Source organism: Chiroxiphia lanceolata, chromosome 8, assembly GCF_009829145.1.
Source record: "Chiroxiphia lanceolata isolate bChiLan1 chromosome 8, bChiLan1.pri, whole genome shotgun sequence".
NCBI classification, from domain to species: Eukaryota; Metazoa; Chordata; class Aves; order Passeriformes; family Pipridae; genus Chiroxiphia; species Chiroxiphia lanceolata.
This window is the reverse complement of record NC_045644.1, coordinates 32,500,235-32,644,413: the sequence shown is the minus strand read 5'-3', so window position 1 is coordinate 32,644,413 and position 144,179 is coordinate 32,500,235. Positions and strand designations below refer to the sequence as shown.

At 39.0% G+C, this 144,179-nt stretch overlaps 2 long non-coding RNA genes across 4 annotated transcripts; one reads left to right on the top strand and one right to left on the bottom strand.

The window, feature by feature from the left end:
• Positions 1-32,522: 32,522 nt before the first annotated feature.
• Positions 32,523-136,180, bottom strand: LOC116790564. Of its 3 annotated transcripts, none has more exons than XR_004358402.1 (7): positions 136,061-136,180; positions 134,712-134,907; positions 132,841-132,910; positions 127,321-127,391; positions 111,005-111,194; positions 82,633-82,770; positions 32,523-32,590 (listed from the first exon to the last, which is right to left on the bottom strand). It is a non-coding gene; the product is annotated as an uncharacterized LOC116790564 (long non-coding RNA). The 3 variants fall into 3 exon arrangements; XR_004358401.1 differs by having other exon boundaries at positions 134,712-134,927; positions 136,061-136,174; XR_004358403.1 differs by lacking the exon at positions 134,712-134,907 and having other exon boundaries at positions 136,061-136,174.
• LOC116790565 lies at positions 46,907-48,652 on the top strand. The gene is made up of 2 exons (XR_004358404.1): positions 46,907-47,083; positions 48,621-48,652. It is a non-coding gene; the product is annotated as an uncharacterized LOC116790565 (long non-coding RNA).
• Positions 136,181-144,179: the final 7,999 nt, after the last annotated feature.

Sequence of the window (144,179 nt, the reverse complement as noted above, 5' to 3'; positions counted from 1 at the left end):
ATATTGTTTGTAGCATGTGAGTAACATTTTAGTAATTATTAACAATTAATATCAAAACCAAAACAACACCTGCCCAATGAATTTTGATTGAAACGTAACAATACAGAAGAGGGAAAGGCAAGTGTTCTTTTGGGATTTTTTTTCAAGCCCTGATAATGTCAAATACTACCTGTAACTCAAAAGCAGTACCAGTCAAACTTGGCATAAATATTTTTTACTCCTGTTTTTAGAAAACCTTGAATAAGCAAATGTCTCCATGACAGAAAGTTAATTAGAAGAATAATTAACAGTTCTTATGAGTGCTCTATTTATAAAAAAAAAAAAAAAAGAAAAGGTAAACCAAACTTCTTCCAGCAGTGCTGGCTACGATGCAAAGGTTATCTCAGCATTCAATTGTTTACAATTCCTTACAAAAGCTTTTTCAGTTTTGAACATCGATGAGGGCTGCCATCTGGCTGAGAGCAAGTGGCTATCATATGTATAATGCACTGCATAATTACGGCAACAATGATAAACTGGTCCCTGACCACATAGAGCAAAATTTGGTGAGGCCATGAAGCGCCCAAATGAGCATTTATTTCCATTATAAGTTTACCTTAGTTGTACTGTGTATCAAGGGCCAGTCACTGCTGGCTTAAAGGATTCTCAGACCCTTAAGCTCATTCCTACCAATTCCTAAGCACCAACCAAGGACTTATCAGCCTAAAACAAATATATATTAAATATGATATAATGTTTCTTTAACTTCTCCAACACATGTAACATGCACAGCTCTCACAGCTGTTTTTCAGGACCATCAGGAGCAGCGCTGCAAAGCAAGAGGAGCAGGAATTGCTTAGAGCAGGTAGGACAGCTGGCCTGAAGCAGCTGCAAAGTATTATAGAGACAGGACATGCGAGAGTATAGAAGAGGCCAAACTCTGTCTTTCAACTTGTGCTTTTCTGCTGCTTTCTCTTGATGAGCTATTTTTCTCTTCTGGCTATTGACTGTGTAAATTACATTATACAATCAACACTATGTTCTAATGTAATCCTTGAACTTGGCTTTGAGAATAGGGGGAAAAATTAATAACTGCTAAGAAGTAACAGAGCAATTCCACAGTCGCGTAATTTATTGGCAGAACTGGGATTTGAATTTGGCTCTCCCACAATGTTAATAAATGCCACCACAAAACCAGCCTCTGAATTAGTTTGAAATAGGCTTATCCAAATTTTTCCTGTTGGAGCTCTTCCACTGTTTAAACAAAATAATAATTAGAGCAGAATTTTAACAATGCTTTGCAGGTGGGAGAGCACCAAAACCACATCTTCTGAGTCCATCTCTATCCTCAACAGCTGAGGAACCTTTCTTCTCTATCAGAAATTCTGATTCATTAAGCCTTAAGCATTGTGTAAGAATACAGCTGTTGAAGACAGTTAAACCAGAACTCCTGACCAGATCTGACTCACAATCTTTATTTCTCCAGGGACCTGAAATATCCAGTATAACTTTTTTGTGATGCCTAATATAATTTCCAAGAGTCTGATTAAATGAGGCAGAAACTAGACACATGACTGATTTAGAGTTTAGAGACTACATTTCAGCAAGATCTCACAGAATCTTGCTAACAAGCTAATTAATTTCCACTAAATAAAATATTATAAAATACAAGGTTCTGAGGAGGAACTGTAAGAGAGCTTATTTTTAACGGTCAAATGCACAGATTATTTAGTAGAGGAATCAACTTACTAAAACAAAGAACTCCAGGAACCCATTATCACGAAGCAAAAATGGCTTAAAACTTGTCCTGTACTGAAGAATTATGACAAATTTTCAGTATAAATTGCTATATGAAAGTGGAGAACAGACAGGCTGAAAACCACTGTTCCTAGGGTCAATGCAAGTGGGCTTTGTTTTCCCTTCACACACATTCCAACTTCCATTAATCTCTCTGGATGTTTGGAGGTGCTTAGCAGATCTAAACCATCCAATTTTACAATCTTATAGTAGCACTTTATTAATGTTTAATATCATATTGTTGGTCATTAATAAATATGATATATAAATTTATGAAATCTAAGCATCTCTGTTTGTTTAGAGCCGCTTATTAGAGCTAATATAATACACTGGACAATACATATCCACAGTAAAAAAACAATTCCTGCTTGATGAAAAAGCAATTGTGATAAAATGCTAAGTCTGTATCTTTGCTAAAGACCAAATAAGGAAAATAAAAAGACAGAAAACAGAACACACCCATAAAGACCTCTAGAGGAGTGAACACAAGGCTGAAATAGCCTCATAGCAGTGATTCAGTCTCTCTGCTTTTAGGGTATTTGTCAAGGAACACCCTGATATTATTGAATTATTAAGATTTAGTACACTTTTTAAGAAATGCCTGAGCTCTGCGACCATAAATGTGCTCTGTCTCCTTTGTACAACTCTGTCTGCAAGTACTTATGATAGGGGTCAATGTCACACCTGCCCCCCCACGCAATCCCTTTCTCTGTTCATCTTCCTCATCCTCCTCCATCCTTTATTTGTTTCTTTCAAGTTGTCTCTGGAATTTTTCTCTGATGGGAAAAAAATAATTACCACAACTACCAGAGTTTTTAAGAGCAATTCTGCTTATTTAATCTTAACAGACATGTGGGGCTTCATAAGGTCTATCAGCTGTGGTCAGGTTCTTCAAAGCTAAAAAAGCCTTTAGAAATTAAAACATCATTTGAATACATGTCCTACTTGGTAATTAAAGATTTTCTTAACTTAGAGCAGTACTTAGGAGTAATCACAGCTATCTCAGGATGCCTACAAAACAACCCCACTTGGAGTTCTTGAGTCTTGCATGTCTGGATGGCTTTTTGGCAAGCTGCATATGAAGACTCATGAGATGAGTCCATGTGTCCAGGAACACATCTAATTCTTTTTCTGAACTTCCCCTTCAGACTTAGTGTAATTAAGTCTAAATCCTCAAAAGACAATCTAGTTCAGTGCTCAGACCACCTTCTTTAGTTTACCCAAAACAGTAAACATTAACCAATCCAAAAACCTCTATAAATTTCAACATTTCTTTCTGGATGCATTCCCCAAATTATATTTCTAACCCAGTCAATTAAAAGGCAATATTGTCTGATAAAAGTTACCAGTGCTACAGATTTTTCAGAAAAAAAACAAACACTGCCAAAGCCAAAATGGGACACTGAATTTTAAGAACACATTTGGTTCATCAAACTGTCCACCTTATACAAACTCAGAACAAAGCTGAGTTAATGCATACATTAATTATGTTATTTGTTTTTGAGAACACAGTCTGAAAATTTGGATTGCTCTTCCTAGAAATTCCACCTTTTTCCACCTTGATGTTTACATGTGCAGAAAAAAATGAGCAAAAATTCATAGATTTTAGGAAGCTAAATGATATGCCCAATTAATTTTCATTAAATGGCTTGGTTTAGTCTTCAGTTTAAAAAAAAAAAAACCAAAACCAAAACAACCCTACAACCTCTCCAGAAAATTCTCCTTAGCCTAAGATTCGAACCCGACCTATGGCTTAACACCAGACAGACAAGAAACATATTAGGAAGACCAGCACAAGTAACATAGACATTTAGGTAAATATTTTCTCTCAGAATGGTTATACTGGAAGCATATTCTGATATTTCTCTTTTTTGTGAAAAGTGGTTTACCATGGCAATTGTAGTGACTTTCTTTATTCCATATTCACATGGCTGGCTGTTACACCTGTTGATTTGGGATTTTGTGTGTGTGTTGGTGTTTTTCCCCCCCACGGTTATCACCAATTATTTTTCTCCATGTATTTTATATAAATTCTCAAGATAGTTCTTCCTGTAAATCATTCCTGAGAAGATTTTCTTCATTCTTACATAATATCTTGGACGATAAATGTCATTATTATCTTTTGTCTGACAGTTGGCGTTTTGTCATTCAGCTTTAAATGAAGCCTCTGGGCTAAGCCAGTTCCCCTGCTTCCATACTTCTGACATTGTTAGAGTAAGTTAGGAACTGTAGGTACAAAATAATTCACTGAGATGTTTTTCTTGCTTGTCCAAGTAAAATGATGCCAGCTGAAAAGCAGCACAGCAACAGGGCTTGACATACTTAGCCCATTTGTCCTTAACAGTATCAAGCTGTTTCATCTGAGCCACAATAAAACTTCCAGTGAAGATAAAATCCATTAGTTTGTGTTGTATTACAAAGACCTTGCTTCTTTCTCTGCTTGCTGATCTAAACTGCAACCACTGAAATTGGCTTTTTTTGGCATGGCCATCCCTCAGCAGTGAGGGAAGTAGAATTCTGAGGTGCACTGTATTTAGAAAAACACCAAGAAGTAAGTCCCACGGTACATCTCCTCTCTTTTTATGTTTATTGTTCCTCCCTTTCTGTGTCATTTGGCTGTAGTGTAATTGTGCAGCCTATAAAGTGAGCAAACTGCTGTTGCTATCAGTGTAAGCTCACCTTTGTGTATTTAGGTCATCTTACCACCTGATGCTATATTGCAGCTTTTTGTGGATCCTCCACGGTTTAACATGTCCCATCTGCTTATTTTGCTTTTATGTGATGTAATTTTTAGGCTAGTTGTCTTAATGTCTCCTTTTTCTGCAGTAATTTTTTTTGATAGCTCTCGATCTAATGTCTGAAAAATTATGAATGAATTCTAGACAATCCTTGTTTTCAGTTTTTACCAGCTATAAATCTGTTGCTTTACTACCTTGCCGTATTTTCCCTAGAAGTAACCTTAACTGTAACTGATTACACCCAGCACAGCACCACCTGTCAGAACAGTTTAAGTGAGAGGGAAATTAATACCCCCTATAGCACCATAGAGAGCACAACACTGGTTTTGCCCTCTAATCTTAAAAGTCTTATGGCTGTAATTAACAGGCTCATTTTATGACTTACATTGATGTTTCACAATGGAAATGATTGGTTGTATTGTTGACCTTAGTCCCTTCAGGGTCCAAAAACCCCCAATGTCCCTGAACAGAAAACAGATCACTGTCAGGTCTGTTTTCAAGGAGCAAATTTGTGCTTATTGGTTCTGTTTGTCTGGGGATTTTTTTAATTGTTTTTCAGTCACAGCACACATAGGCAACGAGGAGGATGACTCTTACTTCTTCATGGCCAAGAGATCCAGTATTTCCTGAGTCAATGGCTAAATTCCTCGCTAACACAGGACACCTGGTAGGTGCTGCCCCCTAAAGCCCTTACAGGCTGAACAAAATTGATTAATGTGATCCACTGGTGGGGACCTGAAGGACAGTGCAATGTCCTGAACTTAGAGGAGACTATTTACATAAAATGTGATGGCAATTTGTCTTGCTGAGCTCAGGCAAATTCCTCTGTTTAGGCTAGTGATCAAATGACAATATGACCACATCTTTTGGCACTCTGGTGCCAAAGTAATGTCCCCTGTAATCCTGACATCAAAAGTAGCATAGTGCAGGGATTTTTAAATAAATAAATAAATAAATAAACATATAAGTAAAATGAAGAAGTAGTGACAAAGAGCAGCTAATATTTGTATTTACGAAGGCTACCTTTTGACATTGAAACTACACTCTCCCACAGGCCTTTGGAACTATTTAACTGCATCCACATAAGAAGTCCACTTAATCTAAGTTTCTCTAACCAAAGAAGTTGCTGCATAATTATTGTGTTCAACATTGTAGTGGTTTGGATTTTGTTTTCTCCCAGAGGATAAGAAAAGTGGTAGACCCCAAGGGGTGGAAACCCCTGGAAGTTTTGAAATTCTACCCAATGGGCGCTCCTGCAAAAATGTAAACATATCACAACCAGACCGGAAGAGAAGAGTTGTAGTTTCTTGGTTGCTGGAAGAGGTAGCCATGGTGTAGAGCCACGAGGAAGAGGCTCTGAGCCCATCGGGGCCTCTGTGCCCCTCCCCCAGCCCCGGTTGGGGGCTACAGATGTAGCTATGAACTGGGGAATGGTTCTTCAATGTGAGCAGAGACAGCAACAGCAGTCGCAGCGTCCGGAGACTCTGGCTAAGAGCCAGGACAGAGAACTGAACCGGAGAAGCAGCAGAAGCCAGCAGCTGAGTTCTACAGAGTTCTTGGGGGTAAGAACTGATACCAGACCCCCCAAAACTCCTTTGAGACCTCCGAGAAGGAGGAATAGATGGACTCTTATTTGAGAGGAGCCTTGAAGTACATGCAGCAGCGGAGAGAGAGAGGAGCTGAGAAGCTCAGTTGTCCTGAGAGCTGAGCCAGGATGGTGTGGGAGGTTGGCCTTGGGGGCCCTCCCTTGCTGCAAGCTACAAAGAAGCTCGCAGCCTGAGACAGGGCACAGAGGCCCTGCAAGGAGCTTGAATCTCCTGGAGATACCAGACCGTCACGAAGACCCCCAGTGTCTTCGTGATATGACGTGGTGATACGACCTTTGTCTGGGGTTACGAAGCCCACGGAAGACCCCTTTGCCTGCGTCAAGGGACCGAGGGAGCTTGGATACCTCCCTCGTGAGTGCTGGCAGAGATCCAGCTATCAGCTGCATGCATGAGATGAGGAGAACCTGCTGCCTTAGAAGATGCTGCTGCTTAGTGACTGGAGGGGATCTGTCCTTCTTTCCCTCCTGGACTTTTATTTGGAGGGGAGAAGAGATCTGATCCATTGTAAATACTATATGTCATGGTAGAGATAGTTGTAATTGTGTGTATAATGTATTATGATATTTATTTGTACAGTCATTGTAATATATTCCCTTTCCCCCATTCTGAGTCTGGTTGTGTTTTGTCTGGAAAAACCCATCTCACTTGGGTTGAGATGTGGGAGGGGGAATGGAGCTAGGGAATTGGATTTTTGGGGCTATCTCAAATCATGACAAACATGAATGTCCATATGTGTGTGCACTTATGTTTTGGTTGCATGCATGTGCATTTATAAACACACATGAAGCCTGAAACCCACACCAATTTTATAAATCTTCCAATTAAGTGAAATGTTTTGAAAACACTCTCATAGATTACATATTGTTACATCATCTTCCAAAACACCAATAAAGTACCCCACAGCAACTTAGATCCACATGGAGAGTTTCTTTTCTTGGCATCTAAATTCAGACACCTGATAGTTTTAATATTCAACCTTTAGTGGCAAGTACCAAGTGTTCTCAGGGTTGGGTTGTTGAATCTCTAAACTATTGTTTCAACAAATTCCCAAACCTCATCTCTCACTTGAAAAATCTCTATATAAAAGCAACAACTGTCAGCTAAAAACTCTAAAGCACATTAAAGTTTTAAGGAAGCATAAACTAAAAGCATGCAGTAATGAAACAAGATATGTAAAGATTATGTTCTGTTTGTATCTTCATTTTCATAATTTAGGTCAATTAAAAAAATCCTTTTGTTTTCACTTTTATATTAGTTTACTTCACTATTTCTTTTCCCTGCCTCTGCATTGTCACAGAAGTCAGCAAATCTTAAATCAACTGACCACAAAAAAATTGAGTCCTGCAAATAAGCAGTTTCTGGTAGGAGTTTTAACCACTTGATCATAGAAATCAATGTTTAAGGAACATTCTTCTGAGTTTTTATTTCAAACAAAAAATACAAAGAAAAAAGACCACTTATAACAAAATAACAATGTGGATTATACACGGCCATGGCAAGAAAGGAAAGCTGAAAGTCAAATTTACCGTCCTGGAAAAACAATGTGTTAAAAATACTACGTGTCAAAAACTGGGAAAAAAACCCCCCCAAAATTCTGAAATATTCTGAGAATCAATAAACTGATCTTAAACAATGTTTCTAAGCAAAGTGCTTTCTTGAAATTCTACCAAGCTCCTCCAAGCTTGCCAGGGTGGCCCGTCCTTAACAAGAGGAAGGAAAGGACACCATGTAATCAATGACTCCTCTCCAGAGGCTGACACTTCTGCCAGGCATTCCACCCCTGGATGCTGACAGAAGATACGGTCAGACTGTGGCTCCTGGAGCTATTGTGGGCCTTACTGAAGGCTCTGCTGCATTCCATTGGTTTGCACGGATCAAACCTGGGCAGATGTGTTGGTGGCACTCAGAGCAGATGCCAGCTCTTGAAATAAAGGAGAGGCTTCTTCCCAGGCTTAGATCAAAACCAGGGTGACATCCAACCTGTTTTTTCATGTATTTATTACAGCTGTGATATAATTTTATGTGAGTAATGTTAATCTGCCTCACCTGAGAAAGAATAGATAATAATCCAAAACAGCTGATTTAATTTTAATTTTTTTATAAGTCAGTTCTCTCAGACCTTAGATTTTCTGTACAGGAATCTAAGATAAAATTTAATTCCACCTGTGTAGAAAGCACCTGGGCTTGACATGAAATTGTCCTACTACTGTTTCACTCACAACTATTTAAGTATGTCTTTAGACATGGTTCAAGTATTGCTCAGCACAGTCCTGCTTACAGTCAGCCTCTCTTGTGTACTAAACTTGTGTAGCTTAAACTTTTAAAGCACCTTACCAGAATTTTTGAAACAGAGAAGGCTTGAGTACATGACACCTCATGGAGTCAAGTAATCATACTTTTCCATTCTAAAAAAAATAATAATTTCCTATAGTTGTTCCTGTTATAATATTAATTGGAACTGTGTTTATACATTTGAATATTCTTTGTACCAGAGAGAGAACCAGGCAATACTATGTAGAAGCACACTTCAGACTTAAAGAGTGCAATTTTAAAGAGATCCTTTCAGACAGACCCCCCATAACATCCATTTCCACAAAGGTTGATTTATATTCATATGGAAATGAGTGGATCTTTGTGAGTGACTTCATTTAGGAAAGAACAGCTCATATGTTATCTGACTGACTGGTAGACTCATATCCTGTTCTACTACTTCTCTTCCTCTTTTTTCCCCAATTACTACGAAATAAACACAGAGTGGGAGTTGGATGGCCATGTCATGTTGTGCTTTGAAATCAATAAGCATTGCACTTTAAACTGCTTTCACACTGCTTAGGCTTATGCTCTAGGACTGGTTTCATAAAGAAATTGTGGATTTCATCAGCGCAGAAATTGTAATGCTTCCAAACCCCTTAATAGTCTCAAACTCCCATTTCACTTCAACAACAAGCATAATTCAATCTTTTCTCTGCCTACTAGAAGATACCATAGGCATATTCAAAACCAAAAAAAGAGCTATAGCAAAAAATCATATTCACCAACATGTTGCCTACTTGAAATGCTGAATCAGTCTAATCATCCACCTCTCTCCAATTACTTTTCCAAGAACCAGGAAATGACTGCAGATGAGATTTTCTAGTTCGTGAGGTGATTTAATATATTATCAAGCAGTAGAACTGAGACCTTGAAAAGCCCCCCATCTGAACCCTGGCAGGCCACCCTAAAGGATCACTATGGAAAAAGGGTAGCAGAAAGCTAGAAGGGCCTCAGGGAACATAAATCAGTAGAGACGGGGAAGTGGAAATGCAAGGATGAGTATGAAAAAAGGCAACAGAAGAGAACTGAACTCAGAGTCTTCAAGTCACACGTAGACATTCTTTGCTGTTTAATATCCTAAGTTTGCTCCAGACCCACAGCATAAAACACAGTGCCTGGCATGTGGACACAGTAGTTGACTATTATTCCTTGAAAATGAATGCTTATATTTGACAGAGAATAAGCTCCATATATAGATGAAAGCTGCCAAGAACACTGAGTTTAGTATCACCAGGTTTTAGAGTTAAAAGCTGCAAAAAGATGTATTTTTCAAGATATGTATGAAACAAAGTTCTATAGAATCTTTAGCATGCAAGGTCTCAAAGATGCCATCTGAGAGAAAGTAAAGATTTTAGTGCTTACATATTTTTTTTCCAGCACTACTCTACATATAATCATTTCTGGAAAAAACAGTCCTCAAGCATACGACAAAAGTGATGAAATCCCTCAACAGAAAAGCTGAACATATCAACATACGGAAAACACAATTAGTAAACAATCTGCAAGATGAAGATTTTCCTCATTAAGCATTTGCTAAATAACTCAGGAGAACAAAACTGTAAAATTCAAAGTCTGTTGTAAAACAGTTTGCAAACAAAATAAAAACCTAAACCAGTGCAGCAAATGGTTTGCAACGAACTGTTTGTCTGCAGGATACATTTTGGGAAACCAACTTCCTGCTTTTCCCTTTTTGAAAGCTATTTCAGAGCAGTATTTGAAAGTAATAATTTTGTTCTCTCTGCCTATCAGAACTTGCTTCAAACACCTTGTTTTCTGTGTTTCTGAAGTGCACATGTGCCCTTCCTCGGTGACATAACATCTATGCTTCTGATCTTCTGTAGTTCCCACAGAGGAAAGAAAATAAACATACGCTTCACTAATGCCACTGAAATCAACCTAACAATTTAAAACTCAGAATCTGTGCAATGTTGACACAATCCTGTATATCCATGTTGTCAAGAACTGCAATCTAAAGTCTTCTTAATACATAAACACAACCTACAAATCCACTAACTTTTATCTATAAAGACATTATATGAAAACAAGCAAGCAGCCAAATTTTTTCTACAGAGGTTAACTTGGGGACTCTATTTGCTCTTTCAGACATTTCATATTTGGAAGAAGAGGGTGGGTAATGTTAGGTTCTTTATTTTGTCAGAACTTAAAACAGCTTTCTGAAAACTATTCCCTTGAGATTTGCACAAAGAGATCCTTGCATGGTAATTTCTCTCTTTTGCTGGACATATTCTATTTGCTACTCTTTCCATGAGAACGAATAAGTATATTCCTTCTGGAGTCACAGGCTTTTTAAATTCTGAGAGAAACCATCTTATTTCCAGGTGGGAAATGCACAGAGGTTTGTGAAGGCTTTCTGTCTGCACAGCAATGGAGTGATTTACTGCACTGCAGTGCAGCTTCCTGAACTCACATCCCTGTAAAAGTCTGCTCTCACACCTAAGAAGATTCTTAAGATCTCCTCCTAAACCTTCCTCTACCTCATATCTTTGTTCTATAGGCTACAGAAACTTCATTACTGTGTCTGAAGAATTATGGAAAACGCAGAGAAAGAGAATTATTCTTATGCTCTCCTCCGGACCCTTTTCCTATGGTTTACGTTGTTCATGATTTTTTTCCCCTCAAACTGTGAATCTGATTCCATTGAAATTGGCTCAGAAGGATTTTTTTTTATTTTATATATCTTATGTCTGACAAATCCTACCACTGTATATATAATGAAGTACTGCATTTACTTTCTCTTCCACAACAGCATGGTATTTTTCACTCCTCTTCAGCTTGGGAGCCTCAAATACCAGACCCTTAAAAAAACCCCCAACCAAAACAAACAGACCACACAAAACTCAAAACAAAACAAAAACCAAAGAAACCCCAAAAGTAAACCCAAAACCAAAAAAAATTATTTCCTACTTAATCCTACCTGAACCTATGTGTTTGATAAATGTGCTTAATCCTACCTTATGTGCTTGATAAATTCTAACTCAGTGTATACTTCTGTCTGAACCATAGGCTTTGATTTTTAGATCATTTCTTCCATTTTTCATGCCTTTTTTTTTTTAGTTACAGACCTGCCTTCCAGCCTGCTCTGTTCTTCCCAGCTGCATGCTGCTGTCAGGTATAACAGGCGTAGCTCCTGCTCAATCAGTAGAACCACTAACAAAGATACAGACCTCTGGACAGTCTCCCTGGGAAACGTGGCTAATTCCAATTCAGTAGCAGATCATTGAAAACTACACTCTGTGAATGGAGTATCTGGCCAGGTTTGCATAAATTCTGCAACAGCTTTTCAAGACAGTTGTGAGAATGAAAAAATCAGATTTACATCGAGGACTTACTAAATTCAAAATAATATAAAGGGAGGGAGGCAAGAGCAGGTGCAAAATGAATAAAACAAAGATATTCCACATATATTGTTGTCCAGCTGACTGATGTGTGAAGCTTTTAAACTTGAATGTCAGTTGGACACTCTTGAGACAGAAGGGGTCATTTCTGAGGGTATATTTATTTATGAGAAAAGACTACTTCTGTAGCTTCAGATCTTATGTTGTCATTTGTCTTATTCTTGCTAAGAAACAAGAGTAGACAGTAAAAAAAACCCTATTTGATTTTTCCTTTGTTCATTCTTTATTGTTGCTAGTTACAAAGATGTTCACATCTAGACCATATGATTTCTACTGCACAAACAGCACAAGCACTTCCTGAGAAAACTTTCACAGCTTACATGGGACTACACAGTTAGAGAAAAGTATTGAAAGAATATATATTTAACTGGTCTGCCTTTGTCTAAAGAGCACTTGCAGCTGTGGAAAACTGCATTTGGCACACATAGCCTCCTATAGATCAGCAACCAAACGAGATCAGAGCAGGATTATATCTTCTGAGTGGCCTGTGTTACCTTTCAAAGGTATCCATTTCAATATCCATTTAGCTTTGAATGGAACTGAAAAGCAAAAAATTTGATTTAGATTCCCAAATGTGTCAAAATGAAGCTTCCATGCTGCAAATACTCAAGGTGTACACAAGTTCATCTCTTTTAACAGGATTATAAATATACCTAAAGCAAAGCTTATGAAACATTATCTGAAGGCTTAACTAAATAACTCAGGTGGCTGGTTCATGGTATTTTTTCAGCCACCACAAACCTGGGCTGCTGCAGATGAGGCAGTCCCATCACAGTTTCCCACTCGAGGATTGGTTGGTTTGGCTCTGTGGTGTGTGATGATTTAAACCCAAATCAGGCCCCTGAACTGTCTGACTGCACAACCACAGAAGGGTCACCACAAGAGGCACAGCAAAAAGGCATAAAAAGGCTGGGACAGTCCTGTTTGGCACAACCAAAGTGATTGTGGCACTGTAGCCACACTAAAGTGTAAGAACTTATTTGACTGTGGTTCAGCAATTTTTTTCAAAAATGTCAGAGAAGAAACCGTAAAATATTACTCAAAACAAGTGCCATGTCACAGAAAAAAAATGGTTTTCCTTCTTTCTTTGCCTTCCAAGTTATTAATGAATTGTCTTATCTGTTTGCATTTTCAAGTGATTAATGTTACATAACCTAATCTAAAAATGTTGTTGGAGAGCTCACGAGTGAAAAGATGAGTAGATGTACACTTTCAAGAGATAAGTGAAGGAGATGAAAAGTACTGTATACTAAAAAAAATACAAGGCATGAATCAAGAAAAAATTCACTGAAATAAAACACAACCTGAACTGTGTAGTAAAATATTTTTCAGGGAATTGCAGAATGCCCAATTCTGCTTTTGCCTGGTAACAGTATCTATGGAAGGCTTTAAATCCTATCGGTATTGATAAATATTCCTCATGATATCAATCTAAGATGGAGAAGTGGTTTGCCATTATTAAGAAAATAAAGAAGGCAGCACATGTGTAAAAAATTGAAATCCCAGGTGACTTGATTCTTTATTCTTACTGTAACTCTCTTCTACCTTTCCCTCCAGGGAGTCCAAGTGAGATCTACAAGATGAGTCCAGGATCACAGAATTTTTAAACTGAACTGAAGATAAAATATTTTAACAGCTGCTCAAGGCCAGTCATTGAACCAATAATCCAATAATTCTCTCAAGGACCTCATGTGTCACCAAGCTCTCTCCAGCACAATAATTAGCAGTGCATATATTAAAATTACCAAGTACCTGAAGTATTCCTTCTCTTCCATTCCGTCCCCATTGTGACTATCTTAAATGCAACTGAAATACAGTCATACCTTCATAGAAATAAAAATATTCTTTCTTCTCCAACATATAACTTGTTTTCCTAATGAAATAGGTTGAGGATATATCAACTTTATTCCTCCTTTTTAGGTCATTCCCTTTTTTTTCAATGGACACTATCTTGAGATAGCGTTCTCAGCACTTAACTGTCCTCCTGATCTGTGCAACACTGCAGGTGCTCAAATTTAACTTAATCCTACATGCTTTTATTTAGGATTGGATTATCCACCATAATCCAGCCTTGGAGCAGACTGGTGTAGTTGTGAACACTTACAAAGCAATAATAAAAGATAATTATTCTCTGCCAGACTCATTACTTCCCATTTCAAACACCAAGGCCATAAAAATTGCTTGCCCAGTCTCTGGACAGCTCTGCAGCACATTTCACCTTTGGTTTTCTCTATGCGCAAATCTAAGCAATTTACTCTTTTTTCATTCTTGTATGTTCTTAACATAAGATCACCTCAGCACTGATCTTTGATAAACTCCACATAGTTTCAGAAACCAGACTGGGGGGTAAACCTTCAGCACCTGTGTAAGAGGGGAAGAGAAAGGATAAAAATAAAACAAAACACAGCAAACTTAAGAATAGAAATGCATGGACCTCTTAAAACTAGACAGGAAAGAGAGAGTTACAGGACCAGTTAATAAACTGAGTTCAGGTTGCAACTTGATCTGAACCCAGACAGTTATTAACTCCCAGATCCTCAAAAAGCACTGTGCTCCACACGAGGTGAAAATAATAACCCAAACCAACCAAACTACAGAGTGGGGAGGGAAACAGGGAGAAAGGAAAAGCATCCCTGACCTGCCCTAAAGTGTGGAGCAGGAACTCCACTTGCCTCCAAATACACAAAGTCACACCTTTTCTTGCTAAGGGTCTGTTTTCTGGATTCTGTCCGATTTATCAGCTTCTGCAACCAAATCAGTGCAAGAAGCTTCTTAATATAAATTACAGCAGAGAAGGGGTACTCAGATTGCACAGGACCACTACTCCTTCCACATAATACAGAATAAAAGTGTTTTCAATCAGTTTTGTGACCCTGATTTCATTTGTTCAGGGTTTGCTGATGATCAAACTTTTCTTTTACTGCCTCCTTGCCATTCCCTCTTCCATAATCCTGCACCACCTCTTCTTATTTCATCATTTTTGCTGTCCTCACATTCTCCCTTGAGGTGTAACTTCCTCAAGCTACTTGCCAGCTACTCTAGCTGCTGCCTTGCTCTTTATTCTTTTTTTTGTTTACTTCCATACCTTTCATATCACTGTCTTCTCCTTTTAGAATATTAACCTCTTTTTCCAAAGTTACTGCCCATAGTCTGTTTTGACTGAATAGTACAGGCAACATAGATAACATTTTCACAGAGGTGCATGTTTAAATGCTTTTCTGAATTCTTTTACTGATTGTGATACTAAATCCCAAAATCAGGGTTCTAACAGTTAAGGGCTGACATCTCACTTGCCTCAAGCAGGCAGAGGAAAATAAAGCTGCTGTTCCCTGTCACAAGTGAAAGCAGTTAACCATTTCCTAGGTGGGTACAGGGCACTACATATGTGTGCACGTTCATCCACAACCAATGCTGACCCAAGACTTGTACAACTACCAAGTAAAAATATGACCATCACCTATGATTTGGATCTAGTACAGCCATTAAGTGACAAACTGATGACAGTGAGCTGTTTTAGAGTGAGGAACCAAATTAAGTCATTACAAAAAGAGCTTACCAAAGCATAATTCAGTGCTCTCCTCTCTTCTTTTCCTCCAGACTTTACATGGATATATAGACTATCAGAAGAACAAAAGGCAATGAGAAAAAATTTGAAAGTATATTTCATAGCAAAACTCTTCATAATTACATCAACCTCCGGAAAAAGACAACTCTGAACCCTCAAAAAGATGAAATGCTCCTTCAGGAGCATATAACATGTTTTCCTTTAAAGGAAATTAGGATTTCCTAGGAGAACTTCTCATTTCAGTTGAAAGAGATTGTTTGAGATATATGTATACAGATCAGTGCATCCACTTTCTGAAGTCACAATTTCTCATACTTTACAAAACATCCAAGCTCCAGATCACTCAAAATCTAAGATTCAAAACTTTACCTCCAGCCTATCGGTAACACTGGCCATGATACACTACTAGATGTGGAAGTTCTACAAGATGGAATTCTCAGCAAGAACATCCCTTACTCAAATTATACACATGAACAAGTCAAGTCAAAAAGCTGAAAACATGAACACGATATACTCCACCAACATCCTTCACTGCTTTGTCTAATCTGAGGCTCCCCATGCTGGCTTCTTAAACATGTTCCAGCACCAGCATATTCTGTCTCATCAGTGTAATGTTGCAGTAAGTTGTTTACCCTCCATTTTGTTTCCAGCTGATCCACATAGAAAAGCTGTCTGCTAGTTCTACCAGCCAAAGGTATTCAAATACCTAAATATATATCCAGGTGCCTTACTAGGATTTCTAATGCACTTGGTTTCAACTTCAGATGAATAATTACCCTTAAATATTGTGATATGTTACTCGAAGGGATAGCATCTTCTGCCTTTGCAAATTCATGTCACCAGCTCAGTTTCTGCTAACGGGAGCCTGCCCTTTGGTTGTTAAAAGACAGAAATGTTATATTTTGACAGGTGTAGATAAATAAAATAGCATTTTGTATAATAAATACTCTTCTATCTAGTGGATATGCTTCTGGATATTGCTTAAGCACATGCAGTATGTGACAGCATGCATTATACTTTCTGTTAGTTCCTCGGTGTTTTCTCTCCTAACATGAAGAAAGATGTCAAGTTCTAAGGGAGAAACATTAGGAATTGTCATTCTGTGGTAACATTCAGTAAGAGCCCCTAACACAGAATTACCAAAAGGCAGACCTCTGTCTTAAGATCTCTCTCACCCTGCTACAACAGAGACATCTCTAATGGTTTTCAGAACAAACTGCACAAACTCTGTACACACCCATGCTTCAAATCTCAGACATTTGTTTGAAATCTGTGAGAGTTCTGTTTTTTTCCAATAAAGTTGTGCATCCAGCAGTATTTCTATTTCATTATATATTTAGAGCATTTACTAGTGATACTGTGCATGTAGACCTCTCTTGAAAATGGTGACTTCTAAATTAAGAGATAATAAAGCAATAATTAATGAGGTTTAAAAAAAACCAAAACAAAACAAAACAAAAAACAAACCAGAAATAATTTGAAAAAATAATACTACTTTTGCCACTCTACACAAATAGAAATGGATAAAGTAATATAATGGCCTTATGAAGCCATCTTGCTGGAAGTATTGGGCCCATGTGTTGGAAATCTATATTACACCAGAGCAGTGAAATGCTAGAGCAGCAACCTGGGAATTTGGCATTCATGAATCATTAATCTGAACTTCCGAAATGTCCTCTATTAGAAATGCCTGTCCCTTGGAGCCATTTATGGATTCAGAGAAAATGAGTTATGATTATGAGTAGCACAGTGAAGAAAGACTGGAAGAACACAGTAAATTGAAACAAATGAATGAGTCAACACTGGGGGGGGGGGGAAAGACTAATATTGGAATTAACAACTCAAAGAAGAAAGAAGCACTAAATGGGAAAAAAACTTGCAAGCATGTCAAGAACAGAAGAAACTAAAGTTAGTGTCAATTCATAGAGTTATCCCACCAATGATTAACACCGAGTCTATGGAAACGCTGCTTCAGAATGAGGAATCCTTCTGGACACTGAACTAACTGTAGGGTAAAATCAAAAGCAATCAAAAAAGACTCAGCCATGCTACACTTAAATCTAACTCATTGACTAATGTGAATGTAGCTTTGAAATATAAAATGCATCCTAATAAAAAGAAAAGATATACTCAAGCTAATGGAGCACATGGCTCACTCCTCAAGAACTCTTTAATTTCAATTACCTCTTAGATGTTGTTATTAAAGAGAGGTATTTTCCATTTCAGCTAAATTTTCTTACCAATCTCTTTCTAACAGCAGAAGTCTTTTACAGTAAATAAAAACACTACAGAACTGCAGAAAAATTTATTTGATAAGTTATTTTCTCAGACAAATGTTAGACCATTGTCTGTTTTAATCTCTTCTTTATGCAGGATTTTTGTAACATGCTGCTTTTGAATAGATGCCTTGTTAGATCATGAACATTTTGTCAGATTAAAGGAATTCTCTCCCTTCTGCTAAAACTTACACTGCTAAATTTAGATTATACAGAGGCAAGAGGTTCATTAAAATGGCAATTTTAAAGTGACTAACCACTGTCAGGTTGCTTTATTCACACCATTTTCTAACCAAATTCAACTTTGAGAAAAATGAGAATATTCACACTAATTTACACCAAATAGAAGCTCTGTGACAATCCCTGCCTAGACTGGATTTAAAACTCTTTATGCCTATTGGTGTACCTAGCACAGGTTCTGCTAAGTATAGATACACCATTGCCTTCCAAGTTAATGTTTCTCGGTTATGTCTAGACTGTGATTTAGGGCACCCCTCCTGAAACAGGAGTTTGAAAAGCTCAAGTGTAACATACATTTAATGTCTTACATTATCAAAATAAGTATTTTTAGGACTTTGAAGCAAACCTTTATTTTCTACCATTGCGTTTGATCTAGTTTTTGTTCCTCTTTGTCAACATCCATTTCCTGCTTCCACTCTAAGAATATTCCTCTTCCTGTAATTTTGTCCCTTCTCTGTGCTTATCAGCCTCCCTTGCTCTCCGTGTATATATTTCTTTACTGTACATTATGTGATTCTGCAAGGATCAGAATATTTGTAAGGTTTGTCATTCCTAATCCATTTTCCCATCCCTTCACTTTTCTGGGCCTGAATCTACTCTAGCATACTTGCTCTTTGTTGATTATAGAACAGTGTAATTCTACATTAACCTTCCTTACAAACTAAGTACTTTTAGGATTCACTTCCCTCAAGATACATTTTAATAACCTTCATATGTAAAACTGTTAAAAATGTTTCTAAACCCACTTTCTATTCATGTGGCTTTTACACAGCAATCACAAACTCACAAACTACCAAATATTCATTTCATTTTCTACAGCCAGATGGAGTTGTTTCCTAGGTACTTATTTAATGAATTTCACTATTAATTAGAATAGTTTGCCAGTGGTGATTGACAAACATTTTGGATATTTAAAGAGTAACTATCATGAAGAACAACCTCAGACTAAAAGGATAGAGTGAGGGAACAGTCTGTGAGATTTTATTTGTTTAATTAGCAATGGTTTCACAACCTTTACGGAACAAGAATGTTTCCAGTACCTAGTAATTTACTCCTCCTCGCCCCTCCCAGTAACTATCTCACCCTCATAAGCAAAGATCACTCCAAGTAAAATCACAACTAAAGCAACTTATTTGAATTTTAAGACTGGTGGATTTAAAACTGTCATTAAGTGGTCAAATACCTAATTACTGTTTGCTTAGGTGCATGATATAAAGGACAAATGGTTTTATTATAATTGTTTGATCTAATGACTGAAGCCACTGGACAAATGGCAAGCCTCTGACTGTGACAGAAAACTGCAGGATTTTGCGCCACAAATAAATGTAATACCTACAAACATTCTGAACTGAGAATTTTCGGCACAGGGCAGGGCTCAAGGCACAGGGCATATAACAAGCAGGTCTGGTCCTTGCTGAAGAAAGTTGCAGAAACACTAAAAATTTCAGAGGACAGCGAATTACACAATAGAAAAATTTTTATTCTATGGTAATTTATAGAGGAAAAGTTATTTTTATTTTAACCAACCACTCAGAATAGTACATGTGGAGGTTTCTTCTCACGAGCAGTTCAGGGAGACTGAGTTATTCACAATATGGAGACTCAGTATTCCATAACAAGTTATCACCCACACTTTAGAACCACATTTTTATGCTCAATTAGCAATCTGCAATTCTTAAACAAAGAGAAGCAATTCGATCTTGTAATACATTCCCAGATTTTCACATCCATTCTGATGGATGCTTCTTGTAAACACTTTGCTCTCAATTTCTACAGTGCACCCACTTTGACCTGGTTGCCTATGTGTTGTTTCATATGACAATAAAGCATCTGTCTATTAGCTATCTCCTATCACAATGGGAAAAGAAACAAAGGACTTTGGGAAAGCAGGAGGAAAAGAAAAAAAAGCACAGTTCTACACTCTCTTCCTCTTCTCAACATTAACATGAAACTGCACTTTGAAAATGAGCTGCCACTTCCTGACATGAAACTTGTGAATTCATTAAGTGTAGCATAATTGTTCATTCCCTCAATGTAGTTGGTTGCCTGAAGCCTATTTCTTTGCAAAAAAATGCAAGAACAAGAATCACATTAATTCCAAGAAATCAGCAGAGAATTAGACACAGTTTTATTTTTGTGCATGAATTTCAAAGAGTCAACTCCAACAAGATGAAAGAAACAGATCTTTAAGAGAAAGGGATTAAAGGAGTAACTTATAAATAATCAATAATATAATTAAGTGCCCATGCAAATGACTTAGAAAAAAAAAGAAATTCTATAGCCGAAGTCTTTTTATGCTCAAACCTTTTCTTTGGTTTCACTTAGGTCACATCAAGCTCAGGCTCCACTCCAAGTTGCAGACTGCAAGTTCATAGTGAGCAAAGCAGTCCTTGAGGGACAAGCCTTCCATATACCACAGCTAGGGTAACTGGCACATCAGCTGTGCTAGACACCTCTTAATTCACCATCAAAGAGAAGCAAAATCAAGCTTAAACCAGCTTTAGCCCTGTGCCCTCAAGGAATAGATATTTGATTTCCAGAGCACTGTTTCTTACCAAGTAATTTCATTCTTCCCAGCACATAAACCTTCAACTGAGCATTTAACTTTTTTCTTCCAGTAAACCTCAGTGTACTGAAACTCAAACCATATGGAGTACAATGTAAGTAATTTTTAATCACTACTGTAACAATAACATTTAGTAGCTGTTTTAATACACATTTTAAATAGAAATAATTTTAATCACCATCGTAATAATCGACGACTGAAACAACTCCAGTCAGCAGTTCCATCATCACACACTCTTCTGAGCTAAGCCTTAGTGTCTGTGGCAGCAGCTCAAAGTTATTAATCTGGACTACCAAAATAACTACTGGCCTCTGTACCTCAAATATTTAGCAGCACTTGCTGTGCACTGTCCCTTTACAGCTGCAAGTGAGGAGTTAAGGAACGTACAGCATTAATGACTCCAAATCACTGTCTAGCTTGGTTACTTCAACAAATGCTGTTTCATTTATCATTGTCACCACAATCATCTTTCATTTTATAAAAGTACCTTGATTAAGTTTTATAAATTAGAACATTAAATGAAACAATAACTTTTTGAAAATACAATGGCCTCTCAGAAATAAGGAAATGTTTAAAAAGGGGCATACAAAACAGATTTGAAGGAGGCTGTTCTTGGTAAATGAAAAGATATGAACAACAAATACTAGTGTAGTTATTTGAGCCTATTCCTATCTCTTGGTTAAATTTAAAGAGGCAGCTATGAAGATCTTTTATATTCGTTTAAAAGCAACCTGATTCTAATAAGAATTGTTAGAGGCAGGTAATAACAGAGAAGGTATCTGTTCCAGTCCCAATTTGCAATTATGTTTTTGCAAACAAGTGAAAAAACCAGCTATCCCCTTCCTTTTTCATGCATTTGAAAGCTATAATTATTTAGACCTTCTAAAGTTGCTTCTAGAGCCACTTCAATTTCTCCAAATCAGATTATCTTTATTTTCAGAAACTTGACCGTAATTTAATTATCATTAACAGTGTTTTCAAATTAACATAATTCCTTTTCAATCCTAAGTAATCAGCCACAGCTATTCCCTCCTAAATAATCTGTAATGGCTTCTGAAGTGTTCTTCACCTTTTTTTCCTATCAGTATTAAAGGGGATTTTGACATCTCCTTTCCTCAGTGCTGCAATATCTCAAAACTCTTGTATTAAAATGGTAACAGTTCCATGCTGATTTACAAGTAAACGTCTTAAAACTGGGATTTTGCCTTGCCAAATCCCAAAATAAGGTCCGTGACACCAAGCAAGCATCAGATACTAAACGTTGTAAATTTTCAGGACAACTTCACAACATAAAATGGAAGTTAAGAAAAATAATGTCTTTCATACTTTCCACATAAAATTTATTTTCTCCAAGTAGTCATTGCCAAATAAATAACTTTTTAATGGCCTATGACTTTTTTTGCTCTATCTCCATATACCCCAAGATTCACATTCTACATTGACTGTGGGTTGCCCAAGACCTTTCTGGGCAGTACCCCACCCTCAGGACAACTTTCTCTTCTTCTTAAATTATGGACTTAATATTACTTACTCTTCTCCAGACTATGTTGGAAATATATTCTGGGGAATATCACTGGTTCTTTACGGTCAACAATTACTACTGGGAAAACAGTAAATAATTTCCTTGAAAATATCTCAACTCCCCTTGGACATTATATTGATCCGTTTTCTTAATCTTATTTACATGTTTATATTTCTATGAACTGCTGGTTCCTCTATCAGACACTGCCATGGTAGGTACTCTGGTTGCCTTTTGATGTCTTGTTTAACAATGATGGCCTCTGACTTGTACTAATTACAACTCTTGTTCTGATTCCATGGAGGTTTTAGAAAGCATGTCAACATATTTTCAGACCTCCCTGTCTCATAGTTCACAAATATTGACTTGACATGGATGATTGCTGCTTAATGGAAGCATCTTCCAGTAAAGAACTCATAAAATCTCATGAAAGTCAAATTAATATTTCTAAACTACTACATAATTTGAAAATGATGGTCCTGTTTTGCTCTGCTCACTGAAAGTATTTTTTCCTTAGATAACTTTTACCTCTACACCCAAAGTAACCTCTTTAATTTTTTCTATATTTCTTCACATATTTCACAGGAATCCTAAAGACATTTACTCAAACCACTCTATCCATAAGCAATATAAAGCAACTGGAGCTCTATGTATCAGGCTAAACAGCTACCATTTTATTTTTACATCGGTTTAATTTGCCATATACTTTGAATATTTTAACTCAATTTCTGTCTCAACCATAAGCTTGGATGCTGCTGCATGTACTCAGTCTGAGGAGAGAGCGCTATTTAAAATTATTCCAATCAGAAGATTGAGTACAGCCCTGGACTTGGCTCTGTGGTGCCATTTCACCAACTGGGTTAAAAAGTGTGCCTTCAAGCAGTGCTTATCATTTAGTCACTATCTTGATTATGCTATTGCCTGAGGACTGCACCAATGTCTCCTTGAAAATATGCTTTGTGTCACATCATTTCATTTTGTTTCTCAGTACTTGGGCTGTACTAAACCAACCATGGGCCATGTGCTATCCAACACTCTCCACCCAGGACCAGGAGCTCTGCTGTTTCCAGGCTTTCATGTTACTGCTTTGATAATGTGGTTTTTTTTAAAGTATAGCTCCCTACACCTGTCAGCCTCTGCAGCTGAAGGATCACAAGAAGAAGGTTATCTTCTCAACTAGTGTGTAAAATTATACAGCATTTTTCTGCAATTTGTTACAGAAACATAACCCACAAGCCTTGCTGTGTGTGTTCAGGGTGCTTTCTGGACTGCATAAATCTTGAGTACTCACAACCTGAGTCGTGCTTCCCCCAGAGCTCAATTTCTAACTACATCATGGCACTCAACAAGCAGCTAAGACAACATAGGTCTGAGGTTCCCCTTGAAATGCACCATTCATGGTACCTTTAACGAGATTATCACGGTGCAATCTATGTGAAAGCTTCCAAATAAATATTTCCTGTAGAAAGCTCTGACAGTAGACAATGAAAAATCCCCACTCACTTTCTCTGTGTGTTTGGTTTAGTTACTTGTTTCTGTTGTTGTTGGTTTTTTGTTTGGTTTTTTTTTTTTTTGGTGGTTGGTTTGTTTTTTATTTTGGAGTTTTATACCTTGAATTAGTTTAAACACACTCTGTGAGTTACTCACTGAATTTTCTAAACTGGCTCCCAGACTGTTCTTTACAGAGTGTTTGCACATACTCAAATCACTGCAGGTCTTTATCTCCCATTTGTTCATCTTAGCACATTTATTCACATTTGTAACAGTTGTGCAACAAGGCACTGCCAAAGATCTCTATTTCATGTCATTATTTTACAAATTTCCTAAGGAGTGATGGTAACATTCCAGAACACAATTCAAGTCTATTTTCATTAAGAGACATAGCTTTCTGTTCAAAAATCCAATAAAGATTACTGCATAGTTGAGAACTCCAGAATAACAGTGCAAAAGGCAAAATAATGCATTTCTAACTCAAACAGAGGAAATAATGTGAAAAGTAAAAGTAAATATGCTATGATCCATCAGAATTAGCTGTAGTGATTACTAGGAAATTAAACAAATACTAAGTAATTAAAAGCTGCAATTTTCTCCTTCACAACACACAGTATTTTACCTATTAAAAATAAATGGCAATATTGTAAATTTAAAAGTCTAATCTACTTATACTGACAAAGACAAGAAACTAGTCCTTATAAAAGAAAATTTCCATAAAACTCTCTAGGAAGGCTGACTATTTTAAAAACCAGAAAAGAAAGAAAACTAGAGATTCCTACTTAGAAGATTAATGCACACAGGAAGATACTCTTAATTAGGCATCCAAACTTTTCTTGCTGCATTTTTGATTTTATACAGCACTGTGGGAGATGGAACTCAGAGAGAGGGAGAAAGACTGCATGAGAGTGTGTGAGTTATAGTTTTCTATTATTACAGTTGTAAAAGGAACTCAGGATGTACCAGAACTAAGAGCTCACTAGCACTCCCTTGAAGATTTCTCCCTCTAGCACAGTGCTAGGAGGCAGGGATGTGGAGGTGAATAATCCTTCAGAAGAGTTCACTGTTGGGCTGGTTGTGTTCCTCTTCACTTCAATAGCATTAGCATTCAGCTAAATAGCTTCAGCATAGCTGAGGTCAAGCACTCTCAAAAATCCAGCTTTAAGGGGTGCTTTTGGCACATCTTCCAGGGAGCAGCTTTGACATATATCTTGGGAGAAAAACACTCCAGTTTACACTTCATGATGGCCCTCCACTGGTACCGAGCAGAATCTAGAAAATTGTTTTCAACATAGTAGCAGGATACTTACACTTTGATAATTCCTCTTCAAAGATTTTCTTTTACAAAGCGTGTCATGTAAACACGTAGAGCCAGTACCCATTTCTCAAGCTGAATAAGTGAGAGCTGAGGTAAATCCCCCGGCAGAATGTCATTACGAGTTATTATGTTGGAAGTGCTTTATTTTTTGAGAGCTGTGCTTGACTGAAACAAAGCTGAAAGCAATCAGGAATTCATATACTACAGTACAGTCTGAATGCCTCCTTGGGTCACGTGGGAACTTAAAGCAACCTCAAGTTGCTCTGACCTACATTTTGATTCAAGGGGCTCCAGGCAGTTATCAGGAAGCAAAAAATTTGGAGGGAATACAGCACGTCCAAAGTAGTCCTTCCTTCGACATTCCACCATTGTGCAGGCATTCACACTTTGCACATAGTCAAGACTACTTATGTATGTAACAAATAATTCCCAGTTGAAGTTCTACCTGTACCAAGCAGTCTTGAGCCTGTGATGGTATTGCTTCCTGGAAGGATTTACCCTGTGACTACTCACTACTCACCTTTATTTTTTTTTAAAAGGATGTTTCAAATTAGAGCAAAATAGCTGTTTCTGTGTTCACACATCTATTCTGTCATAATCCTCTCTTTTTTATTTTACTGAAATTAATAAAATTATGGTAAAAGAACAAAACTCTGCCAGACAGATCCAACCATGCTTTTGTCCATTTGGAATCCACCTCGACTAAGGATGCAGAGTTAGAGCATCAGGGTACAAGGGGAAAGGACTGGTAAGTATGAGTAAGCTCCTCCACTCTCAGAAGTGCAAGTAAATTTATCCAAAGACTCTGATATTTGGCTAAAAGAGATTTTTTGTGCATAATAATTGGATGAGGTCCATGGGATTTAATATAAAGTTCCTCTGAAATAGGAAATTTCATAACCCCACTGTTGCTGTTCCTGTCAAATACTCTTAACTGACTTTGCCCATTATTGCTCTGATGTCCCTGCCCCTGACTGCTGTCTGACTGCTATTCTATTTTTAAGAACAGACTGCTCCCCTGAGTGGCTAATTCTTTTTTTGCTCAGTTTTATCATTTGGCTATTGTCCACCTCCTGCTCATCAGCTATCTTAATGGTTTTGATTTGCCTGCATTTGTGGTACATACACCTATAAACACCCATCAGGTAGCAACTGCACTGCAGCATGTTGGCATGTGTTTTTTTCTCCATTTGCTGTCATTTCCTTTGAGATTAATAGCACTGATTACCACAGGCCAATGTATCAAATCATAAGCTGTTTTTCAGGCTTAAGAAAAGTGGTTAAGAAAAAACAGGTACGGTGAGGTGCTGTACAACTAAACCTGCATGACCATATTTACTCCTGGATTTGCTTGCTTAATCTAAAATTAGGTGTCTATGATACTTGAGCTGTAAAATGCAGTATATGCTCCCACATTCTAGTAATAAAATATACAGCATGCCTATAAAGAAAATTCTATTAAATAATAAGCATGCACTGGAATAAAGTAAAAAAAAAAACCCACAGCTCAATTTGCACTTACTACTTTTTAATATCTGAAAATTTCAGCACAGCAAGCAAACCCAATTTCTCTCTCTTATTAGAAAGATTTGCATATGTATTGTTTTCTGGAAGTCCACACTTTTACAATTATATTTCCAGCATAAAGTGGATAACTAATATAAAGTTCATACAGCACAGATGTATCCTGTGCTGTGGGCTTCAAAGAACTGCCTTTTCTTGATCAGTGCAACCTAGTAGGAAAGGTTGTTGTCAAATGCACACAATTATATCACAGCTAGATGCTGATTGATTGATATGAATCACATATAATGCCTCCTTAATTTTTACCACATCCATAAAATATTGCAGACTCCTGTGCTCATCTTAGGAGCACTATTCAAAATAATTTATACCTCATCCTGTTGCATGGAAGGTTTATTTCATTCCTTCATTAACAAAGGTGGAAACAGCATCCAGATTTCACCACTCATAAAACAGTGTTTTTCTTGACTTCCAGGTCAGTACCTGCATTTGCTTCAGAATTCAAGTTCACTCAAAAAATCATTTTCTACAATTCCATGAATTCCAGGTTTATCTGGAGAAGTTAAACGCCAGCAAAGGAGTGGTCACTAGCACCTTAGCAGAGTGCTTAGTAGAGTACATTATTTGCTTTGAAATCACTTTTGGCAGTGCTGCAGAGGTTTCTACACCTGCAATCGACAGAGTGAAAACAGCCCTTGCAGCTGTCCCAAAGCTTCCTGACACTGTGTATGTAGTTTGGAAGTAACTAGGGGATGTACCTTCACTTGTACATACACACATGCACACATTTTTCCCCAACAGAGCACCCTTTTGCCCTGCTAATCCTAATGGCTTTCACAGGCTTTAGCTACTTCATCAGCTACTTCACAGCTGGTGAGGAATATCTACAGATCATTGGGATGCTGAAGGACAGAGCACAATAATTGATGACACCTAAAAGACTCCATGTCCTTCCTCAGACCTAAGCCAGCTCTCCATGGCTGAGCAACAGCTTTTCTCTGGTTGTCAGGTGAAAGCCAGAGCGACTCAGAGCTCCCAGCTGCTCCTGAGATTGCCAGAACCACCTGTTTGGCCTTCTGCAAACCCTTAAGGATTGCCATTGCTGGCTCACATCCTCAGAGAAAACTGGTACAAGCAACAGTGCAATCTACCCTAATTTCCCTCTGTTCCCTTGAAAGGATATGAGTCTGCTCTGCAAAGTTTCAACTCCTTCGGTTCATAAGGTATCGATAGACATATAAATTGGATCATTAGAGCTGTTTGTAAAAAGACATGGACAGGAAGAAAGAAAGGGAATTTTCTCCAAGTGCAAAAAAATGTACAGCCTGTCCTGAAACAGCACTTTTAAGGACCCTCCTGGCCTTTCTGAGCTTACAGGGTAATTTTACATAATTCATGACTTTGAGTAATATCACATGATTTTACCAATAAGCAATAAAAGTAAACTCTTATTAAAAAGAATTAAAGTCTCAGTATTCGATTGCTTTATCAGAGAGGTCTCAAATTTTCCATTGGTAAGTCAATTATTGGAGTGTGTCAGGATTCTACCCCACCAGAAAGACAAAAACTTTCAACATACTAAGCACTCCTGTTATTTCTGTGAAATAAGTCTTGAGCCAGCTCAGTGGTCTACGCCCCTTTGGTCACAAAGGAAATACTCCAGTATTATTTCTATGGTATAAATTATGACAAATAAGGAACTCGTTGAATTGAACTGTAGCCATTGCACATGGTTTTGCTATTCAGACCAGGCACACACCTTCAAACCTGCCAGAAAGAGGATACAGGAAATAGAGTTGGTTATGCTGCTGAACCATCTCACATGCACTATAGTCCTTTCCAGCTGACCACTTAATTTCCACCTTGTTGTTGTGAACAGAAAAAGAAAAAAATCCTTGTCACAGTACTCAAACAACATATTAGCATACATAGGATTTTATTTCAGCATTCAAATAACCTTTTCTATGCTCAACATAAATGAGGCTCTCTACTTGCTAGTAACTGGAAAGAATACAGACTCTGTTTCTTATAAAGAAAAACATAGACCCAAACCAACAACCTAACAGCAAGAAGAATGCAAGAATGAACGTTCTTAGAGAAAGTGTTGGAAAAAGTATTCATTTTCTGTACAATCTTTTGGAACAAACCTGAAAGGCAACAATGAGGACAAGCCTGTTGGCAAATTATTTTGGGCTACACTGAGAGAATAAAAATGTGTGCAAGTTTTTGTTCAGATGCTCATACCCAGAAAACTGTGTTTCAATGGCAGTGGCTCTGATTAACTGCCCTGACCTTCTGCGTCATGGGCCATAATCTCACATGGGAGAAAGGTCAGAAGCTTACAATCCATTCACTACTGAACTAGTACTTTTTTACAGATAACCAGCGTGTGTTAGAGCATCACTGCAAAGCACTGAAGCCAGGTACCCCATGGTACTCAGGGAAGTTATATAAATGCCACAAACACACATACAAAAGTCTTCTTTTCTTCAAGGCACTTAAAACCCTCAAGACTTCATGCACTGATCAAATTTTAATCCCACACAGTCACTGTAGCACAGCTAAAACCACACACACTTCTGCTGGAGATATCACAGGTGAGAGCTCTTCTGTGGTACAGCTGCAGAAGGACAGAAATTCCCAGCTACCAGAAGCTAAGCCAGCCAAGGCACTCATCAGCACAGCTGCATCTAAACTAGGAGTCTGCTGATGGCATGCAGTTTGTTCTGAATTCCTCGGGGATGTTACTATGGAAACTTTTGTAGTGGGAGGATCTTAGGTCTGGTGCGTACCTCAAAAAGAGAAAGCAGGAACAAAGGAAAAAAATTGAGAAGAATGATAGGAAGCCCTATCAGCACACTCTGTTCCCTTTACTGTCCCACTGGAGAACCCCAATAGAGATGAGGCTCTTCTTATAGGCAGTAACCAGGCACATCACACTTCACGTTCTTAGCTATTTAACAACTGACCATTGGATATTTTTTTACATTAAAAAAATATACTAGAATTTTACCCAGCTGCAGACAAACTTCTGCTAATCAAAACATTTACAAATGGTTCTAAAATGTAAGATATGCATCTTGATACAACTCTAAATTCACCCAGTTAAAAATTAAACAATAAAAAAAATCTATGCTTGACACAAAAGCCCACTGCCCTACTCCAAATACACAAAGCCTGCTGGCTTGCTACCAAAGAGAACATAGAAGCAACACTGACATAGATTTGATTATCTCACAAAGACAGTCAGAAAATTAAATGGAGAAATTTATGTAAAGCTTAATATGTAGACTGACTGCTTCTGCTTTCATGTACCCAACAAAACCTGTGTAGGTGGTAGCACAGTCTCCAAGTTTTCACAGAAATATTTTAGCGTAATGGTAGCTAGGAAAATTGACTCAGTTATGAAGCTTTCTGTGCCTGAAACATAGGAATATTACAGGAATCATCACTTCTCTCAGAGAAATGAAATCATATTGGGAGGAACCAACAGAACATGCTTAGAAATTGTAGTCAATATAATTTTTTTCCAGTATTAAGGCTGGCAAAGAGCAGTCTCCTCAGCCTCTCTTCCTCTCCAGTGTATTTCTGTTTCAATATACGTATCAATATTAATTTCCCCTGCAGAGTTACTGTCATATCTAATGAACAAACACATGCTATGTGACATGTCTTTTTAAGCCCTTGATTTTTACATTACCTCAAATTAATTCAGATCGTTAATGATATATTTTAAAGTGGTCCCAATTAAAAAGATGTGCTGTAAGACCACAAAAAGTTAATATAATGCATAAAATCACATCCGTGTATGTTCCTGTTCCCTGTCACAAAAGAGCTGCCCAATTTTCCTTTCAAATTTTCATTTAGAAAACCCTTCAAAAACTATAACGATGCCTCACAAGGTATTATTACAGTGCTAGAAGGAAAGCAAATACAGCTCAGCTGTTTTGCTCTAAACAGACTATTTAATTTATAAGTTGGTTCTGCAAACACCCATTCTCGAAATGTCATCTTCTTCAAGATGTTCTAGACCAGTCAAGCACATTGACAGTACTTCATAACAACAGTTTTATACATGAACCCCCTAAATTATAATCCACAATATTATTAAACTCAAAAGATGAATCGCAAATTAATTTCAGATATTTCTTTTCTTCTCATAATTTCAGCTCCATATTGAATCTCAGCTGAATACTTCCTCATTTCTGGAAGCCATCACATCACTCAACGTATTTTAAGGAAGCTGTTAACGCACCAGAGAGTCCAATGTCTTTCAAAACAACAAACATATAGACTAATCCTGGATTCATTACTCATGTCTGTGTTTGCCAATAATGTGGCCTAGCAAGAGAAGACTTAAAACATTAAGGTAGTGCTGCACAGAACTTAATGTCCATATTACATCCACTCGAGAGGATTTGTACTTCAGGTTAGCCCTTCTCTCATCCTGTGGTCTGAATGTGAGGCTGAAGCACATTAGGTGTGTGTGTGGAATACATCCTTAAGTTCAGTCTAACTCAAAAGGAACTCTGTGTCTCTACAAACACTTCAGGATGTGAGCCAAAGCACAGCAAGTGCTGATGATCTGCTTCAAAAGCATGCTTGTGAATCAAAGTAAAGCACAGAAGGAGACGTGCCCATTGAAGTCAATGGGACCTTTATCACTCCTTTCAGTGAGATAAAACTTACTTGATCCTTCCCTCCCTTTGGTGTTTTTTTCCCCTCTGATCTTTCCATTTAGGTTTAATAAGAGGTGAAAGGTAAAAAAGAATTGATAAATAGAGTGGAAGAATAGCGTGTTGAATAAAGGGAAATTTTGCTGGTGTGTTTATTTAGATTGCTTTGATTTATTGTGGCTTTTCTCATTCTCACAATCATGCTCTTAGAACCAAAGCAATGGGATAAAGCTGGTGATGTTTCCATGGCTGTACTCAGTTGTTCACTTTAGGGTCATAGTGCTGTGCCCAAGCTGATTACTCCTGAAGGCAATGGGGTTCTCCAGAGGCTGAACAGTCTGCTCGCATTCAGCTGGTTGTACTTCTGGGCATTAAAGAAAATGTCTATGATGGCAAAGGTAACACATAAATTTGTCAGCTCTTTAGGATCCTTTGGTCCCAAGTACTTTCCTCAGAAACATCTCCCCTCCCTCTTGCTGATATAGAGGGGAAATAAATGCGAGTGTAGATGAGGTACCAGCACCTACAGTGCCCTAAATGAACATGAAAATCTAGTTACTGTAGAAGGGGCTATTTAAAAACATCACACCCAGAAATACAAAAAGGTTTTCATTTTGTATTATGCCTCTTCATAACCTCCTGTAGAAGAACCTCCTTCATAAATTATATATTTTTCTTTCCCTTTCAAACTGGTAAAGCCATTCATCTTATGATTTATCATTTCCACAGAAGTGATTGGGTGATTATGCATACTTATTGTCTACTCCAGAGATAATGCGTGAAATCCAAACATATATTATGAAGATGGTGTGTATGACATCAAATTAAGACTTAACAAGCCCTTAATATTGTCATAAAACAAATAAAAAAGTGCTGATCAGACTATAAATAAACACAAACCCAATCTTTTAGCATAGATCTTTTCCAAAAGTTAGATACCACCCCCTCATATTTTTTAATAAAGTCCTAGAACTGTCACCACTTCTTCCAAAGAGAAGGGTGAGTCCAGCACATCTATCCTTTCAGAAAGTATACTTACTACAAACTGTACTCTAAGCCACCAGCAGGTTTGTGAGAAAAAAAACAAATTAAGACAGTTGCTTTCTTTTTGTCCTGGTCTTTAATAAAAGTGTCATGACTTTATGATGTTGTAGTCTGCACAGCTTTGCTGACAATTTTGCTCCCTGAGATAATGCACCTGCAGCCTTGGAAATGAGCCAGACCTTGGTTTGAATAAATAACAGACTTTTTTTTCCAAGAAAGAGGAACGTCTAACAGTGAAAGCACCGTGCTAACAAAGCTTTCCACAAGAATAAATGTTACAGGGAAAAAGACTATAAAAAGTGCACCTCAAATGCTTCCTATTTGCTGGCCTGAAGTCAGCAAAATCAAGTTCAGTAACCTTCCCATCCAACTGTCCAAATAGAAATGTTTGTTGAAATCTGTACTTAGATCACTGAGAAAGGATAAGGCATCAAGCAGAACAGAATGTTTGGTATGAGAACATCCAGACCTGGGGTAGGTGCCACTTAATCACCCATCTTCCCTTCCAAAAAGGAGTGGGCCTGAAAGCAGAGGGGAAAAAAGTGGTGTTTAAAACCATAATCCAAAGAGCAGAGGAGTCCTGTGCACTGCACGGGGCCTCTCTGTGATCTGACACGGGAATCCTTGGACCCTCAGTGCGGCCACTCTGAGAGAAGAAATGAACCTGTAATTCCAGACTCTCCTCTCTGTTCTTGTTCAACAACCAAGGAGCATTTCTTCCTTCCTTAACCATTTGCCCATGCTGCTCCTACTCACTGTTGCATGGCTCCTTTGCCTCTGGAGAAGTACTCTTTTGGAAGCTTCTCTCACCTACCCCACCCAACTGCTCCACCTGCTGTCCACACTGTCTCTCAAAACTGCTGGTTCTTTCTAACGACCTGCCTTGGTCACAGCTGAAGATTGTGGGAGACCAAGAGAAGCCTGATTATGAAATGTGGAAAAAAGAAATAGATGTCTGCGAGCAGATCTGCGGGACTCCTGAAAACAACACCTGTAGCACATTTAAGTGACTGCTTGGACTGTTGTGACTCTGTACCCAAGTTTACGTTTAAAGTTTATTGTATTTTTACCCTTCGTTTTACCCCATTTCACAATTTTCATAAAAATCCCTGTTGTTCTGTATTCCCTGTTATTCCTCTTTCCCCTAATTGGTTGTTTAGTGCTGCATTGCAGCATTGCCTTATATGGTAATTCCTTATATGGTTATCCCTTTCCATTAATGGTTATGTCCAAATCCTGTCTTCCATATATGTCTCCCATTTGCATGCTCCACCCAGAACCCACCTTCTTTTCCAGTACCTTCCAACCCTACTCTTTATAAACCAGTGCACCTTTCAATAAATGACCATTTCACCCTCTAACTCTGGAGCGGTTGAACCCTTATTTCCCACTGAGCCATGCCAGAAGATCATTAGGTTCCTGATGAGTGGAAAGCAAGCTCTTGGTAACATTCATCCTGCCAGAATTACTGGTGGATCCTCTGCAAATGCATGGAAGGTGTGCGAACTAACTAGGCAAAATCTGCTAAGATATTCTGCAGTTTCTTATTAGTGTAAAATCAGATTAGATTTTGGCCTCAGCCTTATGGCAGGCTGGAATTAGGCTACATTTTCTCTTTTCAATCCTTGTACATATCACTCTTACACAAACCACCTTTTTTTGTGCACCTGGGGGTCCAAAACCTTGCTGGCAACAAGAGATGCACAGGTCATTTATGGGATGAACCTGGAACGGCCTTCTCACAGTGATAAACAATGTCCCCACTAGGAAAACATGTCTTCTCTAGTTCTCATTTAATAAACAGATGCACCTGTGCCAAGGCTTTCCTGGGCAAAACTTAAAACAGCTGAATATTCCATGGTAGATAATTATGCTCTACATTAGGTATTTCAGCAAATTTGTACCATTTAACCACAGCATTGCCATGGGAACCTTTAAAAAAAAATTAGGAATTTTAAAATGTCTTTAAAGTTTAAGGCAGACTTTCAGGACAGCTTAGAAGTTGTTCCATTTCTATTTCCTTAAAATTCCTAATATGAGCTCACATTCTTCTAATGTTTGACGCAGGGAAGTTTCACTGAGGCTGCTGAGTTCTAAGGATGCAAATCATGTATTGCAATATTTTTTTCCCATTCATTATGATGTAAACATCTTCTTAAAATTATTCTAATATACGCATGTGCTTTATTACAGATGGTTCTTTTTGAAAAAGCTATTGAGACAGCATAGCCAGTTTTAGATTTTCTAAAAGTGTCAGAACTCTGTAGTACTCATCCAGCTGAGACTGATCGCTGAGGATAGGTTAACTATGTTTACAAGAATATTTGAACATCTCTAATCCAGTTTACACACCCGCTCTCAGCCAGCATGTGTTTCTGCCAGCTGCTTCTGCCAGCTTCATCCCACCTGTGGCAGGTGGGATTTTTCGTGTTTTCAAGAAGTAGGGGGGAGAATCAGCAGCACTCCTAAGACTATCAAGGACTCTCACATCTTAAGACTTTTTAAGACACTCATGATCTCAAGAGCCTCTTGGCAGGAGAGTTGAACAGTCACAAGGTCTTTGGTTCCTTTGCCATTTCGAGATGCTCACAGGTCGTAGCAGTTGCAGAGCATTCCCGGGGTACCAGCACTGCCTGGCAGCAGCTCAGGGCTCCCTGCACGAGGTAGGATGGGTGGCACCTTACACAACAATGCACAACACTGATGCTTTCATCCCAGTGTTGCACTCCCAGGGCAAGCAGATGATGTAGAAGACGTCTTGAGTCACATCTGCCTTTTGTTTCCATGATGGGGTAATTCCACACAAGAGGACCTTCCTTCTGCTTGGCTGAACAGCTTGTGGTGCACAGTTCAAAGCAGGCCAGAGTGCACACAACCACCCGGCACTGCCTGGGAACTTCTGACACAGGAAAATTTCCAGCTGAAAACATAATGCTCCTAAACTGTGTTGTATTCATTACAGAATTTACTTAAATCTTCCTCTCCTTCAGAAAACTGAGCAAACCATGATTGACATTTTGCACCTAGCAATATATACAGATATTCAACAGAATCTGCATCCAAACAATTTTAAATAATGAATACAAATTATGTGATCTAGAAAACATCCAAATACTCCATGAAGCCACTGTTAGAAAACTTCTGGACAAAACTAATCTTTTGGAGCACTAAGAATTCTAGTGAGACAAAAATAATAATTAAATTATTATTTTGGGTGTTGTCACCCTAACAATAGTAAATTAAGTGGTTTAAGAAACATCTAAAAAAAGCTGAGGATAGTAGAGCCACACTCTATAAAACCAAAAGAGAAAGGATGGTTATTAAAACTTTCTTCCTCCTTCCTGAATTGTTTTATGCGGAATTCTTTGAACCATGCTACCAAAGATGTAATTTTTTTTTATGGGAATGTTTGTGCTGCTATGATTTACTTCCACTATTAGAATGATATCAATGAATTAGTAACAGCAGCCTAAGGAATCATTACACCTTGAACCAACGGGAGGAAGCCACTAGAAAAGAATTATTTAATGACATGATATATTTTGAAGATTACAATTTCTCCAAGATAGTTTGAGTCTTATGTTTACTGGGAAACCCAGCTTTGCAGAACATTGAATTTCTCATCAAGCACTTTCCAGTAGTGGATCACAATCTACAGGAAGAGATGTCAGAGGTGCTTAAACTTGTTCTAATATATGAATAACTTATTTCCTCTGCCTTTAAAATCAAAGGACTCAAACCAGCTTTCTCCTGGACAACTACAGATAACTTCATATTGATTTCATCCTAACTTCTCTAACTGTGAACTCTCCAAGAAGCTGGAATATGTAAACCCACCACCATTAAAAGGGCAGCTGTTTTGTTTAGTCAATGAACTTATACCTATTACTTAATTTTATTTTTTTCCCCAGGTGTGATACAAAATTATCCCTCATCATATCAAACCAACTGCCTTCTGGGGGGGAGAGTTTTCTTGGGTTTTTTGTTTGTTTGTTTGTTTTCTGGTTTGTTCATTTTTTAAATTCAGCAACCTTCTATTTGAGACAGGAGAAAAATGAAAGCTTAAATGCTTTAGGACAAAGAAATGCAAAATGAAGCAGAAATAATGAAATGTTCTCTAATGAATAAATGTACTTGTTTCCTTTGTTCCAAAACCCCAGAGTTTTTGTGGAAAGTAAACAATCATAAGAATGATACTTTCATTAATCTATTAGGATGAAGTAACCTACTACAGAGAAATCAAAATTTCAGAGTATATTCAGAAACCAATCTCTTGATGCATTATTCCTACTGTACTTGTCAAATAGCTTGTTGTTAAAGACAGTATAAATCATCTTTATTGAAGTTCTGGGTTCTTCAGCTACAGCTATGATGTTATGCTTTTCTGAAGATAAAATAATACATAATAAAAAACAACAGAGAGCCTATTGCTCTGCTTACTGAATAATAAGCACACAGTAACTTTAAGTAAAGGACTGAAATCTAACTGGCAGATTTTTTTCCCCCTCAGTTCCTACTTTCTGTTTCAGAAGGTTGAAGGCATTTTGAGAACGACTTCATGTATTCAGACCGTGCTGAGCCCCTAACACAGGAAAAGGGGTGAGAGGATGATTTTTCTAATATCACAATGAAAGTAGGTAAGGAAATTCAATAGAGAACAGAGACAGACTAATCAGTGCTACTTCTTCAGTATTCCAACAGCAGCCCCACTAAGTGACCCTTGAACAGCACCACTAAAGCAGTAAAACTGTTAGTACTGGAGCATTTTACCGCCCAGTCATGAAGTGTTTTCCTGTTTGAGAACATAAAAACACACTTAACGTCAAGGACACATAATCTGAACTATGCAAAGAGTATTTATTGTTTTAGTTTTCCCAAAGATCATTGTTTATTCCTTAGGAGAAATGCAGTTTTGACAAGCTTTTGCATTTTGAAGAAGACTTTTCCTTACATTTACCCTTTGTTTCTGGCACAGGGCCACAGCGGAAGAGCATTACCTAAACCTGGCTGGTGAGAGAGAACAGGACAGGAAGAATTTTCAGACTCTCAGTAATTACCTGCACCTTGTGTGAAAACTCCCAGACAGCCACCCCGAGTCTACCAGACGTACAAATAGGACCTGATTATGCAACCCTTATATTCCCTAATTCAAGAATATCTCAAAACACACACAAATGCATTTCTTCGTAACAATCCAAAAAGGAGTAAATTTCCCCAAAACAGACTTTCTCCTCCTATTTACAATTCAAAATACCCTAATGCAATGACTGTATAACAGTAACTGCTCGCATAAGCAATTCAATCCTATTTGTTTTATAACAACACCTTATCCACCCTTACACACAGAAGTTTTCCAGTGTTGTATTCACCTAATATCCAGTCAGCTTTTAAGGTGGGGGAAAACAAAAGAAATATCTGAACTCCTTAAACAGGACTCGAAAATGAAAGGGTATGATTTCAATTAAACCCCAAAGTCCAATTTCTGTTCAGGAATACCGTGTGACAGTCCAGGTAAGGCACAGTTTTTCTGAATTTGCAATTACAATATACGGTATCTTCTCTTCTTAAGTCTAAACTATAAGAAATGTGACCAAGGGTTCTAGGATTTGGCAAACCATTTACCTCAGCAGTACTGTGTAATATTGAAGGGTGAGAAATATTTGGGTTTTCCACCTTCTTTGGAGCTGCAAAGCCTGGATGGCAACAAGCCAGCACAGAAACCACAGTCCTTGTTCAGTTTTCTTAATACGTGATGGGAATGACAGAACTTTCAGCTGCTGGCTTGTGCCTCTCTTTGGATCTGACAGAGCGCTGCCCACACACTGGCTGCCAAGACGTAACTAAAATGTACCCTAAAAGTAATGTTCTTTTAAGATCATTGTATGAGTTAAATACATTAGCCTTCCAGATTCAAAATATGTGGAGCTTGCAAGACCTAGAATACTATTTAAAAAGAATTCACACATATGTATCCCTGTAGTTATTTATGCCCTTTAAGCAGTGGTATAAAACTCACCAGCTATTCCAACTCTACCTGTGGCAGCTGTAGGTTTTTTCCTAACCTATCCCTTTGTTATTTGAAATTTTAACCTTTTCCTTTTTAAATTTTAGCCTAAAAAGTCACAAAGAATATAGAATTTAAGTAGCTTATGATCTCTTCGGTGCCTCTGAGCCTTTCTGTATTTCCCACACCTTCAGGCTCCTGCCAGAGCTATTGGATACTACATGTTGCTACAGATAATGTTCAGAACACAGGGCTAGTTGAACTATACAGCTCACAAGGGCTATCTCTGCACCCTAGGAGAACCAAACAGAAAAATTTCAGCATCTATCTTATTGTGTAGGATATCTAATTATACTGAGATGGCAAACTAAGATAATCTTTGATCAAATATTGGGTCATATAATCACAAAAAAATGTGAATTTTTAGTTGTTGATAATTTGTGAGTACAAATATCTGTACAACAGAGAAAGAAAAATACTGAAAAAGATTGCTAAAATGTAATACTTCCAGCTGGAAAAAAGAAAATTCCTAAGTCCCTGAATTAACAGGATAGTCACAGAATATAGGACCTAAACCAGCCTGCCAACCTAGATACACAATGAGATTCTGGCCTCACTGAATTTTTATGGAAAAGTATCTGCTGACTTGCATCAGGACATGGTTTCTCCTGTGAAGTATTGGCAGCACTTCCATCCTATTTGCATTTAGGAATCCTAATGTACCACTCCCTTGCATGATGGGGCTCTAGCTGGGTGAATACCTCCAGAATCACACCTGTAAATGTCTATGATGATGATGGATACCTTGTTCCACATTCCATACCCTTGTTCCACATTACGTGCTAGCTCAGTAGCCACTGATTGCATCGTCCCAGTGCCTGAATTCCTCTCCCAGCAGCATATCCATCTCACTCATGCAATGGTCAGCATGGAACACAGGGAACTGCAGCACAACTGGAGTCACAACGAACACAGAAATGCTACGTACAGACTCTTCCTGACACTGTCACATCCAATTTCCTTCCAATATTTCGTGGCCATCAAGCACATAATAAAACTAAAAGATCCCCAGAAGGATTTAGAAAGGATTTAAGGGCTATAAAGGTTTTTCTGATCAAAAAGTGGAAATCATTAAGTTCCTCTTCCCCCTCCCCTGCAATCCAAAGGAGCAGCCTTGTGCCTTCAGGATGCCCAATTTCAAATGTTGCTGACCTACTTTAAAGGCTTTGCACATGCATTAAAACTCCCTGGACAGTTCTGCTTTCACCCCTGCACAGAAGTTTCAATATCTTGAGAACTGAGCAGTCCCCACCGATTTTATGGATGATTAGTAGAGGTCCAAGGGTTTATGCATTAGCAGATCCTGTAGAAAGGAACTGATCATTCTTTTTCTTCTCTAAGAAGTTGAGAGGGATCTTGCACTACCTCAGGTTTTTCCCCCAGCCAAACACAGCTTAAACAAACAGATGCTTTCCTTGGCTTCAGCAAAGTATGAGGAGACCCTTTCTTATTCCAAACCAGTTTTCCTCTGAATGGTTCAGGCTTCCACCTGCAGATACCATGACATACTGTCTCATGGAGAAAGAAAACGATAATCTCAGTTTTCAGCCTAGCTAAAGGATTTACAGCTTACAAAGCTATATAAGGGAGTTCAATGATCACTAATTCTTCATCATTTTCGTTGTTCTATTCTTTAAAAAGTGTGGGGAAAGGCATTTTGTTTACACATCTTTGTGCTGAAAGATTCACAGCCACATCTGTCTTTGCGGGCTGAACTACTGAACTTAACAGGGAGGGCTGAAACCACCGCTGAGTCCCAGCTACTCCCTTCAGGATCCACACATCACAGCAAGATCCATCATACATCCCTTCAGGATCCATCAGCAGGAATTTCCCTGCTAACCACAGGCACAAAAACATGGAAAAATTCCTTAAGAGCAGAAAGTAATGCAAACACAAATGACGGTTAGTTTGGAAGAGAGTAAATGATTTTATGTATGTTCAACTCTGAACACACATTTACAGTGCTCTTTAGGACAAACTCAACCACATTAAAAAAATAATATAATGTTATACCTGTAAGAAAAATCAACCCAAAAGACAGTTAAATCTTATTTCAATTGTAATTTCTTGCTTATTTTTTTATATTACAGAACCATAGTGAACTGTCTTCAAACTTTATATCAAATAAACTGTTAGATATTATTAAAAAATTATAAACCAGCCAACTGCTGAGGATCACTTTGGAATGCTTTAACACATGCCAAGTACTGTTCTCTTTCTCTCATTAGAGAAACAAGCTCTGCTGTTCACAAAGTTCAGGTGGTTTACAGAGAAGAGGATATAATTGGAAGAGGATATAATTTCCAGAGGATATAATTTCCAGATAGAAGAGAGTGGCGGTCTGAAAAATAAAAGCTAAACACGATCCCAGTATGGGGAAACTGGAATAGTTTATTGAACACGAGAACACTATTTTAAAGGTATCTGAGGCTGGACATGTTAATGAAGGGGACGAGTTATGTTAATTATGGAATTACACAAGTTTTTACTGCAATTTCTAAATAGTTAATTTTTCTTCTCGTAGGATTACATGGGGGATAGAGGGATTACAGGGGTTTAGACATGGTTTGATACAATCATCTCAAAAGTCTTTTCTGATTTCTGCTGGAGCCAGGCTTGATCCATAAGGTAGAACTTTAACAGGTCTTGTGAGAAGGGTCCAGCTCCTTCAGATCACGAGGCTTTTGTCAGCCCCTGTTTTCCTTTGCTGAAAGCTGGGTTTGGGCTCCCACATCTGCCCCTTCTTTTTTTATTTTTCTAAAAAACAAAAAACTCAGAAAAAACTTTGATCAAACATTTGCCAATGCAAGACAAAATACAAGGGAATACAAATATTACCTTAAATGTTTTCTTTTAACTTATCATGCTAACTAAACATGAAATCTAAGCTTTGATTACTATTTTTTCTGCAACTTATCAATGCTTTGAAGTATCGGTTCCGACTGAGGTAATAACAAATTCTATAGTTGCATTTTAGAAGCAAAGGTGTTCTTAAATGGATCTAACAAGAAACATTGCAGTCTTACTTTTAATACCACAAGTGAAATTAATTTTAGCAAGGAGGCTTCTTTTTTCAAGGCAATGTACAGCCTTTTACATACCTGAGATGGAAAGTAAGATTATGCAAAGGCATTGTGTGTCAGAATAGTTTGGGCCACAAGGTTTGGCACTATAAAGGCATGTGAAGGAATCATAGCTGTTTTAAGGCATTCTGCGTATTGCTACATAAATTATTTTTTTAAACTTAGCACTAACATTAAAAACATTTAACCAATCAAAAAGACTATCAGACATTTTTGGATATAGAAAAGTAAACAAGGAACAAAATGCAAGAAGGAAAAATTCCCAACAATGCTAAACTAAATAACCTTGGATTAATATAGAACTTGTTTAAACAACTTAACTTATTCCCATTATTTCTTATTAGAAATTACTCTTATAAAATCTTATTTAAGCTATCCTCTAAAGATCCTATTGACTTATAGGCAATTGATTTTGAACCAAACTTAATAACTTGATGACTTCAGGGTTTGTGTGCTCCTGATTTTTACTGAAAGTGTTTTTTAGTGTTTGTTTTTGAAAACTTTTATTTAACCTAAAACATCTCTGCAAATGAAATTCTATTCAACTCAGGGTGATATGTTTTCTGTTTTTTATCTAAGAGTGTTTGTGCATATGTGAGGTAATGCACATTTGTGTATAAATCAGAACATACTATGTATTCACATGCATGCATACATTCACACATTCATACTCGATGGCCATCGAACACACATCATACAAACATACCTTTGGGTTTCATTTTACAGTGTTTTTTGGTTAGGCATTGGCATTTTTTGTTTCTCACCCTTAGATTACTAATATAACTATGTTTTCTATTTGATGATAGTATAACCTGTAAAAACATAAGCATATTTTACTTCATGTTCAATTTAAATTTCAAATACATATAAACATTCCTATAGTTCAAGGATAAAATATATACTTCTTCTATTTTTAAGGCAAATATATGTCTTTCTGTGTTAATTTGGCTTTTGGACTTAGGGAAAACTGTTATTGCAAAAACTGAAAAATTTTCAAAAATACAGCTATGCATACATTTAAAAACTGTTTTGGCTATTACTTATGGAAGGGTATCTTCATTCAGCAAGGGTTCTTTGCTTCCTTCGCTTCCCCCCCCCTTTTTTCTTTCTTTTTTTTTTTTTTTGTTTGTTTGCGGGGTGTGGGGGGACAATCCATTGGTAGCGTTTTGTTCGCCTTATACTGTGAAACTGAAACAGGTTAATAAACAAAAAGGGTTTGCAAAAAAGATCAGTTCATAGTTCAGGCTGCAAAGAAAAAGGAAAAAATATCAAGGAAGGGGGTTTTTGCTGCTCTGATTACTGCTGAAGTCGGCAGCTTTGTGTCTGCCCCACTCCGTTTGTCTCCGGGGTCACTGTTCCTGGGTTTCTCTCGTGCTGTTGCTCCCGGGTTTCCGCTCGCTCCCTCCTTCGCTGACGGTCCCGCTCGGGCTCTTTCCTCCCTCGGACCTTTCCCGGAGCCTCTCAGGGACTCTGTGGGATTCTCTCCGCCGCCCACGCTCCATAGCCCCGGTTTTTGCGTACCTCGTGCGCTGCTTGTGTTTGTCTTTCCCGGTGCCTCTGTCGTTTCCGGGTTCCGTGTTCCTCCTGCCTTCTGAGTGGTTCCCGCTCGGGTCCCGCTGCTGCTTCCTCCGCCGCGGGTCTGTCGATCTCGTTGTTTGCTGGGGCGCCGGAGGCGGTGGCCCTTCTTCAGGGACCTGCTCTGGAGTGTTGACCTCGCGCCTCTGGTCGCTGCTTGGCTGCTGCTGCTGAGAGCGGTAGCGGGCGGTGACACAGGAACTTGCCGAGGCAGCGCGGCAGTTTGCTGGCGCTGGCTCGCACCCCGACCCTGCATGGGGTGGCTGCAGCGGCGGTGGCCATGGTTCTGTCTCACACGGCTCTCTCTGGGCAGCGTGTGTCGGGCTGCAATGTGCTTGTGCGCTCAGCTCGGCGGCTGGGGCCCGTCCCGGGCAGCAGCTGCTGAGGTTTTTTCGGGCGGCTGCCGAGTCCCTCAAGCGCGTACCAAGAAGGTTGGTAACGTTCAGTTCTGACATGTGACGCTGGGCCCACAGCAACAGGTTCTGCAAGGGCTGTTCGTCAATTTTCGCGCTATGCTGCTTAAGCTCGCGTTTTAAGATTAAATAAATGTGGTTTTGTTCAGAAGATATTTGAGTCCCCATTGTACCCTACTTATCGTTACAAAGTCTTTAAAATAATTACCCAATCCGGAGTTCGTAGTCAGCTCGCTCAGCAGTTCCCGCCTGCTGAGGACAAGTTTCCGTGCATGTCTTCCGCTTTCTCTCAGTTCTGACTACGCACACACCACCGAAACACAAGGAGTGCTGCTTCCCTTGGTCCAGCCAGCCGATGGCTGAGGAATCTTCTAAATGTTAGAAGGTTCTCAGCCCCACGGTTGTGGTGACATTAGTGGCGGTCTGAAAAATAAAAGCTAAACACGATCCCAGTATGGGGAAACTGGAATAGTTTATTGAACACGAGAACACTATTTTAAAGGTATCTGAGGCTGGACATGTTAATGAAGGGGACGAGTTATGTTAATTATGGAATTACACAAGTTTTTACTGCAATTTCTAAATAGTTAATTTTTCTTCTAGTAGGATTACATGGGGGATAGAGGGATTACAGGGGTTTAGACATGGTTTGATACAATCATCTCAAAAGTCTTTTCTGATTTCTGCTGGAGCCAGGCTTGATCCATAAGGTAGAACTTTAACAGGTCTTGTGAGAAAGGTCCAGCTCCTTCAGATCACGAGGTTTTTGTCAGCCCCTGTTTTCCTTTGCTGAAAGCTGGGTTTGGGCTCCCACAGAAGAGGATATAATGGAAGAGGATATAATTTCCAGATATCCTCTACAGAATGAAAAAATGATTTTGTAATACTAAGTAAACAATGGAGCTATACATTAATAATGTGCTTAAGTGCCAAAAACTGACAATGTAAAAACAGTACAGTAGAACTGAGCAATGACAGCTTTGTGAATTCTTGGGGTACTTCCTAAAGGATGTGAGAATGAATATTTTAAAAGTGCTCAGGGCATCATCACCTCTGACTATGAGACAAATCACAACACACATCTAAACAGAGTGTATTACAATTTATAACTTGTGCAGACTTTTTGTGATTTAAATTTTCAACAGGCTGAAAAGAAAACCTTGAAAACAAGCAGTTCTGCAAAATCCCTAAATACAGGGATCCTATTTTGCTGCTGTGCAAAGTAGTCTGCTTATCCTTCACCAGGAGCACCACCCAGCAGAGTCCAGGGATGAGGAAGGCAGGATTTTTAACCTAGTTCTGACTGCGTGCTCATGTGCTCTTCTGGGTAACCATGGGAGGAGGCAGACCCAGAACTTTGTGCAAAAGTATTTACACAATCATTACTTGCATAAATACAACTTATATCCCTTGATGTCTGTGGATTTTCCTATTAGACATTTCTTACTCATCCTTTATATTGCTTTATAGCTCTGAATCTCTCCTAGACATCTAAACCAGATTTTTACACCTTTGATATGAAATGAGCACCAATGTCAGGAAAGAGCTCCAGAGACAGGGTTTAATCCTTAGCTGGAATAAAGTAACACATCTCTAGCCATTAACAAAACTATATATATTTACTTCTGTTCAGACACTGCTGTAGAACCCTTTCCCAATCCTTCCCTGTTCTGAAAATGCTCAGTGCCTTCCTTGCCACCAAACCGGCAGTTCACACCTTTTCCTTGGCAGTCAGAAACCATACCCTCATTAGTATTTTTGAAATCAACTCCTCCTGTTTAATCCAGGCTATCTGGCAGCAAAAATAGCAGTTGGATTGAACAACTGGGCAAGCTGACAGCACAGGGCGAAAGATTCAGATCTCCAAGAAGCAGTGAGGTGACAGGGATCAGGAATATCCTGGAGGGGGGAAGACGAGAATATAAAAAAGTTCTGGCATGAACTCTACAGGAACCTTTAGCCCATATTCTTTCCTTTTCTGTTTAGGACTTTGTATAAATGAATTTAAATGTTCACTGTGACCATGAAATCAGTGTGCTAACCATCAGGCTGAAAAATCTATTGCTGTGTCCCAGTCCTGATGTAAGTATCTCTCCACCCTCAGTAGTCTACTATATTTCAATTAGTTTCTTCCTATTACTGTATCTCCTCAAATCACTTTCTGTAATTTCTCCTGTCAGTTTAGTGTTGATGTTTTAAAAATATCTGTAGACGTTGCACTGATGTGCCATACAAAAAATCTCCAAAACACAGTATATGAATATGTTTGCTAAGCTTCATCATTTCTGGCCACGTGCTGAAATGCTGCTGCTCGAGCACAGATTCCTCTGAAGCCCAACAGGAGCATTTCTCATGTAAGAAATTCTTAACCAGGCCATTTGTGAATTAAAATGGCCAGTAGTAAACCTTTTAAGTTCCCACTTATTATAATTGCTTGTTCCTACTAGCCCAATTGAAATTGATATGGTAATAACTAATTTAATTTGTATTGAAGTATTTGTATTTAATTTAATTTGTACTGAACTGCCTTTCATTCTTTGGTAATGAAAATATGGGGGATGGGAAAGGGGGAAGGGGAATAGGGCAGGCACAAGGGAAAGAGTTCTTTGGATCTTTCCATTGAAATATTCCACATCTCTTCTGATCACCAGCTCTGTGATCATGTACTAAAAGCCACTGCATGTTGCAGGTTCCTTTGGCCTCCCTCAATAGTCACATCACTACTGCAGATGTGCAACAGGCACAGATTTTGCCTAATGCACAAATAAGATGGTGTCCTAAAGTTAATGCGAATTTACAGGCCAAAACTGCCACAGATCCACACTCTTAGGTGCGTGACATTGCCTCCAGAGGTCCTTCAAGGAAGTGCTGCCAAACAGGGGCAGAACAGGAAAGGGTGATTCCTTTTCAGGCAACAAAGGCCCCTGAAGTTCTCATGAGCACAGTGGTCCTGACACACATTTTCATGAGCAAACAACACTTCCATTAATGTCCTAAAGGCCTTTGTTGAACTTAAGCATAAAATGATGTGGACGTGGCTGTAACATCTTAAGATCTGTGTTCAAAGAGCCGAAATGCTGATGATAATCTCAGCAGAACATCAAAATAGCAAGCCCTGAGGTTGATGCAGCCAGGGGAAATGTAACTAGCAGTTTCCAAAAACCATACAGTTTGCATAGTAGTTTCTTCTCCACGTTTCTTGGCATGGAAAATGTTCCAGTTCTGAGAGGGGAAAAATTAACTACCAGGTCATTTCCAATGGTAGCAGCTTGTTTTCAAGAAACCCATACCAGAACCCCTGTATTAATTGGTTTGAGGCATGAGCATCAATAACGGGGAATATTTCTGTTTCAAATAATTTGCAGTAGATAGTTCACTTTTATTAAGTTGACACCAGCAACACTTTGTCTTTAAGACTGAAATAATATTCTTAGAGTTATTTAAAGCGCACATTTTGGGAACCACAAACAGTTGCTAAGGAGACAGACAGTAAGGTAAGAAAATGGGTTGCTATCATGGGGCTAATAAGTCACATTCACATTTAATTCAGAGCCCTTTCCTTTCTATCCTCAAGGGGAAAATCTGTTCCTATATAGAGTTATGAACATGTGTTTTTAATAAACTTAGGTACCTCAGAGCTTTTGGGATGGATCTTTATGTTTTCAGGCATTATGAGGTGTTATCTGAGAGAAGGTGGTGAGGAGAAGGTGTGACTGAGGGCAGGCTGTGGATCTGAACTGCACTGTGGCCCTGTTCAGCAAAGAAAATTACAGTTTCACTTGCTTTTGGAATATTTAAACTTATACCAACTACATGAGAATATGTTAGGAAACAGTGCCTGGAACTAGGATTTTCAATGGAGCTGGGTAGAGTTAAGTGAGTAAAAAAAGTGGATTTTGATTTTTGAAAATACATTTCATTAGCATTCTTTTCATTTATCTCTATTCTTGTTCATTACTAAGGCCCCCCAAATTAATCTGTAAGCTTTCATTATTACTGAGGAATCAGGAATCAGGTCTCCTTGGAACGACACAGAAATTCCCAGTCACCTGTTGTGTAAATATTTGCCTGTATTTCTGTATGTGAAACTAAAATCATTACATATTATTTAATTTGACTACTTCAGTGCCTTCACAGTTTTCAGTCACAAAAAACAGGGGTTATTTAACCTATCCTCTTTCCAGCTGTCTAAATTTATTTAAGTCATTCTGACATATCTGTATCTAATATGTTCTGAAATATCTCCAATGCTAGAGATTGCACAGCTTTTCCAGGCAACCTATTTTCATTCTTTCTGCTGCAAATAGTTTCTAATAAATCATTTGATCTTTCTTTTTCTTTTCTGAAATTCAAGCTTCTTTCTACTTATCCAGTTAATCATGGACAAAGAAAATATATTACATTATATGAAATTATGTCACAGGTTATTTTTCCCAAACATTTTCTGGTGCATATCTCTTTGTCATGACTTTTTGTTCTGTAATTGTCAATGCTAAACACTTTTGTTTTTAACATCGCAGATTTTAACATTAAAATGTAAAGCTTCAGATTTGACAATTCTGCCTAAGCATTGAGGAAAAAAATACCTTTTTTCACTGTATAAGCATATATGCATTTAAGTAAAGTAACATTACACCAAAGCCAAACGTAATTGGTAAATTAAACTCTGTATGTAAGAGCTGAAAACATGTCTAAATAAGCTTGTGAGACATTCTTTCGAAATAACTGTGCTGTAATGTAATGATATCTCTTCAAGTAAATGCAACACTAGTAATTATAATATGCATATAAAGCTTCATTTTCTGTAAATGCTCATAGCTCAGGGGTTTTTTGCCTAGGAAAACTTTTTTTTATTATTTCAACTACAAATCCTCTGGTTTTTTTGTTTGTTTGTTTGTTTTTTTAACCTGGATTCATGGCATAACCACAGTGATTGACAAACTAGTTCCATGTGGATGTGGCCAAGCGAGAACCAGGAAAACATGTCACCAGTAGCCAGTTTCCCTCCTGATAGAATTGCACATCACAAGAAATTCTGTACCATCACAGAAACAAATTTTACACTAACATAATTGTATAATTAGTGCTCATCTTAGCATAAAAAAAAATTCTATTTATATATTATATTATTTAGAATCTTTTTATAACTATTCAGCATTTCTCAAAAATGTATGGATTTTGCATAAAGCCCTTCTAAGTCATAACTCTGCCCCAGACTGACTTATTAAAAGTTCAGGCAATATTACTCAGGCATTTATAAGACAGCCGAGGAAAGTAATTTCTGCCTCCACCCCCACATCCCAAAGATAAAAAATTGCTGACTGTACATGAAATGCCTTCTTATTCTCACCTTGTTGAACAAAGAAGCTTTTCCTTTCTGTCATAGCCATTTTTTTCCCATCTTCTCCAACAGGACATTATCAGTATATCTCTGTTAGGGCAGAACAAAGAGCAAATACATGGACTGGACAAAAAGTTCAGAAAACTCTCTGAAGGCTACAGTTTAAAAGGCAGGAAGAGTAGGAGTGTCATTAAAAATCCTCAGTGGGGCTGGCTTGAATACTCCTCAGGAGGAGGAAGAGACCAGACTGAGGAGTCTGAAAAAAAGGATCCATCTTGAGGTGGGATGGAGATGGTGCAGAAGGAATGTAAAACTTGAAGGACACAGGCAGAGCTTCTTTATTCCTTGTACAAATTCCCTTCACAGCTTGTAACTTGGCATACATGTACTATCAGACTGCAAACGGAGAAGGAGATACATTGGTATCGTAATTGTGGAAGCTTATGGCTTTTGAGTATTTGATTTGCAGCCTAAGCAACACTGGTTTCCGTATTTATGTACAGCTGTAATCAAATGCTAAGTAAGTATTTTGTTCAGCCATGCTTTCCAGTCTTATTAATCAGCTACAAATAATTCTAGAAGAGTTTTTGTATAATGTAAAGAAATTGTGTAACTCATGGCAAAGTTTTTTCAGCATCTTACACGGCTTAAATGACTTCTCACCAACAAGCCATAAGGTGCATATTACACTGTACTTCAGTCGCAGTTTTGGTTGTGCAAAGTGTCTGGCAAATATTTGTTAACAGCCAATAATTACTTCACAGCATTCTTACTTCACAGGTTTACAGACCACTGACTTCCAGGGAAAAGGACTACCTTTGGACATTCACTCGCCAAGAGTATTTTGGGAAGATAGAGCCAGTACAGGCACAGCTGTAACAGTCATTTAACAAGTCCCACAAATGCAGGGACCTGCCAGAAGCTGTGTATGGAGCTGAGAAATGTAACTGGGAGGACAGAGAGAAAAAATATGCACGTCAGACAAGCCCTATGTGTTCCAAAAACCTTTTTTTATGGCTATCAGTTCTGATACCTGTGACCAAACAGCTGCCACAGAACGTTGATTTGACCGATGTTTACTTCCATAGGTTAATGTTTTAGCTGTATTTCACATCAAAATGTTTTACATTAATTTATGTGAATCCTCTAATAAACTAATTTAAGGGACTCTCTGTGGTGTTGTTGTGTTACAAGCTTCTCTCTTTTGATTCTTAGAATATTAATTGGCAGCTGCATACACTGGTATGACTGACAAGTTTGGAACTGCTAGACAGAAGGAGTAACTGTTTTGAATTATTTCCTTGGGCTTTACAGATCAGCTTTTATCCACTGCAATCAATTGTACACTCAATGTGGTCCATGTCCACGGTACAGAAAAGGGAAAGCATGAAGTGTTTTTATTGCAATTCACTTAATTGCTTCTATATTTGAATGTTATGGGAGGCTCAGCAGGAGGAATGGGAAGAAAAGTATTCTGCAGTCAAAACACATTCCCCTAAGTAGTAGTGATCTTTTAAACTATACAGGACCAATTTTCCAAATCCCTCAATCCCCTCCTCTGTACTAGGTTAGCACGTGCTGATACTGTCCTATTGTTTGCAAAAATGAGCATGGATGAATATGAACACTATCCATTACAACTCCTGGGTTGTAAAGATTTACAACACAAGCAACGCCAGTGAGAAATTCTATTATTCTACAAAGTTGAAACCAAAATAAATCATAACCTTCAGTGTAAGGAAGCAAACATAATTCACACAACTAGCTCTGTTATGGGAATAAAATCTTGGAGTTGAGATTATAATCCACAAAAGATTTGTTCTACCTAATTCCTGGGAGAACGCTACACAACGTATTTATGCCCTCTTCTAAGAGATTCAGATCAGGCTAGTAAGCCTCTGTTCCACTTTGGTTTTAACATCACTAAAAAATAAAGGCTTTGAAATCAGACTTTAGAGGACAGTAGGTTTTCAAAACTAAGTAGATTTTTAAGATTAGTCCCTGTCTGTGCAGTCAACAAGTTGTTGTTTTGGTTTTGTTTTTTGTTTTCACAGAAATGAAAGTCTAAATAAAAGCATTCCAATGAATACTCATCTAACAGTTGCACCTCCAAAGATGGCCATTGATTTGGAGAATAGGTGGTGTATATGCTTAAAGAACAGCCATCAAACCATAAAACAGAGACTACTGGGAAACTGATACACAGGGACTTTACAGAATACAGAAGTATCTGAAACACAAGGGAAAAAACGTAGAACTAATACAACTCAAGTCTTGCAAGTCTGAGAAAAATTTCAAAGAATGTGGAAGTAGCCCTGAGAAAATCAGAAAGTCCATCATCAAGAAAATGCTGAAAATCAGCTCTGTGGAAATGGAGAAAAAAGGGAAGGGAGTAGTAAAACAAAATAGGAACGGTGGCAAATATCTGATTCTGCAACCAGATCCCCTTGAGGTCTTTGTGCCTGGTTTAATTCTGTGCTCCATTCCACGCTTACCACAGCACTGATTTCATGCTTCCGCCCATCTGCAGGATCAGTGTAATTTAAGTATGGGGCTGGTCCAACCCAGCCTTTGCCATTTGCCTTTGCAAACTCCATCACTGCTTTTCAGGGCTTTTCAGTGGCTTTCTATTCTTATATTCCTAAAGAACGCAGTAAATGTATGTTTACAAAAGCCTTGTGAAGTATTTTAGAGAAATGGGCATTGTTATTTAAGACTAATGATTTTATGTCAATTTTAGATTTGATTCACTGTCATTTTTAAAGTTATTATTAATATTATCATGCTTTATTGCCACCATGGCTGTGACCTTTGAATGTCTCTGGGCCTTGTTACATTAGGTCTCAGAAGCATATAGTGGAAATTTAGTCTTTACTACACAGATTGTAGCAAATCAGATGCTATCGCATAGATACCATACATTGAGGTCAGGTACTTAAAAAAAAAAAAAATCAAAAAAAACCCAACACAAAAACTCCACAACGAAACACAAAAACCCCCTCCCAAAACTCAACAACACCCCAAACCCCAAAATAACTGGAGTTAAAAATAAAAAAGTGAAAAATTTAACAGTGGATGAAAACATTCCAGAGAAAATGAATCCACATGTAGGGAGTTTTGTAAGCTATTTTAAGAAATAAAAAGACACAAGTTTCTCTACTTACAAACAGATGACATGAAAAACAATGAATTATTTATATCTCACAGCAAAGGTATTTCTAATCTTATTAGCAATGGAAATATCCTTTTGGAGATCATAACTTATTTACAAGTACAGCAGTGTGAAAATAGCAAAGTTGTATACATGCAAAAATAATATTTTGCAGAACAGGTGGGAAAAAAGCATTAGAAAGCCTGTTTTGTGTTTTCTTCTTGCAGCTAGAGATGCAAGAATTTACCTGTAGTGCACATACAAGGAAAACTAAACAATTCAGTGGTATGGATGTTAGAAAAAGAAGAGGAAATTAATTTATTCGACTTTCCTCTCACAAATCAAATGGGAAAAAAATTCTTACTGTTTTGTCACAACTTTAAGTCTTGTTAGTTTTTTAAACAACATTCTGTCACTTATGTTCAAAAACTGCTATTTTTTCCAGTATCAACTGTTCACTTCAGCAGGAGCGAGGAGCCACCACAGAACAAGAATTTAGGACAGAAGACTTCATTCAGGTGTAGACAGTTTAACATTGTGATCCACATTTACTGTCCTTTGATCAGCCATTAAAAATCCCCAGGAAAACCCCAAACCAGGTTGTAAATACTGAGCAATTGAGATAAAAATGGGAAGTTCCCCACCTCAGTGCGGGTCAGTGAACCCTACACACCAGCAAAGGGACTGCAGATCGCTCAGGGCTCCAGAGCTCTCTCGGAATAGTTATTGCCACTCACTTCTGATCTATAAAATATCAGACTTCAAGCATCTTAAATGTATTTCACACCCAGTTAAGAGCCTGTTGATTTCGATAATGTTTTAAAGACCATTAAAGGTTCCTAGTTTTTCTCTTCAGTGCCTCAGTTTTACCAATATAAAGTGGCTTGAGAATATTTAAGCACTTAGCATTATCTTAGGGCTTTCAAGGAAGAAATACTAATTAAAATACAGCTAATAAAGCTGTCTTAGGTTTGGCTCTTATGTAGGCCCTGTTCTCACAGTGTAATAAATCTGGCCTAAAAGCATGTTACCCACACAAAGCTTTGACTACTCAGAATTTAATCAGAGAATGTACTTCTTATGGAGACACTACTAAGTGCATCTGACATTTTAATTTCCGATTTTTCTCCCTGCATTACCTTTAGATTGGTCCTCTTATTCTCTTCGAAGAAAAAGGACAAAAGTCCTGTAAAATTTCAAGGCAATCGGTGAAGTGACCTAAAAATGTTGATTGACTATTTTTTTCCATTTTGAAATATTCAGTCTATAATGGACTTGCTTACCTTCTTTATAGCAGAAAAGCTTTGATTCAGAATTGTTCTTCAGCTGGGGAAAACGGGAGAGAACTTCTCCATGACAGAGGGACCCAAATCAAACATGTACACAAATTGCCATGAAACCCTAGTTTTAGTTGACTACTTGCCATGAAAGGTTCCTGCCTGAGAAGTAGTGGAAGAAGGAATTTTTTTCTCAAATATATATGCCACATTTCATGTATACCAGGATGTGCACAAAATATGGATGGACTGTGGAAAACATCCCTACTCTTTATTGCCATTTCTTGTCCAAAATGCCACTAATAATACACAGTTTCCCTTCTTTTTGTATGTATAGTTATGGGATGTCATTTTAATAGTCCATTGCATATAAAGCTAAAAAGTGTTGGGAAAAAATAAAGCACTATTTCTATTCTGGACCTGTACGTGATACACACAGGGGTCAAATTAGTCTAATTAAGAATAGAATGAGACATCCCATAATTGCCATTTAACTGAAACCTCAGTAAAAATACCACCTTACATCCAGTTTTCGCCCAGCACAGCAGGATAACCATCTGTTCTGAGGTCTTCTTTGCTGTCATGGAACACAAGCAGTTGGGGTAGAAGAACACAGGGTTTTTTTTTTATAGCATAATGTATATGGAACAATTGAACTACGAAATCCAAACAAAAATGTATAACTCAATCATAATGTGCCTGGAATTTCTTTCATGGAATAGCACTCACTAAGAGCAATAAAAAAGTGGAACCTAAAATTGGATGTATGTGTATAGGAGAAAACTTTTCCAATGCATGTATTTTTTAAAAATATGCGTATTTTAAACCACATTTAAGATATAGGCATGAGAAATAATAGCATTCTTTGTGTGTGTAAATGCACCTTGCTGCTCAGTTAATGACAGGAAGTAGTGGAATACTCCACCTGCCCTTCTCCCATAGAAAACAACTTCTTAGATGCAAATGCTTTTCCAGAAAATCAAATTACTACAGAATATTGCATTTTGTAAATTATCACACATTATCTATTTATTTTTCTCATATTTCTGCGTGTTACTAATACTAATTTTAAAAACAGCTTTTGCTTTTTAGCTTATAATACCTGGTAATATTCTGATGTGGTTTTCATTTCAATAGAAAAAATTGAAAACTGAAATAGAAATTGAGTTTTCCTACTTAAAACACTGTTTAGCTAATCCTGGAAGAAAAAATTAGTTGCCTTACTTGTATGTATAAAACCATTTAAAAAACATATATTCCCCCAAAAACAGGTAGCTAACAAGAGCAAGACAAACACACTTTGTTATAAATAATGCTAACTCAAAATGAAAATACTCTACTGTTTCCACTTGTGATTTTTCTCTTGTAATTTCACCTAATACACCTCCTCATTACTATGTCTTTCACTGAAGTAATTTCTCCTAGCAATTCTATGACTATAATTATATTTTAACACAAGATAATGCCAGCCTAAGGAATGCAATCTCTTTTAATGACCATTTCCTGTATTTAGAACCACAGGCTTTGAGAATACTGAAACACACACTTTATTCTCACTGCAATGAATGGGATTTAAGCTTTGTAAGCAAGGGCTGGTTCAAAACATGCATAAAAACCCAATTTCTAAAAGCTGGAGCACGCTCCAATTCAAACTGTGTGCTGAACCTAAGGGGCAAGCAGGTTAAACAACACAGGAACACAGCAATAATTCAATATATGCTAAAAATAGGCCAGGAAGTTGACAACCACATTAACTCATGGTAAGTATACTTGAGAGAAACAGTTAAATGTTGAGCAAAACAATTGTAAGTAGTCGTTCCTTATTATTTTTTTGGAAAAAGATTAAAAAGACAGATTCCTAAAGGACTTGGTACTTTACCTAATAGCTCAATTTTTTTGATCCCACGTCATGTATTAAAACCCAAGCACACAGCACAGGCTTACCCAGTGCTCTCACCAGAAAGTACAGGTCTTTAAAAAAAAAATAGTTTCTGAACCTTCCACTAAAACAACAAGAACAAAACCAAGCTCCACCATCTGCTCCCATAATACGCTTTTTTCTCTTTTAACATTGGAATCAGCATAGAACCTTTTTGTAGGAAATCTGTGTTTAGTAGAATTGCCATCACCCCAAATATCTTTCACCATGGAATGTGAGCTGCTATGATCATAAATATATCGCTCCTACAACTATAAAGAAACATTTTCACTTAAAGCAATAAAGAGCACTGAGGATCCTACTCTGAATATTCCTGTGGTCCCTTTCACTCCTACAGTAAGAGCAGGCTGGGAGCACACTGAAAACTAGTTATGAATTGCAGCACAGTGATTTTCTCTACTGCCTCAGTTCCTTTGCTGGGTACACATATGGATGCACATTAAAATTTAAAAAAAAAAGTTGATTGTTTTGGGGAATTGTCAAAATTTAGGAAAAATTCCTGTAAGATGTAGGACATACAAAGAAACTCAATTCTTCTGCTTCGAAACTGTTACAAGCATGACTCAATTTATTGGGTTGGGACTTGTTATCTACCTAATAAAACCGACTCAATAATATATTACTTCTCATTAAAGGTATATAAGTGTTAAATGGAAGGAAAAAGTACTTTTGGATCATACAAAAATGAATATGAGTATGTAAGTCGGGAGGAGCTGGCATCTGCCTTCTAGGTTGTGTCTGCTAATTTGGTTACTGAATAGAGCCCAGAAAATAGCTTTTTAGGAGCATCTCCCCTCTCAGGACAGCACCAACCAGCCTCTTTCTCAGGACATCCTTCTTGGGGGTCAGTAAGGATATGAATCTCTAGTCACGCCTGTGGTTTTGACTCTCTCTATGGTCCTTGAGGTAATTTTTTGTTAGTCCTCTGTTGGTTCTTGTCTAGCAGCTCTCCTAAAGCTTCCCATATTTCTGCGCAGGCAAGGCCTCACAGTTGTATCCCCTCTCACTCCCACAGTCCCTAGGGATCCCTTGGGATTGGCTCCTCTGGTAGGTTCTCCCATCTGCAGGCAGCTATTACTGTGGCTGCTTACACTGCCTGTTCTGGGAGAATATCCCATCTCCATCCTCCTCCCACCTACGTGGACATCATCTGCACAGCTCAGAATCTCAGAACAGCCCAGGCTGGAAGGAACCTTGCCAAATCCTCTGGCAAAGGGCAGCCTGGATGAGATTATCTAGCACCTGGACAGTCCAGCAGTCAGCACATGCAGGACTGGCCCTCAAAGGGCCACCCTAGTACATCCTACATGGATGCTTCCTTCACATGTGTAAGGTTAAACTCCATACAAGCTGTCTCTGCCCAGAATTCAAGGCTCCTGTCCCCATAATACACCTCAATGTCCTTTAGAACCACTGGGTCTGTTCTTATCCAGTCAGCATTTTTAAAGTTTTTCAGTCAAATTAACAGGTTCCCTGAACATTTCATTAGCCCACAAATCAAGCTCTCCTTGCTGCCTGATGACAGCTGCTACTTCTGTTTCCACTGAATTCCTTTGGTACAGCTTTTGGCTTCACTTCAAGACCACACTCCCTGGTTCTCATTAGTTTTTGGATTAGGGACATCTCCAGCTCACTGCGCCATCACCATTGCTCCTTACACCTCATATTTTTAGCTCTTTCCTGAGACAGCTGCTGTTCTATCCTGTTAGCAGCACAGTTTTCTATCTTGGGGCTTTTATTCATTCACCTCTTGTCCGGTTTCTCGTAGTAGGGGAGTCATAAAGCATCTTCTCTGTCCTTCTCAGCAGCTCACCGTATGGTTTTGAATTCTCCAGACACCTTCCAGTTTGAGTGTGTGAGGTGAGAAGTTCTGAAATGATGGTATGGTTCTCAGCCTGAGTATGTCCTTCCCTCATCCCTTTCTTCTTTATGTCATCTTTTATTTTCATTTTTAGCAAGAACTGTGTGCTCCAGTATGTGCTGTGTTTTCACTTCATTTCTGAATATTGGCTAAAATCATTTACCTTTGAATGCGATGGGAATTACTTGGGGGATGTCTGAGTATTACACTGATAGACACACAAGGGTTAAGTGTCTGCCTGCAGATCAAGGTGAAGAGGCCTTGTAAGAGACAGTTTGTCTTTTTTTGCAGAATTTCTGAAGCCTTCCAGTTATGATATCCCACTCCACTGCCAGTAGCCTTTCTATCTCTGAAGGCCCTTCCTTATTAGAACATAAATGAATAATTAGGTTTCTCCAATTGCCTCTTCTGGAGCTCCAGTTTTATTAGGATGAAAATAGATCCTCATATTTAGGGTCCCTATTATTATTCTTCAACATGGCCCTGAAATATTTAGGCAGCCTATTTACAGATGATTACTCTATATTTGACAATCTTCTTTTATATATATGAACTGATGTAAATGAAGGCATTTTTATCTGGATTTTGAGATTTCTGGGACAACGGGCAGATACTAATTCACAGATGTGAATTCTCTACAAAATACACCTTTTTTCCTTTTTTTTTTTTTTTCCCAGCCTTATGTATTTGCAGTTAGCCCAATTCAGAAACTAGATGACGTGTACTCACAAAGATAACATTATTTACCTATTGGGATATTAAGCATAAATAGAGGAAAATCTTTACCTACTTTTCAATGCTCAGTAAAAGGAATATATATTTTGTTGAATATGTACAGAGTTTTATTTGGTTTAAACCCTTTAAATGACCATGCAGTGAATGGATAAACATACTGCAGTACGTGAAAGCTACATGAAATAAACTACGTTAAATTACTGAAGTGCTTCACTTTGATATCTTGTCACATCATGGCTGCAAAATCCATTTTGAAAAGCTGCTGATTACACTCAGAAGCATTACCTCCCGCACATCAGGAGACATCACTTATGTCCCACTGACATCTTCCCACACCAACCTGCTAATTACAAGAAAAACAGCAAGACTGAAGTATTTCTCTGGTATCTGCAAAAATCCCCCATTGCACTTGACATGAGAACGAGACAGTGAAAGGCAACTGATAACCTCTAATACATCTCCCAGGCCACTGATAGGCTTTCACACTAATAACCACTTAAACATTTTCAAAATGCTTCTGAACACTCTTACCATTTTTCAATGCATCAGTTACCACTAAGCAGTGATCGTTGCAGCCCTACGCAGCTAATTAGCTTCTATTTACATCTCTTCAGGATGAAACTTTTAAAAACACAATTTATATGTCAGAGACCTTATTAATATCACCTAAATGAACATTTGTCCACAGTAATTCTATTACAGGAAACAAATAAGCAAGCAAACCCCCAGACTGTTGCAAGCAGATAGACATGCTCATTAACCCTGACCCATTGCTGTGATTGTAGCAGTTTCCTGCAGCGATGAGCAGTGCAAGCAGCCCACACCTGCCATGGGTCAGGCAGGCAGCATGGCATCCCTGCCAGCCCAAAACAACAGTTACCACGAGAAATGGAAACTACCGTGAAATGCTGCTGATGGCACGAATGAGCTACCGCAGCTTTTGCTTCTGCATGAAAGGCGTGTTCTCCTGACTTTAACCAAAGTGAATGATGTCCTGACTAGTGGCAGTCCACAAATATTTGTCCTTTACTGAGCCCAGCCAGCAAGCTTGGTTCTAGCAAAAGGATGTGGGAACAGGAGGCTTCACCTCTGACTTCACCTCAGGCTTTTTAATTCCCACAATCTCTTCTACCACATCATGAACTGTGGATCATACAGATGACACTACAAATTATACTGTCTCTGAATTTACCATGAATTAATTTAAATTCTGGATTCATCACCCTCAAACGCAGATCGTGAAGGAGCTGACAAAAAGCATGTTAGAATGTGCATGTGCCCTCAAGGACACAACAGGCAAAGAGAGAAGCTAATACAGGAGAAATAAACTGAGGATTAGTTCATTACACTGGAGTGTGAGATGGTGGAAGGAAAGAGGAAGGAAGACAAGGTAGAACAAAGGGATAAAAGCAATTACCTCTGAAGTCATTCAAAGACAGCCAGAAGAGTCAATATGGGAAGACAGGGGAAGCTAAGAAAAACGGGAATGAAGAACCTGCAAAGGAAAGGTACCAGAAGGGACTCATCAGCACCAGAACTGTGGGGTCAGGTTGTCTTGACCCAGAAAATCTGCCACCAGAAAATCCAAGCTTTGGAGGAGATGGAATATAAGATGTGGACACTGAGAAAAAGTTGAAAAAAATTAAACATAGATTCCCCAAGACAGAAAAGATTAATGTGATTGTTATTTACAGTGGGAAAATTAATTTATTCCCAGGAGAACAGATCCAGAACAGCTTTACAAACACAAAGTCCAAAAACTTTGCTATACAAGGTTATATTGGAAGTACATTTGAATAAAATGTTCTGAGTAAACAAACACCTGAACTAAAGAAACCTGGGTTTGAGGCACTGGGAAAAGTAAGCACAAAACTAAGCTACCTATGAGAGGATCCTTTCCAGGATCTGTAGCCATCTAGTGCTATGGTTGGTTATGACAGCGATGCTTTTACATGAATGCTAAAATCTGTCATGTAAACTGTGACTGGTAGAACTATAGTACAGGGTGAGGTCTGCAAATATGAAGAAGGCATTTCTAACAGCAACTTTCTGGGCTTTTTAAAACAGTTTGTAGGAAGCAACGAGTTCCAGTTTGGTTTTTATTTAGCTACAGTAGAAAAGGGCTTTTAAGATGTTAGTGGGGGATGACAGAGGGGAAGAAAGAGAATAAGCCAGAAGAAAAATACCAGTTTTTGAATAAAAATCCTTGAGAGACAATACTAATAATTGCTTTGGCTTTGTGTTATGTGTCATAAAAACGAGGTCATATAAAACATATTTTCATGTGCTAATAATCAAAAAATATCCCCTACAGCTAACACAGAAATATTTCTTTCAAATGACGGTAAGAAAATTATGTACCCATAACAGATTTCACTTCTCAGGTCATTGACATTGACAGGATACCCCTGCTGAACAACAGATTATAAAGATCAAATTGATTTTTGCTAGGCATGCTACAACAACAGCAACTGCCATGGCACCTGTGGAGCCTGGAGAGCAGAGCACAGGCTGCCTGCAGCGAAGTCTGGGTTTAGATGTAGTAACACATAGTTCTCGTCATTTCTTCCTCTTTTCATTAAAAAATATTGAAATACGAAATTTCTCAATGACAAAAGAACAGTGGGTTTTGATCCAGAATAGCTGTAAGAAAGCAAAAAAAAAAAATGCTGTGTAATTTTCAGATATTATGTGCAAACTTCAGAGTTACAAAGTTGGGATTGATGTAATCCATGGCTGAGGGAGTTAAGGATTTGCAACAGCATATATAGAGAGAGAATGGTAAAGGAGAAAGCAAAGGTTTTAGAGCTTCAAAAGATGCCTGAGTCTGTGAAGATGCTCTCTGGTTCCAAAGAGTACCTTCACCCAGAGCTCTCCCTAGAGGCTGGAAACTGTCCCCCAGAAGGGTGTGAATTTTTGAATACTTAAACAGTATTTCTTCTGCTTCTAGAGGGAGGGAAATAAGGGATGAGTTTGTCATTTTACCTGAAATGAAAACAGACTGAGCAAGGGGACTTTCACTATAGAGCTGCAGTGCTGACATTTACGAGTTAGAATGTCTCTACAAGGCACTTCCAAAATCAGCTGAGTATTGCTGGAAAGCTACTCAATAGATCAACTACATGTATTTGGAACTGTGTTATAAAAATGCGTGAAAAATTTTATTATTAAGATCTGACACTAAATCTCTGTTTCTGCCATGTATTACAGCTTGACAGAGTTAAGACTTCGTGCTGATAAACAGGGGCCACTTTGATATTGCCCCTCCTAGAAACTAAAATTTTATTTTAAAGAGCAGAGGTTTATTGTGTTGCCTTCATGGGCTACTATGAAAATACACACCCCCTCCTCGTGAGATAGCTACAGATCTTCCTCTGAATCCTGATTCAGATCAAGCATAGCCTTTGTAAGGCAACACTCAGCATGCAGAAAGCAACTGTTCCAAGTGATGTAAGTGCTGTGTACTGAGATATGAACTGCATCAATTGATTTTGTTTAAAACAATGGAATTTTTAAGGATCTTCATAGTAAACTTATTTCATCTAACTTCTCCTATGTATTGCTGACTTCCAAGGCAAACACAGCATTATTGTTCTGTTATTTAGACCTACAGCTCCAAGGAAGAAATCTTGTGACCTTTTTGGGTACCACAGCAATTTTATTCCCAGCAGAAATTCTAGATTGAGATTGTCCTTCTTTTTGTGATGACCCTTTTCATTTTTGAATTATTTTTTTTCTTTTCTAGAATATTTAATGATATGATGACAGTACCTATACATTTCCCTAAAGGTTTGGCTTGAAACATTTTGCATTCCATCTCTATTGAAATGATTTACTGTTAGAATCAAAATATCCTCAGCCTCAATCTGGTGCTGCAGCCTAGTAATTTTTTCACACAGAAAATGTAATACCTCTTTGCTTATATCCAATGTGGCACTCAAAATCCTTTCAAGATGCTTTATGTACATAATACATATCAATATGTGGAATGTCTCTTTAATTTCTTGTGAAATTATATTCTGTTCTAAGTATTTTAATTTGGGGAACATTTTGGTTGGTTCAAAAGCAGTCAAGACATGATTTAACACTGGTCTGCATATTTACCATGCAAACACTACTGCACTGATATATCTTGAAACTCTGAATGCCTGTTATAACCTGGGTGATTGCAATGCTTTTTCTAGGGCACTTGGTATTATGCAGTTGTTGATACACTACATTTGGACAGCTCTAACTGCATTATTTTAAGATGATTCAACTGTCAATTTTTACACTGTCACAGTGTTAAGCTTTACTGCATATTGTTAAAGAGAGTCTCTTCTAGCAGTAGGGCTTTTTTTTTAACTGTCTTGCATTTTTACACATTTTTACATTAACTTGCTAGTGGAGTAATAATCCCTGCTATTTTTCATGTTGTTGTGATTAAAACTATTTTAAAACAATGTTGACTTAAAGAGTTGTCAAATTGCTGAGCCTATAGATTGGCTTTTCTAATGTGCTGTAGCTGATACTCCATTACTTGACGAAATGTAAATAGACCCAGCAAAAGAGGCATCCAAGGCTTGTTATTCCATGCTGACAATTTTCTCAGCTCTGCAAAAATCAACAGAGACACTACTATTGATATCAATTTCACGGGGACAAATATTTTTCTCCTAGGAAGCAACTGTGATGGATACTTGTGTACCTTGTATTTGTATTTTTTGCACTTTATATTTCACACTGCATAAAACTTCATTAAAGAAATCTCCATCCTTTCTTCAATAACGAACTGGGAAAGGTATTGGTTGAAGTCCTTTCCTCCCATCAGGGCCTCTCTGAAGGACATTGGGGACTACTCAAAAAGGCAGGACTGCAGAATGCCCTCCTCACCCCCACCAGAAACACAACTGGATTCAGGATAAAGTTGTTGCTCTTTGCCTTCCAGGGGGAATCACCTCCCTGGGGAATAACAGACTAAGCAGTGAGATATTGTCACGGGTAATGGGAGAAAAAGGACATGTTGTTTGGCATAAAGGAACCACAGCAGAAGGATTTTTGCATAAATGGGATGACCAGTAAGGAAGAAGCTTTGCCCATCACCAGCATATTCCTGAAATGGCAAGATGCTGGGAAGGAAAACCCTCTTGGGTTCAGATCACAGAGCAGGAAGAAGCCTGCAGGTTTCTGTGGCTGCACAGAAAGTACTCTGTTCTGAGAGTCCCCTTGTCAGCCAAAGTTAGCACAGACACACAAGGGATAACTTTAGCATCTAGAATGCTGTGCTGGATTAAAGACATGACACAAATTATCAAATCCTTTGGAATGCTGGCAAGGTCAGAGCAAGTAATGCCTTTTTATTAAATATCTCCCAATATAAGGATGATCGCAGCTCATGGAAAAAATAAGTCACTGTTAGAAGTCAATTCTAAGAGTACATTATGAAACCATATCATTTTAAAATAATCATATTTGAGATCGGCCTCAGAGTCTGTCAGAAGATGATGTTGGCTAAAACATTACAATGCAGACCTCTAAAAAACCAAATGATTTTATTTTCTTTTCTCCCATGTCATCTTTCTGCTCTCTGGAAATACATCTCTCTAATTGGAACATTTTTAATTAATATAGGATTCTCCAGGTCAAATATTTTCAAAATAAATGCATAAAGTTAGGTACTTAAATCTATATTACTAAACCAAAACAAAACTACCTTGACTTCAAAAGGAGCTACAAATGCATATTTGCAGTTCCCTTTATTTCCAGAAATGGGTCTGCTTTTCTGTCTTACCTGTGATTTAGAAGCTCAGATTCAGGTACTGACAAGGCATAATTTGACACATCAGAGATTTCTTCAGTGAATATGAAACCTGAAGTCCCAAATAAAACTGCTGCCTTGATTCACAATAGAATAGGCTAATTTGCCAAGAGATACACTACAGCTATTCTTCTGTTCTGATAAAATCAGAAGTATGTAACTTTTAGCAAAGTTGGAGAATACATTGGCATGAAAACAGTGCTTGCTACAGGCAATAATAATTTTACTTTTGGCAGGTTTACAGCAAAGCAAGTCAGTTACATTTTCACCTCAGGTGGTTTGTGGTATCAAAAAGGCAGTTCCTGCAGATGGAAAACTGTCATTACATGAGGACAAGCTGTTTGCTGGGGGAAATGGAAATATTTTTCTCTCTGTCAAACCTGTGAATACTGGAGAGAAAAATCTGTTTTCATATAGGAATACTCAAACCAGAAGCTGATAGTTTAATAGAGTTCTACTTGACTGACAGAGTGTCTCACCAGACTGGGGACCGGTCACCTTGTGCTTCAGTTATTGCACAGTTACCACAAAATTCCAGTGAGGAGTTGCATATACAGGCAAACAGCAGCATGGACTGAGAGTTTGTTTCAGATGGCCCCAACAGACCTGGGGGGCTGAGCATTGGTGTGTCCCCTGGAAATGATGAGTGACCAAGCCAAAGACCTCACACCCCATCTCCTGCAGGAAACACTCCAGTTCTCTGCTCAGGATACCCTGGGGTATTTTATTCCTGCTGTAAACTGCCCATCATTAATGACCACTGATGTGGAAAGAACTATAAAGAGGGCATAGGAACAGGTGGAGATTGTTGTGCAGCTCATTAGCTTTCCCCAGGCTTTCCATGTGGATGCAAAGCAAAGGTGTGGAAGCCCTGTCTGCTCCCACTGCGTGTCACCTGTGTGTTTAATGGCTGGAATCCACCCATGGGTGGAAAGCAGCCCAAACAGAAAGTCTTCAGAGGTGGATCTGAGGGCTCTTTGCAAGGACTCACTAATACTACCTTTAACAGGGCGGAGTCACCAGATCCAAGATTTGCACAGATGAATGTTGCAAACCCCACAGTTCTATCACTGTTACATAAATTGGACAATTTATCATGCACAATTGATCCAACAAAGAAATCTTTATCTTCTCAGCAGAAATTCAGACTTGAAGCTAAATAAAATGCAACATATGTTGCCCAGGAGTATATTCTAGTAAAATATATTTATTTACATTCAGCTGATTCAATATTTATGAATTTTTTCAAAATTTGGGTGTGCCTACCATATCAGCTTAATTCAGTCTTAGTCTTTGCTCTCAGACTCTCATTTTATCATCCGCACTCCCTGCAGTTCCTTCTGTGACAAAACTCAGAGCAATTAGTTTATGCAGGGGTGGTGGGGATAAGCCCCTGTGCCTGCCATGCTGAACAACTCTCCAACACCACCCAAATAATTCCTGCATTTCTGTATGTCCATACACATCTTCCTGCACCAGCAAGTGAAACACATGTTGACAAAGCTATCAGACCACTTCTGCTGATGCCCAGCAGCGTGCTCATTATTGTACATGGTGGACTAGAACACCAGGGTGAACAAACTTCACAGCACACACTGCCCAGTAAGGTGTCTATTTATTCCCCTTCATGCAGACACAACACTTCCACCATGAAACAAACACTCAAAGCATAAAAACATCACTGAGGAGTTGAACTGGAAGGTCTAGCTTATCTAATTTATAAGTATCAATGTATTTCACACAAAGAAATTTGATTACAGGCAGATAATCAAGGAGACAAGGCAACACAAATCAAAATAGAAAGGAAAGACTTAGCAGAATGTGATGGTTAAGAGACCTTAGAATTTATAATCAAATTAGCAAATATCCCAGTGAATGGGGAATATAAACCCACGGGCCTCAATTGAAAGAATTCCACTTTGTGTTTATATTACCCACAGGCCATCCAGGATGGGGTGATTGACCAGCACTGGAATGGGAAGGAGAGACACAGTGTTTAGCTTCCAGCAAAAACTGCTTCAGAAGACAGCTGTTAAGAGAGTTCTGAAGAGAAGATTCAGCCTTGATTTGGTCTCAAGGATCATGCAGGACCTGGCTGGGAATCACACAAAGAGCGTGGGCAACAGTGTGAGCAGCCTAAAGGCCAAGAGACCTACACACCACCCTGGCAGCGTGAGGCAAAACCCACCACCCATCAAGAAGGACTTAAGGAATTACATTCCTCGTATTTTCTGCAAAAGGGGCAGAGCTGGCTCAAATAAGCAAGTAGTCAATAGGCAGTTCATCTGCATTTACCTCTCTTTTACGTCTATAAGCAGAGGTAAGCAGCATTCCCAGGCCTTTTTCTGCCTCTCAGAGACAGTGAAAGGAGTCTCAGTGCCTGTTTTGTATCACAACAAAACTGCTCATCAACAATTGTGAACTATGAGTCAACATTTTCCCAGTGAGCGACAAGGAATCTCACAGTAAAGTTGGGAGCACATTAATTTCCTGCTCTTTGGAGATTCAAAAGCCTTTTTTCATCACACAGCCTCTTCCCCAGGTATTCCTCTCTCTTCAGAAAATTCAAATCCCATCACATCTGACTCACTGGTTTCTATCTGAAGATAGGCTAGTAAAGCTTGAGAGAAGTTGGACTCCAGTGTGGAATTTTGCTTTAAGTTCATCTCTCACATGGAGTATCTGAGGAATGAAGGGCATCCCTGATGTTTTATGCTTTAACAGACTTGGCTACAGTGCCTGCTTTCTTCCAAAACTCAGAAAAGTCCTTTTATTCACATTTTTATAGTTTATGAACCATAAATTGTTCTCACTCTAAATTTTCTTTGATAGTTATAGCTATGGTGCATTTTTAAAACAAGTTTTCCACCACAACAAATACCTGTGTCTTAATAAAAGACATCTTCTTTTTCCTAATTGCTCTACTGTGATTTTCATTCTGCCATGGGGGGATTCCCAGTAGACTTTCAGAGGCACTTTTCGTGATCTGCTAGTAGTGTTCTAATGCTCTTCATAACAAAATCACAGTAGTTTTTATCATATTTTAGGCAATTTATAAAATCCTACAAGCCTACTGTGTGACAATTTAAAATAGTGCTTTACAAGATTAATCTACAAAAGTGTGAAAAGTACAATATGTGCTTGGAAAAGGTCACAGAGAAGCTTTCCATTAAAGGAATCAATACAATCACAAACAGATTCTGAAGTCATATTACCATTTTAATTGGCTGGCACAGCCTTTCCCCAATTCCACCTCAATGGTGACATTAATTACAACTGTGACAGTACAAGGCTGTGCTAACACAAACAGGAAAATAGTTATGATGCACTGACTGGCTATCTTTTGCTACTACCCAAATGAATCCAAGTTATTGCATTAAATATCTACTGCTGGTTTTTACTCAATAGATTCATCTCCTTCATGGACTGATTTTGACTTTCTGTTCTTCAGAATGTGATATTAAAAACATCAAACTCAAGCACTCCAAGACGGAGTGCTTAAACTCCCCAAGATGGAGTTTAGAAAATAATAATAATAAAAATGCCAACCTGATTCCTTATACTCTGGCTCCTTCTCACAACCGGGTTTTTGTAACTCCTTATCACAGTCTTTCTCCCAAGCTCACGTCTGCAATAACCTGATTGCTTTCCTCTCTAGCCCTTACACATTACTGACCAAGTTAAAGCTGCCTCTCACTGTCACGTTCAATGTGTGTGTTCCCACTGCACATCACTGGCTCCCGGTTTTGTCGTTTCCCAGGGCTTACCACATCCCAAGCTCCTCTCGCACACAAAAAGCTCCACTTCCTCGCCTGCCACTCCTATATCCTCAGCTCAAAGTAGCCAAACTGATCACTGTTTCTTCTCCCCCCTGCCTGCTCCTCAGTTCTAGTGTCACCAGTGTTATTCCAAAATATCCCTTTTCTGTCCTTGGTCTGGCTCCAGGCTGTTCTGCATCCAGATTAAACCTGCCATCTTCCAATCCACTCAGCTTGACTCCCAGCATGGGTGCTGCTGAAAGCGTCCAAGACATACTGGAGAGCAGCTGGGGATGGTGATCACCAGGGAAGTCCAATTTCCTTCCTGGGGGTGGCACATGGGCTGTGTCCTCAGCCCCAGGAGCTGTGAGGAGCCTGCTCTGCTGCTCCCTGGGCTCAGTGCACACAAGCTGGACAGTGCCACAAGTGCTGGAGGGATGGAATGGAGCATCCTCAGCCAAGGCAGAGTCCTGGGAGCTTTCAGTCTGCCCTTACATACCCACGAAGTTCCACTTCCTAAACCTAATTTGGCCGTATTGGGACAGGTATTTTCATGACTATGGTAAACCAACACCTTCTTGAATTTCCTACGTCTTTTTGAAAACATGAAAGCATATTAAATTGAACCTATTTTTAGCTGTCATTTCCTTTTGCTAGAGAGTTCTTTTTCCTTCATCCGATATATGAAAAGTATGTGAAACTGGCTGAAAGTTTCTTTTAAAAAAAGAAGTATTAGCAATCAGTGAAGAAAACTCCAGTCTACCCAGCACATTTGCACAAAGCTAGGAGAAACTGAAAAGGTTCTAGAACACACTCCAACAAGAGTAAGTACATGTGTGCATATATAAATACTGGTACACTGTCTTGCCTATATCTTATTTTGAAATAATAATCTTCTGTATATTCTTGGGTATGGTATTTGCTTTTAAAAAGAAAAAGTTTAGCAATGTTCCAGAAACAATATATTTAGTGATTATGTAAAATGTATTTTTAAACCCATGTATAGTTTCTTAATGTTAACAGACACTATGAACATAAACACAAACGTTAAAAGAAGGATTTCGATATTGTCTCCTATCTGTAGGCTCTGTACTAGAGTATAAATAGAAGGAGAAGGAACTGTTAGACATTAAAATTCATTTTAGAAATGAATCCGCTGATCAGTAACTGACACTTGAGATAGCAAAAAAGTATCATACTGGAGAAAACTATTAAAGAATAACCCTGGCATATGAAAAAAATGTCTGCATGTTCTATGAATAACCAGGAACAAGAAGACAGAAAGTGACTGTTTCAAGTCCAGGGATGCCTTGTAAGTGATTTTATCCCCAATGAGACCTTTGGGCCTTGTGAATACAGCTCAGGTTCTGCTGTGGCACATATACAAATGCAGCCTTGGCAATTAACAGCAGAGACTTGGTATGCATTGAGACCAAAGCAAACGTTTAGAAGAGAAACTCTTCTGAGGGCAGCTTGTGGTTTTTTACCCCCATGAAGACATTTCAATCCGTGTTTTACTTCAAGTATATTAATGACCTTTCTAGGAGGAATCCATGCCTGCCAAAGGCTCCACACCGACCTGCTGCAACCAGCTGGGATTGGTTTTGGTGTAGGCAGCGCAAACAAACGACTCTGTTGGCACATGGGTTCCCTGTTGCCAGAGAAGCACTGGCAAATCAGAGAACTTGGCCTGTGCAAACCAAGGCCAAGCACGGGCACAAATAGGAAATTTTAGAGGAAAAAAGATCAGATGTTTCTCTAGTTAAGATGAACAAAATGTAAAAGTTGTACCTCCTCTTCCCAAGACACATTCAAGACAGAAACCCGGGAGAATAGGAGTAAAATTAGTCTCAGTTACACGATTTTCATAGTTAATCTATTTCTGATTTGGGCTGTTTCTGAGAATACTCTCTTATTAACATGACTAGTGCTTCACCAATGGCCTGCAGTGGAGGAAGGGTTTGGTTTTTTTTAAACATTACTCTCTCATTTGAAGTGAAACCCAATCAAGCAGATGTGCTGATTCATGTAGTTGACATTTTTAATGTAGACTAGGTAAAATGAATTGAACTTCACCAACACCTATTTCTATTTGAAATGCCATTTTCTAATAACTGGATTTTAAAGCCTAAATCAAAATCTTCTTAGTGAATTAGTCACCAGAGATGGTTACCTAGCTCAGAGGATATAGAAAGATACTGACACTGGCAGAAAAGCTAACCAGTTAATTAAAATTTAAAGTATGTTCAGAAACCTCTCAAATGTTTTATGCATTGCTGAACATACCTAATATAGCAAGATATTAAACTAAAAAAGGAGGATATTCAAAGGAACAGGAAAGTAATAACAACAGAAATATCCAGAATAGTAAAATAAAACTGTATTTGCCAATCTTAAATTCCACATGCAAGCCACCCTTCCTTGGTTGTCTTCTTTTTTTTTTGGTTGGTTTTGTTGGATGTTTTTGTTTGTTTGGTTTGGTTGGGTTGGGTTTTGGTTTGGTTTGGTTTTTTAAATCTTGTAATAATCTTAGCCTATCAAATGAAGTTCTAAAAGTTTAAGGCTGACAGAGATAAAAATATCGCCACCAATATTACATGGAGGACAAAAAGTGGAAGGGAACATTCTGAATAAAAATATCACAACTTTTGTAGAAGGGGAACTTTTATCCACTGAGTTACATTTATTTCATTGGTAGCTGAGTATTATGGAAGTTTTTAATTAGCTATTGGCAGAGGAGAACAGAACTGAAACCCCAGTAAATAGTAAATGAACCAAATTGAAGTGCATCTTAGTGCATGTATGGGACTGACACAAGTCTTTGTCACTAGAATTCAAAGAGAATTATATAATATACTATAAATAAATTATTGTATAACCATTAACAACATTTCTTTTTATATAAAGTTATGGAGACTAGTAGTTTGCTTTTATATAATGTGTGTATCATCATCAGGGTGCCCTCACCAATTTATACATATCCTCAGAAGCCCTCTGAAAGTGCCTTTTTCCCTGTGCTGTGCTTACATATATATTGCAGCATAAATTGGTTGCATAAGCATAGTTAAATTCAGTTTCATGTGGAAAAATTCAAGTTAATCTTAGAAGACTTCTATCTGGTACAGGAAGCAGTATCCGGGGCTGAGTTGATACTTCACCAGCCTGAGTTTCCAGAGTTTTGTGTGCAGAAATTCTGGAAGGGTTTTTTTTTTTTTTTTTGCTGCAATTCTGTTTGTAAAGATCAGGGTATGTCCATGACTTGGAGGAAAACTCACTTAAAAATAGAAGGTGCCATTCAGATTTCTCCTATTCAGAAGAGAGGAATCGAGGTTGGAACAGATGAAGTGAATGATCACCAGGATGATGTGGGAAGTGAGAGCCTGTCTTATGAGACAATATAGTTGCAGCAGAATAATAAATCATGACATGAATAAGCATCCTGGGGCTTAGCCCCAAGAAGAGAGAACAACCATTTACATTAAAGGACCATCAACTGCTTATTCCAGGGAACATTTTTTATTTCATTAATCCATCTCATGAGCACAAGAAAGGCTGAATCAATCAATCAGACCTGTGCAGAGCTATATTATTGATTAGACCTTGCTTTTAGTGTTGAACTTGGCCTGAAGAAACCTGACCTCTTAATAAAGTTTAGCCATACTCCCAACACAAAACACCCCCCCACACACACTATTCTCTGCTTTTATTGTTTTAAACCAGCGTTGAATTGCACACACAAAAATCTGACAGAGCTTGCTGATTGGCTTGTTTAAATGATGTAATAATCCAGGTCTATAGCTGTGCCCGAAATGTCCTGCTTAGGATCCAGAGAGGGAAAGGCTGTGCAAGGCTCATTAATGGCTGTGCAACCAGGGAAATCTGGCCAGTGATACTGGGAGCCACTGCAAGAGCTCAGCAAGCACAGCACTGCTTGGAGACACTGCAGAAAACATACCCTCCCGGAAAGGTCTGGCAATTTCCAAGCAGGAACTTTGCAAGAAACTCTTGAAAATGTCTATATTGATTCAGCATGGAGGACAGAAAGATTTGGACTGAAATTATGCTTGAGCACAGAGACACTGTTTGCTCTGAGCTGGGGAAGGTACTGTAGGCCTTGCTCCATCAGTTTGGAGACGGAAGAACCTGCCCAGAGGGCACTGAATGGCAGAGAGACAAAAATGTGATACCTTGTTCTCCAGGAATTTTGATGACTTGCTCTTCCCCAAGCCACCTCACTGTGGAATTATGCCAACAGTAGAGTAGCTCCTTTTTACATTGAGAAAATAGAAAGAGTTGGCTGAAAAACAGACTTGTTATTTCTGTGGCCAGCCTTGCCTCAAACATATACCAAAATGTTTCTGATTATTCATTGTCATTCATGTGAAAGATCATCACCTTCACTATGACCTGCAAAATGGAAATGAAGCTGCTTAAGGAATGTTTGAAAACATATTAAAAACACAAATATTTTTTTAAAATGTGCATTAAACTAAAGTGGTTTGAATTCTAAATAAGTATTCTTTTGCAAAATGCTACCATCAATACGTAAGATTCCTTTCTGCCAAGAATCAAGTGGAAAGGAAAATAAATACCTGCTTTCATCTAATTGTATAGCAACCTCAGTTGATATACAGCTAAAGAAACCGATAGATGAGTCTTCATTTCATCTTCTATAACAGCTTCTAGATGAGTTTTACTCTTCTCCCAACAGTTTCAAAATTATACAAGATATTTTAAATATTCTTGAACTTGATTATATGGACATGTTGAGCAATGTCCTTGAAAAATGTTGTTCAGCTGTAAACAAAAAAATATTTTCTGGCTATTAGAAATCAAACTTTTCCTCAGTTAAGGAGTTCACAGTGTCTATTTTTAAGTTCAGTGGGGGTCAGAAGGAAATAAGAATGATGCAGAAACACTGTTAGTGGCTGAATACTGTATATATTTCTATCAGAGATCAAAAATTATAAGAAATCAATCTAGTATATACTGAATTATAAAACATAAGGATTTGCTGTTGTGTCAGTTGAGACAAATAATTGATATTTCAATTCTTTGATGATAAATGTAGTTTGTATAAAAACAGAAAAGCAAAAAAATGAAATCAGATTTAGTTCAGTGATTGCACCAGCCCTCAAACACCTCACATAACTTCTTTTTTCTTTCAGGAAAAGTACTACTTTAATCTAGATCCATTACTTTTTCTTTGAAAAGAAGGGAAAATTTACCTAATAATACCTAAGCATTAAGTAATTTGACAGATGCTTAGGTATGGGCTGTTAATATGAGGGACCATTTTCTCAGAGATTCAACAAAGTATATTTGCTCATGCACCTGGAAACAATCTGATATTCTATCATTAAGTTCTGTTTCTCATAATGCTATAAAGTTCCCGCAAATTATTATGTGAATTCCTACCTCAAATGCAGTACCAGACAGGTTTTCTGTGTGACAGCAGCTCTGCATAATCCAGAAAAATTTACCAAGCCCTGACTCAGTAAAGCTAAGCCCCAAATTAACACTGATTTTATTAACATTGCATGTCTGAAGCATTTTATGGATGTATTAAAAGAGATATGTTTCTTAATTAGCTTGTGGAAGGTGTCTGACTTGTCTGTCTCTCACGACCAGGAACTGGCCTTGATATTTATTCCTTTTAGTCTGATTTTTCTGAGTTATGCATTTCAGCAACAGTTCCTACAGAGTGATTTCCTACAATTATTTCATAAGAAACTGATCCTAATCCAATTGAAGTCAATGGAATTATTTCCACAGACTCCCACTGACATTTATCCATGCCCTAAATTCTTAAAAACCAAAGTAGGAGTCTTTGTGCAGCACTGAAGGAATAGATTCAAAGAGTAAAATAAGCTGCTTTCGGTATTTATTTTATTATACAGTTTAGCTCCGGCTTTCCTCAATGAATTAGTTTAAACACTAAAAGTACCAAATTGCCTTGAAAAAGGAGGGTATTGCATCATGAAGAACCTAAGAGAGACTACAGTTCAGAAGAGAATTCCTTCAGATCATTTTCATTAATCTTGTTCACAAATGCAGATTCCTATCGATTAGGTCTATATTGTAAGCACACAGACTAATTTAGATAAGCAAACTAAAGTTGTATTTTGCTCAGAAGGGGATCACTACAGCAGCCAGGTTGAGATTTTTCTGACTTGGTGTGAACCACTGCTATGCCAATAATAGTAACACTAATACACTGTGTCTGGGAGGTACAAAGAAAGTCTAAGTGATGATCACAGAGAGCTTAACCCTAAAAATGGTTCAGACAGAATAAAAAACCACAGGATACATTTCAAGATGTGGTGATTGAGCAAGACAGACAATGCTTTAATAATGCATCTGTATTTTTAGGATACTTGCCAACCTACTCACAATGCCTTTGTATTAAGAATACCATTTTCTTGCAGGTATAATAAGCAACCTTTCAGCTGGGATTATGTGTAAAGCAGCTGAGAGGAATGCACAAGCAGCAGGAAGCACCAATCCAGAATAAAACCACTCCCTCTTCTGAGGTAGATTAAAAGCCTCAGCAGCTGAGGGCTGCAAAGGAGCAGGGCAGGTGCAGCAGGAAACAGCTTTAACTCTTAGGGCAGGACTGGGCAGGCTCACACATGGCAGTGACCTGCGGAGAAGCAAATGCAGAAGCAAGGAGAAAGGGTGTCCTTTTCTGAGCACAGCTACTACAAGTAGTGGGTGTGGATGGGGAGAGGAAAGGTCATCCTGAGAGGGCAAAAAGGGAAGGAAGTTTATCCCCTCTCTTAGCTCTGGATCAAAAGGGAAAGCCCTGAAGTCTAGGCTTGTGCTACCTCACTGTGTGCTGCTTTTACCTACAAGCAAACCCACAAGCTGATGAAGGAAAACACAGTTGTCATCAAATAAACAGAGTCTGGAGCTGTCCCTCAGAAATCATTTAGTCTATCCCTCTGCAGAAAGGTGGGAACAACTGCTCCTAAGAGGGGATTGTCTCACCTGCTCTTCCAGGATTCCACAGGACCCAGCCAACTTGAGGTAGAATTACTTCAGTGCTCATTCATCCCTGCTGAAAAACCTAATCTCACACTTAATGGAGAATAGAACTGGTTTTTACTCCATGAAAACCAAATCAATGTGCACATTATACGTTTGCATGAATTATTGGCTTGAGGGTGCTGTAGCAAAATTACAAAACTAGTGGGTGTGGATCAAGCAGAAGTTCCCAAATTAATGCTGGAGGGAAAAGATATGGTTCAAACAGAGAAATAAATGAGTGCATGGGGAATTTAGAGCAGGGCTATGGGAAATGGAAACAGGTCTATTCTCAAACAGCAGATGAGAAAGTCTGGCTTTTCACACCCCGGGAACTGGTGTTCAGTGCACAGGAATAGCTACAAAGAAAAGTGGCCATCAACTTGCATGATGGAGATGACTTAGACAAAATTAAGATAACATCCTTTCTATGCTTTCCAAGTTCAGAGCTGTATCAGCTTTACCAGTGAAAGTTACTTAAAATGCAAACACGTTCCTCCCAGCCTTCCCAGCTCAGCAGACCTGAATAAAAATTCATCCAGTCCCAGAGCTGAAAAATGACCAAAGATTTTAATGGGCCCTTGATATGGTTTGAAGCTGGCTCCCTGCCAAGTCTCCAAACCTTACCGCAAGAAGTCTCCCCCCCCAAACCTCAGGGAGAAGAGGGAGAAAAACAACTAAGAAAACCCAAAACGAGAGAGAGACAGCTAAAGTGATATATATAAATATATTTACACTTATGTTACAATCATATACAATTGAAATATATACAATTTCACAAGGGAAAGGGAAGGGGGAAGGGAAAAGGAACAAAACCAAAATAAAATATATATATATATATATATATCCCAATTAGTAGCCCAATATCTATCCGCTAAAAGAGTTAGCAAAGAAATGTCTCACTACTCTCCTTGGGACAACTGAAAGTCGCTCTGGAACGATCGCCGGCAACCTCCGCCTCCCAAGGTCGACAAGGCCTTACCAGGCCTCGCTCCCCAACACGACAGACTCAACAGCAGGGAACCTGCACCTCCAAGCCGCTGGAAGGAAAGAGAGCGAAGGCCTCTCCTCCTTTCTTCTTATAGTCTGGCTTACGTAAAAATCGTAGGGAATACTGGGTAAATCTGGACCCTTCCTTGGCTACAAACTGGTCACCAAGGAAGGCCTAGACCAAACTACCACAGCCCTTCAAATGAAACAGCTGCATATGCATCCTCATATAAAGAAACACCTTGAAGAAATGATCGAACACTCAAAGCTATAGAATTATTCCCCACAAAAGGTTTTGTTGCTTTTGATTAAAGCGTAAAATGTTAGCAACACAAGGTGAAAAAACGTTCTCCAAGAAGGAAGCATTATTGTCTGAAGTTAATTACAAAAGATACAAAATATTGGCACAGATTTCAGAAGATACCCTTCGTCTGTGTGCTATTTGCACAGTAGATTCTGCCAAGGTAGAGAAAGAAGAGACAGAAAACAAGAGAAAACTCGGTTATCAAAAGAACAGAAGAGACATCCCTGGACTTCTAAAGCACTTTGCTAGAACCTAGAGAGGCAGTGGCACAGAGAGATAATGTCACATCCACATAAACAGTCCCAAAGCAAGGAGCCTATTATCACCAGATTCTGCAAAAAAAAAAAAAAGTAGATAAGATAAAGCTGAAACACTGCTCTGCCTAGGAAAAATATTTAGACTGACGGGATTTTTCAAATAATCTGACTTGCAAATTGCCTAGGAAAAATTCAAGATGGAATTTCAGTTCCTAAATTAAATCCCACAGAATTGGTGCCTGAGATTGCCCTGGTTTTCTCATTTGCATTCAGTTCTCCTGCCACAATGAAGCAGAGGAGATAAAATAACAAAGCCAAGAACAAAAATGGGTTTCTGTAGCAATTCTGCTGAGGATTTTCTTTCCTATTCCCTCCTGAAATAACATAATGTATGTGACATATGTAGAATTCTTGTCAAGTCATTTTGGTCTGAATGAACTTGGCTGTTATAAGAAGGATGGCATCGAAATCAGTAAAGAGTAGTAGACTCTACTAAGACAAAGTAAGATTCTGCCATCTCCATGGACAAAGGCTGTACCTCAAAAATATGTGTTCACAGTTAGGAAGCAAATATGTTATGTTTTAGAAAGTTAGGGAGTTTTTTTCTGGTTTTATAAATGGTGGGAGAGTCCAAGTAAGAAAACAGCCTGACAAATATTTGTTCCACACAGTATGGGTAGATCGTTCCCTGTCTGTGGCCTGCATGTGACCAGTTCGTTATCAGGACATATTTGGGGTTTAAACTTCAGACTTTTCTGGTTATCACTGAACCCATGAATTGCATGATCCCTTTCTGGGGTTTGAGTTGCTAGGTAGCATCTCCAGAGCAGATGTTTTTGTATGAACAGTCATAGATTTAAAATCTGTTTTCAAGACCCGGTTCCAACATTTACTCAGCTCTGCCCGTTTCCATGGACAGACATACCTGGTTACCGACACGCCTGAACCAGAATATTTACAAAGAGCTAATGCAGAGATGAGTTAGTGCAGTTAAAAGCATAACTATTCAAGAGAATATTCACTGCACAAATGCTCAGCAGGATTGACCATGTCATATAAGGTCCTGATCCTGCATGATCAAAGGTAATGGGATCTTTGTCATTGACTTTCAATGAGCATTGGAATGAGCCCCAGGGTAGTAGATATCAGAAAGGGCAGCTGCTTAAAATTTTTATTGCTCTTTTACTTGAGAGCTATCAGAATAAAACATACGTTGTAGACACAGGCTTACAGGGATGCAAACGTGCCCGCACATAAAGCTTTAATTTTTCTGAGGCTTTTGTAACTGCAAACTTCTATAGATTCAACAGATCTGGGAAGCAGTGCCAGAATTTCACATTAGCAGCTAGTCAGCCTCAAGGACAGGAGTTTCAGTGCTGGCAATTTCACAGACTTGGATTAAGCCCTTGATATTTCCTTTGTTGTGCATCCACTCAGGATCCCTGGAAGCTGTCTGACTATCCTTTTAGTTCAGCACACCTGTGGATTTGCTTTTCTTAATAGCAAGAAATCTGACCATAAGAGATCTGGACTATGGCACATTGAAGGCATGGACTCAGAAGGGAGAGGAACTGAGACAATTTTGTTCAAAGGATGCAGCCTTTTATAACCTACACAAACATGGAAGTATTCTTTATAAGGCAAAAACTGTAACCGCAGCATCTCATTGGCTGCTGGCTGTCACATGGGGGCACGGCAGGCTTTTGTGGTTGCAACTCATCCTTGTGATGAGTTGCTCAGTACTCTGCTTGGCCCGAAACCTGCTAAGGTCTGGTTCTTTCCAGGCCTTCAGCCTGCATATTCCCCACAGGGAAGAAATAAGATGCTTGGAAAACACTATCCAAACCATACTGTAAGGCACAGTTACTCAAATGGCTAGACTATATTTCCTCAAGATCTCAATTTCCCAGGTAAATTATATATCTAGCCAATGGTCATACAGAAAATCCACTATTTCTTGCTCTTCTTGCCGTCACCTGGCTGGTCTGGTTGGATTTCATGCACACTTTCCATCCAAGATGCTCTTGCCAAAAGTACCTATCAGATCTTATTACGAAATTAATTTCCAACCTTGTAATACAGAACCAGAAAAAAAGATGTATAAAGAACTCAACATTCATCATTACATTTTCAGAAAGGTCCTCAATTTAAGGGATTTAATTCATTATTTTTATTTTTGAGGTTTATAACACCACCAATAAATCTCTGAAGGATTTGGACCCCCTCTTGCACACTGTCTGTTTATGCTGGAGTCAGATGGCTAAGCAGAAGAGCTCTGGTTTTGCTAAAATTTATGTATGGGTATGAAATCCAAAACCAAATCTGTGCATGTAAATAGGCAGTAAACAAAAACCTGCAAAACCAACTCCCACAGCATGAGCAGAAATTGCATAACCATAACCAGAATATCCTGCCACATTTCAAGAACCATGAGCATGGCTGGTGCCCTTTGGAACAGCTACTGACTCCAAACAGGGGTCTGTGGTTACCCCCATACCAAAGGGGTCTGTGGTTATCCCTGCACCACAGCTGCACATATACACTGCACACACACCCCAAGTGGATTTGCAAGCACTGCAGCTTCAGTGCGAGGTAGATAATGCTTAACAAGAACTCAGGTTGTTTATTTAAAGAGTGAAAAACTCATCCATTTTCACTATTCTGTGAAATGTAGAGAGGTTGGCTCAGGTCTAACATACCCATGTGGTGCAGAGCAAGGCTCGGGATGGTGTCCCTGAAAGACAGTGACAGAGGAAGAATGCTCATAAAAGAAGACATAGCAGCAAGATAAACTATCGGAACTGCAACAACAAAGACAAATTGCAGCGAAGTCAGAGATATATGAGGGAAGGCAAAGCAACTAACTGGGCTACAAAGAGATTACGGCAGGTGCAATGTGCTCTGTGCAGCTGTTCAGCAATCAATTAGCCCTGCATGTGTTTGACCAGCACCTCTCAGTGCTGCCTTGCTGTCGAGGCACAAGTGACCCTGTAAAGCCTGTACCTGTCTGCCACCAACATGAGAAATTGTGCTGCAATGCCACTGTCACTCAAGAAGCTCTGTAGCAAAGAGAGACATTTAACCCAAATTTTGTTCCCAACTGCTATCATTTTTTGAATAATGACATCGATACCAAGAATTTTTGTAGTAGGTGAACTACAAAATAGATAATGAGCTGCAAAAGCAGGTATTTAGATTTCCAGCTACAGTATTTTTCTCTTCTGTCTGGAATTTTGTAACTGAAAGCCTAGTTCAGAATATCTAACTACATTTTTGACATTTGCTGTCAATGAAATAGCACATATGAATTTTGTCTTTCTTTGTCTTCTTTTTAAATGAGATGTCCAATGAGAAAATAAGTTAATGATCATCAATTGAGACATTGATCATAAACAAAGATTCGCTCAGGAAAGGGGAAAAAATAGTATCCCTCTGTGGGTTTTATTTCTCAAAGCAAAATGAATTCTTCTTTATGAAACTATGGAAGAGTCCCAAATGTAAGGGCAAGGAATAAATAAATAAATAAATAGATAAATGGATAAATAAATAAATAAAATAAAAATAAAGGAGTCAAAATTGAGAAATTACTTTTTCTCAGAGATTTTGCTTTATCAAATTGTTAAAAGATTCTCCCAGTGACCTGGCAGCTAATGTACCAATAAAAAAATTAGTTTCTTGACCTCTAGAGATTTCTAACAACTCACCAGCTGCCATGCCCAAACTCCCTCCCTCCTTCCATGCCTTTAGGGAAGAGTTTATAAGTTATCAGCCTATCCCCTGGAAAGAGCACATATGTTATCAGCCCTAGGATTGCCCCTTCTTAGGAGTCCTTTGGGATTGTGGCTCCACATCTTAATGGGGTTAACAACCTCATTTTCTGTAAAAAAAGCAACTTTCAGCTACAATACACCTTGCTGGATTTCTTCCCAGAACTCTTATTCTCATTCTCCTATCTTTAGTTTAGTTTGTTGCAGCAAAGACTGCGCTGAAGCCTTGCTCTCCTTCACAGAAGAATTTCAAAGTTTTTATCCTAAACCACCATGAAACTGAACTTTGGCATTTTTAATGTGTCCAGCTCTTCTACAAAACACCCTGAGGTTGGCTTTACTGTGTTACCCATGCTCTAAGCATGACATGCCTCAGAGCAAATAATCCAATGGATTCTAATCAGGGTTAAATCAAACTGAAATACACAGAACAAGGCTTTGAAGCCACTATGACCATCAGAATAAAATTTAAAGTTCTTGTACTCTTCTCCAAACCTTCCTGTCAGCACTCATATAATCTCAGAATCTTAATATTCCATCAGTGATTTCATAAGTTTTGAAAGACTGATGGTTGCTTAAGAGAGTATATCTCCTTTAAGAAATTACATCAATCATTTTCTAAAGAGGATCTAGAAATACTGTGACAGTTGTCGCCATCCACTACTGTGCTGACAGGGTGAAATGGTAGAGGCACAAAGTCTTGCAGAACCTTGTAACTCTGGAGTGACTGACAGAGCATGTATAACAAATCATGTTAAAACTGTTTCAGAGACTGATCTGTAACCTCACAGTTAATGGATATACTGCTACTGATTTCAGCAAATTGTACTTTGGGGCACTAGTTACTAGAAAAGTGCAATGTCAGCAATAAATAGTAAAATGAACTAATTGTTCCAACTGAACTTTTACGAGAAAGTAATCAGATAAATTTGAATACTTTCTGCTTTATAACTGAGAAGAGTATTTAAAGATGAAAATTTGCAATATTTGGATATTGCTGTGTGATAACTACAAATATGATACGTACTTTTTATGCTTCTTTTCTTAAATTACAGCTTTTTTATCATTTGATTGTACCACAGTGTCTTCTTGAACATTGGTCAAGAACTTCCATTGTGCAATCTTTGCCCTGAAATTCCTGTGGTTTCATGATGCCCCACTGTCCTAGTTAGAACAGTTGGGACCAGTTCATCACTGTATGGGTGTAACTCAAAACTGTGTATTCTACAGCGTTCCATGCCATTTCCCAGAAACTGTTATCAATAGACCATTTACACCCTCTGCCCAGAGCAGCCCTGCCTCCCCAGCCTATAAACTGGGTGTTAAGAGGCCTGCGAGACAGGAGGATGCTCCTGTCCTCACACCCATTGTGGAACTCCCCACCCTGAGGGATGTACTGGGCATTCCTGCCTGAACTGGAGGATGTATAATCTTGGAGTCTTGGGACCTTTTTAACCACTCGTGGGACCCAGAGGAAGACTGCAGACCACCACTCTCGACCAGACTGCTATCACCACTCTTGACCAGACTGCAACAGCACCCCCACCAACAGGTTTTTTCCCTCTCCTTTTACTTTGGACTCAGGAGGCCCAACGAACACCACTCTGTTCATGCCCCAGGGTGCTGGGTTATACATTTGGGTTTTGTGGGTTAAAACCAACTGTTTGTCTATATAATCGTATTTACTGTATTATTTTATTAAATTGTTATTCTGACTTATAATCTTTCCTTTCAGTTGAGTTCATTTCCCCTGATGGTTTACCTTTAAACCAGCACACCTACAAAGAAAGGCTTACACACAGCATTTAGAAATACATACATTTTTGCCAAATATCTGCTAACCACACATCAGCTGGGAGCTCCTCAGTACTGGGGAACCTTCTGAACGACACGTGCAGGAAAGGGCTCTGCAGCTGGTCTGCAAAGTCCTGCCCTTGGGCAAAGCTGTGAAGCAGATCAAGCAAGTACAGTGAGAACAAAGTGCAGCTGAGGTGGTCAGCACACACAGACACATAAACACACACACAGAGAGAGACTGGAGCACACACAGATCCCATCTCATGAACCCAACGACAAAACCTCTGCAGAAGGGTAACATGGACTGCTCAGAACAAGAACTGCTTTGGAAATGGTACGATTTGCACACTGCATGCTGATTCACCAAAACCCTAAGGTAAAAGCTGTCCACGTTTTTCTACAGTATTTTCTTGTTGCTATTTTAATCCTTTCCCATGTGCAAAACTATTTCTGAGTATTACAGTATAGAAAGAAAAAAAAAATCTCCATGTGTCTAAATTTTTTTTGTATAATTCTCCAGCAGTGATAAAAAAACTAATCTAAAAATAAACTGTGCAATATAATCAGCTGAAGATGTAACCTAATTTTCAAAACCACTGTGGAAAACACCAGTGCAATATGCAAGAGATGAAGTTCCATGCTTAAAAAATTAAAAGAAAAACAAAATGAAAAAGCCCCAAAACAAACAAGGGAGATCAGGAATTATCTCATTAGCCAAGTAACTTTTCTTTTAGAGGTAAGTCGTTAAAAAGAGTGTACAAGCACATTGGTTGGGCTGTATTAATTTTAAATTCTTTCTTTTTTTGAAGAATAGACAGATATATTTCAATATTTTTATATTCACTGCGAAAAATAAGGCTTTATTCCATAGGGAGTCCACATAAGTTGTTACAGCAATATGTTAATCTCACCTTGTTAGTAACTTCCACTCTGAATCATCTGACCAGAAGAGGGAACTGGAAAAGTAATCTCTCTGCCAGAGTAGTCAAAACACCACATCTCCTGCCAATCCAGTGAAAACTCCTTGTAATTAAACATGGCAATACCCTATGCATTTTAGGATATTTTAAATAAAACACCTTAGGTTAACTGGTGCAAAAGCTATAGAGGGGGATACTAAAAACAACTGACCTGAAGACCAAAAAAAAATTAATAACAAAAATCAATAAATAAGTAAAATTGGAAACAGTAATAATAAGGAAAAAATAGTGTTATATTTCAAACTGCTTTACAGTAGTTTGAGATTTATTTTACCAGTTCTTGTTTCATAATGTATTTTAAAGTTCTTCATGAAGAATTTTTAACCAAGAAACACTTTTTCTATAATTTAGCCCACAGACATTCGAATCACCAACTTTCACTGGTACATTTGCATAAAATCAGTTCACTTTCAAAATTCATCTGCTTCAATAAATTCTTTCTCACCTGAAGCCACGAAGCTCCATATGGGATATATGAACCTTTCTGCTGCTTGAAGACATATTATAGGGGGTACAAGAACGTATTCTTTCTCTGCCCAAGAGATGCAGCTGATGAAATGGTACAGAACGTGGTGCAAAAAAACTGTAAGAGAAAAACAAGTCTTAGCACTAATAACTGAAAAAAAAATAAAAGTAAAAAGGAATGTTTGTCTGAAAAACAGTGCATGTATGTGACAGGGAGGGACAAAAATAGGAAACAAAAAGCAGGAATTTTGCATACTGCATTTTTATTTACTTATTATGACAAAATATTGCCTTCCCCAATTCTCCTCAACATAATGGGAGAGGTGTTCATACTTTAACTTTTTTTTTTAGACTAAGATTTCACCATGCTTGTTTCATATCTTTTACTATACTGGCACAGGACTATCATAATTGCAGTATATTCAGAATTTAGAAAAATTTAAAATAATATAAATAATATCAACATATAATATTATCTGGTTGATCCTTTCTAAAATCCATGAATCTTTAAATAACAATAGTATTTTGGCCCACACTTCACAAAAGACAAAAGAAATACAGAGTACCTTTCTGCAATTTCTACTGATCCTATTGTTATTATTTACTCAATAATTTAAAAACCATATTTTTAAACCATTTACTGTTTTATTATTTCCAGAAGTCTCTTTCAGCAGTGTAAAGAACTGTTTTTCAAAATTTTGTCAATACCTCCAAATTTTTTTTAAACATCCATCTAAATGACTGAGCCTAGATTATTAATCATAAATCAAGGCAATTTGAATTTGACAAGGCTGCTTGTGTGAACTACTTTATCCTTACTAATAATTCCATTAAAAGGCTCCGTTCAGTTTCCATTCCAGTCAATGAAGTAATGTGTGAAGTGACTGTGGAAACATAAGACTAAACCAGCAACTAAATATAGTCAACCACCAATGTTGTGACTGCTTTCAGATCTACACCCACTGCCCTGCAAAACCTGACTTGCAGTGCTCTACCGATGTAACAGAATCTTACAAAACAATGATGCGTGTGCAAAGCTATCCAGAACACAGGCAAATGCCAGAGACTGGAACAGAACACAGAGATAACTATAATGATGCTATAAACCCACAAGTATTCTTCCAAAAGCGTAAGAGCGGAGACAGCAAGAGTCTAAGAGGACTACAATGAGCATTGTTAGGGAAACAGAGAGTCCTCTGTGAGCAAAAATTAAATAGACTGATGCAGTTCACCTTAGTGATTAACTAATTTGGGACATGCCAGAAGAAACCAAAGCAATGGAGTGTATAGGCAGGGTAAATCAAGTGCTCTCTCGCAACACAGAGAAGAAGAGACAGTTAATGAAATCACAAGGCTGCATTTAGAGACATTAAAAACTGATTAACTGGATATTTTAATACAACATAAAATTAAACAGGACAATTCATTGCAGGAGAAGAGTAAGAGATTAGAAATGGATTATACATTTCAGTGGTTGCACTCATGCTTACAAAGCACGTGTGATCTCGTGTCTGAGGAAGCCGTCAGCCACTGCTGAACACAAATGGGGATTTTCCCCTCTTCCTCAACCTGTTCATTGCCCAGTGAACAATAAGACCTAGAACACCCTCGTGGCAGGGGCAACTCTAAAAAATGGCCAGCATACTGTGCTGCTAAAAGGTCCCCTGTGCTAAGTGAGCTGTAAGAGCTGGCCATGTGTCTGCTTTGAGACACAGCACAGCCAAAGCAGTTAGGCTTAGCTGACTGCTCTTTCAGGAGGAAGGGCAATGATGAAAACCAAAGAATGACTAAAGGGAACAGTTAAAATTGATATTTTTTCGAACAGCCAAGATGCATGGACATAAAAAATTAAACCTACTTGCCTGACACATGTTAACATGAGAGTAACATTGCGCTCAGGGACAAATTAAGATACTACTTAGGCCACCAGACCAGCTTTGTAAAATAGCAAGCACTACATATGGAAAATTGTCCACCTAGAACCTAAGTTAGGTCTCACAAAGATCAGTGTTCTGCCATGGGGCAGGGATTTGCCAGCTCTAAGTTGTCAGAGAGGGGCTGCCTCCTATCCATGGTGAAAACATGAAAAAATCCTGACACAAAGCCAGCCTGAACTGCATGGGTCCTGCTTCTGGGTGACTGCTCAAACCTCACAGGTATTTTTGTTTGCTGTTTCAGCAAGTACTTGATATTTCACAAGTTCTTCAACAGATCTCAAGAGGGATCTACATTAAATCACTGAAGGTTCAGACTAGTTTGTTCCATTTGCAAAGTTAATGGAAGTTTTATGAGTAGCAGCTTTAAACAGTACCTTACATTAAGCAAGTTCCAGGATCCTGTCTTGACCCTCTTCCTATTGCCCCTTGATAAGAGTAATAGACAGTGCTTTTACTACTGCTACTGTTTCTGGTCTGATCCTTCCTGCTTTTTAAGGCAAAGATGACATGCCATGAGAGGCAGCTAATGCCTCAGGGTAAATCAATTTTCAGGCACTAGGTCAAGAGACTCCAGAGAGCAGTCCTACAAACCTGAGCGTGTGGGCCTCTGCCCAGGAATAACACCATGTCAGCCTCAGGCAGGTAACACATGAGGAAACCATGGTATCAATCATTAAATAAATACACTTCCCCTGGCAAAACTGGGAGATACCCATGTCAAGACAGATGTAAAATCAAAATGACTGTGTTCCCACTGGAGTTTTGAAAGATAGAAATGTACAGTGCCGCTGCTTATCATATGGAGACCTATACAAATTTTAAAGCTGCTTTTTTTAATCGAACCTGGATTTTTCTAAATGCCTCTCAGAGCTCAGCTGAAATGCATTCAAGTGGAAGTGTCTGGCTTTAACAAGGCTTCATCTTCCTAATCTGACAGGTTAAGAAAAAGCTAATATCAGGATAAAGGGACCTTACTCCAGCCAACAAGACTCACAATCCAGTCCAAGAGAAAGATAGATGACTGCCCTCTGTGACTCCACTCATACTCGCCAGACAAGTCTTAGCCAACTAATAGTGGCTTAAGCACTCAAAAATAAAATAAAATAAAAAAATAAAAAAGGTTATAGTTGGGTTTTTTCTGTACATATTCTTTTCCCCACTCAGTACAGTGTACAGAAATGTTAACAACAGGAGTATTAAGAAGTTTCTCTTCAAGCTGTGATTGCCATAAGCAATGAGAAATCATCTTCAGTCTACAGTGATTTCTTTTAGCTTAAAAGAAGCAGAACAAAGCAAGATCATCGGGATGTGGCACAACATATTTATGTCTTATTAAGACCCCAGAAACTCAGAAACCAAAATGGCTGTTGTACCACACAGCTCTAAATGCATAAGGTCCTTCCTGGAACACAGTCACATCACATATATCACATTTCATTGTCATATATTCCAGAGAAAACCTAAGTACTCTTACAAAATTTATATTAAAGGACATATTCTGTACTCTTCTGCATTTTCCTATCCTGTAGTAACCTATAAAATTCCTGGGTTTGACTGTCCATCTCCAGCCAGGCAGTGCTGACATTGCTGGAACAGGCTGTGATACAGACCATCAAATCTACAGCTGTCTGATGGTCCACTACCAGCCCTCTATACATCTTTTTCTCTTAGAAACAACCTTTTGCCAACAGATGTGTCTTTTCTCTCTTTTTCTCTCTTTGCCTGTAACTATTTGCTGTCACTGCCCTTCAACAAGGACTCTGCATCCCTGAACCTTCAGGGGTTAACACTGGGGCATTTGATTTTGCCAGAGCTTTTCCCAAGGATCCTGTCACAACGCTGGATCACTAGGGCCCAAAATCATCACAGAATTATTTATTCCCCAAAAAGATACAGAGCAGAGAGAAAAAGGATGAAAGAAAGAAAAAAAATTACCTCACATAAATGGTAATCTTCCAGAAAGTACAAGACCAGCCTTCGGGCTGCGCTGCTACAGCTTCTGGGTTTTATTCTTTTTTTTTTTTTTTTTGTGGTCTTTCTTAACTCAGACTTCTTAAGTATTACCTCTGAATCTTTCTTTTTCAGATGAGAGAAGATTTTCTCAGATGCCCTGAGAAAAGACAGTGCCATCTAACAGCCTTCCCATTGCTCAGCTCCAGGGTTTAGCCCTTTCTCTACCCATTGCTTCCAGCCACTGCTTGCTCCTGCTTTGCTTTCAGCTCTCAGCCTCTTCTGAGGTCATACTTTCCAGTCAGACAAAACAATATAAATCTATATAAATTCAATTGAATTCAACACTAATAAAAGACAATTTCTTTATTTCCGATAGTGCAGATTTTGCTTTGATTTGCATTTGGGTTCTTTGTTTCAAAATCTCTTTGTTGTTCTTGCTGCTAGTGTAAATTTTAAATTAAAAAACCCCGTTTAATGCTACAGGGTTCTGAAATGTAGCACTTCTGTCAGAACTAGGACATAAATCTCACCAGTGACATTACACAACAAAAGCATTATTTTTCTCCCCTTCTCAGTCAAATATACTCTTTGGGTATGGACTGTCACTCTTTGAACAAATATCTGAGTATCTTAAGGACATCTAAAGCTCTGGCAATATAAAATATGCAACATACCAAAAGGAGACTTGCTTCTTATTCATTTTAATTAAAGCATTTATTCACTGCACTCAGATGTTAAGGCTTTACCTTATTACACTGATGAGCATAAATCTTCCTAGTTTTGCACATTGTAACGGAATGCATCCAGTGATCAATATGAAGCAGAGACCAATCTTTTCAGTTTTGCAAATAAATTTTAATAGTGCAGCTGTTGTTACTAATATATATATATAATCTCTTTTAATGTTCATATCAATTTGCTCTATCTTATGTATAGATTGGAACTTGCATTTCACCTTCTGTAAGTCATATCACCGTTTACAGCCTTCCTTGTTCTATTTGCCATTCTTGTAAGAAATGGAGTTTTATGAATTTGAGATCAAAAGATGTGGTCCCCTTGGCTATTAAATGGTTTCTGAAAGTTAATGTTAATAAAAGAGACCAAAAGAGCTTGAAATTAGGGCAATACTCTCATATTTCTGAACTGCAATACCTGTAATTGTCCTTCAATTTAGCATGTTTCCTTCTGTTTCAAACTATGGAGAGATACAAAGCTGGGGAGCTTTCAGAGCAACATGATAAATGGAAAATCAGCAACAAGAAAAGAGCTGATATAGCAAATATGCACTAAAGAAGGGTAAAAGTGATAAGAGTTCTCAAAACAAGGTACTTGGAAGAGTCTCATATTCTCAGATATGGTATTTCATCATCTGTCCTTTTCCATTTAACAAAGTAAAATGCTGAACCAAAACTACTTGGCTTTGTTTTGACATAAATTAAATATGTGGCTTGCTATTTTTGAAATAGTTACAGAAGGAGACTAAGTTACATTTGTGTTGAACTGAGGATGGAGGTAATTTTGCATTTCTCTGCTCCTTGCCTCTTTTCTATTTTGGGTATGTAAAACCATAAAGTCTGACTGACTTCAAGAGTTCAAAGGCTATAGTGCAGTTTTGACCTTGCTATTGCTAAAAAGGAAGGCAACATCTGCTTCGTGTTTCCCCTGTGCAAACTTTATACTATCAGTACTAAAAGTTGCATAAGTTCCATTATTAACCACTGCACCTTATTTATATACTGGTTTCAAACACACCCTGATGGGCTAGAAATAGTGGACAAAGAAAAAAAGAATTGTTGTAAAGTCATTTTAAAAAAATCAAACCAACACCATTTATAAAACATGCTCAGAACCATTTTGGCAATAGCCACACTGAGAAAATGGTGAACTTTTATTTCTTTAGTTTTACCTGTGACATAAGCAAAAGACACCTGTTGATTGCATCACAAGCAATTAAGAAACACCTTGTCCCCTTCACTGAATGGAACAGTGAACAAAGCTATCACAGTCTTGAGGAAGAAGTGGGATAAAAGTGCATAAATCAGAGGAGTATAATCTGTAAGCATAACAAGTACTTTCAAACTAATCACTCTGCAAGCTTTGCCCATGAGAAAAAGCTTTAGAACTACTGAAATCATTGGAAACTTTGCTCAGGCTTCTTTGCACCTACTTGCTCTGTGGCCTTTTCAGCAGGGATGAAGTCCTTTGTGCCTATTTGCAAAATCATCCCCAAACAGGTAATACAACCTAATTCCGTGCTTTCATTTGATCATTCTTCACAACAGTGTTATAGATTGCCACCAAAATTATTCTTCATACGAAAAAAAAACAAAGAAGAAACTTCCCAACATAGGGGAAATCCATATTCAAGGCACAAATTCCCTTTAGACTCGAACATAGAAAGCATGCTTTCCCTATTTAGTTCAGCAGCAGAGCTTTTCCATTTATATGTTGCCTCTTGCTTTCTAAATCTTGGCAATGTAAATCCCCAATGTAACACAACCTCTCTGTATCAAAGAACACGCAAGATCAGATGAGAATTATGGATTGAACATCCAATTGCAGGGGAGCTGCTAATAAAACTTATTAACAGTTTTATCTTTGAGATGAAAGAGGTTTAACCAATTGCAATTCCTTGAACAAACACACGGAATACTTCTGCCCAAGCAGAGGAGTGCAGCACATTGCACTGTTTTATCAAACTCATGTATTTCAATAAATCTATTAAAATATTTCTCTGCAGCTTGCATAGATATTGTCCTAAGTCTTCTACAGACATTTCACAGCTGAGTTTGCACATGGATTACTCATTAGATAGATAGGAACTGTAAATAAAGACCATGAGAGCACACCCTGGATTTGTAGGCATACTTGCCTGCATTAAAAAAAAAGGAGAACTCTACTACTAGAGGGTTTTCCTGAGCATTTTAATTAAAAATAAATACTGACAAGCAAAAGTCTGATAAAATTGTCAGCTTATTATAAAAGCACAAGTAAAATAGAACAAATATAGAAAAACGCGATGAACAGAAGTTTGTGATGTCCTATATTCCCTGACACTTTCAACACTCCCGAGTGTTTTTCATCTTTCCAAGATACATTACCAGATTTCAAACTGGGATAACAGTCCTCTGAAAGGGGACTGAATAATAACTCTTTCAAACATATTCAGCTGAGTTCTCTCACCAGGTATCTATTAAACAAACAGAATGTTGAAAATACTCCTCTGGCAAGTGGTCTCATTTTCTTTCAAAAAAGGCTCATGTCCTCTCTCAAACGATTTCTTGAAAGATAATTGTCCTGGTTAGAACAGTTGGGACCAATTCATCACTGGATGGGTGTAGCCCAAAACTGTGTATTCTATAGGCTTCCATGCCATTTTCCCAGAAACTGTTGTCAGTAGAGGCCTGCGAGATGGGGAGGGAGATGTTCCTGAGCACCTTCATACCCTTTTACGGAATGAGCACCCTCATACCCTTTTATGGAATTCCCCGCTCTGAGGGAAGGACTAAACATCCTTTTATGGAATTCCCTGCTCTGAGGGGAGGACTGAACATTCCTGCCTGAACTGGAGAGTATATAAACCTGGAGTTTTGGAACCTTTTTACCACTTGTGGGATCCAGAGGAGGACTGCAGCTCATCGGTCTCAACCAGACTGCAGCTCACCGCTCTTGGCCAGACTGCAGCTCACCACCACCCTCAGCCGGACTGCAGCAGCTCTCCCACCGGCAGGTTTTTCCCCTCTCCCTTTGCTTTGGACTCAAGGGGGGGCCCAGGTAGCACCACTTTGTTTGTGCCCCGGGGTGCTGGGTTGTACATTTGGGCTTTGTGGGTTAGTGCCTGCTGCTTGTCTGTGTGGTCGTACTAATTGTATTATTTTATTAAATTGTTATTCTGACTTGTAATCTCTCTTTGAGTTGGCTTGGTTTCCTCTGCTGGTTAACTTTTAAACCAGCACAATAATTCTCAACATGTGGGATTAATCATAGCCCAAAGCTTGCTTCTGACATGTGATTAACTATTTCTACCTAACTCAGAGGACACAGGTCAAAACATTTCAGCATTGTCACTCTTCACTCACACCCTGTACTTACAGCTGTGCAGTATAGGGAAAGGAGAGGAAGTGCATCTCCTGTACTTTATATGCTGAAGGCCAAAGAATGGTATGAGGAGGGATTTTTTATACTATTTGGTGATATATTTTGTTTGAGAACTGCCCCAGAATTAAATTTCTCTGCATTTATCATGTCCCAAGAATGCAGTGATTTATGCAGCGCATCAGATGCCATTACAAGGTTTCTCACATCATAAGCACAACTTATAATGCATCTCATGCATGATGTGTACCAGTAACAATTTCACTTGATGAAAGCTATCCTTATGCCTTTTATCATCAAGTATGTTAATGAGTTCCCCCAAAAGATTAGTGAGGAGTTTAATAGACCAAAAACCTATTTCAACAATTGTTTTAGAGTCTTTCAATGAAGCAATGTGAACTTCTGCATCTAAATGAACCTTTCCTTAATAACTCAGAAAAAATCACACCCTCTTGCACTTGTGCCAGGCTGCTAGGGTATTTTAACAAATTAATGAATTTATAATTTTATGAGAAGATGTACTAGGAGAGAAACTATCCCTTGGAAAAAATACATCTAAATTGTATGAAAGATGCTTGCACTGAAGGGGTTAGGCCCTCTTCTTCCAACATGGAGGTGTAAATGAGAAGATTGACAAAAAAAATCAGTGCTGTTAGCAAGAAATACCTCAAACCATTTCAATAGACTTTTCTTTGATCCCTAAGGTCATTTTCTAATATAGTACACAACATCAGTGGAAATATTCATTTATTCAGAGGATTTCCTTTCAGTTAGTTATTTGGATATGTCTATACACCTCACATGTTCCAGGATGGAACAGATTTTACTTTCTTACTTAATGGAAAATGCTTCATTTCCCACCAGGAGTCCTTTCACCAAGAGACAAAGGCCTCACATAAACTGTGTCCAGTTCCGGGCCCCTCAGTTCAGGAAGGATATTGAGGTCCTGGAGCAGGTCCAGAGGAGAGCAACGAGGCTGGGGAAGGGACTCAAGCACAAGTCCCATGAGGAGAGGCTGAGGGAGCTGGGGCTGTTCAGCCTGGAGAAGAGGAGGCTCAGGGGAGACCTCCTCACTCTCTATAACTCCCTGACAGGAGGTTGTAGCCAGGTGGGGGTTGGTCTCTTCTCCCAGGCAGCGATCAACAAGACAAGAGGGCATGGTCTTAAACTGTACCAGGGGAGGTTTAGGTTAGATATTAGAAAGAATTTCTTTACAGAGAGGGTGATCAGACATTGGAATGGTCTGCCAAGGGAAGTGGTGGATTCTCCATCCCTGGAGATGTTTAAGAAGAGACTGGATGTGGCACTTAGTGCCATGGTCTGGCAACCGCAGTGGTAGTGGATCAAGGGTTGGACTTGATGATCTCGGAGGTCAGTAAAAGCAGTTACACTTTTACTGACAGAGAATATAATTCAACAGAATAGTGTATCAGAAACTGCTCCTCACCTACTTCATCAGTCCTCACAATCACCAGGATGAGCTACAACATTCCTCTAAGCTATTCTGCTTAAGAGTTTTGGAGGTTACGTGTGGATGGAAAAGGAGAAATGAAGGCAATCCCAATGGAACGTGACATCCTTGCAGTGTAGGGGTTTGTCTATGCAGTGTTTTTCAAACCAGAACCAGTCCCCTGGTCTGTAAGCCTGCTCTGAGCCTTGGTTATCATAAGGCTGAACCTAAAGCAGGCACTTGCATGAATTCCAGCTCAGAGTTGATTGACGCTGACGTGGCGAAGGGCGCAGGCAGAACAAAGTCTCATCTCCCTACACAAGGCCATGCCCATGTTCCACCCGAGACAGTTTGTTCCAAGGAGGGATTCTCTGGGCCCACCCTCCTGGCCTGTGTGACTGCACAAAGTCGCTCACAGTCCTTTGTTCCTCTTTCCAGCATAAGCACATGGAGTCTAGAAAGCTCTTTGATAAGGAACTGTATTTCCTAAGCTGAATTTCTGTCCTTCCACTAGTTCAGTAACTTTCCTCTATTGCCTGAGTATATAAAGGAAGATTTAAACCAAGATAAATATTACAGTCAATTACATGAAATTTCTAAACCTGAACTTTGTATTCTTAAATTACTTCTTGTTCTCCTCACCGTGAACTCCATCAGCTTCTTATTTCAAATAACCAAATTATTTTCCTAAGAATACAAGATTTATCTATTTCCACTAAGAGTTCTTTTGCCCTTGTCTAGGCTGCAGACAGACTATTCCTTTGTCTTCACATTTCCTTTTTTCTCTAACAGACTTTGTATTTCAAGTGCTTCAGTACTCTTTTTGTGTTCTGCTTTAAAGATCAAACTACAAATTAGTTGCATCATATAAAACAAGTTTTTGCCACAAACCCAATATTGTTTCCTTTTTCCAGTTACATTTCTAATTCTTTAGCCGTGTAATTTGCCCAAACCATTATCTCGTATTGACATAACTGGCAAGCTGCACAATGAAAAAACCATTCTATTACTGCACAATTTTCAATAAGCAAGCTTTGCTACGTTGAATTTTACATAGTCTACTTGAATAAGGTCATACCTGCATTTCCAGTTATTTCTTATATCAGTTGGTGTGATTAAATTGAAAACATAAATCACTGAGTTGTTGAGTCTTGAACTATAAACAAAGACACTAATAGGCCATTTTCTATTAATTTTCCTCCAGCATAGCAGGACTATTTGCCCAGGAACACATCTGAAAGATACTGTAAAGATTTTAGATTATGTAGATTTTTTCTTGCTGATTCACTAATATTTTATTTCTAGATTACAACAATCTAGAAAGAGCTTATATCCAAGAAATTCTTCTTGATTAGTTCTTTAAAACTACTCAGTGAAAGAAGTCCTTGCAACCCCTCTGTGGTCTGTCGCTTCTGGATGACCCTATTATTGATTTCAAGAGTCTTATGGGAGAGGGGAACTACAACAGGCTCTTTTTATCACTACAAATTCTTCTCCGGCATTTCATGTGTGATTTTTGCCATTGATATTGGAAATCTGAAAAGGGAAACTTTCCAGCCCATGTTGACAAAATAATAACTAATGAAAGGTAAAAATGAACCAAATGAAGACCATTGTTCATACCTGCACCTGAAAAGACAGGACAAAAAGCCTGCAGGTATTGAATGCTAAGATGTGATCTAAAACGTGGGAAATCAAAAGCAAGGGTACAAATCACAGTGCAACTTTCAGACAGGGTGGCAGTAAATTTCCCTTCCAAAAGAAATGGCAGCAGCTTGCCCACTACTGACAGCGTTTTCCATACTGTCCTTTATTGATGTATTTTGTCAGCTTCACAAGTCTTCACTTGTTTGTAAATATATTTACTTTAGTGAAACGTTGCGAGGTTTCTGTTGACGCGTTTCCCCATCATGTTGTGATCCCCAGGAAGGCAGCACACCCAGTCCTCCCAGCTCTGTACCTTCTGCAAGCTTGCCAAGGGGGCTTTCTGTCTCGTCACCCAGCCCATTAATGACCCCTGTATCTGGGCTGTACTGTCCAGCTGCTCCGTTCTCTGCTTGGGGCTTCCTGAAAGTACAACCCTGAATGCAAATGTCGTCACTAGGGGAGTCAATAACATGCAGCCAAGAAAATCTAAAAGGCACAGCTCAGACTACTTTTATAGATTTAACAGGAATGCTGTGGCATAGGCTGATATGATATATAGTGAGACTCCATTTCTCTGGGGCAGCTTCCTACTGCCTTAACCATGAAACTGAGCTTTTTATCTTCCTGAAACTCTCACTGTGCAGATTCTGCAGTAGTCCAGGCAGGAGTAGTGATAATATCAGTCTTTCTTATCACATGACATTGATTCATCCCCAGTGCTCTACAGGACACACAAATCGAATGTAAAACATCATGAAAAATCAGGCGATTTAAAAGAATTTTATCACAATGAAAGCATTTCAGAAAGTTATTTATATCTCATTAAACAACAAACTGCTGGGGAAGATAAGCTACTTCCAGCTGCAGGAGGTAAGTCATTGCAAGAAATGTGGCTACACAGCTAGTGAAGGATTACTAAAATGGGACTGTCAACCAGCCTCCTTCCTAAACCAGAGCATTTTCCACCTGGGGGTATTTAAACTGGCTACAAGTTAGCTGTACAAACTTACCCCCAACTCCAGTAATTAGATGGATTTTCTCAGGTTATCTCCTAAAATTTAAGGTAACAAATCTCCCAGAGTACTTCCCTTTCTCAAAGTGCCTCCTAAAACAGACTGAAGGATGAGAGATCCACTTTGTGGTAATTTTAAAATTCTTCCACCTCAACTAGAGAGAACTTTTAGAAAACCTTCTCTGCGATGACAACAAAACTCCAGATTAAAGGCCTCCATTTCTCTGTTAAAAGGTAATTTCTGTGTATTCTTCCTCATGGTGGAAGTGTTAGCTTGGCATAAAAGCACTATTAAGAGCCCAAGTCTTCACACTAGAATATAGGAATTGTCCTTTCCACTTCACAGAAAAACAGGATAAAACCCAACCAACTCAAATGTCAATATTGTAAAAGAGCTTATTTTTTAAATATTCTGACCTGTAAAGACCCAGAAATTTTTCATTTCCTTTATTTTGTTTTTTAAAGTATTTGCACTCTGCACTCTCACTACCTTTGGACATCTATTCTACGAGCTTTAGAATTGTTTACTATGTCCTTTAAAATGAAAACATACCTGTTTGTCTAGGGTCAGTCACTTTCCAAGTAAGTAGCCCTGACTATAAAATATCCCACAAGTACTCAAACTACCCTCAGCCAGCAGGCCTATGGAAATATTTTTTTGTTACTTTGAGACAGTTGCATGATGAGATGCAACACAAAGAGATGACGACGGTCACTGAAGAGGAAAATAGCATGTCTCTTGCAAAAGATGAGGTCCAGAAAGGATTTATTACACAGGTGTTTCTGCAAGGAAGCCCAGAACACTCAGTAATGAGTTAAATAGACACTAATTTGTCTTATGCTTCTGCTGTTTCTTTCAAATGAAGCAAGGTTGGAACACCTGTCAGATTAAGGTATGGAAAGAGATACAGATATTTTTCAACTGTCTCAAACCGGCAAACTTTCACTGTAACTAATGTACATACAGGAGCACTGCAGAAACACGGGGACCTGTGAGGGAGAGAGTACAGAAATACCCTGAGCATTAATATCATCTAAACACAAAGAACAAAAAATCACTCGATCAAATTCTTCAGGGTTCAGTTTGTATGTCTCTGGAGATGTACTCTGCAAAGAAGAACCAACATATGCAGCTTCTTCAAAGCAAAGAAGTGATAAGAGACCATGTTTTTGTCACTAAGTGATGTAAACAATGACGCCCTGGAATTAACTGGGCTGAACTTCTCCAATCTAAATCAATTCTTGTATGAGCTGACATTCCATTGCTTTTGGGAAGCCAAATATAACATATTTATGAATCAGACAGATGTCTTCAATATTACAGTGCTGTCAGCAATCCTGCCTCTCTGATGTTTAATATTTCATATCATAACAGGGAATTTTTTTCAGAGAGCTACTGTCTGGTGAGAAACCTCAGAGGCGAAATCTCAGGCCACCAATGTCAATGACCACTCATGTTGTGCTCTCAGGGAGCACTAGTATGGCCATTTTAGTGTAATACTGGTTACAGTGTGGGAATTGGAATAAACAGAATTTCAAAAATGTCAACTTTTGATGGAGTTGGATCAAATCTGGTTGTAAGAACACTGAATCTTTTTCTGTTTCAAACTCTGGAATCTACTTTGAAAGGACCACACTATCAACACTAATAGCTGCCAGGTCAATCACATTTCTTTTTATGAAATATTGTTCTACCATTTGTTAAATAAAAGTTTGAACAGCTGTGCTTAATTTCATGTACTGCATAGACCAACTGTTAATACATTAAAAAGGATTCGGCTGTGAATCAATAGTTAGATCTTGACCACCCCAATGCTATTCCCTCAAAAAAAACCCCAACCAATCAACCAAAACAAAACTCAATGATTCTGTTTAGTTGTAGCAAGCTCTAATGCAGATTCCTCATCTGATAACTGAGTTACTTGCATATAGAATGCCACAAAGAACAGGAATACAGCTCTGGCTTTTCCTGCCACCGTCAGATTTGATCACAGCATCAATAATTAAACCTTTCCTTGCTCAACCAGTACCATCACAATAATAAGCTACAGAATGAAAAGGAAGAAACTTGTTGATCTGCAGATTTACCTGACAAACTTCAATAACAAAAGTTATGAAGTTTACTGCGGTTATAGGCTAAACTAAAGATATTGCAAGAAGAAAGAACTGTCCTGTTATGTAAATAAATTCTGACTCAGGCTTATGATACAGCTGTAAATCTGATATATGGACTTATCAAATGAGTTTTCCAGTACCTTTGAGAGGAAGAAGTTCAAAGAGAGCTTATGGGCTTGTGTCAGGTTAGGGGCACAGCTGGTGAAATGGGGGAAAGGTACTGAAATAATTTCAATTCTTACTTTGTAATCCAGGGAAATTGATAAGTATCTTTAACCTTCAAACCTAGTAGAAACATTTGCAAATGTTATTTCATCAGCTCTGTATTGCAAATTAGTTCCTTTTAGAGAGCTTCCTTCAATTTTCTAGGAACATGAAAGCTGCTTTGGTACAGTTCCCTTTGGCACACAGCATTAATTATGCATTTATGCTGGCCAGCCATTTATTGTTTGATTTGTTCCTATGACCACTCAACATGACTTCCACAACCTTTATTTGTTTTTGACCAATTATAATTTTAGAAATTCTTCATCATTAATATCTATTTTCTATTTATAAGACACTACGCCTTAAATGCCTGTCATTATTATGTCCTGTATTATGTTGAACTACACTATACTATACATATATTTTATATAGATGTACACATCCACACACTATACTATACTTCTTTTTTTCCTTTTTCCCTACAAAAATATCACTTAAAGGTTAGTTTATTTTCACATCTACTTTTATCTACTATCCATTTAAATTCCTGAAAACTGCGGGCTTGTTAATGAGTGCCACATGGATATTAATAGCAACTGATATCAAAGCCACCAGGTCAAATGAATGCTTACTTAAGATAGCACTGTTTGTCACCAAGATAAAATGCCTTGTTAATGTTATGCATAAAATCAATTGATTTTAATTTTCTGGCATCTGTTTCAGTTCTCCTCACTTATTAGTGAGTAGCACTTGTGGCTGTAAGAGAAAATTACTGAGAAAAGATGTGCTTCATCTCCAGCTACAGGTAAGCAGCTGCTAACATTTTCAGAGGTGCAATGGCTGCTAGAAAATTTGAAAGTTAGACAAATTCAGGTACAGCACTGGAAATCTGTGACACATAAATGGTAGCATTTGCAGGATCCCCTATGCTCCAGATACACACTATGAAGTTCGGCTCCAATCACAAGACCTAGAAACACCCTCAAATTCTCTATTATATCCACAAAACCACAACAGATGTCCTGTTAAACTAATTGGAACTGCAGCATCAGAGCCTTCACAAAGCCAAGTAGTTCACCTTACACAAACGTGCCACCTGCAATATGCAGGCTTCAGCTTGGCAACTCCATTTGAGCTGCTGAGAGGTGCAGCCAGAACTAATGTTCTGGAATAGCCTGAAGTAGAAAAAGAAATATTATGAGAAAGGTAAGTATGATCTGAAATGGAGACTACGTGAGCTTTAAAAATGGGTTGTTCCATTTGTTCTTGGTACTGGGGAGCAAAGAGGGCATCTGGGAAGCACAGACGGAAGGCAGAGGCAGAAGCTCAAAGGAAAGAGGATGTTTTCAGCCAGTCACATGTAGGTGGACCAGCAGAGCTATGAAGTAGCAGACAGAAGACTCTGACAGGAAGGAAATTCCTGTGAGTCTCTAAACTGAGGAACACATTCAGATCAAAAGGGAAGATCAGTGGGAAGGAATATCTCTGCTGGTGTACTAAAAGAAAAATACATCTTGATACATCCCTCCGAAAAGAGGGATAATCTTGTGAAATAGTGAATAAATACGTCAAAGCTGGATGGTGGACCAAAAGCCAGAGAAGTGATGTAAACCCAGAGAACTATGACCTAGCTTAGGCAGGGTATCAACAATGGTGAAATCTCAGTGGAAAAGGTAGACTGCCTTTGAAAGGTGCTGAAGAAAGAAAGGCTAGAAGTTGATAGTACTACAGGACCCAGCATAGCAAGCAGTGATCTGAAAAGTCTGATAGAGGCAGAGGATATGCAGTGATCCCTATAAAGATTCCTAGAGAGTAAGGAATTTGATTCCGGTGATAAAATCCCAAAAGATATTATAAGGATTTTAGAAATATCTTGCCTGAGCCCAAATTTTGGTTTTCTTGGGAAGATTCAAAATGTAGAAAGAGAAAATTTCTATTCTGCTTTCTGGAGAGACAGAAAGATGCTGCAATAAATCCTGTGCGTGAGGCTAACCACAGACAACTCCGAGGTTGACAAGAAGGTTTTCTGATGGCTTCTGCTCCTGGTGTCTGAGGGTGAGCCTGATTTCAGAAAACAACTGGGCTGGGATGCACTGTGGGCTTTCCAGAGGCCTAATGCTACTGAAAAGCAATTCCAAAGAGGTGAGATCCCAGCCAACAGTGAGCAACCGAGTACTGCAGAACATCATCATCAGTGAGGGAGAGCTGACATCACTCAACACCCCCCTCGGGAATCTTGACAGTGTGGGGTATAAAGTCCCAGGGCCCAACAGTCCTGCAGTAAGAGCACAGTGCTGGGGAGGTTGATATTCACTGGCAGACTGATATCCAAGACACAAAGAGCTTGGACCTTGTGGGGCAACAAAATGTTCCCAAACAGACCATGAGAAATACAGCTGCTGTGCAAATCAGTTTGATCTGAAGTAAATGTATCAGTCCATACATGGCCAGGTAAGAACGAGATGATCACAAAATGTAACCATGCGGAAACGACTGTGACTCGCAAGAGGATCCAGCTGATCAAGCCTATCAGATCATGGTGAGCCACTGGCAGAAGATTGTTTCTTCCCTTGGATAGAGGGAAGCTTATAAGAGGAACAGAAAAAGGGCCAGACTCCCAGAGGAGCTGCACGCAGGAAGGCACAGCACCACACATGGTCACAGCTGCAGTGTGGCCCCTTCCTTCAGTGGGCTCCTGAACAGAAAAATCACCATGACTAGAGACAAGGTCCTGACCTGGCCTGGAAGCAGTGGAAAACCAACTTTAATTACCTTTCCATCTGATACTAAATAATGAAAACGCACAACCGAATCTTTCCAACCAGAAGAGGTGTAAAAAAAAGTACCTGTGGTGACACTGACTGTGTGAAGAAATGAATAATTTATTAATATCTGGAACTTAACATACTGTAAGTAAGCAGTAGTTGTATTACATTCCCTTACATTTTCTTCCAGCACTGATGTTTCCACGGAAAATATCTTAAAGAAGACTATTCTCTTTAATAATGACACAGAAATATTAAGCTGAAAGAATAAACCAAGGAGGATGGCAACGTAAACAGTGAGTGCTAGAAAGAAGGAAGCGCCAAGTGGCTAACATCATAAATACTAACTGGATTCTTCAAAAATAAATTACTTTTTCCCTCCAATTTTAGTTTTCCATTTATTTTGAGATGTACAGAGACTATAAAAGGTAAAGTGATTTATAAATATAAACCCAGAACGTAGAGAAATGAGAACATGTGATGAGTTATAAAGACCACTATAAAGTCACAGCTTTCACATTAGGAGAGGACTGTACAATCCAATTCAAAACTCATATTTAATACAAACCTAAATTGACTACTTGTTCCAGAGGCAATGTTAAAGAGGGAGACAGGGTTTGCTGAAGGGAGCTGTTAGCTGTGATTGCCATCCAGCAGGCTGGAAACACAGCTTTGAGGAATAAGTAGTTATTTTAAAAAGGTCCTTCCAGGAAAAGGAAGAGAAGGATAACCAAATGGGAAGAAAAGGCCCAACCATTCTAACGGCTTTCCTGACACTATGTGAACTGTATAATTAGGGAGATCCAACCAAAAGAATACAAAGTTAACTGGGGCTTGGGAAGGGGAATTATGGTATTAGATGTGTTACATAATGGAAGGCACTACTGTGAGGAGGGATAAATGTTCTTGTTTCTACCCAACTCATCACTTTTATAAGTGTTGCTGTACCTTTTATATTCTTTTATCTTCCAGTAAAGATGCTACTGTAACAGTTGGCTAGTTCTCATAAGGAATATTTTTATGCAAGACATAATGATTCATTTTAGAGTCATGCAGAATTATAAATTTCAGTTTCTGGAAAAATATTCAACTTATCATTATCGTGATCAGAATGAATTTATTTACTTTATTCAAATTAATTTCTCTTCATTAGTCACTAGAATATATTGTCCAGAAGGGCCAAAGCTTCCATGACATCCATTTCCGAAGCTTGGTATAACTCATGGATGTAACTTTGATTACAGCTACTGAAATAATCTCGGAACACATTTAAAATAAAATCATATATCCAGGCTGAAGCAAAGTGGATCCACTGATCCAACAATTCTCTCCCTTCCATACAGATGCAAGAAACAAAAATTGCAGGGACAGATTTGATGTTAGACCATTTCATACCATTCCAGTACCATCTTGTTTAAAGTTTCATCGGTTACTGACAAGAGTCAATGTCTTATTGAAGTAAGCCTTTTTAAAGCTGGGTTTAAAATGAGTACAATTCTCTCTTTCAGCAGATCAGAGAATCCTGAGACTACAGCTCTGTATTAGTGTCAGCTGTGACAGGCACAAAAGTGTTTTCTAAGCCTAACCCCCAGTGTTAAAAGGGTTGTTTCATACTCCTCTTTGTTTCTGTAATTATTACTTTTCCAAGTAGATATTTCACTTTATAAAAAGATGAGGCATTTTAGATATAACAGCTCCTCTTATGTATGACAGTTTATAAATATTTTTCTCAGATTTGCTGTTTTCTCCGTAACTTTTTCCCCATGGAGTAAGAGAGATATCAGTTAAAAATTGTCTACTGCAATCCAACATATTAGAAGAAACAGACATTAAAGATTGATTTGCTATCCTGAATTAGGGAAAGAGTCCCTTTATTAAAACGTTATCACATTGCATTGCAGACAACTGATTACTGACAACTACTCTAATATTCTGTTAGTTTGCATAAACATGGAATTCAGCTGCAGGTAACACGAGCTGCTCAGTATTTTGCTTGTCGCAGCCAATGTTTTGAATATGAACATCAGTTTAATAAATTATTTGGAATGAAAATAACAGATAAAAGGAAATTACTGAAATAACTATTATGAAGGAAATCTCAGATCATTAATTTGATATACAGAAAACCAGACCTGCCAAGAACTGGTGGTAGCAACAGAAATACAGGCACACATGTTTTATGCATGTGGTAGATAATCTCCAGGAAAGAGAATCACCAGGACCAATTATAAGGGCATTTTGCAGCTGTTCTGCACTACTCGATTCAAGCATTATACCATTAGTTCTAGATTTATTGTTTTGGCTGTGTTTGGAGGTGAGAGAATTACTTATTTCACTAGAAAGACTCCTAAATTATAAATGAAATAGCTTCTAGAAGGTAAGATGAGTACCAGAGTGTAAAGGAAAGAACCATATGCTAAATGCTATGGTCATGCTCTAAATTTAACATCAACCTCTGATGAAGTGTCCCCAAGTCACTCATAAGATATCCAAAACTGCTCTCAAAACTATTGGCAGTCATGAGATGATGGCAGAGGCCCCAGGGATATAATCACAAATAGTTAATTGCTGTCACAGAAGGAATGTGACTGTGGACCTGGCTTACAGACAGTAATGTGAACAAAGAGCACATACAAAGAACTGTGCATCAGGTGAAATTGGGAACCCCCCCCAAAAAAAAAAAAAAAAAAAGGAAATGACTCTCCTATTTAACTTAGGAAGCTCAGGAGCAAAGTAGAGGAAACACCCCAAATCAAAATTCTCCTCTTACTGAAGAACCAGAGGTTGCAGATGGCTCATGTAGCACCTTCCCCCTCCTTGGGGAAGGGGAGTGCTCAGGCTTGGGAGCCATGGAAGGACAACCATAACACACTGGAGAGAAGAGGGTGGGTACTAAGGAGCATGCAACAATTGGAACCCTTTCATTACTAGAAAACTTTCCTGAGATTGCTTTCTTTTCTTTATTTGTCTTCTACAATAAGTAGATCTGGATTAGTAATCATTCTTTCACTAGATTAACAATAAATTAGTTGCTATGCATATAAGGTGTGTTCCCTGTTTTCCCATGACAAAGCCTTATATGCCACAGTGTGCACAGAGCATCAAATATACAACCACCTCCATTCTGTTCAGCCTGCAGTGACCATTTGTGTTCATGGCACTGTCAGAGACTGTGATCCCAGAATGCTTGTGGTGTTATCTCCCAGGACTTTCCAAATACAGAATATTGTCAAGATACTGTTAGAGCATACTAAAAGCTATAAATCAGGCTCCTCATTTTCATCCCAAAAAGGAATGTTTCTTTTTTGTTAAATTCTGTACTTTAACTCTACCGTTACCTGAGCCTAGCTCATTTCTTAAAAATCAAAGAGAACAAAACAAATTTGTATACCATATCAGTAAAAATACACCTTCAACAATTTATCTGCATTTTCATTAATGGTTTTGTTAGACCTCAAATCCTCCCCTGATTTTTTAAAAAAGCCCTAAGCTAAACTTTAAATCGTAGATGCAAAACTAGTTTGTAGAACTTTGAGACTTTGTTAAGGAAAATACATGTAAAAGCCAATCTTTTATCTTTTTTAAATGCAAATTACATACTCAAAATTCATGCTAATTGAGCCAAATGAATATTACGGAGTAAGAGCACTATACCATTTCTTTTTTTATTTTTGCCTGAAAAAATGTATCCCTTGAGAAATGAAGAAAAGAAAAAAGTTAAAAATTACATTAGGAAGAAATTGTGCCTCATGATCTGAAGTAAATGTATCAGTCCATACATAACTTGAACTATTTCATTCTCGTTTTTTAGTCTCTCTCTGACACCCTCTCACTAAAATATCAGCTGAATTTTCTTACATCCTCTCAGAGCTTTCATTTCTCAGATCAACTGAACCTGAGACACCTTATATTTAAATGTGACTTTTCGGAATTCAGACTAAAGCCCCCAAACTACTGACACTGAATATAATTCAGAAAACCAGTGGCTGAGACAATAATTAAAAGCTAAGGCAGTGATTTACGATGGCTATCAGAGGAGATTTAAAACAAATCTTTGCAATCAATATACAAAACAGGCCTTGAGAAGCAATAGCTTAGGCTGGCAATGCACACAAACCCTCAAGGCTACAAGAGGCATTAATTTAGGGCCAAATTCCACTGTCCTTATTCCCACTAGTCATTACCCTTCCCAGTAGGTCCCTGTTGCCACTCTGGGAACCAGGCTGATGCTACACTTGAAAGTTGCCGACCCTGCAACTTTACAATAGGTAAGAGGTTACTAAGAAATAGTTGGAGATTAAGAATGAAATAAAAATACTTCCAAAGCGCTGACAAATATTTGCTTCTGAAAAGCTATTGGCTCTATGATGCCAACACTTTTCTAAATCCCTTTCATCTACATTGTATTTGATAACTTTCACAGTTTTCTGCATACTCAATATCCTTTGCTTAACGAACCTTCACTTCACAGTTCATTTGTCTACGTAGAAAAATACATCACTGCTGTTGGTACTGGCTCATCCCCTGAATAAATGACCATTTCTTCTCATAAGAATGGTCCTAATGCCAGAGCCAGAGCCAATGCCATTTTGTTATCAGTTATACTGCTGCTGATTCCATTCCAAGAACAGAAAGAAGAAAATTTGTCTCAATCCTTACACAATTATGACAGGTCAGGGAGAACAAGGAAGTATAATCCCTAAAAATGAACTTTTATTTCACTATTCTCCTACTAGAAATGAAGCCAAAACCAAACAGAAACAAAGCTTTTCAACAGTGAGGAACTTCAGATACTAATGAAGACACTAATTTCTAACTGGTGAAGTTAATTTACAGAGAAGGGGGAAACAATTTCTCCAAATGAATGCTGCTTTTCTTTTTCCCTAGAGCTCTTGGAGAGAAGAAAACAGGAGACTGCAGGTAGAAAATGCCATGATTCCCAGTCAGTGAGCAAGAGTTCCAAATAGCCTCTAAGTATACTTTTCAGAGTAATCAGTCTCCAGGCAAAGAGTAGTATAATTTCCAAAATCTGTTGGACTTGGCATCCTAGAAACAGCAGTTCTCTCGTATTCACATGTCATACCTGAATATATCTAATCTTCATTTAAGCTTTCAAAGGGACTGTTTTCAGTATGGAACCAACTGTGCAGGTTAAAAGTCACATCTCTGGCTTTCTTAGAAAAGTTTGCACACCTTCATCAACCTGTTTCTCTCTAGTTCCCAGCCAAGAGTAATTCCACTGACTGGGATCTGCATCCAATAACCTACCAGGAGGACAACATTTTAAGTTTAAAAAACAGTGCACATATAAATTGGAAAAATTGAAGGCATATAGGAACCCAGGGAGGATTGCTACTAATTCTAGGACTGTGGTCATCTTCCTGTGTCAGAAGAACCCCAACACCCCCAAGGATGTGGCTGAAGACAGTCCTCTATAGAGCAGTAAAAGATGATATTTCCAGCACATAGAATTTGAACAGTATTTTCCAGAATAAGAAAAAAGTATTGCAGTATATTTATTTTATATGTTCAGCTTCTTTCAGTCGTAAAAGATTAAACTGGACCATGACATGTACAAGTGCCAAGTGCATTTTCACTGCTCCTTACATTCCTATAGGTCATGAAGGAGTATTAAATGTGGGTAACTGTTAGAACATACAGGGGACACTGCTGGAATATATATATATACAAAGGAAGATGTATATTTATTAACAAGGAAACATAAAACATTCTAAATTGATGACCACAACGTTAGACAGGGTGGTTTTTTGTTAAAGTATTTGTCAAGATACGTCACAAACTATAGACAGGGTGCAGATTTCATGAACAGCTGCACGGCGTATGGTAGGAGATAATGATGTGTAAGAACCAACATTAATTTAATATTAAACTGATATAACTTGGCTTTCTGATGTTCAACACAGTATTTTTCGTGTAAGAAATATCTCTCCTTAATCACTGAAGCAGCAGAGCTTCTGTTCAGACTCAAGCACACCAATTTTAGCAGCATCAGGTTGCGGAACTTTCAGGATTGGCTCTCAAAGTTATGAGCAACAATTTAAACTGTAACAGTGAGAAGCTCTTAGCACTGCAAGATTTACCCTGTCAGTTCTCTGGTATTTTCAAATGTTCATCCAGGCTGTGTTCAGCGGCAGCAGAGTGCCTCCATAAAACATACAGTTTTCTTTTTCATCAAAAATCCCCCACTTAACCTAAGAGAACAAAAACACCACACTCCAACTTACAAAGACTATACAGTTGCATGGCCAGCCAAGCACTGATCCAAATCTTTAGATTACAGAAAGGACAGCCGAAATGTTATATCAGAGGCCTCAAAATAAGAACAAAGTTACCCTCCTAATCTAGAGGGGCTGCAGTTGTGAACTGGAGTAAATTAGGCTCAACCCTCAGTTAGGTATGCTGCATTAACTGCATACCTGAACCACCACTAGGAATGACGAGAAAGCCAGGGTTATCTCCCCACTGAAATAAGAAAATAAATAGATCAAGAAGGCGACACTTCTGTAACAGGTATTATTAGGGTTAGTTCAGTTCTGGAAATGAGGCATCGGGGTTTGATTGCTTCTCTCAGCTGATCGCTGCCCGGTGCCGTGTGCGGGCTCTCCCTGGAGCGCTGCTTCCCGAAGGGCAGGAGCGCTGCGAGCCCTGCCTAGCGCTTAACAAGCCCTCATCAAGGCAAATGAGCAGCGAACAGGGCAGCTGGCACCAGCTTTGCCACAGCAGCAAAAAGAAATATCTCTTCTCATCCACCTAACCTTTCAGAGTTCCCCTCCTCCAACCCTGGTAGGCTGAGGTGTTGCTTTGAGCATCGCAAGTGTGTTCAGCACAAATAATGAGGATGTCAAGAAGAAGAAAGTGATATATGAAAATATTAAAGACACATTTTAGTAATGGATTAAGATAACTATCACTTCAGTTTTCTCTTCCTACAGTAGGTTCCCTTCAGCCAAGCCTTACACAGCACCCAGTCTCATTTATTTTTTATCTCTGCAGCACATTATTTTTCCTACATAAAATTGTCAGTAAACTGTCTACCATCCAATTAAAAATTACACTTTTCTCCTCTCAGAATTATACTCAAATCTAGATATTGCATTTTGCTAGGAGTTGCACCTCTTGCAAGCTATTGCTCACATCTTAAAGTGTGCAGCTCTCCTGCTACCAGATCTTTTGGGCTGAAGTGCCTTCCTTCCCTTAAAACTTTGTTCAAGGGTCTGGAAGCTGTTGATGAAACCAGCTACCTCTCCTAAATGATGTCAAACCATGCAGAATCTCTGTCCCTGAAGTTCCACTCAGGTTCTCTCCTCCTGAAAGGCAAACTTGGCTGCTTTCAAAAGCTCTTCTCGATTGCACAGCTCTGCCAGATGATCCCTGAATCCTCATTTCCTCAGAGAGCAGAGGCAGCTACAGCAGGCAGAGGTGAGTCTGACCAGCCAATTCCTTTGCTGCTTCCATGCAGCTGCACATAAAATGCTTTACTGTTAAAAATACTACAGTTTTACTTCTAGGCAACATCCGAGGAGGGTAATACTGGACTTAATGCTAACAGGAACTACAGCCGAAATAGTATATTTGAATCCTGAAGGAGGAGAGGATTTATCATGTATCCTTATCTGTTAATCACAGTCCTAATTAGTGGCTTTTAGCACCTCCTGCTGCCCTGCTCCCTGTCTGGGAGAGGCCTTTGGGAGTAAGAAATCTGCAGCTGGAAGGGGATGCTGGAGCAGTCATTCCTTCCACTAGCTCAATTGAATTGCACAGAAGAAAAAGTTAAAATAAATGCAGTCTGACACTTTCCTTCAGCTTTCCCATGCTGTGGGATTTATCTGCATGTCACAGGGGGTATGCTTTAGAGACGTCCTAGCAGTGTGCTTCCACTACCAGTTACACTGTCCAAGAACTGCAGTAATATACTGATCACGGGGTAATTTTTTATGCTCAGATGTGACTGTTTTAAAACTTGATACCATCAACAAAGAATAAAGCAGGCTTCTGGCTCCATCATCCCCCAGGCTCCACTCCCCAAAGCAGTAACTTTTGGAAAATGTGATGAAATAAATTTCTCTTGCCCCAGAAGAGCTTTGTATCTACCCTTATTACCAACAGCAACAGTTCAAGAACATTCAGAGTTGTGCAGTGTCACCCATAGCCCCAGCAAAGGTGTGTTTGCATGTGCAACACCAATAGATTGTCTCTCTTTTACTGACAACCCTTCCCCCAAGTAAAGGAACAATAATTTAAAATAACATAACTCTCAATAAACAAAATTACTGAAGAAAGTAAAACAAAAAGTTCCCATTGTTCAGAAAAAGTGATAATAACAAAAGAAGCTATTAAGCACAAATTTTCCTACTAGACTAGATGTGACTCAATCTAAAGGAATATTTCACCTTGAATAAATTTTTCTTTTAGGTGAAGTAGTCTAAAATCTGTGCAAGCCTAGAGAAAGAGAAAAAAACCCCACAACAGAACACCTAGCATATAGAAAGTTTTTGAAATTATATCCCTGACAGAGCTGTGAAAGGAAACAGTCATAAATGTAGCCAGTCTTGTCTTTCTGTTAACAATGGTGGAACATATCTTCATGCTTACTGGTAATAATATTTTTCTCATTTGTACTCATTTAGGGTCAGAGTGACATATCTCTACTCAATATTAAATTGGCATTATTCTTAAAAGCGGTAGCGTGGGAGTCAAGGAGTCGTTTTTATCAGCCTGGTAGCAGGTTTTAATTTCCGAAGTCCAAAATGTCTTGTGAACCTATAGTATTGGAGGGATAATTCTGAGTTCATTCACCAGCTTGACACATTCCAGAGACAGAATTTGGGTAAATTCCTCAGCTGACAGACGTACAATGAAACACATGAAGTGTCATGGGTTTACAACAAAGGAGAGTTTGATCCATGTTACATGACCTGCCTAGAGAAATAAATTCAGTCATCAGAGGAGATGATACAGATCTCAGCAGCTCTCTGGCTCAGCTCACTTTGTCCACAGTGAGGTTTTTTGAGATGCTGGCCAAGGTTTGGGTTGAGCAGAGACACATTTTTCTCCCCTGTGTAGCCATTGTTACATTCCTCATTGTCCCCGCTGAGACAGGGCTGTGCAGCCCTAAATGGCACAATTTCATAATTCTGTTTGCAAAGTTGCTTCCACCTTTAGTCAAAAGTATCCATATTTGGCAATGTTCTAGATCAGCAAGTAGCTGAAATGCTAAAAGCCAGAGTCTAGAGCTTGATACAATCCAGAAGAATAATATGCAGGACAAAATAGAAGGGATTGAGCTGGCTACACTCTCGTTGTGGTGTCCCATGGCCCTGCTCTGTTCACAGTGACAGTTCACCCAGAGATATGTTTAACACCATAGCAGGATTTCACAGGAAACAGAGGCTGCTGGTTAACAGGCTGGGCTCTGGGATTTGTATTTCACAGGCAGTAAAAAACATTCTGAGAATCAAACAGAACATTTTCCAAAATGCCCCATTAAAAGAGGAATTGGAGGGGCTAATGGATACTTTTCAAATATTTACAACTAGAAAAGAGTTTGAAATTTTATTATTAGAGGAAATTTTATTATTAGAGGAAATTTTATTATTAGATGAAACTTCTGTTGTAGATTTGTACTTTGTGTTGTTCCTGACATATATGACCTAATAATACTTCTAATTTTTATTGTTACAATATTTTTATTGTTACTATAAAACACAGAAATATATTCATATTTAATATTTGATTTTTTAAAAATCAATAGTGATAGCTGCTTTTTCATCCTGGTTGAACTTTTCTACATCACAATACCTCCTGTTGTAATGAAGCAGTTTGGAATTTCGAACAAGTAAGGATGATAAAGACCTAGTATGCTAATTAGAGGAGCAGATGTTTTCAATGAATTTGTGTTAGCCTGAAATTATTTTTTGACAGATATGAGTGTGCACTTTGCTGTTTGGCCAATCAATAAGAGTTTGATTTCAGCAGGATTTTTTTCCCCTCCAGATTTACTTTGTGTTATTTCATTTTTTTTCTTTTAAAGTCAAAGAGAGTACTTTTTTCCCTAGATAAAAACAGGCTGGTCTACTGCTTCCTATTATAAACTCTTCTACCTAGCAATTTAGTACCACACATACATCCCTCACCTGAATTTTGGAAGATTTAAAAAAAGTTGTAATAATTTTCAAGTATAAAATAAAGACAATTTTTTTTCTGGTTAAAAATAAACCAATTGCTGTAATAATGTGACACTCAACTATCACTGTCATCTAGAAAAAAGCTTGAAAAATAGCAGGCCAGTACTTGGGTTACTAAAATCTGAGATGTTTTTAATGAAGCTCCAAGCTTTTGTAATTATGTTTTGTTTGTTCCTTTGGTAGAAATTTGCCTGGATGGAGAGGAGGAAGAACCACCTGGATGCTTCCTGCTGGTGTGGAGAAAACCAGGCTCTGCTGCTCAGAAGATGAAAGGTAAATCAGGGCCACAGAGAAGGCAGAAGGAACAGAAAAGGAACTTATTCCTGGAAAAGATCCTGCTCCTGGTGATTGGATGGAATGAGTGAAGCACTGACTGCTCCAGTCCTTGTTGCCCCATGACTTCAGAAGTTGTCACTCTGGCTTAAAAGATTTTCACAGTGCATTCACAATGACAGCAAAGTATCATCAGCAGGATTCCTTAATTGCTGCTCTGAGGAGTCTGCTGCCAGAGGGAGCTTGGTGGTCTGCAGCTCCAGGCAGCCCTCAGAGGAAGCCTGGCTCCAGCCTTGGGTAGGCAAAACCGGGCATCAGTTATTTTTCACAACATACCATAATGATCCAACAAAACACTTTGAGGGGTCTGGTCCTTTCTTTCCTACCTGGCCATTTGGACCAAGGGCCTAATTTTCAGAACCAACTGATATTGTGATTTTTGTGTAAGTCATTAGGAACACTCTAAACTTCAAAACATCAGACATCCCTCAGCATTCCAAGAAAACATCTCAATCCAAAACCATGGAAACATGCTGCAGTTCCTGCTCAATGTTGAAGGAGTCACGAGGGGCTTTCTAACTCAGGGCTCCTTCAGCTCTGCCCCTGGGCAGTGAATGGGAGCTTGGTTCACTGCACCCCTCACCATCCCATGTTAGAAAATCAAACATCCCCTATCCAAGGAGATTTTCTTACCTAGCCTGTGCTGGGTTACTCTGGAGATGAGAATGGAATGGCTGTACCAACTTCTCTTGCTAACCCTGGGTCACTGACAACTGAAGACAAGAGGTGAGGACCGTCAATATTTCATTTAAGAAGCCTTTGCCTTTAAGAGCCTTCTGCTCTGTAGCCTTTGCCTTCTTAGTCTTGTGTAGGTGTCAAGCTGCTACAAGGTAAAATTTTGCATATAAATCAATGCTGCAGGGTGATTTTCCCAGAATAATTATGGCTTGTATCCGAATCCCGTCTCTCCTCCCCAAAGAGACAAGAACAAAAGACAGTATTTGGATAAGGGGGGGGGGGGGGAAATAAAGATAATAAATTTAAATAAATGAAGATCTGCTGATAATAGGATTTGCAGAGTAAATTAACCTGCACGCAACCTCCACACCACCAAAACTGTGCTGCTACCAGTCCCTGATAACGCCACCCCAGGGGAATCCCCCGGTAATGGAGTCACTGTTGTTTGCTTCTCAGGTAATGCTCCATGGAGTCAAAATTTACCAGTTGCTCTGAGCAACTGGATTAGAGAGATCACTTCTCTGTCCTAATTTGATGATGTGAATTTCTTAAAGAGGAAAATTAGTTTTTACATTTTGTCGTTATTTTTATTGCCAATTTTCCTAATGAATTACAAAGATCAAGAACTATGATGAAAGCCAACTCTCACAGAGTAAGGGAGAGGAGAAAAAAAAAACCAGCTCAGTAAAATCTGATTTTCCTCATCATTGGCTCTTTCATATCCCAATAATCCATTTTTGGGACAGATTCTAATCTCAGGCGCAGTGTGGGCATCCCGGCATACCTAAGAAAAATCTGTTCCTGTGCATCATGCGTGATATTGGAATCTGGCCCTTCCCTGAGATGGAACATTTGCATAAAGTTCTTATGACTTTTTATAATAGCCATATTTTCTAATATTTGCAACTGCACATTTTAGCCTGGATTGCCTTTCATTCCACAGATGGCGCTTATGAAAAGCCCTCACATTTGGCAACTACAAAAATAAATTTGTCTGAGGTTGCAAATGTACAAATTCACCACAGAGCCCTCTGAACACAGTCCCTTTTCTGAGAACTTGGGTCTTGCCTTCATCCCTCCTTCCCATGGTGAAGTCAACTGGCAATGTCAGAAAGCAAGTCAAACCTAAGAGCTGCCAATTACTGTGCTTTTACCCTGATTTATTTCTCAAGTTTAAGAGTGAATGAACTTTCTGAATGTATTCAGGAAACCCTCTAGGCATACACTGAACTTTATATACAGAATTAGCCCCAGGGAGATCAGTCACATCTCTAATTACTTGGATGGATCATCACCATTTTGTTCAGATTTTTCCCCCCCAGTCAAGTCTGTACATGAGCATGAGATATAATACAGTCTGCAGGCAGTGGACATTTTGACCCCAGGCCTTCAGCTGCTGTTCCATGGATGCTGATGAAGAAGGCCAGTTTTGCCTGTCCCTGCTTGCCCTGTATCCCCCAGCAGGGCACGGGGGGCCCTGGCAGGAGGGGCTGGTGGGCAAACACACACTGAGTATCTCAGGATGATGGGTGCTCCTTATCAGTGTATTTCCTTAAATGTCTTTAAAACAATTTTTAAGAGCACAGTTAATTTTTAGTTCAGAAAGACATATTCTGTTGTTTGCCAATTTATTCTCTCAAAACATGCCAGTTACCTCCATTTCAGTCTCAAACACCAATCACTTTGTTTTCCAAGGGCTGCTCAATCTAATCCCAGTACATGTTATTTTTTATTAAATCTAGACAGAAAGCATTCATTCCTTCTTACTTTTTTAAATTATCCATAATTCACAGTGTCTCTCTAATGCAGACCTCCAGTTTAACATCAGCTTGTTCATAGCTGCAGAGGCTCTAGAAATATGCTATGGCCTTTCTTCCTTTCCATGCATCCAGGATCAATGCAACTTTCTGCATTATTTTATGGTCATACAATTTGGAAATGGTAAGTGCTAGATAAATGTATATTATTATTTTGCCTCACTGTGAAGTTCACAGCACTTTCATTTTGATTTTTCACCTGCTATTGACTAAACTGTCATCCTATACTAGCCTTAAGATTTACACTTCTCTTTGCATAATAATTTTCAGAGCTTCAGATCCAGCTTCACAATATCTTTGATTTTTAGTAGGAATCCAGCTGCAGGTTTTAGGGTGCTTGCTGGTGTTTTTAATAATATAGTAATTACTTTTTTCATTTGCTGCATTTTCCTCCCAAATTTCTCTGAGAGGCAAAATACAAATCATTCCAACAAGGGCATTAATATTCTGGTGTGTTTTCCTGACTTATCTTTCAAGTCTGTTGTCTAACTATGGACTATTTATTTGAGAAAATATAGAGATGAAAGGCTGAGTCCCAAACCCGCACTGGTGTAAATCTGCACAACTCTCTTGGAAGCGGCGACATTCTGCTGATCTCAATTAAATCTGCAGCAGGGGATGATTTGGCCTAAACAAGTTAACCCTTCTGCTTGCCTTCAGTACACACCTACATAAAGAGAAAAGAAGCTAAACTCTTCTCTAGTTTTTCAGTAGATACCTCAGTGCTCCCAATAACCGCCAGCAAATTGCAACCATCTCTTACGTTTCTGCTACTACTTCAGTGACTCCTGACTTTAGGAACGCCTCGCTTGCCTTCATCCAGCCATGGAAAAGGCCCTCAACACTGACCTTTGGTACTGCAGTATTTCTGTCCTGCTAACTCAACATCCCTTTCCACCTTCACATCACCTCCAGCCTCACTTGAGGCTTACTCCCCTTTTTCCAACAGCTGTTCTCATCAAGGACAGTAAAAGCTTTCCAATCTCCAACAAAACTAATTTGTCTCAGTAAATCAGGACACAGTATTTGGTCTAATTTACATCCTGTGAAACCCTAGTGCCTTTAGTAAGTGGCACAGGATGTAAATCAAGCCACAATGTAGCTCACAAACAAGATTTTAACCACATGCCAATAAAGTCAGCTTTTCCCCATTAACTGCAACTCTTTCTCTCTGATATTATGTCTTTTCTTGAAGGATATTCTTCAGATGTTCAGTTCCTCTAGCTCCTTAGTATTTTTCCTCTGAAAATACAACTTTCTGTTCTTAACAATGATACTACAATTCACTTTCCCAACACCCTTCTCATCTTCTTTCCCCTTATCTCTACAATAATTTTCATGCTATTGAAAATTTTATTTGCCATCCTGCCTTCTTGTGCTATTACACATCAGAGCCTTCTCAACAGCTGCTTTGATACACTGTACATCTAAACCACTTCGCTTGTTAAGGAAACAATAATTAAGGGCAGTTGTTTTGTTTTCAAGTACACAAAAAAATCCCACATTATAAAAATTCAACTGAGGGATTCATCTGGCTATATCCATCCACCTCACCTTAGCTTCCTTGAAACAAAATCGTCCACATAAAGTGGATGTTCCAAAAAAATAGGCCTATCCTATAAACCAGACCCAAAATATAACCTTGTGATGGCAGTGCTTTAAGTACTGCACGAGTTAACCATAAGAGAGTGCTCAGTCAGAATGGTATTCCCTGTATCCATGAGGTTTTCCATGCATCCAGGCAGCAGTTCTCAGCTCACATACAGTGGGGAGAATTTAAATCAGGAGCCTTTGCAGCCATGTCTGTGCATGGTGGCAGCAGCCTAAAGCTGTACAGGAAGATGCATTTTGCAGCATTACTGTGAACAGTGTTTTAAATCAGGCTGTAAACACTCACTGAGAGGGACCATATTTTACTCCGGTCCTAAGTAACAGGTAAGGAACAAGAGAGTTTTGACTGTACCTAGACTGGGTGAGTAGTACACATAACACTGATAAATGTTGTTCCAACGTTCTGCTTTAAATAACTGTCTTCTGAAAGAGTAAAGTTCTTCTGTCTAGATGAAAACTCTAATTTTTCTGTCCGGGCAGAAAACCAAATCAAATAGCAGTGAAGATTATAAGGTAGAAAAGAGGGGAAAAGGAAAAAAACTAATAGTAGCATATCTACTTTGTCTAAAGTCTGGGGGAAAATTAAAAAATAAAAATCTTTCTAAACACATTCAGAGCATTGGAAGCCCAGAAAAACCAGATCCTGTTATAACCACAAGCCAACATCCACGTTTGTGTTCATCATTACCTGTATATTTGAACAAAAATCAGACTGTGTTCTGGAGTATCCAGCTTTCCTCCCATGACTCCCCCCCCCACAAAAAAAAAAAGAAACTCTTTCAGGACAAGTTCACTGTATTCCTGAAAACTACAAGTCCATTACCCTGTTTCTCTGAGAGAAACATTTTCTTCAATATTCTGTATTTCATTCATCTGTTTGTAATTAGGAGTGAGCTCACATTTACATTAAAGGAATTCAATGGCTGATGAACAACAAAAATGCATTTCTTGTCAAGTGACCTACTGCAGTTGTGCCAGCAGTGCTGGTAGTGATGTGTTTGCACAACCTCCTCTGCTATGACATGAGGTAGGATGCTGTCTGAAGTCATTCACATCGTGGCTGTTCTCTTAGGATCCCTCAGTAAATTCGTATGGCTGCAATATCTTTTGGGAACGTATAAAATAAAGCTTCCTAAAAGGATCCTGTCATTGTACATTTATCAGCTGAAGTCGTCAGAACTATGCAGGAATATGGCACAATCCTAATTCGTCCATAAGGATGTGGGCTGTGTGTGCCCCTTGCTGCTCATTTCATCTACCAGTGAAATGAGAGGAGTATTACTGAAGAGCACAGTTTAAATAAGGTCGGGAGGTCAGCTTTCTCCAGGATGCTTTAGTGAAATGGACTGTAAAAAACTCCTGCTGTGTGTGAGAGCAAGAAGAAAGGGTATTATAATAGACACATTCAATACAAGGTAGAACCAGAATTTTAAACACAGGCTGATGATTTGATTTTTCCATTGGAATTCAGCATAACTGCAACTTAACATGTGTAGCAGAACAATTGCTAGAGCTTTTTTCCTGTCCCGTAAAGAGTAAATAGGTTCTTAACAAGTCTCCCTCCAGAAGTCAAGAAGACGAAAGTGTTTCTATAAACACAGCAGTCTCAGAACTGCGAGCAGCTGAGCGGTTCACATGGTGAGGGTGCTACCAACTCGAGTCCCAGCACCTCCACTTCTCCATTTTACAGTTCTGTGATGCTCTGTTTGTGACATTTTATCCCAGAGTAGGTATCAGACCTGCTAGTGCAGTCCCACACTGTATTAGTAGTTATGTATAACAGAGGACCTTCCCTCTCTCCTGTGTCTCCATCAGCACACAACTGTGTAATTTTCTTTTTCCATGAAGATTTCAGTGTCTGTGCAAAAGCCACAACAGCAAAGAGTAAATACACGATACCCAGAGCAGCTGGGATGTGGGAGACAAGGACTAAGGACATTTTTCTGACTAATTCAGATGGTAGATTTCAATCTTCTGCTTTTTTGGAGGATTCTCTCACACCAGCTTGTTCCTCTCTTCTTAAGGAGCACAGAAAAAGGTCATTTACATTCACCTCTTATATTACCCTAAATTCCATGTCAGAAGCTTTGTCTCTTGCAAACTCCTGAAGAAGGAATACTTGATCATAAACAAATAGTTCCAACAGGTTGGATAATATTTTTTGTGCTAAAAATAGATTTGGAAGAAATTCCAAACTACTTGAGATTATTTCTGAGTTTAATAGACTGATGGTATGGAAAAAAATAGCACTAAATTATATACAGAAGGCATTACAAAGTGTTTTAAAGCAGAGGTAGAAAGGCAGCCCCTTGTCTGTCAACTAAGCTCTTGTTTTATTAGGGTCAAAATATTTTTGTATGCAGTGTAACAATTCTTCATAGTCCTTTCAAGATAGATCAGTGCCTAATAGTTGCAGTTTCATCAACAGCAATATGTGGCTGATAGCTGAATCATCTGTCCTTTAGAAATTTTAGAAATTGGAGTGGTTTTTTTCCTCATTGGGTGGGAGGGGCACAATAACAGACTTCCAGACAAACAGGAAACATTTGCTCAAAACTTAGATCTTTGTTCTCTCCCCGTTACAGAGAATGCTCTCTCCTGGCTTTCCCAAGATTTCTCTGGCTGGCTGTGCTGGCAGGAGCCCAGCTACTGTATCAGAACATTGAGAAGATAGAAATGAGGGCAGTTAGACAGGGAGGGGTGCTTCAAGAGCACTTCCATGACATCTCCATCTGTGTAGGACACCTGCAAGATGATTAGGATGAGCTGGAGTTTTGGGCTCCAGCTGGACTCTTTGAGGCTACTGGATGTCCAAACAGGAAGATCTGTACAAACAAAAAAATCCACTCAACACCTCAATAGCTGCATTTGCCTAGACCACCTGGTCATGGTAAACCATCTCTTTGTGAGCTCCAGTCTCAAAGTCGACGGATTAATACTCGGGAATGAAGCCACAGTTGTCTGAAGTAGTCCAATTATTATGAGAAGCAGCAGCCCATCTGCTCACTAACAGAGGCCATGGAAACACATCACTTTGCATACCTCACTGCCTCCCAGGGAAATCAATCTCTCTGTCCTGATAATCAGAGCCTTGCAATCTGCTGGAGTGTTTGTGAAAGAAAAGAGCACAAGCAATGGCAGCAAGATCATTGAAGTATTTCCACAAAACTGAAACGGGCTCCATGGAGAAGGATAATCTTTCCATTTCCAATACACACAGAAGTACCTCTGCCAGAGTAGCACAGCTCCTAAGAGAGGCAGAGGAGCCTGGGTGAGAGCATCCACTGTTTAGCCATACTGTGCAGGCTGCCAAGCACAGGTCGTCCCGCTTTCCAGAGTTCACCAGGTGCAAGACAGAAAGGAGTATAGTTGTTCTATACAGAAGGCCTTCTAAATCCAGGTCTCCAGGGGAACCTGAACAGTAACCAGGTTCACAGGTCACTGGTCTTCAGATAAAGGGAGTGCAATAATCTCACAGTTCAAAATAAAAAAAGAGAAATATGGCCATAAAAGAGTCAGGGCCGTTCAGAACATCATTGCTTTCCTCGTCAGCCAAATACTCCAGGTATGTAAATGGCTACAGCACACATATAAGTCTGATTTTAGCCTGTATACAGTGGTAGAGTTTGGGATTTTTCAGCCACTGCTGTATTGTATTGCTGTTCTACTGACGACATGGCTCTGCTGTCTTGGTCAGACCAAAGGTCCATGGAACACAGCACACGATCTCTGACAATGGTTTAGGAGAAGAATATAAAACCACTGCAAGCTTATTTCATCTTTAGCAAACCCTTCAAACTACCTGAGCCAGACATGGTATCTTTATTTTTTACAGCCTCTTACAGTATTTTCTTTCATGAACTTGCCTTTGTAATACTGTGTTTAATCCACCTATATTTTTGGTATCCACAATGTTTTTGAGCAGCAAGTCAAATTAATTATGGGCCTGGGGAAAAAAAAGACCATTGCTTTTTGGTTTTAAAATCCACTTCCAAATATTATCCCCTCTGGGAGAAACATTTACTAATCCTTCCCTACTCACCATCTATTTTCTTATTATTATTTTAAAGGCTCACTATTTCATACCACTTCAGTTATCTCTCTTCCAAGATGAAGACTGCTTGTCTACTTTGTCATTCCTTGTATGAAACAGCTTCAAAAATGCAATAAGCCTTGTGTGGTTCCTCATCTATCTTTTTGAGAGGGGAGAGGCGGCAAAACTGTATCTAACAGCCAAGATGAAGACACAGAGCACCAGACTGATACAGTCACAGAATTATCCAAAATAGCTCAGAATAACCACCAGTTCAGTGCCCTTCGTGTTACAGGTACAGATTAGGACTGGTTTCTCCAATGTACAGTGATTTGCGTTATCAACACTGGGTTTCATATATCATCAGATCCCTTAGTCACTCTTTATTTTGAGATCCCAGTACACCTTTTCACAGCCACTTCAATTTTTACTACCACAAATAATGTCCTATATTCAGCAAATGCTTCCTCTCTACTATTACACTTTCCTGAGATTATTTAAGAATAAGTGATGAGATTTTGCTGGCAAATGCTTGTGGTCTCCCTCCACAGTGAAAACTAACTATTTATTCCATTTTTGGTTTTATACCTTTTATCAGCTTACAAGTCATGTCTTCTTTTTATCCTTTGACTGTTTCTTTCTTCTAGAAGGTCTCAGTGAAAGACCTCATTTGAACCATTTGGAAATCCAAACACAGTTCTATGCCTTAAGGCATTTTCTGACCATTTGTGGATTTAGCCACCAGGTTTTCTCCTAGATAGCTGCACATTAGACTTATGAATAAGCTACAGGTTGAAAACACTGACTGTGGACATATTTTATATATCTATCACTGGCAGCAGTTATTTTTACTGAAAAATAATCTACATTGCAGCCTAATAATAACAGGAGTTTCAAACTTCTTTTTAAAGAGGAGCATGATGAGGCTTCCTTAGCATGACATACATTTACCTACAAAGTCAGTTAAGACCTGATGGGATACTGGAACAGAGAATAATTTATTTCCTTGAACTCTTACAGAGAAACCCTTCCCCAACTAAGATCAGTTTTCCTCCATTCTTTTTCCTCCCTCACAATAAATACCCTTTAAACCTTCCCACAACAGGAAAGACAATACAGAAATTAAACGGCAGCCATAGATTCTGGGAACTCTCCAAGCCAGAGTTCCTCTCACAAGAAGAGAAAATTAAACAATAATACAGGGAAATGTAAGACAAAAATATCCTCAAACTCTCTGGAATAACAAAGTATTTTCCACTTAAAAAGCAAGGAAGACAAACTGTGCACAGCCTTGAGAGAAAGCAAAAAACCTACAGGAGCAAAATATATAAGATATGGCAGTCTGCCAAGGAATCAGGACTGGACAGCAACACAAGATGGAAATACTATCTAAAACACTCCCATGGCCAATATGAACTGGTTTCTAGACACAGATAAGAGAGCTGGAGTATTAACTCTGGCAACACTTCCTTGCTTTGTCATGCCAACAGTATAATGGAAAATGAAACACTGATTGATGGAACTGCACATGACTTGCCATGAGATATGAACTGTATTACTTACAGAATCTTGAATGGATTCTCAGTAGCTCTGCTTTGCAACTAGCTAGTGTTTCATTTTTAACCACTTCAGAACTGCAGTGTGCAGATGCAAGTGGTTCTTATGGCCCTACTTTGCTGCATTTTTTGCTTCAGACACTGCTGTGCCATGGCATAACGTGCATCTAGGGCACTGCAACCAAACCAGCAAAATTCCCATGCTGCAAAGCCCACCTCCAGCTTCTATTGTGTCAATGCTGAAAACACTAAATACACATCCCACTCTCCACAGCGATCCTACAGGGCAGGCAGATCTTACTGAGCTGGGCTGTAAGTGGGTCCACAGCCAGGGCCCAGTAAAATATTGCAGATCCTCATTCTGTTATGGTGAGTGGTGTCCTCAAGTGTCCCTTGGAATTACAGGACAGTACTTGCTCTGGACAAAAACTGCAGTTGCTCTGACACTTGCTGCCAAGGCTGTGAAAGGCAGCGAGTAATTGCTGCTAAAATGCACAGATCCGAAGAAGTGTGCTTGGTAACTGTGCTGCTTAAAGCCATTGATTATGTACGGCTTCCCTGGTATTATCCAAGACTACCAAGTGAGTTGGCAGATCCCATCACATTTTTGATATTAAAATGATAGGAAACTACTTAAATATCGATGCATCCATTATGAAAACATCTTTTTGGCATTTGCTTCCAATTAACGCTTGTGCTTTAGCACAATCAGTTTTCCTCATTATATTCACACATTATGGCTGTGTGAACGGCCAAACATGATTATGGAAATGTTGGCTCACGTTCCATGAAATGGGTATTTGTAAGGAGGCCGTCAATTGGAAAGATTTGGAAATCTATCAGGAGTTCAAGTACATTTTAAAAGGACATCTGTGTACAAGAGGCAATCAAAGTCAATGGTGTTATGGAGCAGGTGGGCTGGGTAAGGCAGCAGAGGTGCAGTTGGGGAGCACTGTGCTGCAGTAACAGATCTGCTTCAGCTGTGCAGTGCCACTGCCAGCCTGGCTGGACACTTGGGAAGGAAGGGATAGCAAGTGACAACTACAAACTCAAAGCTAAAGCCATGAGGTTGCATCACAATCAGCTGGATGTCAAGACAGGACTAATTTGCTTCCAGAAGCCAAAGGGCTGAATGCAAGACCTGTTATTAAAGAGTGTTTGCAGCACAAAAGCAAAGGCTTTCCTGGCACAGACACAACCAAAATCCCAGCCGTGTCTATCATTCAAGTGGTTTGCTTTAGAAATGAATTCCATAAATTTTCAAACAGCTGCACATGACTTAGCTTTGCAAATCTGTTAAGGCAAATAAAGCATGAACACTACCTGTCTACTCATCTAGTTGGACTTCATTTTTTTAAGCTGTCTGCTGGATTTATTTGTATTACTGCATTTGACTTGTCATGTGAAGGAATTGTTCTTGTTAAAAGGGTGTTACAAACACTCCCCTGTGAAAGGAGGGAAGGCTTGGTTCAAGCTTTCTGACACGTTTTAGTCAGTGTTCATCTCTGATGACCAGCAGCATCCTTTAAACTGCAATCCCAGCTCATTTACACACACTGGAACCAGGCTTGTGTTGTGCTCAACCTGTGACAAGGCAGGGAATGTTGCCTGTAAGGTTGTGACCAACCACGAGTGGAAAAAAAAATAGGGAGAAAACAAATTTATTTTAAGCTTGTTGGGCTTTTTTTTCTTTTTGGTGACTTTTTAAAAATTATTTTTCACTGTTAGCTTGCAAAAATAATACCTGAAATCTGACTCTAAACGTCGAGATTTGTGACTATCTAGAAACAGACAATGAAATCCAATCACTAAAATTTTAAAGCTATTTTTGCCATGTTGAAAAGTGTAACTATTTCTAACACCCATTTAAAACAGATGAAGTATTGCAATTTGAAAATAAGCAATTACTGCAGTGAAAACCAAAGGTAAAATCCAAGAAATATTCATAGGAGATGTTACAGGGCCTCAGTGCAGACATTTTTGTACACAGTGGTTGATGCTTTTCATTATTTCTTATAAGACAAAAATTCGACATTCACAATTTAAATTACAAATTATAACATCTGTGAGAGCAGACGTTGTTCTGAAATGCCTAAAGAAAGCATAAGTTAAATTCAAAAGAACAGAAATAGGAAATAAGACTGATTTATATATCCAAATCAAGTGCTCCCCTCAGACTTGAAATATCTGAGGGGAACAGGGGTATGACTTCCAGGCATATTGAGCAGATATTATTTTAGAAACACTTATACAACTGTATGTGCCCTGGCTTGTTGCTCAATGTTTAACACACACACACAAAAAAAAGCAAACACAAAACCCCAGTGTGGCCTTTGACAGACTGGTATAAACAAGCAAAGAATGACTGTATAAACACAGAGGCCATGTTTGCAAAAACTCATTAATGCCAAATTAAAGTGAGAAACATGAGAAGGTCCGTACCTGTTCCAGCCAGTAACAAAAGTGAGGTTTTATCACCAAAAGGTATTTTGTGCATTTCAGACTGGTTTCTTTCCACTCACAAACTCCTACTGAACCAACCACTGGGCTGTTCCAGGGATATTTTTGGTTGACTGAATGTCAGAAATTATTTTTTTAGTGAGACAGTGACAGATTAGGAGAGGCAGATGTTCAACCTTGAGTATTCAAATAGGTGTCCCTGTAAGCTATTTCCTGACATATTTCTATGACCTACAATCCACTTGGGCAAGCACAAGGCCACACAGGTGGCAAACCTCACCAATGATCCCAGACTGAACTGTATTTTAATGAATTATGTTCTGCATGATTTTATCATTGCTCATCAAGACCAAAGTTACTAATTCCAAAAATAGAAAGTTGATGCTTTCTGTCTGATAGCTGCAAACCTCCTGTTCTGGACAATGACTTTGGGACTCTCGAATTAATCCCTCTTCCATGTTTGTTACTTCCAGGAGAGTGACCCTCAATACAAATATACTGAAATGCAAGCAATAGCCACCACTTAACACACCCAAGTACTGTTCTGCCTCATCAGATTGTTGTATCCAGAATCATATGGCTTATGCAACCAGGAGGGTTTCAGAAAGAAGCTGTTTAACACCACAATTCACTTAAGAGTAAACACAGGAGAGCCACTTGCTGATGTGCCCTTCTAGGTAAAAGGCAAATTACTGGGGACACAGTGAATATCAAGAATATATTAACACATCAGTGTTTGTGGAGAGGTCTGCCTGGGATCCTTCAGTCCCGATTCTGCCATAAGAATTAGCAATGCTTCCTGGAAACTGAATTTAGCAGATACATGTTTTTAGCCCATAAAACTACTGCTAGAAATAGCGGGAAAAAAGCTTGCTGTTGTGGTCAATCTAAGCTCCAACAAGGAGATAAGGGGCAGCCCATTAGCAACCACTGACAGGATGGATTGAGAAAGGCAGCCCACCCAAGCAGGAAGTTAAAAAATCCAACGAGGTGAAGAATATGCTGCACTGCTCAACAGAGGCATCAACCAGCTGCTCCCTGGGGGGGGCTTATGTGCATGTCAGCACAATACAGACCCTTCTCAGCAGCCAACACTTAAAGGCCAACAGCCCCTGTTGGCTACAAGGGTCCTGAACCCCAGCTGGAAATGAGGTCCATAAGAAATCATCCTCACAAGAGGTAAATACACTCTTGGGTCATGAACCTCAGTTACAAGTTACAGGCTCCAGTGCTGGGTAATTCACCTCCCAGGAACACAGCCAAGGTTTGTGTAAAGTTGCTGAAACGGGAAAGTGGAAGAATGCTGATGGGTGCAGAAAAGCTCACTGGGGAAGTTAAAAGAATTTATATAAAGGATAGGATGGAAGCTTGAGATAATCAGATAGGAAACAGCAAAGAAAAGCAACAGTTCTACATAAAAGAAACAGTTGTACAGAGAAAAAAAAAATAAAAGCAACTTATCCATGTTTTCCTGCAGCCATCTAAGCAATAAGATAGGGAACCTGATTGCCTGCCTGACTTGTTGCCCTGCACACTTTTAACTGAGAATATCAAATGTGGGCATAATAAGCACTAGGCATCCTAGTGGAAAGAAAACAATCAGAGACCCTGGAACCAGAAAATCAAAGCATGTATAAAAGATAGAGTAAGCTGTACCAAACAGTAAATAGAATCATATGTTAAAGAGTAGTTTAAAACTAATTGGCCAAGCCCTCTGGACAGTTTACTTAGATGTGATCCCACGGAACTGATATCCTGGGCGATGAAATGAAGCATTGAAATGTGATATTATCACTATTATATTTCAACTGTGGAACAATGTGGTGATGGGAAAACTTCACTTATGCTCAGTGGAAAGTATAAACATACTGGGATACGTTAGCAGGAATCAGTATTTCATGGGCAGCCAGGAAACTCAGAGAGGAGGAAGCAACTCTTGGCTTTGTTGGAAGCCCTGCACTGGATCAGATTTTCATTTTTTTCTTTTTATGGTTTTGTTTCTATTTTTTTCTTGCATATATTTTGGGGGGGAGGAGACTGGAAAGATTCCTGTTCTGGAATCTCTCTCTACAAGAGAGCCTCAAATATCTCAAATAAAATAAATAAAAATATCTCAAATAAAAATTAATGACAGAGACACCAAAAAGGTTTTCTAAGGAACAAATGATCAGTGACAAACCACCAGAACCACATGAGAACTGCCTATAACATAAAGAAACTCAAGATTTAACTACCAACTATTTAACTATTTAACTTCTGGCTTAAATTTGCTCTGTTACCAAAGGTGTTCTGGGCAAACATGGAGCAGAAAGCCAAGTAAACTGGTGAAAACTGCTTTAAAGAATAGAATGAGTGCCTTCATAGACAAATATACTTATTGGCAAAGAGAGAAATAGATTTTGTGAAGGAAGTCTTGCCTCATTACATATCAAAATATTTTCTAGAGGCAGCAGTAGGTATACTAACAACAAAAATCCAGGCTATATATATATATAGACTCAAAGGCAAAATCCTAAGCCAAAAGATCTTACGGAAACAGCTGGTATAGAGCAAGAAAGTTTTCAAAAGGATATGTTTAAAAAGCAGCAAAGAGAAGTACATCTTTAAAGAACAAAGAGGTGATAAAGGTGACAGATGTGATTTAATAGGCCAAATACATAAGCAGGGAAACAGAGACAGAGAGGTGGCATGGTTTGTTCTTGCCACCCTCAGAGTCTCAGTGACCTCTGTCCTCACCAGTCCAGTGCCCAGTGCACAGGGTATGCTCCCAGCAGGAAATAGAGACATCTCACAGATGGCTCCCTTTCATCTCCAAAGGCGAAATCTATATACATGGAAGGTGGCCTTTATCAAAGGTGTTTTTCTGACAAAAGGCAAAGATTTAAATACCTGATGACTAGTGGAAAAGCAAACTTTGGAAATTGATTTTTTTCACCACAATGACTTTTTAGATATTTTTCATTTAAAAGATTTGGGCTGAGGAGTCTGAAATACTAAAGGAAAAGTGGGTTTATATTCCAGTTCAAATGTCATCTCAGTTTTGTCCTATGCACTTCTACTAAAGTAAAGAAGAAAGGCACTCCATCCAAAAAGAGATGCTCTAGATTTAGGCGTGAATGACCTTTAAGTTTTTCCACTGCTAATATTCATTCCAGGGAGATTAAAGTGGGGAAAACTATCCCTTTTTGACTCTTCTTATTGACTCTGCAACTCCCTCTCCACCTCAGTCAGCCTTTCTTTCATTATTGAAACTGTGCCTTGTGTATCTCTGTTGGATTTCAAAATTTGGATATGAGAAAAAGAAAACTGCTAGGTTTAAACAAAAGCCTTGGGCTGACAGAGACTGAGAAAAAGCCTCCATCTAGAGTCCAGACAAGGATCCATTGATGTCATGGGTTTGGAACGTCCTGCCCGAGCCCCAAGAAACCCTGCCCTGATCTCATCAAACCTGTGCAGAAGACCTTTTGTGTTTTATCTCTCCCTTTTTATCTCTTCCTTACCTGTTCCCCCCATGTAATACCCCTAAGATAAGATGGGGTTTTCCCCATGAGGAAACTCCTAAAACCCCAAGAAGTGTAACATGGATTTTCCCCTGATGTCATCTCTGTGAAAACCCCGAATTGTGTAAGTCAGGTTTTTCTGTTATGTCATCCCCTGAAACCCCCTGTTTGTAACAAATTGTTACAAACCCTTTAAATATGAACTTGTAAATCCAATAAAGCATTCCAGCTTCTTGCCTCCCTGGGAGCTTTATTGACCTCTGCATATCTCCAGATGTGAGCTGCTCTGGGAACTGCTGGACCACACTTCCATTTCCTCTGTGCCCTGGCAGTGCTCAGAGCACTGAGCAGCAGCTGAGTCAGTGCAGGGGAGGGCAGAGCACGGTGACCTTGCCCCTTCCTGATGCCTTTGCTGGCCATGTGCTGCAACCAGGCTGGGCCAGACGGCCGAGGGACAGTCGGTGTCGTTTCTTGGGATCTCCTCTGCTATAAAACTCAGCTTCGTAGCTACAGCACTGGGGATACAAAAAGGTTATGTTCTCCCAATACCCTTGCCAAACTGGCAAAATTAATTCTAGCACTTTTTGCCGAAAAGTCTCAACTGCCTCTTCTGAAAAATGTTCATGTTGATACCAGGTCAAATATGGGAAGGGGGGGAGGGGGGCTAAAAGGAGAATGGTGCTTCCTAGTGTCCTGCTGTAAAAACAGGAACTGCTTCCAATTCCTCCTGCAGAGCGGTATGATCCAAGATCAAGCAGCTATTTAACTGCTCCTGCTCTCCACAGTTGCCACACTGAGGGAAAACATGAAGAATTGCAGCAGAGGACTGTTATTTTCCATTGAATGGCATGAGAATTTATCTGAAACAATAGGGTGGGTTCCTCATATAAAGTGACAGGTTTTCTATTATGAAAATAACAGGAGATAAACCCCCAAATCCCTATTTCATATAAAAATGTTAGAAGAATTTCAATATGGAATACAGAACATTGAAACTGAGTTCAGTTCTGTTTCAAAAAGAAAGTTCAACCTGCATAAAAAAAGATATATATTCCCCTCTGACTTTTCCTTGAAACACTCTTTATATGTGAGAACAAAATTTAAAAAAAATATTTTCGTACATTGTGGGAACCAGTACAGTGGGATCTCTCTACTGCTATTAGTAGAATTATCCTAGGTATTCAGATAATTTATTTTTATCATGTTCTTTGACCCTAAAAATGATATTAAATTTTAAGAAAATACGCTTTCTGAGAATGAAAAGCAGATGTGTGTCAGTCAACATTTCACATACCTTATGGAATTTGCTTGCCTGAATTTCTAGTCATGCAAGTCCATTGGTTGGTCCAATGGAAAAACACAAAGCTGTAGAAAGACAAACGGAAGAGCTCATGGACTGTTATCATGGAATTTGCTTTTAAGGCTATTCAGAAGATACTGATGAACAATAAATAAAAATATATCCATTCCAAAGAGATTTTCATGTAGTTCTCCCAGTGCAAAACTGTTCTATCTCTGTATGAAATGACAACAGAATTAAAAAAAAAAAAAAAGAAAAGTAGAAATCAAGAATTTCGGTATTAGTATAAAGGAAATTGATAAGTAAGTACTTGGTCTACAAACTAACACAAGAAACTCAATTTACTGTGTGCATTTTGTCCAGTTCAGGCCTATCAATATTTGTTTCACGTTAGCAGATTAGATATAACACATTACCATTTAAAATAGAATGAAATCATGTATCTGTTCCTTCTTGCTATTCATACCACCTATGTTTTTATTGATGTACCATAAAAATCAAGTACATATTATTTTAATTTGGCACTGGCTGAGAAGATGTTTACAGATCATATCAACCAGACCAATGAAATAAAACAAAAATCAGAAGTTATTTTAAGAAATATAAGATACACTCCTCGGATTAATAAAGCAGTGTGTTCTATCTCATTTCTTTCTTCAAGTTTTAAACATAGGAAAGTTAATTATGAGAAGAAGTGTAAGAAAGTAATTAGATTATAATGGAATTATATTTAGGGGAAATAAATCTTTATAAAAATCCTACAGGCTACAGAAAGGCCCCAGGAGATGTGAGTGGAGCTGTTAGGAGGCCTTAACTATAATGTCAATTTATTTGCGTCCAGCTGTGCTTATTGAACAATGATTAGAAAGGAAAATTGCCTACAAGATATTTACCGGGTATGTAAATCAATACTCTTCCCTCCCAGGAAGCCAGAAATCTGCTGGCCATAAACCAGTAGATTCCAGGCATCCTGAACATGGCGCTGGGAACAGGGAGTTCCTGTGTTTAACAAGCTATAGGAGCACTCCGAGCAGTGCATGTGTGTGGTGGGGAAAACAAGTGGTTTTCCCCCTGGAGTTAAAAAAATGGTAACCCCTGAGGGGGTTACCCAATCGGCGCCCCTGCAAAATTTAAACATATCACACCAGAACGGAAAAGAAGGATGATGATGCAGTTATGGAAGAAGTGACCATGTTTTAGGCCAAGAGGGGAGAAGAGCCAGGAGCCCTGCTGGGAGCTGGGCCCCCCCACCCAGCTCCCGGCTGGGGGGCTGCAGGAACTTGGAACAGTGTTAGACTGGGCCAAGTATCTGTAGCTAAGAGCTGGGGGAAGTTTCCTTGCTGTGAGTGGACAGCCAGAGATACTGAAAGCAGTAATGGAGCAGCAGTGAATGAAGAACTGTGGCAGAAGGCCAAGAAGATAAGAAACAAGCAGCAAAGTCAGCATGCAGCTAAGCAGAGACACACAGAGATGTCTGATGGAGAGAGAGAGAGAGAGAGAGAGAGAGAAAGCTCAACAGAGACAGTTTTGGGGTAAGAACTGAATCAATGCTTCCCAAAACCCCTTTGAGACCCCTCCTAGGAGGAGGGGGTGGACTCCTACTTGGTGGAAGTCCTAAAATGCAGCATGCACTGCAGAGAGGAGCTGAGAAGCTCGTAGACGTCCTGGAAGCTGGACCGGGACGGTCGGACAGAATGCGGAGGAGGTGACCTTGTTCCTCCCCCGCTGCTGCTGCCGCCAAGCTGGCAGCTGAGACAGAGCAGAGGAGCTCTGATAGAATGCTTAGGGCAAGGACTGAACTGAAAGCTGCCCTAAAAATTCTGATTCGGGGGGTAAATCCCTTGAGGAAGAGACTGTCACAAAGACCCCTGCACTTCATGATATGATGTGGTGAGGCGAGCTTTTGTCCCGGCTTCGCAGTCCACGGGAGAGAGAGACCTTCACTTGGAGTCGAAGGGCCGAGGGGTGAGAGGAGACTCCCTTGCGTGTAATGGAAAGAGATCCAACTACAACAACTCCAGCTATGACTGCTGCATTGAAGAGAGAGACACTGCTGCCCTGAAAGTGGAAAGGCTCTTTTCTTCTTCCCTTCTGGACTCTTACTGGAGGGAAAAGAGATTTGATCCACTGTAAATATTGCTTTATCATAGGAGAGATAGTTAGGATTATGTATATAATGTATTATAATATTTATTTGTGCAATAATTGTAATATAATACCCTTTCCCCCATATTGAGTTTTGTGTTGTGTCTGGAAAATCCCTCTCACACTGGGGTGAGTTGTGGGAGGGGGGCTTGGACTCGGAAATTGGATTTTTGGGTGTTTCAAACCACGACAACGTGTAACAACCATGGGAATTTTCCACAGGCGGAAGGGAGAGGAAGCACTTCAGGGCACAACTGCCAGGAAGAAAAAAAAAATTCTCCAGTTTTGGATAAAAGCAACAAAAAAGTGTAAAGAGAGCACATGCCACCCCGGAAAGGAGACAAAGGAAAGGTCCTACTAGGATTTCACCTATTTGACTGACTGCAGCAGCTGGAACCCGAAACAGAAGGGGATCTGATTGCATCCCTGAGGCTGCTGGGGGTGTGCCACACACAGGAGCTGTGGTAAAAGTCTGCACAAATTGCAGCTGGACAGAGGTTTAATTCACATGCAACTCAACTTACACTGATGGTAAGTTATCCAAGAGTACGAAACTACGGAACCTCCCCATACATTTTCCTCAACATATTCTTGTACCAGGTACCTGAAATAACACATCTCTAGTTGCATGTTGGCTGTTCAGGAGCCTGGCTGCTGTAATCCCTTTCAAGGCTGCTTTATCGTGGGGGAAAAGTCTTACAATACACTCTCCACAGCACCACTCACACCTTGCAAGAGTGACAGAGTGGTAAAGACAATGGCTTCTCACTGAAATACTGTTTTGTTTGATTTAGAGTATTTTATATGACAATCCAGTCTCACTGGACAGGGTAATTAATTTAAGCTAGTCATAATGTCACTTGAATCTGAGCTCTGAATGTAGGGCTTGAAATCCCTTTCTTGAGTTTCTCCAAACCTTGAACACCTGTTCAAGGCACTCTTGCTTTCAAAGAGTTTGGAGAAAAAAAACCTGATGTGGATGATTCATTCAGTGACAGCAATGAAGCCTTTCCTGTGAGTTCTTCAGCATTAGGCTTTTTTTTTTTTTTAATTTTTCAAATTATTCTCTTATGAGGAAGAAGTGCCCTAGAGAAAAGCATTTGAAGATCCTAACTGCTACAGCCTTAGTAAAGCTTAATTCAATCCAATGCTGTTAACACTACTGGCATTAACAAAGAAAAATACACAGCTGCAGCTAGATATGCCATTTGGGAACTGTCTGCTGTAAAAGTTTCAGCCTAGTGAAATAAAAAGGCTGATCTCAGGGACCCTAAAAGAGATAGAGACACAATCCAGAGGGAGTTATGAGTTAATGAAAGTTCTGACAGTTTTTATGAGACTCCCTGAAATACCAGAATTTTTGTCAAATATTTCTCTGTTGCCATCCATATTCTACTGGATGAATTTACCAAAGCTGAAGAATTTCTCTAAATTAGCAAAAAATAATGACAACTGGGATAACATTAACACCTGGGCTTTTCCAAATGAAAACATTGAATATAAAGAAATACTTTTTGTCACATGAGGCTACAAAAATAGTGGAAAACCCAAACCTAGAGGTGTTTAAAAGCTGGTAATGGATGGTAGTGCAATATCCACCTAAGTAGAAAACAAGCCATGATATTAATGAATCAACTCTTACATTGCCTCAGGCAAAAAGAGGAGCATATATATGAAGTAGGTGTGCTTTATTTGAAGATTAAGGGAGGGAGTTCATAGCTATGCAAATCAAACTACAAGACAGAAGGAATACAATTTATGCATTCTGTAGCAACAGCAATAACAGCTGTATCAATGGTTGATTTTTAGTCACGGTGTCTGAACTACTTCTATCACTCTCAGTTAGGAACATCCTGCCAGTCTTTGAATTACCTGACCATTAATCCTGCCTTCCCTGATGTGTTACCACATCACAAATAACGTCACTGAGCAGAGCTTTTTCACCCCAAGCTCTTAACACTCCTCTGTAATTTCCATTTTACAGAGAGGAGGAACAGAGAAGTGACTTGTTTATGGAATCAACTACACTGAATTCAGCCTCCTAAAACCCTTTGAATACACAGCCTGTCTGAGCAAAGAGTCAGGATGCAGCTTGAAACTTGAAAGGAATGTGCCATTTCCTGCTAGCAGGGAGATGAAGCATTCCCCTCTGCTGCCCTGGCAGGTCCCATTTGGCAAATGAGCACATGTCCATGTGCAGAACAGCAGAGAATCAGACATGCAGACACCACACTGCTGCACTGGGCTTTCAGCAACCTTTTCAGTCTGCCTGCTTTCCCCAAAATTGTTCGGTCTTCTCCAAAGCAGGTCTTGTAGGGTGTACAACAAAGCACTACAAGGGACAAAGGCCAGCACAGGGGGAAACCTTGCAGAGCTGGTTTCTCTGAGAGAAGAAAGCAGCACAACCACCAGCTTAACAAATTCCACTGTGCTTACCTTGTGAATATTTCTGTTTGACTGGATTGTTTATGGATTAAGAAGAAATTACCCTAACGCTGCTATTTCTATCAATCATAATTCCATCGCTACTCTTATATAATCTATAAAATCCTTAAAATTTCTATAAACATGACAGTTCCTTGTTATATGTTTTGTATTCTGAGCCTGGTAAATTATCTGGATGACATTCAAGTTTGGACTGTCTTTTTCTGTGATTGAGTTTGATTGCTCTCACTCATGAGCATGTTCACACCATTTTATTTTTACTGAGTAACTGAATGATTAAGTTCTAAGACATACAGGATGCACCACAGTCCCTAGTGTGCTAGAGAGACAGACAAGAACAATGTAGAGCATGAATACATGCTTCTATTATAAAAGCAAATGTCATTTGCACACAGTGAATTAGGTTTAAAGAGATACATTAAGTTCTAGAGTAAGCAGATTTTGCAGTGTTCATTGTATATTATTTTGATATCTCGAGAGTGGCTAATTCTAAGCAGTATATTGGGCAGCTCCTAAGTCTTGAGGTCATTATGGAATTTCTAGGCACAACTAGATTATTTATTTGATGAAATTTCTCTAAGGCACTTTTTTCCTCCGGAATTCATCATCGTGTCACTCAGGGAAAAAAAAGCTGACATTAAGTGGTGTTTAGATTGTATTCAACAATTCATTGCTTCAGTGACAATCGCATTCCTTGTAGAGACACAAAAACCAGAACAACGACAACAATCTTGTTGACTTCTCAACATGAGCTGTCTGATGAATATTCTACATAGAGGAAAGCAAACTAAAAAAAAAACCCCAAGCAATTAGTGGATAAGCTCTAATTGCATAAATAAGGCTAATTATACAGACAGGAAATCTTTTCAGTTCAGAAAATCAGATGCTAAACATTCCTCCCATTCACAGAAAAAGCCTTCCTACCATGCAAACAAGCAAGCACATGAAAACCAGTGCTCATCAGACTGATTCTTCTGTAAAGAACCTCCTTGCTCTGTAAAGGAAGAAAAAATGTTAACTCAGTTTTTCCATCCTGGAGACCCACATGGATGCTACTGTAGCGAGAGCCTGTGCTTTGGAGGTGAAGGACATGGGAGAAGGGAAAAAGAGAGTAACTGCAAATTGCTGTTGTACTCAGGATGTAGCAGCAGAGGCAGCAGATGGTGTTTCAGAGCCGTGCAGGCTACACAGAGCAGGGTATTTCAGGAAAACTGGGCAAGTTATTTTTACTGAAGGTCCCAAAATCACAGAATCCTAGAATGGTTTGAGTTGGAAGGGACCTTAAAGACCATCCAGTTCCAACCCCTCTGCCGTGGGCAGGGACACCTTCCACTATCCCAGGTTCCTCCAAGCCCCATCCAACCTGGCCCTGAAAACTTCCAGGGATGGATCATCCACAGCTTCTCCAGGCAAGCTGTACCACGGCCTCACCACCCTCATAGGGAAGAATTTATTCCTAATATCTAATCTAAACCTGCCCTCTATTGGTTTAAATTCATTACCCCTTGCCCTATCACTACATGTCCTTGCAAAAAAAATCTTGTAGGCCCCTCTGGGTAATGCAAGGCTGATAAAGTAAAAATAAATGTGCAAGTTCCTTTATAACACACGATAAAGGTGTGTTGCAGGAAAGGTTCAGCCCTGAGCTCTCCAGCAGCTGACTTGCCCCAAAAAGCAATTCCCCACAGCGTGACACCACCGACAGCCAACCTGTGCCTTGAGTACTACCACGTAACTCCATCATAGAGCTGAGAGAAAATCTGGTGTCATCTAAGAACCACCTCCCTGCCCCAGCTGCTGCACTCCCAGCAGCAGGCACTACACCAGGTTAGAACCCACAGCATGGACACAAACACACGGGGTGCCAACTTTGACCTAAGAGACCACAGGACCGAGGGACTAAAATTGACCAGTATTTACTGTGGCAGCATATCCAACATACACTTAATTGCTAAATTGAACATTAAATAATATTTGTTGAAGTGCTTTTTACACTGTCTTTTTATTTTCATTTGCCAACTTGAAGTGTATGTGTGTGTATATATATTTCAACACGCACTTAATTTCATTAAATTATTTCTTTGGTTGTGACACCATAGCTGCACGAGAGCAGAGGAAAGACTGGATAATTAGAGTGAAAGTTGAATGTTTAGACCATTATTCCAATAACTAAGTTCAATTTCTACAAATTCTACAAGAAAATATTTAATACTATTTAAAACCTCTTTCATGTCATACTTGCATTCCAAGCGGTAAGTACACAGTTGCTGCCAATATTTCTGTTCTGCTATATACAATAAAGTAGAAATGCTGATAATATGCTCATTAAAGCAGTCAAAAAACATTTATTACTTGAATACTACATTCCTAGTATTTGTATTTAATAAGAAAGAAGCAGACCACTCCTACATAGAAAACATCTCAGTACTGAGGGAACCTCTTAGTTTTGAAATCCGAATTCCTGCCCCCACCAAGTTTCAAGGCCTGTTTGAGCTGGTACTTACTGGCTTTGGCAAAAGTGCTCTAAAGCAGTAAAAACGACCCTGGATTTCTAGAGAGCACTGCCAGCTGCTGAAGTTACTGAGAGCTGTCACTGAGCTGTGACAAGCAGTGGCTGCCACAGACACTCTGGAAGTTAGACCACCCAGCAGGGAAAACAGGAAGAAGTCTCACGAAATAGGACGTGTGCACTGGTAAAAATTTGTTTTCATCAGTCAGTCAAATGAACAGAGCACACAATACCCAGATTTTCTAACTTCCTGCAGCACATTGTCCCTCTGTCCCTCATACTCTACCTGGACCAAGTGCTCCCACACACTTGATGCTTCACCAGAGGGACTGAGACAGACAAGAACTAAACTGATATACTTGACTTCTGCAACGCCACTTCCTTGTCCACAATCTGAGTGATGGGCCAGACAGATTCCACAGGATGTATCAAGCCTTGAAAATTGCTCTGAAAATGGACAGCTATTCCTGGATATTCCTTGTCTGACAACATAAACACGTACCTAGGATGACACATTACTGGCTATCCAAGTGTATGAGAGCATGAATCTATGAAAACAGCAACAAGCTTTCCCTGACTGTTGGTGAGTGCTGCTGTTCTCAGTGTGTCCTCTTGGTGAATTCTCCTTTCCTACCACACAATGTGCAGGGCATGAGGAGGAGACCACAGCTACCGTCATCCACACTGGTTCCTTCTCATTACTCATTTCATATCCCCTTCTCCTTCTTTAAGCGATTGCAGTACAAGATCAAAACTCTGATGTGGAGCTTCAGTCAGGTCTTGGTAATTCTCAACTAAGAAAAAAGTATTTTTTGCAGACGCAAAACCATCTCTTTTTTTTCTTCTTTTTTTTTTTTTTAATTTTTATTTTTTCCCCAGCATGAAACACACCAGTGAGATACACTGAGGCTGCCCTTCAGAGACTGTCCTGGTTTCACCCCAGCCAGCAGCTTAGCCCAACACAGCCACTCACTCATTTCCCCCTGGTGGGATGGGGGAAGAGAATCAGAAGAGTAACAGTGAGAAAACTCACTGGTTGAGATAAAGACAGTTTAGTAGGTAAAGCAAAAGCAGTGCAAGGAAAGCGAAACAAGGAATTCATTCCTCACTTCCCATGTGCAGGCAGGTGCCCAGCCGTCCCCAGGACAACAGGGCTCCATCACACAGAAGGGTGACTTGGGAAGACAAACACCAGCCTTGTGAATGTTCCCCTCTTCCTTCTTCCCCTGGCTTTGTGTGCTATGCATGACCCAATATGGTCTGGGATGCCCCTTTTGGGTCACTTGGGGTCAGCTGCCCTGGCTCTGTCCCCTCCCAGCTCCTTGTGCCAACCCAGCCTCCTCGCTGGTGGGGTCAAGTAAGGGGCAGAAAAGCCTTGGCTCTCTGTGGGCTCTGCGTGGGCTCTGCTCAGCAACAAGAAAAACATCCCTGAATTATCAGCTGTGTTCAGCACAAATCCAAAACATGGGCCATACTGGCCACTGAAGAAAATTAACTCTACACCAGTCAAAACCAGCACAGAGACACAGCCTGAACAACAGCAGAACAGTGAAGATATCCCATTACCTGCCTGACTGAAGCTAATCAGCAGATTTGTTCACTCTGAATCAAGTCAACTAGAAATCACTGCCTTACCCTGTTGGGTAGATTCCTATTTCCAGGTAAATCCATGTAGGGTCAAGCACTGCTCAGTGTGACCAAAGGTGACCAAAGTGTTGCCTCTGTCTCTGTGGGGAGTCATCTCACAGAGGAGCTGAAAAGAGTGATGATAAAGGTTTATCTAGTTCATAACAGTCAAGACTAATTCAGAAGACTTTCCACTTTACATAACAGCACTTTTTCAATCTACTTTACCAAAGCAATGCCTGAAAACTATAAATGAACTAGGTTTAGAGCTCTTACATCAGGTGAAAAACATGGTAGGCACTGCATAAGTCAAAATACTGATTCAATATAAATTCACACTGTGGTTCAAATGTGGTAACCTGGTAGTCTTTTTTTTGTTCCCTGAAGAGTTAGCTTTGTACCATAGAGTTTCTCCCAGTGCCTCATCCAACCTTGCCATTGTATCATTATGCTTGACCTGGCGTCATTTGCTGTTCTACAGTCGACTTGAAAACTTGAAACCCATTCAGACTTCCTATAGCACATGGTGGGTGAGTGGAAAGAACTGGATCCTTGTGCTGCACGTCAGATCAGCTTGGTGTGTCAGGCTGCAGGTGCCTGGTAAAATCATGGAAGCACAGCCTACTTCCAGCCACAATTGCAGCTCTTCTGCCTTGATTTCGTACTAGAAAACAGCTTGCTTCCTAATTGCTGACACACGTCTGCTGATTATGTTCAGAGCCTTGAAGCTGTCTATATCCTACTCTGCAGTACTGAGAGGAACAGCTCTGTTTAAATGTATTGATAATTTACCAGGTGTATTGCAGAGGTGACTAATGATTTCTTGCAACCTGCTGATGCTCTCTTAGCCACACAATTATCTCCCCCAGCTGCTTTTATACAAAATGATGGGATCCTTACCAGGCACCAGGGAGGAGCTGGCAGAACGTCTGTTCTGTTACATATTGTTCTTAGGCACCTTAATTTATGGGACTGGTTTAGGTCAGGACCACTTAGAGATACAAAGGAAACTGTCAGCAGCTTTTACCTGGGATTTTGCAAGAACCCGTTTTCACTAAGGTTTGTCTTCTATTGGTTACAGTGATTTCCTCTACTATCCCTTATTTCCTCAGCCCAGCCTCCCTCTGCTACTTGCTTATGATGATAAATATTCACAGACCTAGGAACATGAAGTGACTGGTTTTTTATTAGATTGCAACCTGTGTACATAAACTATATCCTTATGCATAATTTTCTGTTGGCACCTCTGAGTGCACTTATTTTAACAGGAATGTAAATGCCTTCTTGATGACCAGGTAATTTAAAGACCACAGGGAGGTATGCAATACAGTATGCCAAAAAACACCACTACAAAACCACTAAATAAAAAATCCTGGACATTTTCAGAGTCTGGGGAAAGCAAACATTTCTTCAGCTGAGTTTTATTTGAAAGTTTTTGAGAGGTTAACTGTCAGCCTGGGCTGTAAACAAGAGAAACTAAAGATGTTTCTGTAGTCAACATCTGATTTATTTAGAACAAATAACCAGTTGAAATCATCCTCCTCCTTTGGTAAATTTGGCAAACATGTTCACAAGAAGTTTTTTAGGGTGTTTTTTCTTGGAATGGAAAATTTTGAAAACTGTTTTGAAAAAAAAGATACTGGATAGAAGGAGCTGGTAGGGTATCATGGTGAGGCACTGAGGCTGCATCTGAGAGAACATTCTGGCAGAAACTCAGCTTTGCTATCCTTTTCCCATGAGAACTCTGCCACCTGTAAGGTGAACCATCTGCTGTGAGTTCCCAGCTGTACACACACAGACTTTGTCCACTCTGGTACATCAATCCTGAACGACACAGGAAAATTCTGAAACCTAACTCTACTTATGCCACTGTGCTGGTCCCAGAAAGGGAAGGATGGGGAGACAAGAAGTAAAGATCAGATGTTTTCAGTACTCTTTAGTGAAGGGGGGGGGGAGGGGGGTGTGTGTGTGTGTGTGTAAACCTCAGCAGTGTACACAGGTTTGCATTCACAATGAACTGCTGCGTTCACACTGGGTCATGAATGTGTATCTGGGGCTAAACCCTGCAAAGCACCTCATCAAACACACATATCCTCTTACAAGGCAATCAAGAAGGCTAATTCTGTCCTCAGGGATAAAGCTGGAAATTGCTAGAGGTTACTAGTCCATTCTCCATCCTTTATTCCTTGGAAGAGCCCCCACAAGCTGAATCCCAGAACAATAACGTTGCCAGGAGACCCTTTTGTGTGGTCTAGCAAAGGAGGGGAAGAATTAATCTCTGTATCTAAAGCAACAGGCCAGGTAGTTCTGGCAGAAGATGGCCAGGCAGTGCCCAGGCAGTCACAGGCTGCTATGCACAGCCCCGTCACTAATCTGACTGAAAATGAGAACGTGGTAAAAAGAGAAGAGAGAAAACTGTTGTGTGCTACACAGCACAGAGCTGAATGAAGATTGGCCATCTGTTTGTGCTGGATATCTCCCACTGGTTTAGAGACAAGCTACTCCCTGGCAATATGTTCAGCAATTCAAGAAGTCCCATGAAGGCACTTCCTTTATTCTTTATGACTCTGCTGAAGGGAGCAAGTAGCACCATTTTCTACCCTGGAGGAAGAAAAGCGTGCTGGGATGCTGATGGCAATGGTCAAACATTTCTGGACTCAAGACTCCTACAGAAGCTTTGCCATTCCTCAGTGTAGTGAGAGCACATGGAATGGTTCACTGGGGTCCTGTAAGTTACAATTCCAATGTCTAAACATAGAAATAAAGGTATTGCATCTAGCATGGCACTTGTGAAGAAGGAAAACAATGCTGCTTAGTTGACATAAAATGGCTTCAGTTTTCTTTGAGTCTTCCAACCCCTTGTACCTCTGTCCTACTGCTACAGAACGGTGGGACCAGACTAAAGCGTGCTCTGTGCAGTATCTATTCAACACAGCCAGTAGATGCCTCTATGTGTAGAACATATATTTATAAATTACAGTGATTACCTAGCAGCAGTTTTGGCTTGAATTTTGCTTAGTCCATTGGACATGCTGCACTTCATTCTGTTTCAAGCTACTGTTTTGCAATTTGCAGAGAAATTTTATAGTCTATGGGGCTGAAACCTAATTTTTGTTCCAAACCTGTATGGCATCTACAACAGCAGCCAGAACAGTTGCCTAAAGAGTGATATACCAATAATATCATTCTCCATTTTTGAGAGCAAAGATTTTTGAAAGCACTGCCTATAAGATGAGCTTCCACAGTGGGTTTTCATCTTGATTTGAAGCTCAAAAGAGAGAAAAGCTGGCTGGATTTCAGGATCATCCTAGTACTGTGATCAAAAAGGGCACAGAAGGGAAAGCATATTTAAGGTTCTTCTCACTTAGTGAAACCGAACATGCTGACTTAAGAATTACAGTTGTCCAACAGCTAAATTTCTTTCTTGTATATCAGCTACTTCAGCAGAAAGATGATGTTAAAAGAGGACAGTGAAATCATCTCTTGAAAATTTTCACTAGAGACGACAATAAAAAGGTTATAGCAAAGACTAGTGGATTTTAGTTCTGTTGCTGTTTTAGAAAGATTTTTTTTCTGTTCTGTAGACATGCAGTACAAAAGTTTCCAAAAGAACTTCCATCCTCCTGCTCTTTTGAAGCAGCTTCTGATACAACACTTGAGATATGGATGAGGATGAAAAAAGTGCATTTGATGAGCATCATAACTGCTGGTGTGACCTTATTTGATCAGAGAGTCTCTTGGGGTTTAAACTTCCTTACAAGCTCCAAGATTTCTGTAGCAGTGACATACTGCATATCATAACAAACATATCAAAAGTCTTTGGGAGAAAAAATAGTTAATGAAAAAGAGATAAAGTCACAGTATTGTTAAACCAGTAAAGCCTATTTCATGGCAATTTGTTGAGGACAGATATACTTCTCATAGAATATCCCGAGCTGAAAGAGACCCATCAGGGTCATCGAGTCCAACTCCTGGCCCTGCACAGGACACCCCAGGAGTCACACTCTGTGTCTAAGAGCATTGTCCAAATGCTCCTTAAACTCTGTCAGCCTTTGTGCTGTTACCCTGGGGAGCCTGTTCCAGTGCCTGACCACCCTCGGGGGGAAGAACCTTTTCCTAAAATCCAAAATAAACTTCCCCTGCCTCAGCTTTGTGCTGTTCCCTCAGTTCCTATCACTTTTCTTTTTGGGTGTAGTTCACGGTAAATAAAGGCTGCTTCAAATTTCTTTGAGGAGAATAGGTGGTGTTGGCATTTTAAGTATCTTGATTACTTGTTTTTAACAAAATTATAGAGAGCTTTTATGTGCTCTATTGTTACTCTATCTAGAAAAGACAGCTATGAATAGGAAGATAGATCTTCAGCAGCATAATAGTATTTCTTTTCATATAGTTCTGTTTAAAAAAAAAAGCCACGCAAAACTTGAAAGTAGGTTCAGATCTAATTACCTGAAGATTTTCTAGTGCTCACCAAGATGAGACTTGAGAGTCTGCCTTGATTTTCCTAAATTTTAATTTCTCAATTAAAAAAATGCACAGTTGGAAGTGTTTCCTGGGCTTTCCAAAGAACACCTCAGGATTCACACTCTTCAGGAGCAGCATGATAAAGTGAAATTAGAGGACCTCATACTGTTTTATAAACCAGCTTCTTAGTCCCCACTAGAGTCTACGTGTTGCTGAAGGAAACCATTTATACTGATATACCATTTATACTCACAGGAGCTATTTCATACTTCCAGGAGATCGAGTACCCACACAGCCCATTTTGCACCTAATCATGGAAACAGCAGTTTGGTTCTGCCCAAGACTCAGAGCTTTGCCACAGCCAATTTGGAATCTTCAGCCAACTAAAACAACTTCCAAGCCGCTCGCAACAAGAGCTCAGATTATTGTTGTTAAAACCATGATCATACATTGATACTTCTTTGCAAATTCACACAGGGGGTACATCCATAACTGAAAATTGACAGAATAAGTAGGCTACTAAGGTAATTTCTATCTAAAGGCATTTTAAACTAACCCAAATGCTTTTACAGTTTGGAGTGCCAAATAACTGTGAGAAGAGTGTCACTTGAAAGATGTTTCTTCTTTTCCTGTCATTTGTGCTATTCAGAAATACACACATTTGGACGAGTTACTTCAGTAAACCTCTCTTCCAAACTGTGTCTCAGGAAACTAACTCGTGCTCATTTGCCAGTTCTGTGTAGTTTGTCTGTAATAATAGAGATACTCAGGTCGATTTGATAGCCTTAGAACAGATAGGCCCATTTTATCCAAAAAGTTTAGAATACCTCTTTACTACAGAAATTGGAAGGCTTTCATAATTGCCTTTTTTTCCCCTAAAAGCACTATCCAGCATGGTCTTCAAAAAATATGGATTCATAAGGGGTCTGAATCCCATTTGAAAGCTGGACAGAGTTGCACGTTTTTGACTTGCCAGTGAAAATTGTACTTGTGCTTATGAACACAGTTCACAGCATGTCCCTACAGCAGAAATAGGGACAGTTTGAAAGCAGCATTTCCCTGAAGATTTATAAGCTCTTTAATAGCATATTAATTCTTTTAGAATTCCGAGGGATTTTTTACTGAACCTATCCCTGACCAAACATCCCTCCTTCAATGACAGGTTATTTCGTTGGTGTTTTTTTTCATTCTTTGCTATTATTATTCAAGGATTCCCTTTCAATATAGACCATTTAGCATTAAACTGCACGTGATAATGACCTACACCTTTACACCATGTCATGGTCCCCTTTGGACATCCTGTTCTTCCTCTTGTATTTCTCACCCCACCTCTCCAGAACGCTGCAAATTCAAACATTACACTGTTTTCTTATCTTCATCATTGGTTCAGAGTTTCACATCTTTTATGATCCCTGTCAGTTATTTTACAATCCCATCTTTTTATGTTGTGAAGCTTTGTTTGGGGATCAAACTTTTATCTATCAATAGTTATTTGGTGATTATATATGTATGTCTTAAACATTTCCATTACCTCTGAAAAGAATTTACAGCACTATAAAACTTGTGCATTCTACAGTTCATATAGATCATATTTTGTTCTACCTCTGAATTTTTATGTTTTTATGTGATGAATATTTACTTATTAAACATCTTTCTCACACTGTAATAGCTGGTTCTTCTAACATGTGTCTCTTATCTTTTTTGTTGTTGTTTTTTAGCAACCGACTAGTGGAACACAGACATAAGGTACTTACATGTAGGGGAAGAAAATCCTAGTGCTCCAACTCTGCATTTGTAACACTGCCATGAGACTTCATCATTTATTCTGCACATTTATCAATAATTGTGATATTTTATGGTTTCTAACTATACCTTTATGTTATGGTTTAAAAGTCTTATATGCCTTAAACACACAGTTAAATGCTGTATAAATTTGATATTGCACTTCTCTAATTAGCTACAATATTGCTGTTGACTTCACTCAGCAAAATGTAAGGCTCCAGGGAGAAAGGTTTCTGCTCATGAGCACTAAAAGCACAGGTATAACTCAGGAGCGTGTTTTTCTTCAATATACAAGTATAAAAGCTGATCATATCCCATGTCCATAGTTACAACTACTGTCTCTACAGTAGTTGTTTAAAATATGCATAAAAGTCTCCTTCACTCGCATTTTCAACAGTATTTACAGCTTTACAGTTAAAAGCTTTTCACTGCCACTTGGGTGTATGTTTTCACCAACAAAAACTGACAGATGTTGGCTAGTTAAGTTAGCTCAATCACAACTGGAAACGGATCTTGGTTTTCTCTTTGGGTAGGTTATTTTGCCCATGCCCCTCAAAAAAAAAATTCATAAGCACAGAGGAAACATAACAGAATGCTAAAAAATACAGTAAAATATAAATTGCGTCCCTATTTTTACTGTTCTTCCCTTGTGTGTCTCACAAACATCTCCAGCAGACCAGCCTGGGGAACACTCATATTCCACAGCAGGAAAAAGAATATTTGTGTTTCTGTGTGATGAGTAACAGTAATCATTGCAGTATCCATGTCTTGCCAACAAGCCATGATGTCCATTTGGTATCACTCTGGGAATAATTATGACTAAACACAGCTGAACCAAATTCCACCCTTTTTCTCTCTCTTTCTCTCCTTCTATCCCAGATTCCATCATGTTCAGATCCTGGCCTCAGCTGTGTGTCTAAATCTTTCTATAGTGTTTTCCTGTGTCTTTTCCTAAAGGTTATAGACCAGTGAAAGTTCCCAAAGATATTACACTGTTTACCCTTCCATTTTTATCATCTCTTTTGAGATGATTATTTACTCTTTAATTTCTGGAAGAACTGCAACACAGTGTTCGTTTCTGGGATAAATCGGCTGTTTCTACTAATAAATGCTACAAAACAACCTCATGATCTTCATTCCAGGGCTACCACCTTTGGAAAAAGATTTGTCCCAGTGCCTGTAATATTTTTACCACATAAAAACAACCACACCAAACCCAATGTGAATTACCTGAAAACAAATGGGAAGCTGGTCTGACAGTATCATTTAACTACACGTCTCTATGGATTTTCTCTCAAGATATTGTTATGGAGGTAGGTGCAGTATGAGATTCCCAGAAAATACCTGTGTGGGCCAAGACTTGGTCCCCTCACTCTGCAGGCAAGTACTAGGAGACCCAAAGCCTCTAAGACTCAGCCCCACCTCTGGGGTCCACTGCTGCTGCTGTAGAGGGATGGCAGCTTCCACTTACAGGAGAGAGTGTCATTATTTTCCATAGGCAAGGAAAAAACTATAAACATGCAAATACTAAGGGATATTTTTGTAACACTAACGCTTCAGTGCCTAAAACACAAGACTAGAAATTGAAAAAAAGAAATGGGTGGAGATGAAACACTCCATTTTATTCTTATTCTTAAGACTTATTCTCAAGTGCCAGGCTGACAGAGGAAGAAGCAGTATAGGGAAAAGACATAGGAAAGCCCTTGGAGGAAAGGGCACTGTCCTTAAACAAAGATCTGTGTAGCAGATGCAGAAGAGAAGATGGAGTGTCAGAGCCCTTGTTGGCATTTCAGTGATTTTCTCTGTTGACTTCATCATATTTCTAAATCCTCTATCCAAGACCATGCACCAGAAAGCAAGAAGAAAGAAAGTTTGTTTGTTTTTA